Source organism: Mytilus edulis, chromosome 1, assembly GCF_963676685.1.
Source record: "Mytilus edulis chromosome 1, xbMytEdul2.2, whole genome shotgun sequence".
In the NCBI taxonomy this organism is placed as follows: Eukaryota; Metazoa; Mollusca; class Bivalvia; order Mytilida; family Mytilidae; genus Mytilus; species Mytilus edulis.
In genome coordinates this window covers 117,632,211-117,776,389 of record NC_092344.1, presented here as the reverse complement: position 1 = coordinate 117,776,389, position 144,179 = coordinate 117,632,211, and the positions used below count along the sequence as shown (strand labels likewise).

At 32.1% G+C, this 144,179-nt stretch overlaps 5 protein-coding genes across 11 annotated transcripts; 3 read left to right on the top strand and 2 right to left on the bottom strand.

Annotated features, from left to right (window-relative positions):
* Positions 1 to 19,054: 19,054 nt before the first annotated feature.
* Positions 19,055 to 36,761, top strand: LOC139502450 (non-structural maintenance of chromosomes element 1 homolog). The gene is made up of 8 exons (XM_071291930.1): positions 19,055 to 19,196; positions 24,878 to 25,017; positions 25,824 to 25,963; positions 26,190 to 26,267; positions 26,774 to 26,926; positions 27,764 to 27,880; positions 34,758 to 34,896; positions 35,858 to 36,761. Exons 2-8 carry the CDS (start codon positions 24,906 to 24,908, stop codon positions 35,911 to 35,913), a joined length of 795 nt encoding a protein of 264 aa, XP_071148031.1. The 5' UTR covers positions 19,055 to 19,196; positions 24,878 to 24,905; the 3' UTR covers positions 35,914 to 36,761.
* A 10,397-nt stretch (positions 36,762 to 47,158) lies between these two features.
* Positions 47,159 to 63,250, top strand: LOC139502442 (A disintegrin and metalloproteinase with thrombospondin motifs like). The gene is made up of 14 exons (XM_071291920.1): positions 47,159 to 47,429; positions 50,911 to 50,956; positions 51,716 to 51,930; positions 52,525 to 52,641; positions 54,766 to 54,907; positions 55,207 to 55,400; positions 55,951 to 56,186; positions 56,451 to 56,590; positions 56,837 to 56,966; positions 59,863 to 60,006; positions 60,515 to 60,644; positions 61,050 to 61,157; positions 61,571 to 61,623; positions 62,267 to 63,250. The coding sequence occupies exons 1-13, from the start codon at positions 47,355 to 47,357 to the stop codon at positions 61,619 to 61,621; spliced, it is 1,728 nt and encodes a 575-aa protein (XP_071148021.1). The 5' UTR covers positions 47,159 to 47,354; the 3' UTR covers positions 61,622 to 61,623; positions 62,267 to 63,250.
* Positions 63,251 to 64,666: 1,416 nt separating this feature from the next.
* Positions 64,667 to 97,401, bottom strand: LOC139502425 (choline transporter-like protein 1). 4 transcript variants are annotated; one of them, XM_071291903.1, is made up of 20 exons: positions 97,242 to 97,401; positions 93,520 to 93,627; positions 92,385 to 92,527; positions 91,471 to 91,707; positions 87,968 to 88,082; positions 87,567 to 87,630; positions 85,744 to 85,852; positions 84,392 to 84,512; positions 83,003 to 83,050; positions 80,872 to 80,943; positions 75,764 to 75,830; positions 75,104 to 75,165; positions 74,709 to 74,815; positions 73,810 to 73,863; positions 72,096 to 72,182; positions 70,109 to 70,224; positions 68,593 to 68,759; positions 66,610 to 66,702; positions 65,194 to 65,286; positions 64,667 to 64,863 (listed from the first exon to the last, which is right to left on the bottom strand). In XM_071291903.1, exons 1-20 carry the CDS (start codon positions 97,257 to 97,259, stop codon positions 64,774 to 64,776), a joined length of 1,971 nt encoding a protein of 656 aa, XP_071148004.1. In that variant the 5' UTR covers positions 97,260 to 97,401; the 3' UTR covers positions 64,667 to 64,773. The 4 variants fall into 4 exon arrangements, with proteins under 4 accessions (XP_071148004.1, XP_071147984.1, XP_071147995.1 ...); XM_071291883.1 differs by having other exon boundaries at positions 97,206 to 97,336; XM_071291894.1 differs by having other exon boundaries at positions 93,520 to 93,624; positions 97,206 to 97,327.
* LOC139502411 (post-GPI attachment to proteins factor 6-like) lies at positions 97,353 to 118,571 on the top strand. 2 transcript variants are annotated; one of them, XM_071291871.1, is made up of 12 exons: positions 97,353 to 97,494; positions 98,880 to 99,045; positions 99,707 to 99,905; positions 101,241 to 101,374; positions 102,928 to 103,202; positions 103,547 to 103,878; positions 105,405 to 105,610; positions 106,630 to 106,775; positions 107,245 to 107,423; positions 108,080 to 108,346; positions 110,399 to 110,609; positions 114,441 to 118,571. In XM_071291871.1, exons 1-12 carry the CDS (start codon positions 97,404 to 97,406, stop codon positions 114,581 to 114,583), a joined length of 2,349 nt encoding a protein of 782 aa, XP_071147972.1. In that variant the 5' UTR covers positions 97,353 to 97,403; the 3' UTR covers positions 114,584 to 118,571. The 2 variants fall into 2 exon arrangements, with proteins under 2 accessions (XP_071147972.1, XP_071147964.1); XM_071291863.1 differs by having other exon boundaries at positions 110,399 to 110,645.
* Positions 118,572 to 123,306: 4,735 nt separating this feature from the next.
* Positions 123,307 to 143,436, bottom strand: LOC139502391 (uncharacterized). Of its 3 annotated transcripts, XM_071291846.1 has the most exons (12): positions 143,293 to 143,436; positions 140,775 to 140,811; positions 139,862 to 140,019; positions 139,330 to 139,411; positions 137,299 to 137,482; positions 136,666 to 136,733; positions 134,008 to 134,084; positions 133,251 to 133,357; positions 132,623 to 132,774; positions 127,662 to 127,784; positions 127,064 to 127,078; positions 125,720 to 125,960 (listed from the first exon to the last, which is right to left on the bottom strand). In XM_071291846.1, exons 1-11 carry the CDS (start codon positions 143,356 to 143,358, stop codon positions 127,074 to 127,076), a joined length of 1,059 nt encoding a protein of 352 aa, XP_071147947.1. In that variant the 5' UTR covers positions 143,359 to 143,436; the 3' UTR covers positions 125,720 to 125,960; positions 127,064 to 127,073. The 3 variants fall into 3 exon arrangements, with proteins under 3 accessions (XP_071147939.1, XP_071147947.1, XP_071147954.1); XM_071291838.1 differs by lacking the exon at positions 127,064 to 127,078 and having other exon boundaries at positions 123,307 to 125,960; XM_071291853.1 differs by lacking the exons at positions 125,720 to 125,960; positions 127,064 to 127,078; positions 127,662 to 127,784 and adding an exon at positions 130,660 to 130,894.
* Positions 143,437 to 144,179: the final 743 nt, after the last annotated feature.

The window sequence follows — 144,179 nt, the reverse complement described above, 5'->3', positions numbered from 1 at the left end:
AATCTTTTATTATATTGTATTCATGCTGACACTTACCCTTTGACAAGACAAGCTTTTACTGTACTTCAAGTCACCCAACAACATCAATTCAAACCAAAATATCAGGACTGCATTTACAAAAACAATTCTGTAGAAGGGGTGAATATATATTGATCTGAACACCATATTGACCCAGTAACATCATCTGTACAAACTTACTACTGGATAAAAAGCTGTAAAAAACATATTCATTTGACTCAACAAAATTTTAAAACCATCAGAAAATGGAGTACACAAAGACTCAGCTTACTCTTACTGAGTGGCATTGAGACGAACCCAGGCCCAAGACAGCCAAGATTTCCGTGAACAATTTGCCAAAAAGCATGCAAATTTGGTCGGTTGAAAACAAAACTTTACGACAAAAGAGATGATTTCAGCTTTCCAACTGTGAACTTTCCATTTCTAAGTAGCAACATTCCAGCAACACCTGCATACGGGGTAAATATCTCCCAATTGATACAATATTCCCGTGCTTGTATTTCCTATCCTGATTTCTTGATAGAGGGTTGCTGCTCACAAGGATGCTATTAAACCAAGAGTTCCAAATGGTGAAGTTGGAATCATTCCTTCGTAAATTTAACGGACGCCATCACGAGTTGGTTGACCGTTATGGCATAACCGTTTCACAAATGATATCGGATATGTTCCTTGCGTCGTAACTACAATCCCCTTCCCTTTCATGAATGTGACCTACCGATTTAAACTATTTACCGGATTTGTTATCATATAAGGTAGCAATACACAGTTAGGAGTTTAGTTTCGCATTTTGGCCCCGGTGGATTTTTCAAATAGGAAAGTTATTGTGTAATAAAATTCATTTTTAGACAGATGAGTGCTAATTTAGCCTTCAAAGATGGTTTATAAGTGCATCAAGATTATTTTTTACATGTTTTATGGGCTGTTTTCTGTTTGACAATCCGTATTTTCATAGCTAGACCGGCCATCGGTCCAGAAATTAATGTACTGTTTACAAACACTCTTTTTCTACACGAAGTTTTTGACGCAATTTTACAAAAAAATGAGACGAAAGACATATGATTTTCATTGGATTTGCTGAATGATATATGTACACAGTTTCAGAAAAGGTATTACTTCAAGCGATTGAAATTCTACTTTTAGCCAAATTTTTGGGAAATATGTGACATCTTTCCCCCCCTTTTTGCAATATTTTATAACAAATAAATGCAGATTGTTGCCATGGATACACCAAAAAGAAATTATATTTTACCATTTTATATAATGGATATAAAATCTATGGAAGATTCTGATTACATACATATGCCCATATATGACACAAACAGTAAGCTTGATATTGCAAGAAAGCAATGAAAAGGGGATGGTAAAATTCATAAGGGCAAACTTTAGTATTTTTTCCTAACTGTTTATTGCTACCTAATGGCATACTTACCAAGCTCAGAATTGTATAATTTAAGACTTTTCATGCCACAAATCTATTAATATTTAGATTCTAAATCACCTTCTGAGTAAATTAAGTGTTAAAGAATGACAATATATGTCAATTTTATTGTTTACAGTCCTTAGCAACCAAAATTAGACATTTTGACACAAGGCTTATATTTGTACTCTATCGGCTTAACTCTTGCTTCTGATGGATTGGGCTGCATGTAGTAGCCTAAGTATTGAACGCGTTGGTTTTTTTCTTGCGAATATATCAAATTATTGTTTTTATCAAGATTTCATGTTACATTTTGGCATATATTAAATGTATAGTTAAATCAGATGTAAGAAATTGATTCCCTATCACCAAGTTTTTTAATCAAGTCTTTGGTATGCAATAAGCATAAAGATTAACATTTTTATGCTTGAAATTGCTAAATTTTATACAATGTTGCATCATCAGAGATCTTATTAAGATATTCAACATTAAAAACTGACAAAAGAGGTACAGTTTTTAAGATTTGGCTAAATATTGAGGTAGAAACAAGATTTTACACTTTGACTTGGCACCTTTCTTTAAAATCAGTTTTTGTCGCGTTTCAGTGTCAACTGCTAACCTTCATAAAATATTCATTACTCAACCAATTTTCAAAAATGAAAGGCCATTTTACTCGTATTACCTAGCAGAACTCAGAAAATAAGTTAAAAGGGAAAATTTGAAAAAAATATATACTATTAAGGTAGCAATACACAGTTAGGAGTTTAGTTTCGCATTTTGGCCCCGGTGGATTTTTCAAATAGGAAAGTTATTGTGTAATAAAATTCATTTTTAGACAGATGAGTGCTAATTTAGCCTTCAAAGATGGTTTATAAGTGCATCAAGATTATTTTTTACATGTTTTATGGGCTGTTTTCTGTTTGACAATCCGTATTTTCATAGCTAGACCGGCCATCGGTCCAGAAATTAATGTACTGTTTACAAACACTCTTTTTCTACACGAAGTTTTTGACGCAATTTTACAAAAAAATGAGACGAAAGACATATGATTTTCATTGGATTTGCTGAATGATATATGTACACAGTTTCAGAAAAGGTATTACTTCAAGCGATTGAAATTCTACTTTTAGCCAAATTTTTGGGAAATATGTGACATCTTTCCCCCCCTTTTTGCAATATTTTATAACAAATAAATGCAGATTGTTGCCATGGATACACCAAAAAGAAATTATATTTTACCATTTTATATAATGGATATAAAATCTATGAAAGATTCTGATTACATACATATGCCCATATATGACACAAACAGTAAGCTTGATATTGCAAGAAAGCAATGAAAAGGGGATGGTAAAATTCATAAGGGCAAACTTTAGTATTTTTTCCTAACTGTTTATTGCTACCTAAGCAACACGACGGGTGCCATATGTGGAGCAGGATCTGCTTACCATTCCGGAGCACCTGAGATCATCCCTAGTTTTTGGTGGGGTTCGTGTTGTTTGTTCTTCAGTTTTCTATGTTGTGTCATGTGAACTATTGTTTGTCTATTTGTCTTTTTCATTTTTAGCCATGGTGTTGCCAGTTTATTTTCGATTTATGAGTTTGACTGTCCCTTTGGTATCTTTCGTCCCTCTTTTGGAATCTATAGCCTGCGATGACTGCGACAAATGGACACACAGAAACTGTATTGGAATGTCCACAACAGAATTCAGTAATTTAGGAAAAAGTGAAGACACTTGAACATGCCCATCTTGTTCCAAACCAAACAACTCTTCAACTAAAATATATTTTATACCAAATGGAGATAGCAGCAAACATTCAACGCTAAACATATCAACCAATCCACTAATGGCAGACAGTATATCCGAAACATCCATCCCATCAACATCATGATCCAGCATAAATTACCCATCATTTAACTGCTCAACTTTCAGTACAGATATACCGATCATGACATCATCACCTTAACCAATAAAGACAAAGACAGTACCAAAGAAACAGTTAAGAATCATAAACATCAATTTCCAAAGCCTAAGGGAAAAAGGTAAACTCCTTGAAACATTAATTGAATCAACAGAACCAGATATAATCATAGGCACAGAAACATGGTTAGACTCAAACATCAAGTCAAGCGAGATAATCCCGGACTATCTTAACTATGATATGGAACGCAGAGATCGCCCAAACGACCCCCATGTAATGATAGCTGCTAAAAAAAACATTACAGCTAGGGAACATCACAAAAAGCAAAGACATAGAATTAATTACTGGTACAATACATCTAGAAGGGAAAAAGAAATTGCTTATAGGTGCTTCCTACCGACCACCGGATAAAATTGACGACACATATCTGAATCAAACACAGAATGAAATAAAAACCATCAGAACGAAACATCAGAAAGACATATTCTTAATTGGAGGCGACTTCAACTTACCAGACATTAATTGATCAGAACAATCCATAATAAACAGACAATATCCAATCAGGACAAACCAAACTTTCTTGGAGATTGTAGCTGATAACGGATTGGAGCAAATTGTAGACTTCACCACACGTAAAGATAACGCCTTGGACCTTATACTAACCTCTCATCCAGCTTTTAAACTACGATGCAAACCATTACCATCAATAGGAAATAGTGACCATGATATCGTCCTACTAGATTTGGCATACAAACCATTTAAACCAAAGCCAGTGAGAAGAAAAGTATACTTATGGAAGAAAGAAGAAATACACAAAATAAAAGAAGACTTGGCCAATTTCAACTCATCTTTCATTAACATTGTAGACAGACATGTTGAAACCATGTGGCAAGCAATCCAAAACACAATAGATAAGAGAGTACCTACAAAAATGAGCCAAGGAAAACACACACATCCATGGATAAACACCAACATCAGAAGGACACAGAAGGCCAGGAAAACGATAAAAAAAAAGAGACATGGATAGATATCAGAGACTCAAACAGGAAACACAATGGGAAGTCAGGCAAGCCAACAAAAAATATATGGAAGAAGTAAGCACCAATTATAAAGACAACTCGAAGAAATTCTGGTCATATATAAAGAGCAAAGGTCAAGAATGGACAGGTGTAGCACCATTAAAGAATAAATTGGGATTTCTGCAAAGCGACAATAAAAGCAAAGCTGAGATACTCAATGATCAATTCTAGTCAGTATTCACAAAGGAAAATCTAAATAACTTTCCCAACAGAGGAAAGAGCCCATATTTCACCATGGATGATATCAAAATCAACACTAAGGGAGTACAGAAACTACTCAAAAACCTTAAACCACACAAAGCTACTGGTCCAGACTCAATTCCATAATTCATCCTGAAAACCGGGGCAGACCAACTCGCTCCTTTTCTAACAGATCTATACCAAACATCCCTTAACAACGGAGAAGTCCCATAAGATTTGAGAGACGCTAACGTGGTACCTCTATTCAAGAAACTATAGACCAGTATCATTAACCTCCATCACATGTAAGGTCTTGGAACACATAGGCCACAGCAGTATTATGAACCATTTTGACAAATACAACATACTTACCAACGCACAGCATGGATTTCGCAAAAGCCGATCATGCGAATCGCAACTTATAATATCAATCAACGACATTGCAAAAAAAAATGGAAAAAGGATCCCAAGTCGACATCATCCTTCTTGACTTTGCAAAGGCATTCGACAAAGTACCACACGACCGTCTTTTACATAAACTAGAGTTTCATGGAGTAAACCCTAAAGCTACAAAATGGATTCAATCATTTCTTGAAAACAGAATGCAGAGTGTAATATTAGAAGGAGCTGTCTCTTTTCAAGTCCCGGTACTTTCAGACGTCCCCCAATGCACAGTTCTTGGACCGCTATTGTTTCTGACCTACATAAATGACATGGCAGAAACAACAACATCATCTGAAACAAAACTATTTGCAGACGATAGCCTAATTTTTAGAACAGTAAACAGCCAGGCAGACAGTGACCTTTTGCAAAAAGACTTAACATCATTGGAAGAATGGGAGAATAAATGGCAAATGAGTTTTAACGCCAAAAAAACTGCATAGTTATAAGAATAACTCAGAAGAACAAAGAAGTGAGAGATACATCATATAAACTCCACGGACATACACTAGACAATGTTGATGCAAGCAAATACTTAGGCGTAACAATCAGCAACAACCTATCTTGGGATAGACACATTGACAATATTGTAGGCAAAGGAAATAAAACATTGGGATTTATCCGAAGAAATCTAAAAGACTGCACAAAACCAGTAAAAGCAGCAGCATATACAGCCATATTGGTAAGACCTTCAGTGGAATATGCCTGTACAGTTTGGGATCCATCGAGCCAAAAAAAGATTAAGAAGAAAGAAGAAAGAAGAAAATTGGCGAATGTTTAAATGTATATAACTTTGAGAGGACTTGCTGCCTTGGCTTGCCTTACTTGAAGAAGAAGAAGAAGAAGAAAAAGAAGAAGAAGAAGAAGAAGAAGAAGAAGAAGAAGAAGAAGAAGAAGAAGAAGAAGAAGAAGAAGAAGAAGAAGAAGAAGAAGAAGAAGAAGAAGAAGAAGAAGAAGAAGAAGAAGAAGAAGAAGAAGAAGAAGAAGAAGGTTGCTTCAATTTAAAATTAAGAAGAAGAAGAAGAAGAAGAAGAAGAAGAAGAAGAAGAAGAAGAAGAAGAAGAAGAAGAAGAAGGTTGCTTTAATTTAAAAATTTCAACTTCAGATTAGTTTCAGGGTTAGAAAATTTACGTGGACGATGTTTTATGAACTTTTTTGGTTATGTATAATGGTTACATAAGAGTCAATTGTCAAACCTCTATTGCATAATGCCTCATCACTTAATATTAAGTATCAACAGATTTTATAAAAGTAACACAACTGATGTCACATGTAAAGCAGAATCTGCTTACCCTTTAAAAGCGTCCGAGATTGTCCTCGTTTTTTGTTGATGTTCGTGTTGCAGTTTTTAGTTTTCTTTGTAGTGTTTTGTCACTATGTTTTGTTAATTGTCTTCTGGTGATTTTTCTTTTCTTGTCATTGTTAGTTTAGCAGTTCCGACTCAAAAACTCGGTTTGAATAATCTCTTGCGATCTTAGGTTCACCTCTCGTTTCAACATGATAAACTGGTATGAGCAAATAAATAGCTAATCATATGAAGTACACTTTGTATATAAAATCAAGCATGATTTGCTTTGATAGCTGGTATAAAATTAGCCCATAATAGCTGAAAGAACCTTTCGATATGTGAAATCTTGATTTGTTATAACATTTACATGGTCCTTACGTCGTAACTATAATCCCCTTCCCTTTCATGAATGTGACCTACCGAATTAGACTATTTACCGGATTTGTTATAACATGAGCAACACGACGGGTGCCACATGTGGAGCAGGATCTGCTTACCCTTCTGGAGCACCTGAGATCACCCCTGGTTTTTGGTGGGGTTCGTGTTGTTTATTCTTTATTTTTCTATGTTGTGTCATATGAACTATTGTTTGTCTGTTTGTCTTTTTCATTTTAAGCCATGGCGTTGTCAGTTCATTTTCGATTTATGAGTTTGACTGTCCCTCTGGTATCTTTCGTCCCTCTTTTATAAATAAATTAAGACTCTTTATTAAATTAAGCACTTATTGATGATTTCCTTTCTGTGACTTTAAAATATTTTGAAACTGGCTGTATTTTATTTATTTTAAATCATGTAATGGGTAGATCATTTAATAACTTAATACTCGTGTTCAGGAACCAAAATCTTAGCAAAACTTACTAATACCAATGTCTATATGAGAATGAGTTAGCAGAGAAAATTTTGTTCATCAATGTTTTTTTCAAATCTTTCTTTGTACTTCCTGACTATTTGTTTTACATTATAAACGTTTTTAACGTTGGCATCATTTTTTCTTTGTTTTCTATCAATGTGCAGTTTACTTGCCTAAAGGAGTTTGTCAGACAATCTTGTCACATGATATTTTAGCTGACTATATATTTTTTTTAAATCTTCCGTCAAATCCAAGTTGTGTTACCATCTGAAATGTGTTGGATTTAAATATTCAAACAAACTCAATAAAAAAAACAATCTAAGCCAGTATTGATAAACTCATCATAGATACAAGGATTATAATTTTGTATTTGCGCCAGATGCGCCTTTCGTCTCCAAAATACTCATCAATGACGCTCGAATAAAAAAAGTTAAAAAGGCCAAATAAAGTACGAAGTTGAATAGCACTGAGGACCAAAATCCCTTAAAGTTTTACCGAATATAGCTCAGGTAATCTATTCCTGAGGTAGAAAAACCGGCTTGGTAAAAAATTTGAAGTTTTGTAAAAGGTTATTTTTTTATTATGACCATATCAATGATAAATTCATGTCAACTCAAAAGTGCTGACGACTGGTCTGGTGAACGCCTCGGGGAATAAAAACTTCACCAGCAGTACGTGGCATCGATCCAGTGGTTGTAAATAAACTCTTCAATAGACACCAGGATTGCAATTTTGTATTTGCGCCAGACACGCGTTTCGTCTACAAAAGACTCGTCAGTGACGCTCGAAACAGAAAAAGCCAAAAAGCCAAATAAAGTACTGAAGTTAAAGAGCATTGAGAACCAAATATTCCTTAAAGTTTTACCAAATACAGCTTAGGTATTCCTGAAGTGGTAACACACCTCAGTATTTCAAATATTCAAAGATTTGTAAACAGTTAAATTTATAATTATGACCATATCAATGATGATAAATCATGTCAACTCAGTTGACTACTGGGCTGGCGATACCATCGTGTTATAAGACAATAACAATCAAAAGCAAGGAGTAAATAGTTATCAAAAGTACCAGGATTATAATTTTATACGCCAGACGCGCGTTTCGTCTACATAAGACTCATCAGTGACGCTCAGATCGAAATAGTTAAAAAGCCAAATAAATACAAAGTTGAAGAGCATTGAGGATCCAAAATTCCAAAAAGTTGTGCCAAATACGGCTAAGGTAATCTACTCCTGGGGTAAGAAAATCCTTAGTTTTTCGAAAAATTCAAAGTTTTGTAAACAGAAAATTTATAAAAATGACCATATAATTGATATTCATGTCAACACCGAAGTGCTGACTACTGGGCTGGTGATACCCTCGGGGACGAAACGTCCACCAGCAGTGGCATCGACCCAGTGGTGTAAATAGTTATCAAAAGTACCAGGATTATAATTTTATACGCCAGACGCGCGTTTCGTCTACATAAGACTCATCAGTGACGCTCAGATCGAAATAGTTAAAAAGCCAAATAAATACAAAGTTGAAGAGCATTGAGGATCCAAAATTCCAAAAAGTTGTGCCAAATACGGCTAAGGTAATCTACTCCTGGGGTAAGAAAATCCTTAGTTTTTCGAAAAATTCAAAGTTTTGTAAACAGAAAATTTATAAAAATGACCATATAATTGATATTCATGTCAACACCGAAGTGCTGACTACTGGGCTGGTGATACCCTCGGGGACGAAACGTCCACCAGCAGTGGCATCGACCCAGTGGTGTAAATAGTTATCAAAAGTAACAGGATTATAATTTTATACGCCAGACGCGCGTTTCGTCTACATAAAACTCATCAGTGACGCTCAGATCGAAATAGTTAAAAAGCCAAATAAATACAAAGTTGAAGAGCATTGAGGATCCAAAATTCCAAAAAGTTGTGCCAAATACGGCTAAGGTAATCTACTCCTGGGGTAAGAAAATCCTTAGTTTTTCGAAAAATTCAAAGTTTTGTAAACAGAAAATTTATAAAAATGACCATATAATTGATATTCATGTCAACACCGAAGTGCTGACTACTGGGCTGGTGATACCCTCGGGGACGAAACGTCCACCAGCAGTGGCATCGACCCAGTGGTGTAAATAGTTATCAAAAGTACCAGGATTATAATTTTATACGCCAGACGCGCGTTTCGTCTACATAAGACTTATCAGTGACGCTCAGATCGAAATAGTTAAAAAGCCAAATAAATACAAAGTTGAAGAGCATTGAGGATCCAAAATTCCAAAAAGTTGTGCCAAATACGGCTAAGGTAATCTACTCCTGGGGTAAGAAAATCCTTAGTTTTTCGAAAAATTCAAAGTTTTGTAAACAGAAAATTTATAAAAATGACCATATAATTGATATTCATGTCAACACCGAAGTGCTGACTACTGGGCTGGTGATACCCTCGGGGACGAAACGTCCACCAGCAGTGGCATCGACCCAGTGGTGTAAATAGTTATCAAAAGTACCAGGATTATAATTTTATACGCCAGACGCGCGTTTCGTCTACATAAGACTCATCAGTGACGCTCAGATCGAAATAGTTAAAAAGCCAAATAAATACAAAGTTGAAGAGCATTGAGGATCCAAAATTCCAAAAAGTTGTGCCAAATACGGCTAAGGTAATCTACTCCTGGGGTAAGAAAATCCTTAGTTTTTCGAAAAATTCAAAGTTTTGTAAACAGAAAATTTATAAAAATGACCATATAATTGATATTCATGTCAACACCGAAGTGCTGACTACTGGGCTGGTGATACCCTCGGGGACGAAACGTCCACCAGCAGTGGCATCGACCCAGTGGTGTAAATAGTTATCAAAAGTACCAGGATTATAATTTTATACGCCAGACGCGCGTTTCGTCTACATAAGACTCATCAGTGACGCTCAGATCGAAATAGTTAAAAAGCCAAATAAATACAAAGTTGAAGAGCATTGAGGATCCAAAATTCCAAAAAGTTGTGCCAAATACGGCTAAGGTAATCTACTCCTGGGGTAAGAAAATCCTTAGTTTTTCGAAAAATTCAAAGTTTTGTAAACAGAAAATTTATAAAAATGACCATATAATTGATATTCATGTCAACACCGAAGTGCTGACTACTGGGCTGGTGATACCCTCGGGGACGAAACGTCCACCAGCAGTGGCATCGACCCAGTGGTGTAAATAGTTATCAAAAGTACCAGGATTATAATTTTATACGCCAGACGCGCGTTTCGTCTACATAAGACTCATCAGTGACGCTCAGATCGAAATAGTTAAAAAGCCAAATAAATACAAAGTTGAAGAGCATTGAGGATCCAAAATTCCAAAAAGTTGTGCCAAATACGGCTAAGGTAATCTACTCCTGGGGTAAGAAAATCCTTAGTTTTTCGAAAAATTCAAAGTTTTGTAAACAGAAAATTTATAAAAATGACCATATAATTGATATTCATGTCAACACCGAAGTGCTGACTACTGGGCTGGTGATACCCTCGGGGACGAAACGTCCACCAGCAGTGGCATCGACCCAGTGGTGTAAATAGTTATCAAAAGTACCAGGATTATAATTTTATACGCCAGACGCGCGTTTCGTCTACATAAGACTCATCAGTGACGCTCAGATCGAAATAGTTAAAAAGCCAAATAAATACAAAGTTGAAGAGCATTGAGGATCCAAAATTCCAAAAAGTTGTGCCAAATACGGCTAAGGTAATCTACTCCTGGGGTAAGAAAACAAAGACACACAAAACCAAAGGACATTTACATCAACAGTTATAAGTAATAATTAAGAAACAACACGAACTCCACTAAAAACCGAGAGTGAAATCAGGTGCTCCGGAAGGGTAAGCATTTCCTGCACCGTATACAGCACCCGTCGTGTTATTTCTTTGTTCAGTTCGGTAATGATGGAAGGTTATTATGACTAAAGAAGAATATCAGATATGATTTCTGAGACACTTTTATCATAAAAACTCGACCCCAGTGCATGGTTATAATAACTTATAAACTCATCATAGATACCAGGATTGAATTTTTTTTTTAAATCAGCAGGCGCCCGTTACGTCACTAATGGATCCCAAATGGGTAGAGCACTTGTCTCAAACAAATCTGAAATTATTTGCAGAGGCCGGTTTTCCTCAACGAGAAAAATAATGACCAATACATAATTTTAAAATCTATGGATTATAAAATGCATACAAGAGAACAATTTAATAAACTAATTTGGATGATGTTGATGGATTCTCTCAGCAAAAATTCCACGTCCGTTTCCCTTGACGTATAACTCAGTACTAATTTTGCATTTTTATATATTACTAGTTTATTGTGGTGGTGGATGGTGACGGACGTCTTTTTATGTTGTGCTTCAATTTGAAGAATTACTTGTGCTGTTGGCGTTTATTTGTATCAGGAACATATCATAGCATTGCATAATAACACTGGCGTGATAAATTTTACCTTTTAAAAAGTATTCCTACGAATTTTAGACAGAAAAACATTTTACATGTGACCCGCCAAAATCAAAAAGCGAGAAAACATGGCGGCCCTTGGCTGATAAAGAAGTTTTTGCAGTCCACACACCACTTTTAGATTTTAATAAATAATCTATTCCAAAGTAAATATAATACTTGACATTTTAATAGAAAATTCTTAAATCCAGAAATTTTTATTGTGAAGAAATACTAAAGCTTCGGAAATTGTGATCCTGCATCAGTGTATGACCCTCTCCATCAAGAAACATTTTATCACTTGCATATAGCTGTATTTTAGCTTCATCATCACCAAATATACTTTTATCTGTGTGTGTTTGTGCTTACGCTTGACATTTATTTAAACCAAACCTGCTGTCTGCATTTGTGTTTTCCATATATATACTTTTATACCTGTGTTATCAATTGCTAATGACGGATAAAAAGCATCTTAAATATTTGAAAAAAAGCTTTGAGCCACCCAACGGCGAACAAATACTCACCCCAGTGGTTCTCACAGATAGTAAGGGGAAATATCTACAAGCACAGTGTAGTTTACCCATTGAAAACAGTATCAGATGGTGGGATAAATCTGGCCGTAACTCAAAACAAGGTCTAAAGTGGTTACGTGATAATTTGGAAACAGAAATTGCACTAATAGGCAATATTTCACTCTATATTTGGGTTGGCACTTGCGACCTCACTGCACAATCATCCTTATATAAAGCTGAGACAAGAACCTGAAGAAATTGTTCAATCTGTGATAAATATTTTTCAGAAAATTGCTGAAATTCTCAAGAATTACCCAGCTTGTAAATTAACTTTTTTTGAAATATCACCCTACTCAATATATGAATGGAATTCTCGTCGTTCACATCCGGACATTAAACAATTTATTGATCAGGACATCACTCTTGTTAAACATATCCTTCAGATTAATGATCACATCAGATATATAAACAACACATTGGAAACAAGAACTCCAGGATTTTCAATTGATTTATTTCACCCTGTCAATAGCTCAAAAAAAGAATCAAGCCGGAAGGCAGTTGATCAATATAATTTCAGTCTTTACAAAGACGGGATCCACCCAGATATCAATCTAGCTCCAGTTTGGCTCAGGAAAATAGCGCATAAAGTCAAGAACGACTGTTGGTAGGCTGTTGGCTAGCGGTCAGGGTGGGACCTTCCACAGGTACCGTTGACACAGTATAGCTAGGCTAGGGTGGGACCTTCCACAGTGTCTAGTTATCTGTGTTGCAACAGTCCTGCCATACAGGGTTCTTTGGTAATATAAAACTGGGCATACAACGTAACGAACAACAATAATGGATCTAGTAAGAAAATCTTTGAGAAAAACCAAAAGTGAAAGTAAAATATCGTGTACAAATCAATATGAGAATAACTACACACTAAATATTGAGAAATCATTAAAGAAAAAATTAGAATCAACCAAAAGAACAGAAATTGAATATGAAAATACAAAGGGTGGTATAACGTCTAAATTAGATGCAGTTTCCTTTGAACTCTTTATACATGCCTGTGAAAAATTCTACGGGGAATCCAATCTACATGAATTTACCAAAACAACTGCTACTGATAGACAGAGCAACAATGTTCTGTATACTTTCCATATAAAGACAAAAGATTCAGACCCGTTCAATTATACCATTAATGCATACCTTACAAAATGCTCATTATTGATTAATGGGAGAAATACACAACATTTCATAAACAAGATGTGATACATATTCATAAGATTATGTCAAACACAACAATTCAAGGAGCAAAAGTGAATGTTGAACTTTTGAACAAAAATTTAGCCTCAAAATTAGAGTCAGCATTAGAGTCCATTGATCATTCTAAATCATCTTTAGAACCAACATCACCCATATCCAACCCCCATAAAGCTGTTGAAAAATGTCACAAATGCAATAGAATTTGCAAATCTAGAGCTGTACTATGTCAATTTGGCCATTGGGTGCATTATTCGTGCGACAAACTTTCGGAAAAAGATATGCAAACCATTGAGAAAGATGAACAAAACTACATCTGTAAAAAATGTTCCAATTTATCACTTAAATCACCATCCAGATGTATAACTTTACCAAATAGTTCAGAAATTATCAGAAATAAAAGCATACTATCAACTGGAACCTCCACTTTAGCAAAAACTCTACTACTAGAAGAAATACAATGTAATGGTTGTGATGTCACTTTGGATAAAATAGAAAATAAATGTGTCAACTGTGATATGACATTTCATAATCAATGTTTAGATAAAACAACCGACCAATGTTTCTCATGTATTGGAATTGAGGACCAAGATACCGTCATAAACTCAGTAAATTTTCATCAAACTGTAGTGAAACAAACATCTCACAATCTTCAAAATTTAGACATCAACAATTCTGGTCCTACACCAAATTTGATAACATCTGTAAGCTCTGCCAAAAACACGGCCAATTTAGATAAACAGTCAGATCATAACACTATCAACACTCAAAATGAAATACAAACATCAAGTAAGATGAAAGAATTAAGAACTCTAGAACTAAAATTGAAAAAGAAAGAGGAGCAATTAAAAATAAAGGAAGCAATGCTCAACGAAGATATGAAAGAAAAAACAAAGATTATGGATAGATTACATAAAGCTGAAATAAGAAACATTGAGCTCGAAAATACAATCAAAACTTTACAGACTAGAATTGAGCAAATACCTATAAATTCAGTAGTAAACAACTCTAATCCAACAAATTCTCAATCTAAAATTAAAGAGGAGGAAGATGGACTGATTATTGGCATGAGAAAAAGGGTCACAAAATTTGTACTTAATAAAATCGACAAAGAATTGAACAAATTAGAATCAAACAATGATCATTCAGAAAACAATACTGAAACGAGTTCTAATCCTCAATACAATTATGAAAGACAAAACTACTCTGATAATTATTGGAATTACAACAATGGCTATTCAGGACAGTATAGAGATACTCAACCGTATTATAACTATCATCATAATTGGCAACAAGGACACAATGAAGACTCTTCGTCGTACCAAAATACAGAGATTACTCACAACATCTGTACAGACAATCTTATTGAGATACAACCTACAAATGTTCACACGTCTACAATAAACTCAAAACCTGTGAATACTCAGCACACAACGTATTGTGACAAAAACAAGCTGCCAAAGTTCAATTGCAACTTAGAGAAAGTGAATAGAAATTCTCAGAATAGTGAAAAGCATACAAACCAATCGCAAACTCAAAATTCTGAACATTATTTTTCTACCATTGGACAGCCACTATATTTTCATCCAACTCCTCAACAAACTCATTTTTTACAACTGGCCAGCCTCAACCCCAGCAGATACAAAGAACCGAACTTGTAAATAATGAGAAAGATGTAAATACTTGTACATATGAGACTGTGAATATTTTAGATTTTAATTGTAAAAATATCTTAACCTGTGGCCCGTTTTTTAAAGAAACAGAAAGTGATGTTGACATTTTTCTTTTACAAGAACATTGGTTATTTGATTTCCAGTTACCTCTACTAAATGAAATCAATGATAAATTTACTGGAGTTGGCAAAGCTGTTGATACATTGGACCCAATTCCCCCTATTCAAATGCCTAGGGGCTATGGTGGCACTGCTATTTTATGGAAAAAAGAATTAGACACTCTTATAACACCTTTAACCATAGGAAATGAGAGGATACAAGGAATTGAAATATCTGGTGAACCCAATCTTATCATACTTTCTGTATATTTGCCTTGTAAAGGTACTTCTGACCATATAGATGAATTTCAAGACTGCATAGCTCTTCTAAATGAAATAGTCTGCACCTACAAACTTACTCATCAAATTATTATAGGTGGTGATCTTAATGAAGATATCATAAATGGTCCATCCTCACAAAGAAAGGCCTCCTTTACTGAATTTATGGAAGATCATTCTTTAGAAACAAAATTTACTGGCAGCACATTTATACACTCTGACTAATGGCCATGATACCACAGCTATTGACTATTTTCTATACCAGAATTCATATAAACATTCTGTTCTTGAAATCAAGAAACTAGACCTAGGTGCTAATGTCTCAGACCATTATCCAATTAAAATGGTCCTTCAACATCGCCGTTATTTAATTCAGCAAAAATCACTGAATGATTTTTTAAAACCAAAAATTAACTGGGATAGAATTGATAAGGAAAAGTATGAAAACAACATCAACTCCAAACTCTCAAATAAGAACTCAGAAATTAAATCTGTTGAAGACATAACCAATGCATTTACTCAACTCAATGAAATCATTAAACAGTCTACTCAAGCTCTGATCCCAACTAGAAAAATTGGCAGGAAAAGACCAAAACTGCAAGTTATGAATGAAGAAATTAAAGTCGCTCTCAAAAACAAAAAGATAGCATTTTTTAAATGGAAAATTAATGGTAGACCGAAAGAGACGGATAATTTATATTTGAAAAATAAAAAACAAACAACACATGCTTTAAGAAAAGAATGTAGACTGGAAGTTGCTAAAAGAAGGCTATGTGAACGTCAAAAATTGGTTGATGCTAGAACAGCGGATCGTAAAATGTTCCACAAGATCATTAAAAATCAAAGAGGAAAATTATCAAAGTTTATTGACCAGTTAAATGTCGATGATGAGATATTTTATAATGAAGATATAATAGAGGGCTGGAGTACACATTTCCATCAACTGGCAAAGAAAATACCAAATCCTAATTAGGACAATGAATATCTTGAGTTGATTGAAAATGAAGCTAAAATTATAATAGACATTTGCAAACAGCGTTTCAAACATTGCCCAATAAAAAACAAAGAAATGGAAAAAGCAATATCTGATTTAAATAGAAATAAAGCAGTTGACTACTTTGGCATTAATGCAGAAAACATCATACATGGTGGAAAACAACTTCAACAATATTTACAATTACTTTTTGATAAATCATTTGAATTTGGCTGCATATCTGACATTCTCAAAATTGGAATATTGTTCCCAGTATATAAGAATAAGGGTGATATTAAAAGTGCTAAAAACTACCGTGGTATTACCGTAACTCCAACATACTCCAAGCTTATAGAGAAAATAATCAAGATAAGGGAGAATCCAGTTATCCTGAAAAATCAGAATCCACTCCAAAGAGGATTTACAGAAAACACCACCCCTCTATTATGTGAACTTATGATCGAAGAGTTTGAACGTGAGAGCAAAGATTTAAAACTTCCAACATATATAGCCCTTTTAGATGGTAAATCTGCATTTGATGTAGTTGTTCATTCAAATTTAATACGGAGATTATATCAAGCCGGTATTTCAGACCAATCAATAATATTAATATATAGCTTATATAAAAATGCAACTTCATGCGTAAAATGGAGAAACAACACTTCACAGATCTTTGAGATAGAACAGCGTGTACGACAGGGTGGAGCCATTAGCGCTGATTTATATAAACTATATGTTAATCCGCTATTGAATATTCTAAGTGGAACAGGACTGGGTGGACATATAGGTGACATTGGATGCTGTGCCCCAACTTGTGCTGATGATGTAGCCATAATTTCAAACAACCCTATGGAACTTCAAATGTTGATAGACACTGCTGCCAACTTCAGTAAGAGAGAGGGCTACACGTTGCAACCAACAAAAAGTGTAGTCATACCAATTAGTACCTCTACTAAATCTATTGAAATCGATGAAAACTATTGGAACATCAATAAAAATCCGATGCCAGTTGTAGAACATTCCACACACATTGGAATACAAAAATGTCACAAAAATTCTGCAAAACTTACTGCTGAGGAGAACATGAAAAAAGCAAGACGATCACTTTATAGTCTTATGGGTACATGTCTACATGGCAAGAATGGTTTGGATCCTGGAACAGCTATAACGATCCTATATACTTATGTCATGCCTATTTTAACCTATGGCCTTGAAATCTTACTTCCATCTGGCCGTATTTTGGATTCTATACATCAATTCCATAAGAAAATGATAAAACAAATACTGTCATTAGCCAAAAATACAGCTGATCCTGCGGTATACATTTTAATTGGATCTCTACCTATGGAGGCTGAACTACATCTCAAAGCATTATCTCTATACGGAAATATTACAAGAGCAGATAGATCTACCATTGAATGGAGACTAGCAGAAAGACAACTACATTTAAAGACAAACCTAAGTAATAGTTGGTTCATCCAAATCAAGAAAATATGTTTGAAATATGACATTTTGGACTGTCAGGATTTTTTAAATAACCCTTTAGGAAAATTGCAATGGAAAAGTTTAATCACCAAAAAAATACATACCTATTGGAATGACAAAATTAATAAAGAATCAGAGAAATACTCCAGCTTAAAATACATATCTGGTGAATATATGGCAAAAAGAATACATCCAATTCTTACAACAAATACATCAAATTGTAGAGACATAATCAAATTACCCATTAGGACCAGATTTGCAACTGGCAATTACATCTTACAGACAAATAGAGCAAAATTTAATCAAAATGATGTATCTGCCGTCTGCAGAGTTTGCGGTAAAGAGGATGAAACCATTTCACATTTTCTGATTTCATGTACACCTTTAGAAACTGAAAGAATGTCTCTTTTGAAATCTCTCCGAGAACAATATATCAAAGTGCTAAAACTACTAAACATTAATATGCATGATATAGATGTAGACTTCATCCATGTTATTATCAATCCATATCATCTAGTAAATTATTGTGGTACCTCTCTAACCAGTGAACTTTGTGCTTTTATTAACATCCATATAGAGCCTGCTTGTAGAACATTAATATATAAGCTTCATTTACACAGATACAAACTTTTAAATTTAGATCAGAAAAGATTTAGAAAAAATAATTTAAGATCATAGCCCTATTTAATGAAAAAAAAAGTTGTGTGTGGACTGCAAATCTCATATTTTCTATTAAGGACTCATTTTTAGATTTTATAGATGAGAACGGGTGTGATTTGTGTGTAAAGATATACCGACATTTGTAAATAGTGTACATCGTTATATATATTCTATTGGTGATTGGATATTGTAATTCACTACTGTATGTCATTATATTGGTGAAGGGATATATTGACTTCATACTGAAGGTGTGCCTATAATATTGGCAGAAAATATACAGATACAGTGAAACTACCGTGTGATAAGGGTGCTCCGTTGTGGAGGAATCTACGAAGAAAAGAAAGAAGGTCCGACATAACAGGCTATGTTTTAGGTATTTCAAAATTAAACTCTAAATTTTAAACTAAATGTTACATGACGATTTAAATGTATAAGTCTTAAATAAAAATAAAAATCATAGAGTTGACACAAAATCATGCAGAGTTTATAATTTTTAACAGAGTTGATCTTTCTCTTAGCTCATTATAGATTCGAAATTATATGTATGGTACCAGTCAATTATTTGGATTTGGCGGGAACCAGGAAGAAAAATAAACAAAACAGACACAAGAAACAAACACTTGCTATTTATTGTAAGTCACTGCTGGGAACAGTATATCTAATCATGGAAGTATTATATTGACATACTTCCATGATCTAATATATATGTTCCTGGTCACTGTTACATTTGATTTAATCAAGGATTTGTATAATAAGACCTTCTTACTATAGAGGGGGGATAGGACCTTTATCGGGACTCCGGGATCGCGTGTTTTTAAGCTCGGGATTTCGGGATTGACCCTTTCGGGATCCGGGAATTCTTTTTTTCGGATTTCGGGACGTCGGGATTTACTTTAAATTTAAATTCGGTAACTCGGGATTTTGTTTTTTTAAGTCCGGGATTTCGGGATCAGGACCCCTCCTATCCCCCCTCACTATACAAATGCTTGATTTAATACTAATAGATTCACTTTTGCAAATAGATTCATTCGTGTTCTGTATGTATCCCCTGAGATTACTGTGTTATAGGAGGGTGGTAAAGGGGGCCCTGAACACTGAAACATGTGAAATAAAAATCGCAAAAACGTTGCACGGAAAATAAAAAACGGAAAAACGAAGCACGAGAAATAAGATCGTAAATATTAAAGTCATAAGAAACGAGTGACTGGTGAAAAATAATGTTTATCCAATTCTTGAACCAGTGCATGTATATATTGTGACAAATCTGGACTGATAATTGTTATTATTTAACCTATTATTTATTGTATATTACATATATCTATTTGAATATTGCCAGGTGGTCAACTTCTCGGGAGTGCACAAATACTGATAAATGCATTGACTTTCATACTCATGATTCACAGGCGCTTGGGTCTATGATACAGATATTATTATTTTTTTTTTTTATTAAAATATTCAATTTTCTATATTTATAATACATATCTATCACTTTTGTGCATGTCTCACCTAGTTTCGAGTGATTTAAACGACCCAGTGAAAAAACCCAATTTTACTATCCATACTAAGAAACAAAAAGGCAACTAACTCGACGCCATTTTTCTGCTATCTATAAATAAATAGATTGACCTACCTGGATTCCCCGACGATTTCTCTAGGAAAGCGTGCCTTCCTTGCCGTCAGATCGCACACATCGTTGATATTTATCAAATTGGTATTGTTCGTATCATTTTTAGTCCATCTCCAGCATATAATAAAAAGATTAACTTTTTTGACTAATTTCAAATTTACGTGCCCGGAAGTTGACTGTTTTTCCCGAACTTTTGTTAAAGGGAAGTAATATTTTCCCGGACTTTTTCGGAACATCTCTCCAAGTACGTATGAAAATAATAAAGTGATACGATGATTTCCGAACTTTTACCAAAAAGGCGCAACTTTCCAATTACCGGAAAAGAATCTGTCATCATATTCAGTCTGAAATGATGACAATTCAACCAAAAGAAGATACTCATAAAAACATTGATTCATGATAATTTATAAATATACAAATACTCACACAAAATTGACTTATGAGTGGAATTAAAAAAAATTAAGCCATTGACCATTTGATCTGATATTTTTATTTATTTGGTGAAAAAGGGGGGGTGGGGGGGGGGCAAGGAAATTTACTAATATTTTCTTTCCACGAAAATGTTATTGACTTTGTTTTAATTATTACAAAACATGGGTCATGTTAACTGAAGTAAAAAAAAAAGGGGGGGAGGGGACAATATTTCCAAATTTTGCAGTTCCCCTTTCTAACATAAAATCAAAACTGTGATTTTTGAAAATTAAAAGATTATGACCACTAACAATCAAATTAGGGGCTTGATCTTGTTCGATATTCATCATATCTGTTTGTTAACATATAGTATTAGTTCGGAAGTCATCGTATCACTTTGTTATTTTCATACGTACTTAGAGAGATATTCCGAAAAAGTCCGGGAAAATATTACTTCCCTTTAACAAAAGTTCGGGAAAAACAGTTAACTTCCCGGCACGTAAATTTGAAATTAGTCAAAAAAGTTAAAATCTTTTTATTATATGCTGGAGATGGACTAAAAATGTTACGAACAATACCAATTTGATAAATTTCAACGATGTGTGCGATCTGACGGCAAGGAAGGCACGCTTTCCTAGAGAAATTGTTGGGGAATCCAGGTAGGTCAATCTATTTATTTATAGATAGCAGAAAAATGGCGTCGAGTTAGTTGCCTTTTTGTTTCTTAGTATGGATAGTAAAATTGGGTATTTTCACTGGGTCGTTTAAATCACTCGAAACTAGGTGAGACATGCACAAAAGTGATAGATATGTGTTATAAATATAGAAAATTGAATATTTTAATAAAAAAAATAAAAAAAAAAATATCTGTATCATAGACCCAAGCGCCTGTGTCATGATTTAAACTATTTGTACTTTGCAATCGATAAGGGTCAGTTTTATATGTATATCTTGGTAATGTATACCTATGAAATACTTTGATTATTCCGTCATATAGCCTCACCGGACACAATTACGAACGATTTTTGAACTTAGATTAATATTTTTTATGTAACGTGACGGTACCCAAATTGCACCTATTTTGACAGTTTTTTCATGTACATGTTTTTTATGATAAAGACAAAAATGTCCATTCTGTGTTCATTTTGTAGCCGTATCCTTCTTTATTATAAAGGTACACCAATTTGATTTTTATTCCATATGGAATCATAGAAAAATTGGTCTAAACTGACCTCCAAACCATCAATGATTCTGAAATGAGGAGTACCCAAATTGCATCCATGCTTAAATTCACTGTCACATCGTCAAAAGTCTAATAACAGAGCTTTTGTTTAATTTCTTCAAATATTTTGAACTATTGGATGTTAGTCCATGCTTACTCTTCATTTTTTTTTTAAATGGATAATTGTAACATATTGTATTTGCTCATTTTAAAAAGATGACGTTTTGATGACGTCGCATGGCGACGTTTCAGTACATTTTGCTTTTTCAGTAAACACTTCATCTGTTGATAAATACTGTGAACATTTTGTGCATATCTAAATAGTTTAACCTATGTTGAAAGATGTGCTTAGTATCAAATCATAAAAATACAAATTGTTTAGTCTCTAGGCAATCTTGCCAAGATTTTCGCTGCTAGTTTTGCTAAATAGGTGCAATTTGGGTACTCGGTGCAATTTGGGTACCGTTACGTTAGACTGCTTTTCTTGAATTGTTTATACCATAGAATTTAAGATGTATGAAGGCTTTCCATTTTGCATCATATCCCACATAAATTTTTATTCAGGTTAGGATACTTTTAGTAAGATTTGCGTGACCTCGTTTTACGGGTCAAGAGAGCCACAAATGGACGCAATTTCGAATAGCACTATATTGATATATCTTGCAGAAGAAATCAATGACAACAGTCTAGATTGATAAAGCATACATTAATCTTTATCTCAATAAAATTGAGAAAGGAAATGGTGAACATGTCAAAGCGACAACCACCCGACCACAGAGCAAACAACAGACGAAGGCAACCAATCAAACATGTTTTCATAGGAAAATAAGATGCACAAGTTTGTTTTTTACTTCAATTACTTCAGCAGTGGTTGCAGACGAAATGTCGGTCATGTGTAAAGGAAAGATTTCTGATTTTTGTTGTTGTTGTGTAATTCCTCCTTTAAAGGAGCACTAAATTCAAGTTTATCTAGATCTATCGATGGTGTAATTATCATTCATCTATGATTTTTTTTATATACACATGTAGGTCAACATTTCTTTCAGAGTTCTCTGGACTTTTCAATAAAATTAACATATTTTCTTTTGACCATAAATAGGGTCACAAGAGTCTAAAAAACGTCAATTGTGGGGTAATTTGGGCAAGATAAAAGGCTTCACGCATATGAACAGAATCAGGAGACATTTTTCTTTCTATTTAGGAACAAAAGAAGGCAATATGCACTTACCTTTATGTTTTTTTTTATATAACTTGCAGGCCAGATTGCCATTCTTATAATATTTTCCGAATGATTTTGTCATCGTCATCAACATTCACCAAGTGCACATAAATTGTATTATCATGAAAACAAGGGAATTTTAATAGGGTTTTTATTTATAAAAACATTTATTGATAAATATAAATAAATATGATCTCAGAGGGCAAACATTGGAAATCGTTCGTAATTGTGTCCAGTCGTAATTGCGTCCTGTGGGGCTAGTGGTTTATTTTGACAAACCTTGTCATGAGATTCAACTTGTTTACATCTGCCATGACACCGTTTTGTACTTTCACTTTGCGATCTCATATTATCATGTTTATTAATTTGTTTAAGTTAACACTTTATCAATGCAGATAAATTGCATATATATTATGTTTGTGCCTCCCTTTTCATTAACATTGTCTTTATTTATGATAGAACAGGGTTTTCATTGATCTCATTTAAGCATTATATTTAATGCGTAAGGTTAGGTAGATTACACACAAGTTCATACGCCGTAGTGAGAAAGGAATTTACTGTCCGTTTACTTATAGCATTATATAAAAATGTCCTTTTAGTTTTATTTGCTTTTAAATATAATTCGAACAAGAAGGACAACTTAATAATGATTCTTTATCTAAAAATAACGAAATCTGTTTGTCTTTTTAAACGTTTCTAGCCGAAAGACGTAAGAAACGTTGCTTTTGATTGGATGATTTGATGTTTACTCTAACGTCATAGTAAGTGCCAAAAGACATTAATAGGAGCCAGTAGACAAACATGTCATTCTGAATCAATCTCTTGAACCGTCAACTACCTTTTATATTGACCACCCGATTTATTGCTTTATCTGTTGAATGATGAATGTGTATTTGATGTTTATTCTATTGAAAGAAGAAGTCAAAATACTACTAAAATAAATATCATCGTTATGTTTATTACAAATCTGTTTCTCCACAATGCCGTTGATTCCACTCCTCCTGAATTATGAGTTAAACAGTTTTATGACTACCCTAGGTTTGTTACAATATCATAAACTTTGTCCTCTGTGCACGATTTTATCATTTTTTATGCAAATATATTGTATAATCGTCAATTTTTTTTCTCTCTGTCTGTTATGATTTAACAAATATGGCTACTCATTAAATGTCATGTTTTGAAGCCGAAGTTTACCGATTGTCACCTTATAGTAAATAATCAACAAAAAGCATGGGTATTTAGCACGTGTTTAACATATACAATCAGGTAATTGTTTATTTAAATGACAGATTCATGCGTATTGCTATCACCAGATTTTTACGAGGAGGGTCACGCTTAGGTCACTATGCATACGGAAAATATGTCGGCGAATTGCTTCCTGGCAGCAAGCAATTAAAAATAAGTAAACTTCTTCTAAATGTGAACAAATTAAAGAAGTTTCCTCAGAAAAAAGTATATGTACACAAGTTGTATAATGAAAATTATACATTTGGTTTTAAAAAACATATGCATATTTTTTTTAATTTGAGGTTTCATATGACTTTAATGGACAAAGTAAAATAAGTTATTAATCAGCCTTTCTTAGAGATCATGTATAGTCACCGTCAGCTGAAATTCGTACCAGTTATCGGTAAAGATAATCTAAACTATCAATCGCGTTCACTCAAGATATAGTTTTTCGCATTCCATTCAAAAAAAGAACCAGTTGATTAGAGGATTTCCACTTGAAAAATCATACCACACTTTTGCATCCCTTCAAAATTTTGGATATGCTAGTTCTGTGCAAAAGTGAACTTCTTATTTCTTGAATATATTTCCCATTAATTTTTAACAGAAGAGTTAGTAGTAAAGACCAGAAAACAATGTCAATGAAAGATAGTCATAAGCTGTTCCTACAGTCTTTCATGTCGAGAGGACTACTAGATGCTAAGGAAGTGCGACAATTGTACAGAACTTGTTGTCTTAAATTTAATGGTAAGTACACAAGAATATGATTCAAGTACATGTAGGTACTGTATTAGTAATTATTAGTTCATATACATGTATGTCACTTGATTTTACTTTTTTTTAAGTTGTTAATTTACAAAATGGATGCAATTTTTGTGATTTGAATATAAATTTCACAAACATGATGTCAGGCCTTTTATAACTGACTGTTAGGTATGGGTTTTTCTAATTGTTGAAGATCGTACAGTGACCTACAACTGTTTATATCCACATCATTTGAACTTTAGTGGATAGTTCTCATTTGCAACCATACTAAATATCCTTATTTTTATACTGTGAACAGCGTAAGAGAGGGATGAAAGACACCAGAGGGACAGTCAAACTCATAAATCGAAAATAAACTGACAATGCCATAACTAAAAATGAAAAAGACAAACATGACAAAGGCAACAAATAGTACACAAGACACAACATATAAAACTAATTAAGAATAAGCAACACAAACCCAACCAAAAGCTGGAGGTGATCTCAGGTGCTCTGGAAGGGTAAGCAGATCCTGCTCCATATGTGGCACTCATTGTGTTGCTCATGTTATAACAAAACGTGGAAAATAGTCTAATTCGGTAGGTAAATGATCAGCAAGATAAGAACTGAGTGGATCTGGTTTAGATATGGTAGTGTGTTTATGATATACTGTTGCTAATAATTATAAAATGTAGAGTTGCATATTTTACCAATTGAATAATTTAGTGATGAGCCACTTGTATTTTGTTAAATGTGTTTTTACTAGCATACACAAGTGAATTAAATTTTGATTTTATTTTGTCTTACAGAGAAATATGCAGAAAAGGAGGAAGATCAGAAAGCACATTTGCTGGAATTTGTGAGAACTATTAATAGAAACATTCAACCATTTCACATGGAGATTAAAAAAGGTGTCAGCGAAGAAGAAGGAAAAAGTTTTTACTGTTTGGTAAGTATTGGGATATTGATTCAGAAGATTTATACAAAATTAAAATTCTTTAATTTGTAGATCATAATCGTAGATCATAATTTATTCGAATGATTTCAATATCTACTGACAGTTTCCACAAACTATAGTATAGATTATATCTTTATGAATATGAATGGTGGAAACAAATATCTGGAAGCTGTATACAGTAGAATCCTTCTATCTCTTTCTGTAAATGTTTTTCTAGGTTTGCACTTCAGATACAAGTATAACTAAGTTAGCTTCTGACTACACACAACCGGAAATGGAATTCTTCAAGAGGCTGGTAAGTTGATTGTCATATATGAAATATTATTGTTTATTTAATACTTCAGGATAAATGAAACCTTTTCAAGTCTTTCTGAGATCTTTTATTTATTATCAGGAAAAATGATTGTTACCTAGTTTACAAAATAAATGAGTCCAGTGAACCAACACCTTCTGGCAGAGTTTCTCAGGATGGATACCATAGTATGCTGTGGTTGTCTTAAAACTTCATAAATACAAATAGATATATATGTCCTTGCCATAACCATGACATTGTTGCATTTTTAAAGTCTAGTTTACAAAAGTTCTATTTCATAATCATGATTCACAAACACTGTTAGTGATTGATATGAGATGTTTTAGCATTAAAGGATTCTTTTTTTTTTTGTGTTATATGAATATGAGTAAAATATGTTAAATAGACATCTATAGTGAAAACCACTGAAAAAATAACCTGTTCTTTTATATTCAGATTGAAAGCATTGTAGATTCAGATAATGGTGAGATTGGTTGTTTTATTTTCAGATTGAAAGCATTATAGATTCAGATAATGGTGAGATTGGCTCAACATCAGCTATAAACAGTGTAGATAAACTAGAGAAAGTAAACAAGAAATTGAGTAAACAAGACGCTCAGACCTTATTAGAGAGACTTGAAGCTCAGAAATGGATTAAAATAGTAATTATTGGCCCTTAAAATGGTTATCATTTTTCAGCATGATACTTTTAAACTTTCAAATAAAAAAAGACAATTTTCCAAAAAACAATTTCTTGCAAGGAAGTACAAACATACTTATATATAACAATTACCACAAATGTTGTGAGAAGTTATGATATTAATATATACAAATTGCATTCAGCAGATTTGTCTTAACCTAGTGTAAAGATTGTCTTGAATAATGATTGGCTTGACAAAACCAGTGCAACATGTATATATTATATATAATTAAGGATGGAGTTTCAATTTTGATCTACTTGAGTTACTTTTGATATGAACTGAAGGCAAAGAATGATCTGAATCAGCAATGCTTAGCATAATACAATCCTGGAAACTAAACAAACAATAGCTTTAGAGATTAAGGACACTCAGTGCTAACCATTTTTTCACAGTCAAATATATCACTTTCAAACTTCAGAAGATATTTAGATAATTATGTATTTAAAATAGAGAAGGCAACTATTTGTTTATGGCAGTCAAATGAGGTTTCTGATGGAAAGACAAACATGCGGTCAGGCTTAAAAGTTTTATTTTGTTGAGTAATTTTACATTCACCTTTTATTTGGCTGCATTATTTACATTTAAAGATATTGCAACAAAAAAGACTGAAATCTACAATGTAGACAAAAAAGCAATCATAAACAGATTGCTTATTTTACAGAAAATGTATTAGAAGTCTTAGCTTATAATTCTTTATGTTACCTTAAATAACATTAGACAAAAGTAAAATGGAAACACTGCAGTTAAAAGAAGTTCTTGTTAAATGTATTTCTAATCTATTTGTTTGTACACTTAAAGAGTAGAGGTCGTGTATCCCTAGCCACTAGAGCCTTATTAGAGCTAGAACAGTACATATTAGAAGTATACTCCAATATAACAGACAAATGTAATGTGTGTAAAAGATTATGTGTGAAGGTACGTATTTATTAAACAGACATATACTCCACAATTCTTTTCGGTATTTAGTATTTTGGAGTTATCTCTCTTGAATGGTCTCTTGGTTGATTTTATCTGCTTCATTTTAACATGAATATTTATATCATTTAAATCACAGTTTAATTGAACTTTAAAGTATTTGAAAATATATGAGTAACATGAAAAAATTCAATTTCAATCTCACATATTGTAAACATTTGATTATTAAAACTTAGATTTCATCTATATCCAATATTATCTTACATGACACAATTTTGTCAATTTTAACTGTTGCAGTTTGAATAAATTGGTTGAATTAATTATTGAAAGAAAAAAAGTATGGTAGCGAGATCTCTAGCAAAAAAGGTTTAGAATGTTTAGATTATTCTCTGTCCATATAAACTGCAGTTGTCAGCCAACACCTAATTGGTGATATTGCCCTTAAAATACCATTTTCACCAATCTTTATAAAAAAAAAGATGTGGTTTGATTGCCTATGAGACCACCACTCACAATTGACCAAATAACACAGAAATTGACAACTATAGGTCACCGAACAGCTTTCAATAATGAGCTATTGCTATATTGTATGGTCAGCTATTACAAAATGTATTAAAGGCCCCAAAATGGCAAATGTAAAACAATTCAAATTAGAAACTAACGGTCTAATTTATTTAAGAAATAATGAATGAAAAACAAATATGTAACATATCAACAAACAATAACCACTGACTTACCTGTTTGCTTTAAAAAATTGAATATATTCAATAAACAGCAAAAATGGTCAGCAAGATAATTTCTATGAAAAAAGTTTTTGATATGGTCCTTTAGTGACATCAGTGTATTGTATGCTTTTGGTTTTCATTAATTTGCAGTACAAGGTCTACAAATATATCATAATGGCCAACATTTCCAGTTGACTTCTAAAAAGAGTGAAAGCCTTTGAGAAGACATTTATTCATTTTATGCTATTAACATGGCAGACCTGCCAACTATCCTGATTTTCGCGGTATCATCCCAATTTTCATCCTTAAACCTGAATCCCAATATCGGGATTGTAAAACTAGTCAAAATCCAGATTTTCACAAAATATACCAGAAAAAATTATTGGTAACAGATTTTGAAGTTTTTCTGATCAATTTTTGAAAATCTAAAATTTTACCTGGGGACAGATTATGACAAGTTAACAACCCTATGCTAATCAACAGTCACAACAGGTGTCATAATTATAGTTGTTGCATGTAATCGGATTACCTATTATAATGGGTCATAACAATCCTCGAAATTAATTTGTAAACACAAATTCGGTCAGACAGCCTTTCAATCTTAATCAATTTATCATACGAGCACAATTTGCAACGTTGACCATAGTTCCACAACAAAATCGTTATTAACTGAAAGATGAGAACTGTAATGAACTCTCAAGAAAACATCATTTATCTTGAAATCCATTTAATTTTTGAAACCAGACATGTGTCTGTTGATTTAAAATAGACACCATTTTTGTATTCACTTCTACTGTGTAACTGTATAAGCCTCCACCAATAAGAGCACCTCTGCATACAAAGAAAGATAACTCAAATTTTATCCATTTTCTCGTTAATACTGATAACACTAAATCAAAATCTGTATTCATCTTTTGAGTCATGGTTCATAGATAAGAAGGTCTTTGGAGAGGAAAAAGGGGGTCTCCACTTTGTATCCTTTACTTTTAATGCCACTTTTCTGTATTCTTCAGTTATTTTGTAAATTTTAAAATTAAGACAAGAATCATCAAATAAAAGAAACCAAGGCCTACAAGCTCATCATTAGTTTAGAAAAGAAAAAATAAGAGAAATGAGACTATTTTAAGAGTAAAATACAATGCACACAGAAAAATCGCAAAAATTGTAACCCTTAAAATCTGGTCGCACGCTAAATCCCCCATGGAGATTTTCAAAAGTTGGCATGTCTGACATGCACTATTGCAGACCTGCCAACTTTTGAAAATCCCCATGGGGGATTTAGTGCGCGACCAGATTTTTAAGGGTTACAGTTTTTGCGGCATTTCTGCGTGCACTGTTTTTTACTCTTAAAATAGTCTCATATCTCTTCTTTTTTTCTTTTGGTATACTGATGATAAACTTATACGCCTTGATTTCTTTTATTTGCATGATTCTTGTACTTACATGTATTTTAAAATTGACAAAACAATTTAAGAAGAGAGAAAAATGACAATAAAAAATGAAGACCCCCCTTTCCCCCCTCCAAAGACCTGCTTGTCTTTAGACCACGACTCAAAAGACATGAACCTATATGTCCTAAAGTTAGAAAAATAAATTCAGATTTTTATTAAGTCTGCCAGTATTAATGAGAAAATGGATAAAATTTGAGTTATCTTTCTTTGTGTTCAGAGGTGCTCTTACCGGCGGAGGCTTATATACAGTAGAAGTGTATACAAAATGGCATCGATTTTAAATCAACACATGTCTGATTTCAAAAATTAAATGGATTTCAAGATAAACGATGTATTCTTAAGAGTTCATTACACTGCATGTCCTCATCTTTTAGTTAATATGATTTTGTCATGGAACTACGGTAAACGTTGCAAATTGTGCTTATATGATAAATTGGTTAAAAATCAAAGGCCGTCTGACTGAATTTCTGTTTACAAATATTAACTAATTTTGAGGATTGTTATGACCCATCAGGTAATCCGATTACTTGCAACAACAAATTATGACACCTGTTGTGACCGTTGATTAGCACAGGGTTAATATAAACTTGTCATAATATGTCCCCAGGTAAAATTATAGATTTTTAAAAATTGATCAGAAAAACTTCAAAATCGGTAACCAATAATTTTTTCGGGTATATTTTGTGAAAATCGGGTTTTTGACTTGTTTTGCGATCCCGATATCGGGATTCGGGTTGAGGGATGAAAATCGGGATGATACCGCGAAAATCGGGATAGTTGGCAGGTCTGCTATTGTAGAAAGAGATAACATAAATAATAAGTAAAATCTACAAATGAGTCAACATGGCCTGAATCATCATTCCAACCCTATACAAGTAACTATCATTGAATAAGGATTTTTACCTATTGCTGCAGAAACTAGTATAGCTTTAAAATACCAATTTAATGTCTTGTTCATCTAAATTTTCAAATTTTGTGGAGATTTTTTATTTTATAGTTGAAAATTTTGTTTTCAGGCATGTTTACAAATGTTAGTTTTACTAGAAGTTTTAAAAATAATGCTGAGGCAAAACTTTATACTCTATATGCATACAACATCTACTAACAATTCACTGAACTGAAACTTTTAACCTAAAAGAAGATCTACAATAAGTTTATATGCATAAAATATTCAGTCGACTGTAACACATTCTAATTTTTGCCTATGAATGCAATAATAGATTTACAAAACTCTTTACATCAAAACTGGTCCTCAAGACAAGAATTTGGCCTAAGCAGTTCCCATTCAGCACAAATATTCTTTTGGTGCCTCTAATTCAGGAAAGGAAGAAAATAATTTACTTGGTGAATTGTTTATACATTGCATGTTATTACTTGTGCTCCCTTGTGATTTTTATGAATTTTACATTTTACAATTCCAAGTTATGGGGTTTATTCATTATTTAAGAAATAATTCATGGGGGCTTGAATTTATAATGATTTTACCATGGGTTGGCCCTTTGTGACAAATATTTTACCCTGAGCTATAGTGAAGGGCACAATATCGGCATAAAGGGACAACCCTTGGTAAAATCACGATATATTCAAGCCCCCATGAATTATTTCGATTCGGATAGGACAATTTTTTTGGATTGAAGCGCTCTAGGTGGAGGCAAGTATTTGCCATTCAAATAAATTAACGCTATTTTAAATTGGTGTAAAAGAACGGAGAAAACTGAATTAGTGTCATGCTTAAACTATTTACAATAACGTATATAGATAGCTTTGAATGAATTTAAATGATAATTTACTTATATGTCTTCAATGTATAAGCAAATATGGCTAATAACACATTTTAGCATCGTTTGTTTACATTTCCTTGTTGTGGTGATTTTCCGTTTCACCAGCGTGTATTTTCCCATAAAGTGCTCATATTCTTACGTCATTGTTCTGTGACGTCGGGAAGCTCATTCATAAAGAAGCATATGACGTGGGAGTACGATTAGAACAGCCCAGGCAATATATTCATATTTTACCATGGGTGTGTACTCAAAGTGTTTGAACGATGTCATGTTAGAATAAGCGATATTTTCAAGTTTTTAGACAATAAATCAAAAATGATTTAAGCAATTTTCAAGAAACTTTAGTGAATTGTTTTATATGTATTGATATGACATGCATGAGCTCCTTCTAGATCTTTATGAATTTTAGATTTGGTTATACAGAGTAATGGTGTTTTATTCGTAAAAAAGGGGTGATTATCCAAATTTTCGTACAATAACTCGAAAGTGCTTAAATAGATATAGGAAGATGTGGTGTGAGTGCCAATGAGACAACTCTCCATACAAATAACAATTTAAAAAGTAAACCATTATAGGTTAAAGTACGGCCTTCAACACGGAGCCTTAGCTCACACCGAACAACAAGCTATAAAGGGCCCCAAAAATAGTGTAAAACCATTCAAACGGGAAAACCAACGGTCTAATCTATATAAACAAAACGAGAAACGAGAAACACATAAAGTAGTTTTTCATGAAACTTTGGTTACTGGTTTATTATACCTATTATAATAACCTCACTATAGTTTTTTAAAAATAATGATGTTACATTAAGGAGTTATGGTTCCTTCTTCTTTGAAAAAATGACAAGTATATCATGCACGCCTGGCACAGCTCTTTTAATAATGGATCAAATGATGAGCAAAAATCAGAAGACTTCTAACGTGAAAATCCAATAAAAGGATATTTGATATATATTGACTTGTCTCAAATTTTTTGAATTTCTTTTTAAACATTTTTAAAGCAATATATGTGAGGTACTGTTTTTGTATGATTTATCTAAATTTTCAGACTAATTTGTTAAAAGTTAGAAGTGTATTATTTCCTATAAGACAACTATCCATCAGTGACCAAACTAGGAAAGCACTAATAGCTGTAGGTCATCATATGCCTTTAACAATGAGCAGAGTTCATACTGTAAGACATGAGAGGCACTGGGATGTGAAAATGAAAACGATATTTTTTTAAAAGAAAAACGCGTTGGGTCTGATAGAAGCAAATACATTAAATAAAAAACAGTTATTAAAGACTGCAACCAACAATAACCATTGGTTTGCACTCTGATAGGTGCATTAATTATCTAGCATGGTTAAAACTGTGTGTGCATCACCCCTAACCTTTAACAGCACTACATAAGAACATAAAGGTAACAATCTGTTGAAAAGGTCTTGACTCATCAGATTTGTACTAAGCACAAACACAACGATGATGTCTGTATTTATAATATACTGTTTGTTAAACCCATGATTTATTAACTTGTCGTCATAGTAAATCAACATTTAAATTCAAATAAAATGTAAATAAGCCATTAAATATTCTTTTTTTATCGTTCAACTTTTGTATATATGATTGAACAAATATGTAAAGTGAAGTTAAATGTTTGGTAAAAGTTGGAAATAAACATGATAAATAAAATATATTTGTAATTTTAGTAATAATTTTTGTTGTAAGATCATGTACTTTAAGATCCATGCTGACTGAGCAATAAAATACCTTGTGCACATGTTCATCCTGTCTTATGTTTAATCACCCTGTTTCTCAAACATTAAATGTGAATTAATGAAAAGAGCTGAGTTGGTATTTTCTTCTGTAATCAAAGGTAGACTGCTGTTATTTGGTATAGTGTTGACATCATCTTCATTATTCAATGACTTGTAAAGTTTAACAAACTCACTGAAATTAAATTATGATAGATTATCTGCAATGCACTTTTAAGTAACTTGTGTGTTTTTTTCAAGACAAATGTCAGACCTACTTCTCTATTCATGTTGTAAAGATGAGAATTTCAAATACTAAAAATGTATGGCTGTCCATTAGAATACTGTTTTTGATTATTCAGCAAAAATCAAAAATAAAGATGTTTTCAGATTGCTGATAAAACAACTCTCCATCAGATACTAAATGATGTAGAAGTTAGCAACTATAGCGTATCATGGCCTTCTACAAGGAGCAAAACCCATATCCTATAGAAAGCTATGAAAGATGCAGAAATGACAAATGTAAAACAATTCAAATGAGATAACCAACCACTTGATTTATGTACAAAACAATAAACAAAACAAAACAAAATATGATATACAGCTACTACTGAATTACAAGTTCCCAAATGGGACAGGCCCATATAGAATGTGGCAATGTTAAACTTTTTACAATTACCCTACCTTCCCTAACCTGGGACAATGATGTAAGGCACAAGAAAAAATCATTTGATAAGGGCATAACAAATGATTAAAGACACATCATACAGATCTGAGACTACTTGTACATATATCTGTGATATTTAAGTTTTTCTATGCAACTATTTTAGACCAGCCATGTTTGTGTCAGTACCAGTCATGTGACAGCTGCAAAAAGTTACTCTACTGTTTATTTATTTTAGGGCCAGTAATGTGACATCTGTAAAAATAAGTTACACTTCTAATTTTTTTATATATTTATTTTAGGGCCGGTAATATGACATCTATAACACTTCTGTTTATTTATTTATTTATTTAAGGGCGGTAATATGACATCTATAACACTTCTGTTTATTTATATATTTATTTTAGGGTCAGTCATGTGATAGTTGTAATACCAAGTTACACTTCTGTTTATTTATTTTAGGGTTAGTCATGTGATAGTTACATGTATAATACCAAGTTACACTTCTGTTTCTTTATTTTAGGGTCAGTCATGTGATAGTTGTAATACCAAGTTACACTTCCACTGTGCCACCCGATTCTTCCAAAACAAAGAGAACCCAAGATGTCCCAACAAAGAATGTGGTGTAAACTGGGCACATGAAATACCTAATAAATCTACAGGTAAAACAGGTCTAAATTCTATAAATCACTTCCAAAATACCACAGAGCAAAAGAAAAAAAACAAAATTAATTCCTCCTTTATTTTAAATTAACATTGATTGGTTTGACAGTATAAAGCAATAACATTTGGGTAATGGGATGTCGATCAGTTTATATAAATGTATAATTGTTTTATAACATTTTAATTATCACATATGATAATTTTTCTTTTATTGATTGACAGATTCAAATGATTAGAATTTCAGAATTCAATAACAATACATGAAAGTAACCTTAACATAAAACATATTGAAATTGTACTTAGGTGAGGTTAGGTGAAAATTATTAAATTAAGAAGTTAAAATTGATACTATAAGCTTGTAGAGCATCAATTAAGGATAAAAATAAGCTAAAAATATTGATAGGTCATGGACCTCCTTTTCGAGATATTTGAGATTTAAAATATGGCAGGAAAAGGCTGACTCTGACTTTTACCTTATATTTGCATTGGTATTATTAGGTCTCAAAACAAAAGAAAGAAAATTAAGAATCTTCTAAAATTTTGGGAAATGACCTTTCATGAGCTATTAAGTCTTATATAAAAAAATAAATGAGTGTGATGGGGCAAAATATTTTACATTGTTTTGTATGGAAAAACACAAAGGATTCCGAACATTTGACACAAATTCCAAAACCTCACCTAAGTACATCCTTAAAGGAAAATTTTGGGTTTTTATTAAAATCTATTACTGGATCAAAATATATTCAACTGAACAACTTTTAAGCACTAACATTAACAGTTTCTATATTTTTATATCTGGAAGTTGGTTATATCTAGGTACAGATATTAAAAACTTTACATTTGAACAATTCTGTGCTCTAACATTCTAACCTAGTGGCATTAACTAATGTTAACATATATAAAACTGCTGACAAATGTCAAAGATATCTGAATTAATCAGGTAGAATATCTTTATTTCAGATGTGGAAATGCCTTCAACACAACAAGAGAGTAGGAAGAGAAAAACAAGAACTTGATGTTTTATGTTTTACTGATGTGTTTTACTAGTCAGACTGTTTTTATATTTGACGAAAGGCGATCGTGAAGTTGTTCTGAATGTTATGATTGGATTGTATATTGAGGTCTTTTAGAAAACATGTTGGATGGAATCAAGTATAGAAAATGGATGGAGAAGTTAAGGGTTGAAATATTTACCTATTATGATCACTTTACGAGATTTTTGTTTTGCATATTCCAAACCATTTCAGTCATTTCAAATTACAAGGAAAAGAAAATCAAGCGAGAAAAAACTGTTTTAAGTAAAATGACCAAAACAAGCAATTTTCTGTTTTGTTGAAAATCTTTAATTCTATTAACATATTTATGTAGAATTATTTAAGTTTCTTTGGCATTAAAGTAAACTTTCTTAAAGGGGAAATAAAAACTTTATGAATTGAGTAAAAACAAATCAAAATACAAGTAAAGGAATTGTTTATAAATTTTGTCAGTATAGTTATTCAAAATCTTTGGCAGTGTAATAACCCTTGCACACAATTTATAGTTGTGAACCTATTTAAGGGTTGTAAAGGTAAAGCTATTTTTTTAAATATTTTTTAAATACAGAAACGGTACAATATACAATCAAGCTAATTCAGCAATATGTGAAAATAAAGTGGGGATCACACGCTACTATTTGTATATTCACTTATTTCCAAAAATGCTCCTAATTTTTAAAAGAAAATGTCATTGTTGTGACAGCACATATTCTGAACAAAGCCGCTTAAATGTGATACAAAATGGAAATAGTTGAATTTTAGATATTGTCATAATTTTGACCTGTGGTGTTATGAACAGGAAAATTTGAAATAAAATTTAATTGGAAGTACTATGCCTTATTTATTTGTAGTAACCCTACTGAAAGGAGTAGGTCCAGTAAGACCCCATTTTGGCCCCAAAATATAGCAGTTTTACAAAATTGTTAAAATGTAAACTTTTAGTCATTTATTGGATAGTAGAAAGGTTCTGCTACATAAATATGGGCTCTATTTAACAATACAATGCACATTTATTGAGAACTAGCACCCTTAATTCATGCTAAATTACTGAAATCTTCACACAATTCCAGCATTTTAGTTAAATTTTAGACAGTTTCCTTGTAAAACGAAAGTGGCCGCATTCGTGTTCATCCAAAATATTGAAATGGAAGTTGTATTTGATGATAATACATAACATATATAAAGATTGAGGATGAACACGGATGCGGCCATTTTCGTTTTTGACAAAAACCATCTGAAAAGTGACATTTTTTCGCATATTTGGTAGATTTCTCATATTTGCGCCTGAATCGATTCGTTTTCAATGACTAAATAAGTTAAAATCTTTCACATAAATTAATTGCATCATATGAAATAGACACTTAAGTGTTTAAAAAGTGGTCAAAATCTTTCATCAGATGAAACTGAAATTTGAGGCCAAAATCGGTCCTTACCGGACCTACTCCTTTCTAAAAAGAAAAATATCAACTCTATACAAAACAGATGAGAAGAGTTCTATAGATTTGTTGGTCTATAGTAACTTTATATTATCTGTATCTCACACTATGTACTCTAAACAAAGCTATGTTTTATATAGCATAGTTGGTGTAGTGGTCTATGGTTCTGGACACAGTGCGGGTGGGTGTTGCCAGTTTATTTCAGATGCAGAGGTTGGAATCATGTTCAAAATTGACATTGTTGGGCTAACTTTAAAATATAAAAAAAAATCATAAAGTTGTATTTAGACATCTCCCATGATATATAGATATATACTTGGATGTCTTTCTAATTTTCTTCCATTTAGAATGGAAATTTATAAAATAACGTTATTTATTGACTACATCCATTGGCAAATATTTCTGCATGTTTAGGACAACAAAATTTAATAAACATAATAAAATAGGTAGGTCTGCAATAGGGGTTACAATGGGATGATTAATGGGAAGTCTTTGATTGCCACTGAAATGTGGGTAAATAGGGCAAAATAATTCTGTGCAACATGCCACCTAGAGACGCTTACAATTTTGATGTGGTTTACATGCAGAGAGCATGCAACTCTCTCTACAAGAGGCATCAGATTTATCATCCCCATTCTGACCCAGTGTAGATTCAACTTTATACATCCTGCTCAATCAAACAGATACCCTACTTTTGAAAGGGTTTTACAGCTAGTTTGTTGATGACCAAGGTGCCCATATATTTCAAGATCCCAGTCCCCCTTGGGCAGACATAAGATGAAATTAGCTTGTGAGTTAGTGAACAAAAATTAAGTATCTATCATTGCTAATAGAAAGAGTTGGGGTTCTTGGATAATATATTATACTGGAACAAATAAAACAATTGTAAATGCATAATATAAATTGTAAGCAGGGTTCTAGGGGCAGAAGCTCACGACTTGAAAACTGATAGGTATGTGCTGTGGAAAGTGCCACTGCTTATAAATTGGTATGGCTGTGCTGTTTGAAATGTGCAACAATTGAAAACGGATAGGGTTTCATCATGAGAGATATGCAGATCAACTAAAAAGCTTGTATAAATGTTGAGAAACAATGAGAAACTGGCTGAACTGTTATAACAAAAAACAGTTAAGAAATGGGTGGACTTCTGCTGATCAATAAGCATTTAAAAATATATGTAAAATTTGTGCTTTATAAATAGAACTTTCAGTAAACCTCAAGAGGATGTCATAAAAATTCCACAAAGCTCATAAATTTAATTTAAATGAAATATTAATGTCACAATGAAGTCCTTAAATGTTTAGCAAACATCTTATAGTTTAGGTACATGTTTATTCATTTATTAAAAAAATCACTGACTTTATAGCATAACAGTTACTTACAAGACCAACATCTATAAAGATTTCCCATCATGAACATATAATAATCAAAGCTGCTTATTGAAATGGCTACTTTAAACTGAACACCAGTCATTCTGACGAAGGTTCACTTTTATTCTCATTGAGAGCTCGTTTATATCTGTAGGACTTAAGTCAGTCGAAAACTTAAGGTACATTAAGAAAGTATACATTGAGAAAAAGGTTTTCATATACAGTCCTTGTTTAAAATAATACAGGAATTTTTCTTTTGAGTTGTTGTTATGCACCACCTTTCTGCTTGCTGGATGAATAATATAGTTTACGCCAATTTGTAAAACTTTTGAAAGAGCATTCGGAGAAACCAGCTTTTGCATTGTTGGTAATGTTTAATGTTCTAATTTTATGTAGAATCACAAATAATGTTTGCAAGTCAAATAATATCTAGCATGCCAAAAGTAGTGTGGGTGTCTGTCCTTAATTTTGTATCCGTGGTTATGTCAAATCATCGCTACGATTTCTTATTTTATTAAAATAGAAACAAACAAACAACAAATATGTTATTTGCCAATTACGGCGCCGACTGAAATGTGCAGAATAATTACAATATAATTATCAAACATAACTTAGTATAAAAGTAAATTTAAAATGAGTTTAACAAAGTACATAACATGATTAATTTTGATTTGATTGATCAATATTAAATATCGGAAGAATAAAGATATTTGTTATAACAAGAATGTGTCCACAGTACACGGATGCCCCACTCGCACTATCAATTTCTATGTTCAGTGGACCGTGAAATTGATGTAAAAATCTAATTTGGCATTAAAATTAGAAAGATCATATCATAGGTAACATGTGTACTAAGTTCGAAGTTGATTGGACTTCAACTTCATCAAAAACTTCCTCGACCAAAAACTTTAACCTGAAGCGGGACGGACGGACGAACGAACAGACGGACGTACGAACGGACAAACGGCGCACAGAGCAGAAAACATAATGCCCCCACCTACGATAGGCATAAAAAATATATAATATGACCCATTAGATGATGATCTTTAATAGTGTCTTTGTAATCTATTCAAATCATTAATGCAATTTAATTAGTATTCAGTAATATTTTTTGTGCTTCGCGTAGAGCGGGCGAGTCTAGCCTTTTCCAATTGATTTTTATTGATTGTTCTTATGTTCTACTTTTGCATCACTACCTAGCTATGAGGAGGGTCGCGAGCGCTCACACACATGTTTACATCTTTATGTGAACTTCATGGGTGAAGAAGTTATCGTTTGTTGGCGTGTCTCATGTGTGGTTTTATTTGTTCTAACAAAAATCAGACCACGTATTGTGGTTTCTGGTGGATAAGAGAGTCTCGTTGACATCCTTATTTCAATATCAAGATGATTTATGAGCTTAACATTTTGGTCAAACTAAACATCCCTCTGCAATTCAAGGTTGTATGTTTGCTGCTGATTCAGTTGTTTTGTATTTTAAATCCTGTCTCTTTGACGTGTATATCCAACATTGTAAATTTATATACTTATAGATTATCGTTGATCATCTCAACGAGATTGATTTTCTCGCTTGAGCTGGTACAGCGAAAGTGAGAAAAGCAATCGAGTTGAGATGACCAATGATAATCTGTTTATCGCTATTTTAACTATGACGACGTTGTCAATTTTATGTCAATTTCGTTAGCAACGCCACGTGGCCTCCTTAGTTTCTAGCGATAATTTTTCCATCTCAAGCGAGAAGCATGATATGAAAATTATCACAAAAAAAGTTCAAAAGAAAAATGCACAAAATAGCGATAATAGTACATCCTGTCTTTTTTTATTCACAAATTCACTTTTGTCCTCAGCTTTTTGTCTCGCCAGTGCCTGGCTTGCAGGATATATTTAGCAGATCTCAAGTGAACCGATCTAGTTTAAATCTATCTAAATGTCTAAGTGTGAACGGATCTTATCATAAACATGACAGCCTCGGAGGGAGGAGAATTCTGCATATCGAAATCCCTTTAAAAACAAGGTTAGGATACCAAATCACATGCTTTACAATGTGAACATAATGCATTTTTATTGCAAATTATTACCTAAGTGACAACAACCTTTACAAGACCAATAAATTTTATTTCCTTATCGTGGGTTTACGTGTTATATTTAAGTTCAAAGATATAAATACATTACATGTTACAGTATGAAATATTAGGTGGTTTCTGGTTTGATATTATCTTTCCTTCCTGTATGCACACTCAGCTTGTTTAAGTCAAATTAATGTGCTTGGTTTGCATTACATTTAATTCTAGTTTTCCCAATAAAACCATTCTACATGTATAAGCGATTCCATTAATCATTGTACGAATTATTTATAGTCTTGACCTATAATGGTTTCCTTTTACAAATTGTGACTTGGATGAGAGAGTTGTCTCATTGGCACTCATACCACATCTTCATATACATGTATCTATTTTGATAAAATGGGATAATAAAATGATTTGTGTATCTTCAATTTTGAATTGTCCCGCACAGCAAATCTCTAAAAATTGCCAATGAGTCAACTATCGACAAAACTAGCTAAGACAAAAGAATAACTTGCTGGCAGGCATATATAGTATCTGGCGGGTTGGACATGTTTGTTAGCGCTTAAACCTATCAAAACCTGGTCGGTACTGTAACAACAATATATAAAAACAAACTGTAAAACAAAACAAAATGTAAAATACTGGAAATGAATTGAATTGAATTGGTACGAAGTACAAACAAAGCTATTAACATTAAGAAAAAAGTCAGAAGAAACTGACTTTGGTTCTTTTTTTAATAACGATTGGGATATACTCCACAATATGCAGTTTTTAATTTTACTAAGTTGACAAGTTTTGTTCTGTTTTTTCATTTTAGCAAAAACACCTTTCAAGTTTATAATAGAATGAATACTAGATTGTACGAGACTAATTTAAAAACAAGAGGCTCTCAAGAGCCTGAATCGCTCACCTGAATTTTTTTGGTTTAATCTCTCATCAATGATTATTTTGGCTTTTCAATTTATTTAAATGTTCTTTGAATCGTCCTATTTTCTTCAAAAGCAAAAAAAAATCATTTTCTCCTATGTTCTATTTTAGCCATAGGAGCTATGTTTCTTGACATACAAGGAAATGAAATATAAAATTTATACTAGATTCTCTGAAACTCTGAAACTCATTTAGCCTAAGTTTGGCTGAAATTGATACAGCAGTTTCATAAGAGAAGATTTTTTAAAGTAAGTCAACATGATGAACAAATTGTGAAAAAAGTCTTTAAAGGGCAATAACTCCTAAAGAGGTCAATTGACAATTTTGGTCAAATTGACTTATTTGTAGATCTTACTTTGCTGATCTTTTTTGCTGTTTACAGTTTATCTTTATCTATAATAATATTCAATATAATGACCAAAAACTTCAAAATTTCCTTAAAATTACCAATTAAGTGGCAGCAACCCAACAATTGGATGTTTGATTCATCTGAAAATTTCAGGGCTGATAGATATTGACCTAATGAACATTTTTACTCCATGTCAGATTTGCTCTTAATGCTTTCGTTTTTGAGATATAAGCCAAAAACTGCATTTGACCCCTATGTTCTATTTTAAGTAACGGCGGCCATGTTTTTTGACGGATCAAAAATCAAAGCACACACTTTGTGCAGGATAATCTAAGGAACAACCATGCTAAGTTTTAACCAAATCCATTCAGTAGTTTCAGAGGAGAAGATTTTTTAAAGTTAGCAAATATGATGAACAAATTGTGAAAAATTGTCATTAAAGGACAATAACCCCTTAAGGGGTCAATTGACAATTTTGGTCATATTAACTTATTTGTAAATCTTACTTTGCTGATCTTTTTTGCTGTTTACAGTTTATCTTTATCTATAATAATATTCAAGATAATGACCAAAAACTGCAAAATTTCCTTAAAATTACCAATTAAGTGGCAGCAACCCAACAATGGTTTGTTTGATTCATCTGAAAATGTCAGGGCTGATAGATCTTGACCTAATGAACATTTTTACCCCATGTCAGATTTGCTCTAAATGCTTTCGTTTTTGAGATATAAGCCAAAAACTGCATTTGACCCCTATGTTCTATTTTAAGTAACGGCGGCCATGTTTTTTGACGGATCAAAAATCGAAGCGCACATTTTGTGCAGGATATACTAAGGAACAATCATGTTAAGTTTCATTCAAATCCATTCAGTAGTTTCAGAGGAGAAGATGTTTGAAAAATTGTTAACGACGACAGACGACGACGACGACGACGACGACGACGTCGACGACGACGACGACGACGACGGACGCCAAGTGATGAGAAAAGCTCACCTGGCCTTTTAGGCCAGGTGAGCTAATGAGATTTAGATTTTTCGATTTATGAGTTGGACTGTCGACTCCCTTTGGTATCTTTCGTCCTTCTTTTATAATCACCAGAAACCGTTTTGACCATGTTACTATTGAGAGCCCGGTGTGAAAAATAAGGTAATGAAAAATCTCTATATAAAATAAAGAGAAATGGCCTGATTTTCATCGAGCCAACCTTCAACTGGAGTCGTTTGTGGAATTAAGTGACTGTACCTAGATCACGTACGGCCTTCAACCAAATTTAAAAAAAACCCGTAAAATCGGTATCAAAGTCCTCAACTTGACAAAATGTGAAACAATTCAAACGAAAAATTTAACGGGGTGATTTATGAGAAAACAAACATGTTTGTGATCGTTCAACCCTCCCCTAACTGTTGATGTTTATGTTGTCTGTCCTCATTATGGCAACTTAGGTGATAATAAGAATCTGAGCAGAATATTAAACAAGAAAAGGTCAAAAGTTGTATGCATGATTTTAACAAGGATATAATCTAACATATGTTTAATTACGATGTATTTTTAAATACGTTCTTAGAGATGTCAACCCTCCCCTTTGTTTTCATCTTGATCTGATCAAAAATTACACAAAAGAACATGCAATTAAAATCAGTATAAGAAAAGCAATTCAAAACACCGATATTAACAGTACAAAAACACACAGAATAAATAATAAATCACACGTATTTTTTAAAAAGAATGATGAATCATACAAAAAAAATGTGCGTAATTAACAGTAGAAATGGGATATGCCTTAAAATCAATACTTTTTTTCGTTTTGTAACTCGAATAACCCCATGTAACACTGATTTTGCGCGTGTGGACAAGTAATACAGCAACATTTGACCAGCGTTGTTTTAGTGCTATATATATATATTTCTGTAAAATTCATTATTCTTTTCAAAATACACGGTTTTATTTATTATCAGTTGTTGTATTGTTAAGCCCTAGTCCCACTAGACCACGATCGCAACACGCTCTTCGCGATCTAAAATGAATTCAAATCGTGGTGAGGTCGCGGTATAAGCGGTATTTTCGTTGCCGCCACGATGCTGCTACGTCATCATTACGCTTCTAAACGACCCGCTACGATTACACCACGTTTTCACGGCGCTTATTCTACGACCTCGCTACGCTTATCCAGATCTGTCTACGCTCACCACGTTTTCACGACGACCATTCCAAGAGTAATCCGATTGGAACACGATCTTACCACGCTTCTACTGCGATTATAGCAAGTTCTTTTCACGATTATACTACGTTAATAATAACGCAATCTTAACTACGTTCACAGCAATGGTGTCAACATCATGTTCCTTATCAATACGATTCCATTCTTTCTATTTCTGATTAATACCTAGATTTTTCAGTAACAACATGTCATGCCACCAAAATATACAAGAAATCTTGGGAGTAGTGGTAGGGTGATAGAGGCAGAGGAAGGTTTGACAGTAAAGAATCCTGAACCAGCAGAGATGTCGGACCGACCAATCCAACCTAAATCACAGACCTATTGCTGGTTTATCAAGCTCAAATGACGATATGTAAGTGAACGATAGCAGGGATGACACAGACGTGTCAATATAAACTTTGAAAAAAGATGAGGTATGATTGTCAATTAGACAACTCTCCACAAGAGACCAAAATGGCACAGAAATTAACTACTATAGGTCACCGTACGGACATCAACGATGAACAAAGCCGATGTCGCAAAGTCAACGATAAAAGGCCCCGGAATGACAATGTAAAACAATTCAAACAAGAAAACTAACGGCCTTATTTAAGCATGGTCGAGCCATTAGAGAGGTCCAAATTACATACAGACAAACAAAACCGGAAGAGCTTTTATACATTTTATGTGATAATGAGAAAGAGCATGATGATCGTAGTATGAACGTAGTCAGGTCGTAAGAAGAGCATGATGATGACGGTATGTGCGTGCTAGAATCGTACTATGATCTTCAACAGCGTGGTGTAAACGTGGTATAGTCGTAGTTGGGTCGCAGTGAGAACGTGCTAGTCGTAGTGGGGTCGTAATAACATAGCTGTGTGATCGTAGCGCAGTCTCTCCGAATCGAATAACGCTTTCACTACGCTCTCGCTACGATGGTACAGCGATGGTACCGTGATACGACCTTACTGCGATCTACACGATCGCACTACGATCGTCAACATTTGCATTTTTTTCACAGATCGTAGTCCGATCGTGGCCTAGTGGGACTGCGGTATTAATAACGGTGTTTTAAAGTGCGTTTCTTGTATTGATTTTAATTGTATGTTCGTTTGTGTATTGTTTGATCGGATCGAAATGAAAACAAAAGGGAGGATAGACATCTCTAAAAACTTAAATTGAGACAACTATCGAACAGAGTCCAGCAGACGTGGATTTTTAAAGCATCTGTATGTCACTGTACGGCCTTGAACTATCAGTGTGTTCTTCGCGTATGTCATATTTTAATGATACGGTACTCGTATTTGGAGCATTGGATGTTTTAATAGAAAATATTCAATTGTTTATTCTAAATGTATTCACACTTTTTTATTGACTCTGGACGATTCAGTGCTTGATAGACACTTGTATACAAATTCTTTGTTGTTGGGTTAGGCGCATTGATGTACACTTGTATACGTCTCATCAAATCAAGCAATGCTCAGTTGCATGTGTACGGGTAGATGTTGACCTTTTTATGAAAGCTGTTTCAAAAGATGATAACTTCACTGCATTTTACCCAATTACATGTAGTAGCAAATGGAATATGAATACAAAGTTTCTTTCAAAGGAATTGAGCATATGCCAAATGAAACTTCGTTAACAACTTTTATTGAATGTATAATTAATTGGGTAATGCGCTTGATTGAGCGACTAAATATCTCATAAAAGCATCTTTTTTTGGATTATACCATAATAATTTGTATACCATGCATAATCATTTGTAATAATTTATATACCATAATGATTTGTATACCATAATAATTTGTATACCATACTAATTTGTAGATCATATTAATTTTTATTTTATCCAAAGTCATAACAACTGTAGGCAGACAACATATAAACAACAATAAACTAAAAATGCTTTTATTCAAAATGTAGTTATAAACACTTGTTTTTTTTTATTCAGTACAATATTTCTTTTACACAAGCAGCTTTTGTGAATGATAACACTACTAACTGGTTCAATCGACCAAATAACGGAGAGGACACGTGACAAAATAAGAAAATTAGTAAAAACAATTATCATGCAATAAAGAATTATCTTTACTATCCTGTTAATTTGCTCCACTTTATGATCTAGGCTCTTTCGTTTTAAACTTTTTATATGATAATTTCATTTATTTATTTATTTGTTTATCTTTTTATGTACATGTGTTATCTTATTTCATTTCGACTTTTCAAAACACGAGTCCAATTCTATGATGCAGATGTAAAATTAAAGGCACAAATTACACTCAATACGATTTTATTACAAATCTTATGTCGATAAAACTAGGAAATGTATGCCCTTCAGTAAGCAGAGTGAGTATACTCAAATAACGGAGTTTAGTCTTTCTGGCTTAATATCAAAAGTACCCACTTTCTTTATTTTTCTTTGAATGAAATTAAAATATCTGAAGATTTGTCTAAATAATAGATGGCTTTGCTTTACACAATACTGGAGTGAGTCAAGGTTGTCCATTATCGGGTTTATTTTTTTCAGTTATTCATTGCATTATTTAATTGTTGTTATTCAATCCGGTTTCTAAATCTCGTTTGGTGCCATGATCTGCAATGAACTACACGGTGCGTCATATATATTATTTTGTATTGATATGAATGATAACTATTTCTATTTTACACTATGTACTACTCTAAAATTGTTACAGAATATTGATGTGGTTATGTTTTTTTGAAAAATGAGGATTTTATAAATATTATTTGAGTGAATGTGATATTTATTATTCCTGTCATACTATGACGATAAGTTTTTTTACTGTGTCTATTTCTAATTCCATTATTACTAGCGCCGTAAGGCTAAAATTAACCAAGCATGACATAGGTTGAAAAGTGAACTCTTCGACGATCTTGTACATATATGAAATGAAGTATCAGTAGAGGCCCGAGGCTGGAGATAGCAGTTGGTACTTCTTTCACTGCATAAACATTGCATGTAGGAAGTGATAAAGTAATGGAAACGATGCCGACGTAACAAAGCAATATTATTTAAATCCAGGATTACTATTTCTGCCAACAATAGTTTTGTGGACTAATATGGGAAGTTATTATGTTCTAAAGTGTTTAATATTGTCTCTGGTTCAAATTTCTTTTGCTCAATGGGATTTTACAGTAAGTAATTTAAAACTGATATGTAAAACTATAGTATCAATTCGTTCTTATTTACATCTTTATTTGCATTTGTTTAATACCGTATCTAATGATATGTGTGACCTCTTCAGTAGCATATAGGTATAAACTATTTAAATCACATGCTTTTGTTTCACATCCTTTCCAGAGTATCATGGTATTTTACTATTTTTATTTAAAAAAAAGTTGTATGTTATGTATATGAAAAACTTATCTTCACCCTCTATGTGCCTCTCATTTTTCTATAATTATTATAAAGCTCGAAACAACAAATCTTAACTGTCAACTAGTATATGTATAATGAATACAATGTAAACTAAAATTGGCTATAGAGAAAGCAATGCTTTATCATTAGTTGTACGGCTTTTATGAAATAAAAATAATTCGATGATAAAAAAAGATGTATTGTGTACAAGCAAAATAAAATTTGTCATATAATTCTGTTTTCTGAAAGAAAAAAAAACGGTATTGTATCTTTATAACTAATTATTATGTTATCAAAACTGTTCAATTTAAAAAAAAATAAAACAAATTTATTTAATAAATTTGTTTTTGGTATATCGGAAATGTAGCCTTGGGGTAGATATTGACATTGATAAATGACAAATTCCATGTTTTCCTATATCGTCAGTGTATAACGTAACGAGTTATAACATAGTTTGAATCACAAACACATTCACCATTCCCATATCCTTAAACCATGACTGAATAATCCAAGTAATACGTTTCCTGAACAATTCTGTTCGGTACTTAATCTTCGAAACCGGATCCCTTCGAAAATAGAACATTTGTCCTTTACTGCTGACTGGGCTCCTCGTATATATATAATATTAGGCCATGATTTTCCGATTCTTGATGATTCACACATTATTATTTATATCTAACCCACATATACTAGTTTTTTTACGTTGTGAGATAAAATTGTATGTTCTGTGAATATAAATAACTCATATAATTATTAATTACTTTGTCTCTCATTATTGTAAATAGGTTATTGTGTATAAATACGAACAGAAATTAAAGACCGTGATATATACGTTTTTAATTATTTGTATACACAATATATTTTTGTTTTTCGAAATCATTTCATTATTTCAGTTCATTTTTTATAAGATTTTTAATCAAAATTATCTCTATTTAAAATATAAATAAACTAGAAGTAAACCAATGGCCTAGGTATCAGATGAGTATAGGAGTCAAAAATCGCATGCTCTGCAAACCGATTGAGACATGGTTCTAAAAGTTTCTTTTGAAAAATCACCCGTACTGACAATAAATTTCTGTAAATCCGTGTATATAATATTTAATGTAGACTTCATTTCCGAAACAACAAAGGTACAATGATATTTCCCTGACCCATGCACACAATCAGGTTAGTATATAGTTTTATAGGTAGACATCAAATACTGTTTTTATTGTGGGAAATGTCGAAGTATAATTACTAAATAAGAACGTATTCATGTAATACAAGATATTGGGAGGTTTTAATTAAAGTTACTGATTCCTTACATAACCCTACTACTATTTATATGTTAAAGTAGATGTATAGGTCATTTCAAAACTCTATTACTATTTACGTGCTAAAGTAGATGTATAGGTCATTACAAAACAACACTGTAAATCAAGCTGGCAAAAATTACTTTTCGAAATTAAATGTGTATGCTCTCCCTCGAACAGGTTGTGCATTGTCTAAATAAGAACCTTGACAGGTATCGTGATTATCATGCAGTTATCGTCATTAGGCAGTTACAAATTAGAAGTGACAGTGTTTGTATAGATATTCATCTGAATAATAACGGCAAACAAAAACGGATAAACGAACTTACTTATTCATCAACTGTAATCGTGACATCAAAAGGGAGGGGATTTTTTTATATGGACATAATTATTTTAAATTAATTATGTGCCACCTTCAAGCGATATCTTTTAGAAAAGTATATACTCCTATTTCTTATATTTCATCATCAGCATTTTTTTTTATAATATTTTTATTATTGCATGTCAATTTCCCTTAGAGATGGTGTGTAAACCGTTGTACAGCCTATGCATTTTCTTTGTAATATTATGTATTGTCGTTCAGAGGAAAAAGAATCATATAAATTGTGTCATTTGAGTTTACTGTTACATTTGTATTTCGGTAGTCTTTGTTTCAGAAATTTATCTTGAAAAAAGAACCACAAAAAATGAAACAAAAAAAACTTGCACACTGCTCATGAAGAGAAGAAATTATCAAATTCAAGGGGAAAAACTTATTTCATTCTCTATCGCAATGTCAATTTTTTTTATATTGTCATGATACTTTTATAATTGTGTCCATCAAGACATTCTAGATATAAAATCATAATAGTATCATATAGTAATCAACTATAATGTGCGGCTATGTTTATATTTTTGACACTCGTCCTTATGGACTTAAAATACATCACCGTTGATGTTTTTGTGACATAGAGTATATAGGGATACAAAGATGGTTTTAGATTTCATAAACTGATCTTTCAATAACAGACGTTGTGTTAAGGTTAAACTTGAACTTATCAACAAACAACATAGGGGGCTTAAGCCAAAACAAAACAGTGTGTTACATATCATTATAGCTTACTGTCTGTCACGACAAGGTCAGTGAGTAATTGTGACAGAAGTTTAATTTACATTTTTATTTATCAAGTTGTATTAAGACGTCTGCCTACTATTAAAGTCATTTCAGTCACCATAAAAAATCTAGTTCTCATTTGATTTTTTGAAGACTTTATTCATTTAGCTTTTACCAAAAAATATGAGCTATTCCAAATTTTCCTTCATACACTAAAAAAAATATCCCTTGAGTTCTTAACGACACTTCTATGAGTCTTAAATCATAAGTTATCTATCTTTTTTCTATATTTGAAAGTCATAATACAAAAATAAATTAAGCTTAAATATCGGCCTCTTTTGAGTACTAGTATTATGCACTGCACAGATGTACTCTTAAATTGATTGGTTCTGTGTTATTTATAAAAAAAATACTATTTGTGGTTTTTGGTTGTAGTTGTTTTTGGAAAAAACCTGACATCTTTCAAACATAATCTCCCTTTTATTTTTTATTACTTATTTCTAATATAAAAAAATGTCATGTAGGTTAGATTTCTTAATAAATGGTAACAAAAATCGTATTTAAATAAAAATTGAAACAAAAAAATTCCATTTTGTATCAGGCGTTGTGATGTTTTTTAAAATATGTTCTTTTAAGTTTTCCTCATAAAATACTCCAATAAAATCAAGGAGGTTAATTAACCTCCTTAAATAAAATACAGTGTCTCAAGTTGTTCGCGAAGACAAATGGAGCAATTAAATCACACATACATGTGTTTGATATTTAAGTAAATATGAAATTAAGTAAAGATAGAGGCCTACGAAAAAATCAATCGACTGCATTTTACAATTTTCAGTTGAAAAGGTTTTATTATGCCATTATTACTTTTTGTAGAATAATTTTAAAGAAATAAGCCAGATCTGGGAACCTTTTGTCTCTGGTAAGTTTTCCTTCAAATGACGAATTTCTTAAAGGTGTGAATAGTTAGATCACAAAATTAATGTTGACAGTGAGGATGTAAAACATTGTATTTTTATTGAATAACAACATTTAATGGAATTAGAAAATAAAACAAAAAACGTATTTATCCACAAAAACTTGAGATTTAGCAACAAACACACACCAATCCATGAAAACGGGAAGTGACATAAAATACGTTTGTACCATTGCAGTCATATCAATGAATAGCATTATGACTTATAAGAATTGGTCATTTTATAAAAAATATAAAAAAAAATAATTAAAAAATAAACTTACACAAGTACCAATAGCACAACACAAAAGTTATTACTGGAGCACGAAACATCTACAATTATACATCTTTTATTTTTAGGCAAACTTTTAAATTACACATAAAAAAATGAGAAGATATCAGTCGATGCAAATACACTGAAGACATCGGTCAAAATATGTGAAAAAAACAACAACCATGACTAAAAGGAAAATATAAAATATTACACAGAAAACTAGTCGGAGCAATATGAAAACACCACCGAAATCATTTTAATACAATAGCTTCTCGGTTGAATGTGTGTTTTGGCGAGAATAGATTTCAATTTGAGAATGGAGAAGGAATGGACACTTTGTTTCAAATCAATAAGATTAGTTTCTTTTTCTTTCTTATTGAAGCGTTCTTATTGAAAAACCAAACTTGTATTGTTAAATTGTATTACAGAATTAAGATTTCTATTCGTTTCAGGTATAAGTCCCCATGAGGATCTCCCAGTAGATTTTAATATAACGGGTGATCCGACACAGGACCCTTACATAGATCTACATTTACTAACAGTTGATCGTATATATAAAATGCAGCTGCAAAGACTTGAACATAATATTCTTCATGAAGATGTTCGTTTATTAACAGTGTCCGTTGATTCTTCTGGAAGGACCGTATTTAAAGAGCAACTTAAGCCGGTATGTTTGTCGAATTATCAATAAAAAAAACCACTATTAAACTATCGAATGCGATAATTCATATGACATACTAGTAGTAACGGGAAACATTATCAAGTTTTCTCATTGATGCTTGACTTTAAAAGCTGTTTTAGAGTATGTATTAAACATGATTTATTAAGTTAAAGCTTAGTATCATATCATAGGTTTGTGTAGAAATAAGAAATACATCTAAGGAGAAATATGATACTGACAATGACATGTTTTATGTAGTTTTAATGAAGTGTCGCGCTGGAGTCGTAAAATAACTATAAAAACAACATACTGCAATAAATCTAACATCCCTTTATTAAAACGTTACCGGAAACATTTTAACCAAACACAATTCTAGTTTCGTTAGATTATACATTAATTAATTGATATGTTAAAATAAACAAATTTAGGTCAAATGTATTAATGTAGTTGATAAAAAGGACATAGACCTCAGGTAAGAGGAAACTAATTCCATGGTCCATGGTCTGATATGGAACAAATACATGATCTATGTCAATATCAGACTCCTTATTATCAAAGAGATGTCACTATTTGATAAATTAAAACATATTTTATATTCAGGTCGACATCTTTTCAAAGGCAAAAGAAATGAACTTTTATCATGATATCAACACAGGCACATTAATTAACGTCAAAGCTCGTCGGAAAGGAACTGCTGATAAACCATTTACATTTATTGTAAGTTTAAATGATACAGGCGAAAGCTGACAACCTTGTTGTACACACATATAAGTGCATTTGTATGTAAACTTTAATTATAGTACATTGAGCTATTTGTTTCATTAGTTACACGTAATTTACATTACATGTTATACTATTTAGTTACCTTTTAATTTAACATGTAAATAAAGGCAACAGTAGTATACCGCTGTTCAAAACTCATAAATCCATGGACAAAAAACAAAATCGGGGTAACAAACCAAAACCGAGCGAAACGCATTAAATATAAGAGGAGAACAACGACACAACACCGAAACGCAAAACACACAGAAACAGACCAATCATCAGACAAAACACCACGAGAATAACAAATGTAACATGAAAACCAAATACATGAATTTGGGATAGACAAGTACCGTGCCACGTCTTATCTCAATATCTCAAAAATAAGAGAAAACACAAACGACTCAACGTTAAAATGCAACACAAAGAGAAACGAACAATATTATAACAATGACCATCTTCCTGACATGGTACAGGACACTTTTAAAGGGGAATAAAAGTGGTGGGTTGAACCTGGTTTTAAGGCATGCCAAACCTCGCACTTTAATGGCAAAGTTAAATACAACACCGAAACGACAACACAACACCACAGGACCACAACACAAACAAACAGGAGAACATATTAGACACAGAAAAACATGATTAATAGATAACAAAAAGCAACAGGTCCAAAATTCAATACGCCAAAAACGCGCCTTGCCCACACAAGACTCACCAGTGACGCCCAGATATAAAAGATCGAACGTGAAAAAAGTACAAAGTTGTACAGCACTGAAGATCAAAAGTTGAAAAGGTTTCGCAAAATACGGCATTGTTTTTATGCCCGGGATAAGAACATTCTTATTATATAGAACAATTCATGCTATTGCAAACAGTAAATTTTATCAAATGAATATGAAAGAGATATACACAAAGAAACTAAAGTATTAACTAATTACAGAAAACTAAACCTGAATACATAACGCCTAGATATAAAAGATCGAACGTGAAAAAGGTACAAAGTTGTACAGCACTGAAGATTAAAAGTTGAAAAGGTTTTGACAAATACGGCATTGTTTTTATGCACGGGATAAGAACATCCTTATTATATAGAATACTTAATGCTATTGCAAACAGTAAATGTTAACAAATGAATATGAAAGAGATATATATATAATGAAACTGAAATATTAACTAATTACAGAAAACTAAACCCAAGTTTATCACAAAATAGACACACATCCGAATCAGTCCAAGCGTCAACGTAATTAAAAAAAATTGTGACGTCACATACGATGGCGAAAAGGCAGAAACGTTATGCCACATTTGAATTTATGAAATTTAGAAACAGCATGACGTCACATATGAAAAACTATCATTCAAAAATGAGATAGAATTAAGATTGATTTAGAACTAAATACTGATAATTCATTTAAACAAAATGCATATTGCAATACTTATTAATAGCAATTAACTGTAATATATATATGTCCAGTTTGTTAAATTATAGTTAAATGTATATCCAAAGGTTATCCGGCTAATTAAATAAGAAACGGCCATCCGTTATATATGCATGTGATACCTTGAATTGTGTAATATAAGTGCAGAAAACATCATTATAATACATCAAATATACTACATCACGAATAAACTACAATTTTCAAACATCTTATCATTATCTTAATGATGTATTTAGAGTGCACCACATTATTTGTATTATAATTTTGCACCTGTATAACTTCCAGCAAATATATGCAGATATGTTTACCTTGCCTGCTGAGTTTGAGATCACAGTTTCTTTTTTTATTTACCTGGTTCAATCCACCATTTTCCACATTTGGAAATGCCTGTACCAAGTCAGGAATATGACAGTTGTTGTTCATTCGTTTGATGTGTTTTATCCTTTGATTTTGCAATTTGATTAGGGACTTATCGTTTTGAATTTCCGTCGGAGTTCAGTATTTTTGTGATTTTACTTTTTAATATCCCTTCTTATGTTCAATGTTGCCTTGTTTTTGTAAACATTTAAAGATTTAATTGTTTTAAATCTCATAGGAAGGAGTAATGTTTGACGAGTTATTAATCTTTTGAATATTTTAGGAAGGAGTGATGTTTGACGAGTTAATGGTGGCTTCTCCACTGGCTCAAAAAAGACACAAACGATCTATTCATCGTCAAAAACATATTTTATACAAAAAAAGCGAAATGAATAACGAAATGTTTCATTTTGATACAGTCAAAGGTAAGTATTTACACGTTATAAATGTTTATACTTCAATATAACAGTCCAAGTTATAGGATCCTTCTTAAAAGTTCCTATAACCTTCGTCAAAAAGAGACAAATGAAATATAAACTACTTTTAGCTACTTCTGGTATGTAAATATTAAATGATGCTAATGACAACTTCGAATCTTTATCAATGTTCTCTAAAAAAATATTTATTTGCATTGTTTTGGGGACTTAATAGTTATTAAAGGTACCAAGGGACTTAATATCTTTTAGGGGACTAAAACGTGTCATCAATATATGTTTTATTTCAGTGCCAGAACATATTGATAAATTACAAGAACCTCAAAAATCACCAAACATAACATACAGAACAAGACGGAAACGACAAGCTGGCACTCCAAAGATTGAGCCAGAACTGTTGTTATTTGTTGATTATGCTTTGTTTAAAGATTTTGGCGGGGATTCCAATGAACTCCTCGAATACCTACTGCACTTTTGGCACTCTGTAAGTATTATGTATCTACATTTTAATTGTAACATTCCTAAAACAATTGATGACATCGATACAAATATCTTTAAATTGTATCACCTTTTCGTCTATAAAGCGAATATTCAATATTGTTAAATAACTGTTACCTTTATTTTTCCTTTTGTTAACCTTTCTATCTTCACGTTTAAAAAAAAATCCCAGCAGTCCTTACATTTATATACTACATATGATATCACAGGGTTTGCGTTTCCTAATTATATTTTCATTTACCTTCATTGGTTCGAATGATCATTAAACATTTTTTTGTCCTTTTTTTTGGAGCATCAGTAATCACATATGAACATCAGACTAAGAAAAACTGATCAAAGTTTTATTTGTTAAGTGTAAAAATCTATTCATTTTGATTCATTTATTCGTGAAACTCGATAAAAAAAAAATAATCAAGGGATATATGAAATCTCATTCCTCATTTTAACAATTTATATCTCTTTAAAGCGAGAAAATCACAAATGATAAATAATAATGTACGTTTGTATTAAACTTTTTATTCATTATTATTTTTAAGGTAAATTGGAAGTATTTAACAATCGCCTTATCTGGGAAGTGGCCAATAATTGATATTAAAATCAGAGAAATTGGTGTATTTAAAGAACCCAATGCACAACCATTTATAGAATCCAGTAGGATGACTCCAGGAAGTAAACTATTCTCATTGTATGATGCAATGGATACTCTTCAAAAATGGCTAGTTAAATATGAAAATGCATTACCTTTACATGATATAGCATTTCTACAGACAGGGTAAGTTTTATAACTTTATATTATTTTTATGAAAAACAGTGCCATGTCCACATTCGAAATATAAATAGACAAATAGAATTTCATTGTTATATAGGAGCATTATTTAGGAAGTCAACTAGATATGCATTGTCTTTTTCAAACTAGAAGAAATTGTAGAACTTGAAAACTAACTGATTTTTTCGAAAACTAGTTCTTATTGTAAAATTTCTCATTGTGAAATGCAATCAAATTAGTTTTATGAAAAAATAATTATTATGATTTTAGTGAAAATGCGTGTAGAAAGACACAACACACTGACCCAATAGCACCATGGGCGCCAAGCATACTTAGCGCATTAAGACATCGGTTGCCTCTCAAAACTATTGAATCTATGGATGATGACGAATGTGTCAAAGGAACAGCAGGTACTTTATATGATATATACTATAATTGACCTTAATATGTCAGATTTATATTGCTTTTCAACATGTCAAAATGTCAGTCAGAAATCCCCAAAACTTTTGTCGGAATTATCCAAGGAGAACCCGTCATATAACATAAATACAATTGAATTATAACGACCGAAAATAAAGATCTGTCGAATCAAATTGACAATTAGATCACTTTCCCAACTAAATGCATCGTTAATTATTGTGTATCTTTTGTTATAGGCGTTGCATATGTTAGAGGTGCATGTCTGTCAGCACCATTCTTACGAGGAAATGCTTTCAATTTTGGGATTGGAGAAGCATCAACCAGTTTTAATGGAATAATAATAGCAGCCCATGAAGTAGGCCATCTGTAAGTTATTTCTTAGGAACGTATTGTTTCACAATTGTTTTTGCATCTTTGTATGACTAAAAGCAACTGACATCAGTTTGATTTATCGACAACATCAGAGGTTAAATGCTTTTCAAATATATTTCATTCATATTCAAGGTTATTTTTAATTTTGTGACAAATGAGCAGGCAATTCGACCGCTAAGAAATCCACGGAATTTCGCTAAAAATCTAATGTTTCAACAAATTTCGATGTACCACGTTTTGATTAAAAGACTGTATAACCTTCTCTTTTAATCTCTCTTTTGAAACGATGTACGTGTAGCAGAAACAACATAACATTTTTGAAATTACAAGATATACCATTTGTTAAGCATGTAGTACTATCTTGACGCTGGCACAGAAATCCCTTGTTTTAAACATTTTGATACCAAAAAAAAGCAACAAAACCGAACTAACTCTCAGACATTCTACTGACTTGCACTGTTTATGATTCATAAAATAAAAATAAAAGCTTTTACTCTGCGTTGTCAAAGGCGAGATATGTGGTCTAGTAGTCACCAGACTAGGTCCGTCCATCCGAATCACATGAAGGGGAACCATTTCGTGTTATCTGTAATTTCTACAATTTGTCGCAATATATAATTTCAATCTTTCAAAAGTCAAAGTAAATATAGTGAATATATGATATATTTTTGATATTGGACCTTTAATGTACCATGTGTGGATCTTCGCCAATTTTTAAATGCAATATAGTAAAGGGTACTTATTTTATTATCCACAACTCTAAATAACGGTAGTAATAACTGCTGTTCATTGGTCATATATCAATTTAACTGAAAGAAAAAATGGTGGATTGAAACTGGTTGTATAGCTAGCTACACCTCCCTCTTGAATGGCAACATTAAAGATATCGCTAAAATGACAACATTACGTGATAAGAATACAGTACTAATAATGAATTCAGGACATAGAAATGCATAAATAAATAATATGATAGTACATCTGAACATGTTAACCACAGAATAACAAACGCGACCACCTAAAATGTATTTACGACAGAACACGAATACAGCACAATAGAATAGTGAACTGTGCGTCACACGAATATGTTAACGCAACAAAAAGTGACGTCACAGGTAAATTTCTAAACATACAATATAAAATTGTGATTAAATTTGTAATGGTGTTATTTAATTATTTTCTAACCGCTACAAGAATATAAATATAGAAAGGTGTTAGTAATTGTGTAATTATTAATATTTCATAACCATGTCTGTTTTTTCTACTAAATTAAACTGTGTGAAAACCAAAAAATCCTGTGCATTAAACTTAAATTCATTTAAACTATATGGGTGTTTAATATATTTGCCTTTACATATAGAAAATAAAAATAGAATTAAAATCATAAACGGTAATCATAAAACAACATCCAAGTTGCTTTAAACTTAAAATCATATAAAGGAACTAGGTGATTAATATCTTTACCTTTACATACATATATAAAATGAAAATAGAATTAAAACCACAAACGGTAGGACATAAAACAATATCCATACAGAGTTAAAATGTTCAGTTTTAAATGCTCGTTAACGTCATATTTGATATGTTTTGATTTGAGTCTCACTGATGAATCTTCTGGTGAACCGAGTTTTATCGGGTAAACTCAATAAGAAAAGTAACACACAGACAATAACACCTTACTATTTACAATTTTTTCAATGTAATATAGAATGCAATTGTATTCAATGTTCTACGATTGATACAGATTTCAATGCACACGATACATGCATTTTGATATAACCACGTCATGCATGTGAAAAATTCCAAAATAAATTGCCAAATACAACTAAGGTTACCTAGGGTTACAAACCTTTTTTTTTAGAAATGTAAAGTTTTGTAAACAGTTAATTTATAATCATGACCATATCAATGATAATTCATGTCAACACAGAAGTGCTTACCAATGCATACATATGAATACAATTGCAATAATTTGGTGTTAAAAATTTTGTAAGGTAATTTTTCTAAAATTGTTTCATCCGAAAATGCCGAATCAATAGAAAACTTTAATACGATAATTCTGAAAGTGCATAGGTGTACAGATTTAAAATAAGTAAATAAAAATACCTTGTTATAAGTTGAATGCATCCGAAACGCATTTCTGGATTAACCTCGATCACAAATGCTCAAATCCATAAATGTGAAAGTCAAGAATGTTCAAGACTTAAAGACTTTTATTAAAGGCATAAATAGCTATTTGACTAAAAGTGAGATAAAAAAACAAATTCATCCAAAGTCAGCTGAGAGAGTTGGATCCTTAGATTCGATGTAAAAATGCTTTTTGAATGAGAATTCAGAAAATTTAGTTAAAAATAATGAAAAGTGGTCGGTAACTTTAGATGAAGTACATCTTACTTTTTTTATACAAAAAAAATCTCACTCAAAATAAACAAATGAAAATAAAATGTTTGCTAGTTAAAATGCAAAGATGACGTTTACCTTGCTGTCACAAACTGTATAGTTTATATGGCAATAAAACTTTGAATTGAATTGTATAATTTAGTTTTGTTCCCTTTTAGAGTTTTGTCGATTCCCTCAGTTTTTTGTTTTTCTGTTTTTGCCTTGATTTGTATCTTCTTGGCTGTTTAATGAGATTAAACATCGGTTAACTACCATGATTTTATTTATCATGTAGTTTTCAACTTTATTGGTCCTCCAAAGTTCAATCTTGAATTATGTTTCGCATTTCAGTGTGCTCCAATCTTGTTCTTATTTTGTTCCAATTTTTGTATGAATAAAATATTATAACGTACAATGTCTGAATCATACATACGAAAAAGCTGTAATGTATCATACTTGAATCGGAAATCTATGGTTTACAATGTTCTTAATCAATTTTTTTCGACTTGTATAGACTGGGTGCCTACCATGATGGAGAAGCGGAGGCTAGGTCATGCTCCACACAATCAGGTTATATAATGAGCTATACTAGAGACGACTCGTTTAAGTTTAGTAGATTTTCATCATGCTCAATCAAAAGTTTTCAAAATTTCCTCAGGTGAGTTCGTTATCTGTTTTTCTGTACTTATTTTTTATTAAAATTAGTTCATATATGTTTTCGCGGTAAGGTTTAAAAGTAAAAAAAAAGAAATAACAAATAAAAGTAACAATTCAAAAGAAAAAGAAAACAGTTGATTTCATTTTTATGTAGCAAGCAAATACTGGTACAATATAGGGAAAACATTATTCTGCTAAAGTTACCACATGCTGACTTTATCTGAGCATCTTCATTGTTAAAAAAAAAAATAGAATAATATTGATAGTTCTATAAGCATTTCTTTATAGTCCGAACATTTATGAACCTTGAATTTATTATTTTAGTTATTATACATACTGTGTCAAAGGCCCATTGGTGGTCTTGGTGTGTTTTCTGATCATTGGTTGGGTTTTTGTCTCCTTTACACATTCCCAATTTCCATTCTTAATTTTAGATCTAATGTGAAAATCGTATTCATTATCATATGTTATACATACAGACCTCTTAAAATCTTTCTTTTACCTCACAGGATGGAAAGAGCTAAATGCCTTTTACAGCGTTATAGTAGAGAATCATTGGAATTTCCAACAACTTTTCCTGGCAAGTTTATGAATCTCAATGAACAGTGTAGACGATTTACAGGTGGACCACCTTGTGAAGTATGTTTTATCTTTTTCAGAAACAAGAAAAAATTAAACTCTGAATATACGTTTTCCCTAAAATGCTTGCTTGATTAGGACACACGTTTACCTTTTCATGTATGTATTCACTAATTGGAGCCATTGCCCTTCAATTAAAATTTTCACTTTTTTTTTGTATTTTGGATAATAATATTGAAAGCTACAATACACAGACGGAAACTTTTAAAAGCAAATGTGATCAGCAAAACAAATCTTCGAATAAAAAATAATGAAATTGTATGTCGACTCAATATAGGTGTTATGTTACCTCAATTATGAAACTAAACACAAATGAAATCGTTGTTTTTTTTTTTTTTATCTTAATGTATATTATATTTATATATTTTTTTAACCAATAATAAAGAATTAATTTTTTTTCCGTAGGAAGGACCTACCCAGTGTGAACATTTATGTTGTGACGACAGAAATGGAGAATGGAGATACACCCGATCAGAACCTGCAGTAGATGGGACAACGTGTGGGTCATCCAGAGTACGTTTACTTTTGATTAGTGTTATTTGGAAAAAGAGCTTAATTGTTCGAAATTAATCGATTTATGACTATTGAATAGCGGTATACTACTGTTGCTTTAATGTATACAGAAAATCTTAGCTGCCGTCCACCAGTAAAAGAAATTAGAAAAACTATGTCCAGTGAATTAATGTGTATTTTGGAATTTTGTTTCTCATCAGATATACTCCAGTGGTAATGACTTATTTTTTTAGAAATCCACTAACACAAGGTTTTTTCCCTTGGAAAATCACGCATATTGATTTCAAAATTGTCGAAACTTAATTAAATAAAATAAACACGTTATCATTAATCATGTTTTTAAGTAAACAGTTCGTCTCTCTTGAACATTAAATTAGTGTGATACATTCTTGATTGATCATTTCGTTTTACAGGTGTGTCTAAACGGGCAATGTGTTCCACTTTCCACAATAGGACGAAAATAAAAGTAAGTACTGACTAATTTGATCAATTGCATTGAAATCGCTCATTATTTCACATAATTAAGGGTTTTTCTACATTTTGCAAGGATGTTTTTGCATTAATATATCACGACAAGAAAGACATTTTAATGCAATCAATTATCGCGAGAATTATCAAAGTACTTTTCAACTTCACATGCTTTCTTTAAATAGTTTAATTGTTTCCAGATTAGTAAATGCAAATTCCTTTCGGAACAAGTATTTACATCACAGCATTAAAGAAGGGTAAACTTGTATGCAAATTGAGAACAAAATTGTGACATACAAACTTTGACATACAAACATACACCTGTCCTGTACCAAGTCTGGATTTTGGCAGTTGTTATCTCATAGTTCGTTTCTATGTATGTTGCATTGTCCTTTGTTTTTGCTGCACTTCAGTGTTTCTGTTGTTTCGTTGTTTTCCTACTATAATTGATTTATTTCCCTCGGTTTTAGTTTTTAACACGTTTGTTTTCTCTCAATCGATTTATGACTATTGAACAGCGGTATACTACTGTTGCTTTTATTTATTGAGAAATTTGTTAAACAAAAGTGAAACCAATTATTTCATTAAACTGTATATCTCATTGTATTCTTTATATCAACTTTTTCATATTATTGTTACAGTTTAAGCCAGCTGCGGATATTCGACAATCATCTGTCTCACATTTAGACAACAATCGATCTGGATGAATATGCCTTGTGACCCGATTCTTAGTTTTGTATCATGTGAGACGAGCCGTGAAGATCTCACAACTATTGATTATGAAAGTGAAATCCAATTGTGACTTTTGTGATTAAAACAGACTTTAGTTCTAATGTGACTCCATAATTGGACCATATGTAATGTTTCTTTATGCCATATGATGGCAAAGCCTATACAAACTGTACAAAACTATACTGTATACAAAATCCGTTGAAACAATTAATAAGGAGGTTTTTTGTATGTTATTTCACTAATTATCATACACTTCGAATCTTTACAGCAACTACATGGAATTTTAAGTGACCACATATAGTATTGGAAGTCAATGATTTATTATCGTTGAATCAAGCAGATACATAAATTTTATCCGCCCCTTTCTTCACTATGACCAACCAAAATTTGACCAATGACGTCGAGTAGAAAAAGACAACCTTCCCGGTCTGTAAAGCCAATTTGTACTCTTAAAATTGGAAAACATACTGGGAATTTTATTTTCATGTAATAATTTCGAAGTCTAAATGTTTGAGTTGTTAACTTTTTTGTATGTCCTTTTTTTCTATCAAGGACATAGAGCCTAAACAATCTACAGGTGAAGAAGTGAGGACATGAAAGAATAACACAGAAAAAATATTTCATACATTTTGAGCAACTCTAAAACAATTAAGCATACACATATATTTTTTTTGATGAATATGAACTTCTAACTAAATAACGTTCCAATACAACGAAATTATTTTCTGTTTTGATGAACACCTCTATGATAATTTCTTCTCAATAATAGCAGATATACAACCTTTAATCATATTGATACAGTCATTTTAGGCAAATTGTCTGAATTAACACTTTAATACATATGTTGTCGTATAAATGTACACGTTGTTATTTTTAATAAATGTTTGATTGCAGTCAGTGTACCTTCTATTCATTTATTTTTAAATAATGTCCTACCAGGAATATTATTTGGAATATTTACTTTCATATGAATTAATTTTAAAAGTGCTGAAATGTAAATCACATTTTTAAAACACAATATGGTTATAAAAATAGAATTTTCTATTTTTATTGTCATCAGAATTTTTTCATTATTAGTTCTTTCATCACTTGTCTAATAATTAGACTACAATCCTGCAAATATCAATTCATGAAGGGGGCATTAGAAAAAATATATGAAAACACAAAGATGCTATAAGAATCACACATGAAGAGAACTAAACAGTGGTGTTTCAAAGACTGTTGTTTGTCTTTTGTTGTTTTTTTATGCCATGGTGTTTCCTTTGTGTCTTCCGACTGACGAGTTTGAATATCACTTTGGTATCTCCCAAAAATAAACGTTAGACTACAAAGACACAAAATATTAACAATTATCGCACCGCGGGTAAATTATCACGTTGTGATTGGTTTAACGCCATCACGTGGTTACCCCCTATGAGACTGTAGGGGGGTTAGTAAATTTCATAGGGGGTTCATGACGCGTTAATGGTGACGTCATCTATTAATGTTGTTGTGTTTCATTGTTTATTTTTCAACAAAACACAGAAGAAAAAGTCAAGCGTGCGATAAATTCGTTATCCGGTCTCACCCCCTATGGATTTTACTAACCCTCTATGGATCCGTAGGGGGTCGGTAGCGAACCATATAACATATATTGTTTACCAAATTTTGAACTTTTGAAATACTAAGGCTTTTCTACCTCAGGCATAGATTACCTTAGTTGTATTTGGCAAAACGTTTTGGAATTTTGGTCCTCAATGCTCTTCAACTTCGTACTTTATTTGTCCTTTTCAACTCTTTTGGATTTGAGCGTCACTGATGAGTCTTTTGTAGACGAAACGCGCGTCTGGCGGATATACAAAATTTAGTCCTGGTATCTATGATGAGTTATTTATATTGAGGAATTATGACCTCACCATGAAAATCAGCGTTGAAATAGAAGTTTATTTCTATTGTTCGGCCTATAATACTGATTATATATGTATATCCTCACAATTTTTTTTAATTCAAATTTCAACATAATCACATCAAAGTGTTTTTAAAAACAAATTCCAAAAGAAAATTAGTTAATTGCTAATTCCTAAATATCAACGAGGAGATTTCAAACGGCGAAAGATGAAAAATGGACAAGTTAAATCAAAATCTTTTTTGATAGCTCTTTAACTTGAATGGATGACTTCAACTACAAAAGACCACATAAATAATTAATTTTTCTTTAAACAGTGTTTCTAGCCAGACTGAGTGATGTTTTGAAAAATCGAGAACAATTTACCTAAACAATGGGGAAAAGAAACTCTTTGTAAGGAATACATTGAACATACAATACACTATTTCAATTCAAAGAATTATATATTTTTTTTAAGAATTAGAAAACTTAACGAGATATAACAATATACAGTATGAATAGATAAAGGTTTCTGAAAAGTTACAAGCACAATCAGACATTTTCTAATTCTATCCTTTCCTTTCTGTTTGTCTTTGTCTTTTCATCTTTAGCTATTATCTTGTTACTATCATTAAGATATTTCTGAAAATTAGGAAACTACACACTGAATAATTATATATACACTTATTTAAGGATTTTAAAATATTACGAAAATCTACAGAAATTGTCAAATACTCTTTGTTATGAAGGACAATTTAAAAAATGGAATCATAGATATTAGACATTAGACTAAACTTCAACAGCTTCAGTATTAATTATGTTTTCCAGTAATCCAGATGAAGTTTTTGGATTAATCATTTTCGACAAAATTTAATAAACAAACAAAAAAATTTGTATTGCATAAAAAAAAATGCAAACATTGCATTTCATTCTTCGGAATTTTACGAGATCTAACCAACATACTATACATACCATCAAGTCTTTACTCATATAATATGGCTTTGTAACTCCATCATTTCTTTCACAGTCTTCACAAAAACACAAAAATATTGTGTCTATGGCAACCTAAAAGTAAAACTTACACTATACCAGATGATAATTGTCATCATTTCATTTTATAAATTCTAAAATGTTATCTATATCCACTTTTGGGGTTTTAAATATCGTTTATCTTCGTTCTTGATTCAGGCCTACAACTGTGTAATTCGAAAGTTACATATAAGTCGTATGAATCAAAACACACGTCTGGCATAGACAATAATTAACCTGGTATTTTTTTTTACATGATCCTTAACACAAACAGTTCTATGAAAACAGTTTAACCTTTTACATAATTATAAATAATAGTATATGTATTTAAAATTAAATGATACAAGAAAGATAAGACTGAGCTAATTATTCTGCTAACACTTAGATGAACGTATGCTAAAGTAACAATATACATTACACAAAATGTATATCAAATTCTCATTGCGTATACTTCGAATAAAAAAAAACCATCTGCTTAAATCCTCCGAGGCTTCTAGTGTCAAACTAAATTTGTTAGAGATGTATCATCAACAGTTTAGATGATAGTTTTAAAAAAGCCCTTTCCGGTTTTGTCTTAATTAAAAGTGGTATGGGCTTACGATTTTCGTCATGGAAATATTTCCACTTGATCTTTCGTTTTACTTATACTCACCGTGTAAATTAATTTAAAACTATTTCAGCATAGTTTTCGCAGTCATACGTTTTTTTTCATTATTATGAACTTATTTTCAGTATTAAAAACAAAAGTTTAATGTTACTTGACTAACCAACTAACTAACTAACTAATTTCATTCAGTATAAAGTCCAGTACAAAAGGATCATCGATCGCTGAAATACATGAACATGTAGAAAAACAAAACATAACAGACAACAATTGTGACACTTATAACAAGCAACAGACAAAGCACCCTATGACTATACAGTGAGCAGCGCCTTTACTAGTATTCTAAATCGGTTTATGAGATTCGAACATCGGTATCGATAAACTACTGTTGTCTAAATCAAATTTACGTTCTAGCAATTGGTAAATGTAATAACAAACCATAAATCGATGGCTATTATTACCTCTAAATGTGTGTGCAAAACTTAATCAGTAATCTAAACATGCGTACATTGTCAAAATCTGTAATCACTTGAACATGACAAGCTTCACCTTACCTGATATTCCTTTATAAATCAACCATGCTCATTTTACTGTATATCATATATATGTTCAGTCATATTTTCAAGCTGAAAGAGAGTACTTTGCAGATTCGGAATTTATTGATACAAGGATAACTTAAAATTTTATACATAATGTCCGCTTCTCACCATCAATCTCTACTACAGCTAGCCATTGATATTTACGACGAAACTTACCTCATACACCAGAAGAAAACAATGAGACACTGCAAACCCAAAAGCTGCTGCAACTGTTATTGGCGCCCACATGTAGTTAATGTCGTCCCTGTGCTGAAGTACATATAGTTGCCATAAATATACAGAACATAATGTATTGGGGTTTCGTCTTTAGTAGGTTTTGTACAATATAAGATTGTCAGTTTTAAAGGAAATTCCGAAAGATAGAAACTTGTGGAAATAGCATTTGTACGAGAGAAAGTGGGGACATCGAAAATTGACTTTTCTTGAAAAAAACAAAACAAATAGGGAACTAATTTTGAACACCGATAAGATATCTTTTTATATCAATCAATTGCTTCTTATATCAACTTCATCAATTCTAATGTCATTGTGAAGAACAAAAATAATTTACTATTTATTGTAAAAATGAATTAGAAAGACTAAATCTTATAAATATCTCTTTACATTGAACATTAATACCGACTTTTTGGTCTTTGCATCGGAAATAAACATATTTATTCTAAAAAAAATTGTTGGAATGATACAGGTTATGTTTTCCTCATATATGATGATATGACATTAAACTCCAAACGGGAGGGATTGTGCTTGATTTTATATGATTGTGACATTGTCTTTCAATTAGTTTAAATTGAGGTATGTGGCTGGCATGCCAGAAGCCGCTTATTGTCCTTGGTTAATTTATGTATCTTTGTTGTTTTGCTTAGTTTCATTTGTTATGTATTCTGACATCGAACTCGGATTTCTTTTAAACTGAGTTTTTTTGTGCATATTACTGTGAGTCATAGGGGAGGTTTGAGCTCGCACTATACATGTTTGACCCAAACACAATTTCGCGCCTTTCAGGAACACCTGTCCTTTGTAAAAAAATTTTTTTTTTACTAAAGTTCATTTATATGGTTTGGAGTTTAGTATTACACCTTTTTTCACTGAACGAGTACACATTCTTGTTCAGGGGTCCGCTGAACCCCGCCCTCGGAGCGGGATTTTCCCGCTTTGCTAAAGACCCTTTGGTGGCATCGGCTGTTATTTTTCTACTTTTGAGTCGGTTTGTTGACTCTTTGAGACACTCCTTATTTCTATTCTTAATTGTATTCTTCTATATTTTGTAAACTGTCTCAAGTATAACAGAATAAAAATAGAAGGGGAATATTAGAATTTTTGTCGTTTAGATTTACAAAGGGAGCTTTAAACCTACTCTAACTCGCCATATATTTTCCCTGAAATAACCATGTATACCTAGCACAATATCTTCAATAGTTCATTCCGCCATCATGATATTGTGTCATAATTCAAATTAAAACACATACTTCATTCTGAAAATTATGTAATAATAATTTATGCAGAGATGCACATTCACCTTTAATAATGTTTCTTTATTTTTTTTCTAAATATGAAGGATAATTTTGTATGACTTATAATGATCAATGAAGGTGCAAACCATCAATTTTACATGACTTAAAGTTCTGTTTTTGGCATCCCAGTATTAAAATGTATAATGATTAAAACGAAGTAAAATTTGTTGTCCGAATAAATATTTATAAAATGGTTTAGATCTTTAACATTCGAGTCACTCATAATTGTACTTCTTAGTTATATTAGTGTTGTAGATGGCTGTTCTTTAAAAACCCAAGAAAAATGTTTTTGAGGACACAAATACCCCCGCTGAAGCTTTGCAATTTTCAAAGTTATAAAGGGGCATAATTTTTTTTACGGCAAATGACTTAAAACTTAAGTTAGAGTTCGGAAACGAAATGGGACAGACGGAAGGAATGACGGAAGACGGACGTTCAAGGGTAATATTTTATCTCCCCGTTGCCTATGAAAGGGGCGCATGCACATACTAGCTAGTGAAATAAATAAGACAGCACATAACACTCGTATAAGATTTTTTAATTGGTTGTCTGTTAAAAGAGTCAATCTGTTAAAGTAACATTAAGAAAGATTGGAAATTGAATGTCGACAAGGACCAGATTACATTACCTTTAGAAATTCATGACCAATGACTAATACGATTGCCATTGTACTTAGTTTACCAAGAAATAGTACAAAATCGCCAATGGAGTTTATAGCTGCAACTCTCAAAGCATTGGCAACGATGAGCAGAAACGCCTTTTGTGCTCCTCTACAAAAACTATACCCGTAAATAGCTACAAAAAGAATGAAACATGTGTATAAGAGGGACGAAAGATACCAAAGGGACAGTCAAACTCATAAATCTAAAACAAACTGACAACGCGATGGCTAAAAATGAAAAAGACAAACAGAAAAACTAAAGAATAAACAACACGAACCCCACCAAAAACTAGGGGTGATCCCAGGTGCTCCGGAAGGGTAAGCAGATCCTGCTCCACATGTGGCACCCCTCGTGTTGCTTATGTGATAACAAATCCGGTAAATAGTCTAATTCGGTAGGTCACATTCATGAAAGGGAAGGGAGTTGTAGTTACGACGTAAGGAACATATCCGATATCATTTGTGAAACGGTTATTCCATAACGGTCAACCAACTCGTGATGGCGTCCGTAAAATTTACGAAGGGATGATTTCAACTTCACCATTTGGAACTCTTGGTTTAATAGCTTCCTTGTGAGCAGTAACCCTCTATCAAGAAAATCATGATAGGAAATGCAAGCACGGGAATATCGTATCAATTGGGAGATATATACCCCGTATGCAGGTGTTGCTGGAATGTTGCTACTTAGAAATGGAAAGTTCACAATTGGAAAGCTGAAATCATCTCTTTTGTCGTAAAGTTTTGTTTTCAACCGACCCTCATTGTCAATTTCTAGATGTAAGTCAAATTATGATGCCGACTTAACTGTATCTGTAGTATCCTTTATCTCCAATTCGATGGGATAGATGCGTTCCACATAGTCACCAAATTTTGAATTGTTTAGTGTAAAGAAAGCATTTTCTGAAACCACATTTAATATCCAATTTTTAGTTCATGTCCACTGACTGAATATTATGGTGAATGTTACAATTATAAATATCATCAATATATGGGAATTAGACTATTTACCGGATTTGTTATAACATAAGCAACACGACGGGTGCCACATGTGGAGCAGGATCGGCTTACCCCAACGAAGCACATGAGATCACCCCTAGTTTTTGGTGGGGTTCGTGTTGCTTATTCTTTAGTTTTCTATGTTGTGTCAGGTGTTCTATTGTTTGTCTGTTTGTCTTTTTAATTTTTAGCCAGGCGTTGTCAGTTTATTTTCGATTTATGAGTTTGACTGTCCCTCCGGTATCTTTCGTCCCTCTTTTATAGTGTTTGCAATTTTATATAAAAAAAAAACTTCATATGGTATTATAAAAATGTCAATTGGTTTCATCCGAATAAAATAAAGAGGTTTGTATTGGTTCGTTTTTCTCAAATTATTATTGATTGCCGTTTGAACTTACATTAGTTGTCATGTCTACCTCTAAAATTGTTCATTAAATTTGTCTACAACATGTACACACATGCACGGTTACAAGGTCTACAAACGTACCTATTTCAATATAAGCGTTTCTATTTAGGTACGCTAGAAATTTTTCAAAACACCAAAGGCAACATTGCAACATTTTTAGAAGGTAATCAGTCACCTTCCCTACTTTTCCACGAAGCCTAAAATAATCAAAACATTAAATAAAAGGAATTATTAACTATTGAAATTGAATAAACAATTGACACTTAATTAATAAATTACATATAATTTCAAGTGTGACATGCATAACTAAATCCTTATGATGTAATATATGTAGACAGATAAACACACAGCAGCATTATTTTATATCTATTGACCAAATATATAATATAACATTAACTCTTAACACGGTAATTTGTGTTGATGTGAATATGATATAGAAGTAACACTTTTAAGGTAAACCAAACACCCAAACTAAACATTTATGGGTGCTATGATAAGTTTGTTTTATTAAACAATGATGAGCAAAGAATGATTTTGCACTATAAATATATATATATATTCTATAAAAAAAAAAATATAGAATTTTGAAAAACCTATTTTTCTATTTACATATTGCTGTGTGACTTTAATATTCAAAAGTTGTAAGTTAGATGAAGAGATATTTTACTTTCTTATAGGAATATATTTTTAAATACATGTCAATTAATACATCAGGAAAGTGTTATTGTACATCAATTTTAGTGTATATTCAAATTCGTTGACACAAACTATCAAATCCTGTACGTTTAGCTACCTATGGTATTTGGTCGTGTTCGTGTTATTCAATCTATGTTGTCTTTGTTGTGCTGTCTGATCTGTTTATTGTCTGTTCACAACACTTTTGTCGTTCTGCATATTATGGTAATTGATTGCCTCTTGGTATCATCTCTCCATTTTTTAAATGAGAGCAAACATACTTTTGTACAATTTATTTGGATTATATGTGATCGGAAAAGTGTAAGTCTTTGCTTGATCAGTGTTCATTCTGTCTTTATGGTTTGATACTTCGCAATTGCTTGAGAAAGGAGTAGGTCCGGTAAGGGCCGATTTTGGCCTTAAATTTCAGGTTCATCTGACGAAAGATTTTGAACACTTTTTAAACACTTAAGTGTCTATTTTATCTGAATCCATTAGTTAATGTGAAAGATTTCAACTGATTTAGTCATAAAAAACGCACCGATTCAAGCTGAAGTATGAAAAATCTACCAAATATGCCGAAAAATGTCACTTTTCAGCTTGTTTTTGTCTGAAATGAAAGTGGCCGCATCCGTGTTCATCCTCAACCTTTATATATGTTATGTATTTTCGTAAAATACAACTTACATTTCAATATTAAGGATGAACACGAATGCGGCCACTTTCGTTTTACACGAAAACCGTCTAAAATTTAACTAAAATGCTAGAATTGTGAAGTTTTCAGTACTTTAGCATGACTTAATGGTGCTAGTACCCGATATATGTGCATTGTATTGTCAAATAGTTATCAAAGGTACCAGGATTATAACAAAAACAGCCCATATTTATGTAGCAGAAGCATTTTACTGTGCAATAAATAATTAAAAGTTTACATTTTAACATTTTTGTAAAACTGCTATATTTTGGGGCCAAAAAAGGGGTCTTACTGGACCTACTCCTTTCAGATTTGCAAAAATATATTGCAAAACTCTAGCTTAAGACGTGGCACGGTACTTGTCTATCCCAAATTCATGTATTTGGTTTTGATGTTATATTTGTTATTCTCGTGGTGTTTTGTCTGTTGCTTGGTCCGTTTCTGAGTGTGTTGCGTTTCGGTGTTGTGTCGTTGTTCTCCTCTTATATTTAATGCGTTTCCCTCGGTTTTAGTTTGTTACCCCGATTTTGTTTTTTGTCCATGGATTTATGAGTTTTGAACAGCGGTATACTACTGTTGCCTTTATTTAAGACTTGATTAATTGAGTTGATGTTGTTCACTAAACACAATTTGAAAAAAGTTAAAATTCATATTCATATCAATAATAGTCAAAATCAAAATTGCCTTTACAGTACTCACTTGTTCTGAATATATCCAAGGACCAGTCTGGCCAGACGGACAAGAGCAATAATAAACGATCCAAATGCAACAGATCCAAGATGGTATCTGCCAATAGATAATTATTACTTTTTATTATTATTCTGTAAATATGCTTTTTAAGTTACGATCTTATATATTGGTATCCTCTAGTTTAGCTTGTCAGATGAATTGTGTATTCTTTCATGACTGAGATGTCTAAATTTAAAAACATTTAGAACTAACTATCTAAAAAGTATGAAAAAAACCAACTTATATGCTAACGATTTATTCTATTGGGTTTTGATTAAATATAGTTTATGATTGTATTTTGTTTGTTTGTACATTCACATTGTACAAATAAGTAAAAAATAAAATAAAGAATATGTCGCAAGTGCTATCCAATCCATCAAAAATGATGGAAAACAATATTTCATCAAATGCATCAAAATGTCTGACTTTTTTGTTAGTTATTCATTTGTACTTTTCGTATTTCACTGATCAAGATTAAAAGGCGGCAGGTCGAGATCACAAAACATTAATCAACTTCACCACACGCTCATTTACTTTTTCCAACGCCAGAATTTATATTTTGTGGTGATATCTGCAATTTTTTTTATTCATAAACAGTTTGAAACAGAAAAATATTTGCCAATTTCCTAGACTCATCGCAGATTGTTCATATTGTACTTAGACTTATGTCTCTCGGTGACCACATGTTTACCTCTGTGTCTTTTGAGATTTGATGTACCCTCGTGGCGCTGTGTAATCGGTGTAATTCATATAAATTGCAAATATACGATTTGCAACTAATCAAATAGAAAGTTGTAATGCCATATATAATCTGATTAGTCTTAGATGAACTTATATTAATTTGAATGCAGTATATAACGTATAGCAGGTTATTTTCGAGGGGTGTAAATGTTCGCTTATAGAACAAAATCGCCAGAATAAATTCCACCAATTGAACAGAGCACAAAGGTATTGATAGAAGTTTTGAATCCGCGAGATAATATCCGCCTTAATATTTCGTATACCTTATTCAATGAAAATCGCGAAATTTTAAACCTACGAAAATAACCCGCTGTACGATATTATTCAGACTGATCTATCTGATTGAAAAGGAATTTCGTTAATAGGAATGAAGTTTTCAATATTATTAATAACTGTTTCTATTCAAATAACGCATAACTGTGTTTTAAACTATAACCTGAACACTACATTATTCTTTTTTATTCCAATTTTTCAAATATGCGTTTTTTTCTAACATATATGTATGAACATACATTTCATTTATTATTTCATTGTCTTTGCAATTTGAAAGTTAAATTAAGTACGTCATTTTCAAAATTCTATCCAAGATGTGGTATGTACAGAAACCATGCTTTTCTCCTTATCAATCACTGTGTTACCGTCGAAGGCAATGAATGCCTGTAACAAACACCAAAATGATTGCCAGAAGATGTGGTATGATTGCCGATCAGACAACTCTCCACAAGAGACCAATGACACAGAATTTAACAACTATAGGTCACCGTACCCATACCGCTTAGTAAGCTATGATATCATAATCATGAAAAATTGTTTTATTAGGATCAATTATGATTTGGTTAAAGACAAAGTCAACAGAGTGTGTGTTGCGTTGTGACAGTCAGTCTGTATATTTCATTACAAAAAGTATGTTTTTTTTTCTATTTCAAGAAAATTTCACACTTACCTTATAAGTCTTTTGATAGATGCAAGTACTGGCCATCCAAGTTGGCTCTTATCTCTAAAATGATGGAGAATTGATATATTTCATCTTTCTATTTATTTTAATTATAAAGTTTGACATGATTATTAAAAGATATTCTAAGATTTGCCATTTGACATGTATTGTTTAATTTGTCTTCATCGAATTTTGGTAACTTTAATGGAATTGTCTTAACTGTTCATAAATAAGAAGCATAAACACATACATTGATACACAATTAAGTTTATGACGTTATGATGCTTAAATTGTCACTTATTCGCACATAATCATGATTCTGATATATCCCTATCTTTTAGTCGTTAATAATAAAAAGAAAATAATGAAAAAAGAAATTGATCGTATTGTCGTGTTTTAAAGCATATCCTAAGTTGCAATTTAAAATTCTGAAAAACAAGAATGTGTTTATCGAACACGAATGCCTTACTCGCAATGTCATTTTTTATGTTCAGTGGACCGTGAATTGGGGTCAAAAACTCTAATTTGGTAATTAAATTAGACAGATCATATCATAGGAAACATGTATACTAAGTTGCAAGTTGATTGGACTCCGACTTCCATCAAAAACTACCTTGATCAAAAACTTTAACCTAAAGCGGAACCGGCAGACGAACGAACGAACGGATGCAAAGACGGAAAAACATAATGCCCCTTAGTGGGGTACAAAATGAAGTCTGAAAGATCCGTAGAATGTTTTCTGTTCATGTTATCACTATTTCAGACTAGATATGAATATATTTTGTTTAATAGAAATGGAGAAATGTGTGACAAAGTATTTGATAGACAAATGAATGGTTGGTGGGACAAAAGGGCGGAAAAGTAAAGTGCAATATAAACCAACCCTCTAGAATGATTAATGATATTACCTTTTGAAAAACCACGTTGCGATAGCACCAGCAATAACCATATCTTGACAGGCCACAATGAATGCTGATACCCATAGGATTCCAAATATATGGTACCATCGTAGATACTATATACAATATATAAATGTTAGAAATTGATTTTGTTTACACTTCCGATTAAAAACTTTTGTGGAAATTGTTTTTTTATTTCTGTGAAATATAGTTTTAAAATATAAATCTTTTTTAGTATTTCAGTTCTGAAATATAAAACTTTTTTTTTCGATTTTTGAAATGTGTTTTTAGATAAAACCTTTTTAATTATTTTTACTTTTACCATTTCTTAGACTTCACGCGTTCAAAATCAATCACTTTTTCAAAAAAATGTTGCAGACATTATAAATGTTTTCAAATCTTACCCTCATAGTATCCTCCATACCATATTTGACAATTCCTGTTGAGTTATTCACTACCGGAATTCCTGAAAATATATCAGAAAATACGAAGCCTAAAATGTAGCATATCAACCTTATGTTTGGTTGGCATATGCAATGGGAAATGATTTACGAATGCGATACTCTAATTTGAAGAAAATTGAAAAATTGAACTTCAATTTCTTTTATGTTTATTTGTTTTTGGAACTAGTCTGTTGTCTCAACAATAGAATACCACATCAACACTAGAACACCACACTTAAAGTATTTCGCTGGAATGTATAGCAACTGGCAACAATTTTAATTCCCTTTATATTTCTACTAAGTATTATTTGGAATATTAAAAACAGACTTTCGCTTCTAGAAAACTTTAATCTACAATTAGAAATAAAGGCCAGCAGTTACTATTACGGATTAAAAAAATCACTAACTACCTTTAGAACAGGAGTAACTTGAAACTAAGTATAACGTTAAAGTTAAATTCAGGACCCATTACATGGACAATGTTGTATAGAATTATTCATTTGTTGAGCAGAATTAACCTCATTGTTATGTATGTATTACTAACATTATAAAACAAGTTGTTAAAACCGAATTAGATTTTAAATTCTAAGTAAACTCAGATAACAATTGTATCTTACATACCAGATGTTTCAATGTGTGCTGCTATAACAGCAAGACCAGCTAACACTCCACCAAGTATAAGTAATGTCTAAAAGATTAAAGTTACAATCAATGTAGTGTCAATAGTAAAGATCACAATATGCATTTCAAATTATTAATCAAAACAAAGGCAGATGGGTTCTAAGTTGTGTAAGCTCCTCTTCAATTTAAGGTCGCAAGCATGATTGCAGAATATGAGAAATGACCATCGATACTCATCCCTTTCGTAGTCGCAATTCCATCATCCATTATCCGTGTTTTGTTGATAACCACATTTAAACTTATCATTTTAGATACGACAGGTGCAGGAAGTAGAATGGGAACTACTAACCCTTTCGGACTACCAGTTCACCTTATGTACACATGGGACCCTGCTGTTCCTTATTAAGCTTCTTGAAACTGTTTTGTTGATTTTTATTTGATTTTTTGGGGTATTTTTTTAGTTTTGAAAATGGTGTTGCTTGTTTTAAGAAACGATTTTGGTGGCTTTTTGAATCTTTTATTTTTTTCATGACTTGTCCATACCTTCATTTGTTCTCAATCTAATGAAAGGAACCGACCATAAATAATGAATCAATATTATAAACAATTCAAAAAGATGTACAAGAGTGCATTTCATAAAATACCAAATGGTATCAAAACGTTGGACTTCTCGAAGTGTACTTCTTTACATAAAATTGAGAATGGAAATGGGGAATGTGTCAAAGAGACAACAACCCGACCAAATAAAAAACAACAGCAGAGGGTCACCAACAGGTCTTCAATGTAGCGAGAAATTCCCGCACCCGGAGGCGTCCCTCAGCTGGCCCATAAACAAATATATACTAGTCCAGTGATAATGAACGCCATACTAATTTCCAAATTGTACACAAGAAACTAAAATTAAAATAATACAAGACTAACAAAGGCCAGAGGCTCCTGACTTGGGACAGGCGCATAAATGCGGCGGGGTTAAACATGTTTGTGAGATCTCAACCCTCCCCCTATACCTCTAACCAATGTAGTAAAGTAAACGCATAACAAAACGCACATTAAAATTCAGTTCAAGAGAAATCCGAGTCTGATGTCAGAAGATGTAACCAAAGAAAATAAACAAAATGACAATAATACATAAATAACAACAGACTACTAGCAGTTAACTGACATGCCAGCTCCAGACTTCAATTAAACTGACTGAAAGATTATGATTTCATCATATGAACATCAGGCACAATCCTTCCCGTTAGGGATTTAATATCATACCATCATAACATATATGAAAAGAACATAACCCGTGTCATGCCAACAACTGTTTTTAGAATAAATGTGTTTAGTTCCGATGCAAAGACCTTATCAGTGACTCAATATTAACGCCAAAATATGCAATCTTTAATGACTTGACAACAGTATCGTAATTATATCCCTTCTTAATAAGTCTATTCAAAGGTTTTGTAAGTTTCTGAGGTGAATACTGACACCTTTGTGCTTTATAAAGAATATTACCATAAAAAATTGGATGTGAAATACCTGAACGTATTAGAAGTCTGCATGTTGAGCTATATTTACGAATGATGTCTTTATACCGATGATAAAATTTAGTAAATGTTTTGACTAGTTTGACTAGAATGACTAGTCCGCTCTCTGTCCAGCTTAAAGGGTCATGTACATAATCCCAAAAGGATGTGTTATATTGATAAAAAAAAAAAAAAAAGAAGAGAGAAAGAAGGATAAACTAAAGTATCATTTTTTAACACGCCTTGTACATTATTGCTGTTAACATTGTACTAAGTAAGGTATCAATTTTATATTCTAGTAAAAAAATATCGTACTTTGAACCATCTTGATTTCCGCAATAACAAATTAACCAAAGTAGAAGTCAATAAAATGATTGATAATTTATTGTGAGAATAGGAGATTAATATCTCCAAAAGACAGTGGATACTATATATGTAACTCTGCAATCCGACTTGAACTTGTATTATTCTTGTAATTATATATAAACTTTCGCTTTCCACGTTCTCATTTGCGTCCGTAAAAAAGTGAAGTTCTGTTCTGTTAAAGCATTGTGGTGACGTCAGCCTATTCATTTACCGTGAATTCTTTTTCTAGAATCAACGCTATCTAAATCTGTCGCTCAAATGGACTCACCGTTTTATATTTTTTTGTTTCCTTTGTGTTCATAATAACATTAAGTTTGAATTGACTAATTTGCTGATTTCTGTTCACTAATGGAATTGTTTTAAAAACTAACCTTTAATTTTTGTAATTTCTATATGTCTTCACTGGGAATCGAACCCGTCCATGAATTCTGTAATGTGTTACTGACATCAACATATCGACGAAACATCTGGGCTACCAATCGGTTACGATTAAAATGTCTATTTTATACATATAAATGAATATATGATAACATTATACATCGGTACAACAGACACACAGGGTTTGTACCTTTATATTTACATAATAGGCAAACGTATAGTATGAATTGGTAGCCACGAGGTTTCATGGTTAAGATAAATGATTTAAGGTACGGATTTGTGTTTAGGTTCGAATCCCTGAATTCTCTTTGCTATCCCTTTTCTCTAGTTTTCCAGTTTTTGTTCTTGTTTTGTATGTTATTGTTGATATTTTGTGTACTAAAAGCGAGTTTGGTCGTTTATTATCGAATTATTGTTGGCTATTCCACATGTTTGAATCAAAAATGACTACATGCTATTTGTCTATTTTAGTTTTATATTTTCTATGCTAGAAAATCGTGATGTTCCTTGATTTAGGATTTTTGTTAGAAATTTCGGAAACATACTTATTATATGCACTATATATATGTTCTTTGTCGGGTTGTTTTCCCTTTGACACATTCTCCATTTTACATTTTCAATTTTAATAGAAATAAGTTCGAATATATCTTATTTTGTAAAAACAGATAACATTCAGATGCCTTATAGTATGAAGATATTTAAGGGTAGACGTGTTGTGTTATAATATATTTGTAATTTTTACAATACAATGGATAAGCGTTGATTCTTGAAAAAGAAACCATGAGCCCGGAAGACGAATGGTTTGTTTGTCGTGAATCAATGCGTATCTATTGTATCTATATTAAACTATTGTGTTAATATCTTTGAAAAATTAACGCCTATTCATAATTAGAAGGTATTGTAAGTGAGTTTAAATAACCATGCAATCGTGTCAAACGCTCCATTTCAATAAATTAAATATCACATTTAAATGGTTAAAAAAAATTAAAAAATATTATATAACCCAACACGTCTGTCCTTTAAGATCTTCATATTATCATGCATATTATCTGTTTTTACAAAATATATATTCGAACTTATTGCTATTAAAATTAAATATGGAAATGGATTATGTGTCAAAGGGACAACAACCCGACACAGAACATATATATAGTGCATATAATAAATATGTTTTCTAAATTTCTAACATGAATCGAAGTCTATGCACATCACGATTTTCTAGCATAGAAATTTGTGAAAATAAACGTTTGTAAAAGTATGAAATAAAACAGATGGAATCATATTATATTAATTCATTTATATAAAACAAACATGGACAAATATGTGGAATATCCAACAATAATCCGATAATAAACGACCATACTCGTTTTTATTACACAAAATATTTACAATAACATGCAAAACAAGAACAAAAACAGAAAAACAAGGGAAAAGGGACAACAATGACAATTTAGGGATTCAGAGACAAGATCTTAACTTTAACTCATTTATATTAACCATGAAACCTTGTGGCTACCAACTCATACTATAAATTTGCCTATTATAAAATTGAGAATGGAAATGGGGAATGTGCCAAAGAGACAACAACCCGACCATAGAAAAAAACAACAGCAGAAGGTCACCAACAGGTCTTCAATGTAGCGAGAAATTCCCGCACCCGGAGACGTCCTTCAGCTGGCCCCTAAACAAAGATATACTAGTTCAGTGATAATGAACGCCATACTAATTTCCAAATTGTACACAAGAAACTAAAATTAAAAAGAATACAAGACTAACAAAGGCCAGAGGCTCCTGACTTGGGACAGGCGCAAAAATGCGGCGGGGTTAAACATGTTTGTGAGATCTCAACCCTCCCCCTATACCTCTAGCCAATGTAGAAAAGTAAACGTATAACAATACGTACATTAAAATTCAGTTCAAGAGAAGTCCGAGTCTGATGTCAGAAGATGTAACCAAAGAAAATAAACAAAATGACAATAATACATAAATAACAACAGACTACTAGCAGTTAACTGACTATATATTATGACTATATATTATGTATATATAAAGGTACAAGTCCGGTGTTTCCGTTGTACCGATGTATAGCATATATTCATTTATATATATAAAATAGACAATATATCGGAACCGATTGGTAGCTCAGAGGTTTCGTCTGTATGGTGATATCAGAAACACGTATCAGAATTCATGGACGGGTTCGATTCCCAGGGAAGGCATATGGAAAGTACAAAAAATAAAGGTTAGTTTTTAAAATAATTCCATTGGTGTACAGAAATCAGTAAACTAGTCAATTCAAACGTAATATTAGGCACACAAAGAAAACAATAGAATATAATATGGTGAGTCCATTTCAGCGACGGATTTAGGAAGCGTTGATTCTAGAAAAAGAATCCACGGTAAATGAAAAGGCTGACGTCACCACAATGGTTTAAATTGTGCATAACCAATTTTGATGCCACTTTTGTTGTATCTTTTTAATAAAGAGTGAAGAAATATCAAGGGAGTCGAATTAAGCGAAGACTCAAAAATCGAATGACGTGTAGAAATAACACGTCGAAAAAACAAAAATATCATGGCTACAATAAAAACTTAAAAGACACCTGTTCACAATACACATCGCAAAAACTGAAAACGAAATCCACCAACAAGTCGATGTGACAAGTCCTCCAAAAGGGTTTTAACTTATCAATGTTACCAGGCTTATTATTATGTAAGCAGATACTGATCCACTTGAATAACCACTAAAATTCCTGATAAAATTACATGAAATCATCCTTGTCTGTGTCTATTGTGAACCAATACTAATCAGTTTCTATAAATTTGACACATATTTGTGAATTTTTAACTTACCCATAGAGGTTGGAGCAACAGGAATGGAATACATCTGATTGCTTTTGCAGCCTCTTTGAATAACTGGACAACCTAAATATCAAACTAATCGTTAATCAATGATGAAAATAAAATAATTGTATTTATATAACAGCACAGGGTCAACAGATAACCAAAAAGTATCGTTATTTTTTGTAGTATGTCATTGCCATGTAGTAAATTTAATTCGATTCAAGACCGAACTGGACATATGCTTTTTATATAAATATAAAATTATTGATATAAATACAATCACATCTACCTATGTTTAAGATATGATATATATTGTTTTTATTGGGTTAAATTTTTGCCACATGGTGTTGTCGTTCACCCTTTTGATGTAGGTTCTTCCATCGATTCGTGATGGTAAACGAAAGATAAATCTTTCTAATTGATTGATTTATTATTGAATTTTAATGATAATATTCCAATTACTATGTCGTTCAAATTTTTGGTTTGAGTGCATTCCTTATGAACGTAAACCAACACAATTGGTGTTATTCTCATTTTAAAATATAATCCTTTAAAAAAAAGATGCTATGAATAATGAGAACTAAACTCATATCTTTCTACATTTCTAAATAAATGTGAACAAGCGTTTATAAAGGTCATTTTTTTGCTAAAATTATGACAAAATCTGCATTCTTTATTAATATAAAAAAGAAGATGTGGTATGAATGCAAATGAGACAACTGTCCACAAGAGACCAAAATGACACAGATATACTCATGATTATATCAAAGATTTAAAGAAGTGAGTCGATTGATGACTACACATGGCATAATTAGTACATATAAAACAGGCATTGTTGAATGCAGCATAGTGACCTACAGTTGTTAATTTATGTGGCATTTGGTCTCTTGTGGAGAGTTGTCTCATTGGCAATCATATTACATCTTCTTTTTATATGTTTATCATATCAGAACTCTTTTTTTTCTAATTATCATATGAAAGCAGCAAAATTCAGCAAGATATATAACATATTTATCTATAGAGCATATTCTTTTTGTTATTAAGTGGTTTAAATGTTAAAATGTACTATTATATCATTTATTTATGTATTTGTCTGTCCTGCTTGCATTTATTTGTACTGTATAATGTATTCCTGTCGCGTAATGTTATAATTCTAGCGATATTTTTAACATTTCAATATAATATGCCGAGATTTAGCTAGCCATTAAACCAGGTTCAAACCGTCATGATTTCTTTAAATGTTCCGTACCAAGTCAGGAATATGGCAGTGTTTACTACATAGTCCGTTTCTATGTATGTTTGCGATTGTTTTTATAACCGTTCTGTGTTTCTGTTGTTCCGTTTTGTTTCCTCTTAGATTGATGCGTTTCCCTAAGTTTTGTTTTTTTACCCGGATCTGTTTCAGTTAAATCCATTCATGACTATTGAACAGCGTTATACAACTATTGCCTTTAATTATTTATACCTTTGAAATTTGTAGAGAAAAAAAATTAAGAAAATCTTTTTAAAATTTTGCATATGTACGACTTCACAAATCTTGGCCATTAATTTAAAACTCAATGGATAAAAACATTTTGAATATTTTACTTTGTTTGAGATAAATCCTCCATGCGAATTTATAGCAAAATATTTGTACATATGATGTATGTTGAGATTAGATGAATACTATAGTGAATATTTTTTTAATTTGATTATGTAATGTTAAGTTTAGAGAAAAACAAAATTTCAATATTTCGGGACAGAATTTTTTTCAATTAATTTGGATAATGTTACCATAATTTGTCTTTCAAAATCGATATCAATTTGAACATCGGTAAACTGTTGTCTCCTTTATCTATGACGAAGAACAACTTAATTAAATCTACACTACAACAGTTTTATAGAAACCACTACAAATATGCTGACCGACACGATGTGTCGTAGTCTAAACTAACTAAGTTTTTGCGGTCTTAGATCTAAGATACAAGTAAAGTTTGTTCTGTGATTTTACCGATAAATGTTTTATAGATGTTTCTTAAAATTCTTTCTGATCAATATCAAAATGATATTGAATACTTTTATTTCTTTAATTGATTTATCAAACGTGCGGGTGGAAAGATATTTATTACATATTTGATAATTTTTTTCGTCATATACTTACTAGTGCAATTCTTTTAAACATCATCAACAACAGCAGCAGTATAATGATCTATAAAAACAAAAACATATCAAAAAAATCGTTTAACTCGCCATGATTATTTTTAGACCGTTTACCCATAGATCAAAATATGGCTTTGTACGTCTTTGGCCAGCTGAAGGTTGCCTCCGGGTGCGGGAATTTCTCGCTGCATAGAAGACCTATTGGTGACCTTCTGCTGTTGTCTTTTCTATGGTCGGGTTGTTGTTTCTTTGACACATTCCCAATTTCCATTCTTAATTTTATTTACACATGATCATTCAGTAATGATGTTCGCTGTAACTTCTTCTTCTGTACGGTTGTAGTACAAGCATTTCATTATAGGTTAAAGTTGAAAAATGGTGTTTTTGGCAGAGTAATATACACAATACGAGAAAGAAGTAAAGTTATTTAGATGACAACTTATAACTTGTAAATTGTTGAAAATATGGCTATCTTAAATTGTTGGAGATGTATCAAAACTTATTCGCAACGGAAGAATAAGGAGGAATATAAGATTCAGCGACAATGTTGCCTGACAAGAGATGACACCTGCTTTCAATTTTCAGTAAGTTCATTTCAAAATTGTAATACTTTAAAAATGATATGTTAAATGTTATCTAGCCTCTTTACCAATGATGAAATAATTGAAAAATAAGGTGTGATTTGATTGCCAATTGAGACAGCTATCTGTCAAAAGACGAAAGGACGAAGATGTCAACAATAACAAGGCACATCACGGTATTCAACAAGAAACAAATATGTATTGTAAGTTATAAAAGGAATCTAGATTTTTAAACTTGTAACATTGCAATGGGTGTTGCATACTTACCAGGAATAGTTAAACTTTTCGACCCACGAGTCTCGCTCCTTTTGCAGACGACGAAATTCAATCAGGTTTTTCAGGATTTTTGTGTCCTTTTAATGGATTTATAAGATTTGAACAGTGATAAACTACTATTGCCTCTAATTTGGACAGACACATAAAAAATGTGGCGGGCTTGAGTATGTTTTAGGGAGTTAACCCTCCCCTACCCTGTGACATTAGTGTATCAATACAACCTAAAACAAACTGTTCAAATCAGATGGAAAGGGCTCAACTCATCAGACCGGCACTAAGCGCAATATAACATACGATGTATGACGGGATGAATATGCGTTCAATACTAGTGATTTTAATAGAATGTGCGTTTATAAGATTTCGGTTTGCATTGGTTCAAGTCATTATCATATGAGTTCATGTTGATAGTTAATTATATTTTTCCGTTGTATCAATTTGGTATTATATGTGCACACAGTAATACATTATGTTAATCAGTGTTTACATACAAGTATGTCAATTATTAACAAATCATGAATTGTCAATATACTAACGGTAATTCCACTGGCTATACAAGCATAAATTAACCAGGTTTCCACAGCTTCACTCCTGTCAGCTGTATGTTGTGATGCAGCGAGACTATCATATGCCATTTTCAGGTTATACCACGAAGACCTCAAAAAAGAAATAGAAAATCGTTATACAGTCCGCAGAAATCCTTATAATAGATTGGTTAAAGTGATTTATGCAAATTCCATATTTGTTTAAGTACTACTGACCCCCCACTACTAGGTACAATTCTGGTGTCTTTTGACGGATAATGCATGTGTCTTTCTATGTTGTGATTTTATATTATTGTTTCAGAAAAAGGAGACGGTTTGGTACCATTTAAACGTGTAATCCCGCTACAAATGTTTGCACATGTCCTAATAGTTATCAAAGGTACAAGGATTATAATTTAGTACGCCAGACGCGCGTTTTGTCTACATAAGACTCATCAGTGACGTTCATATCAAAATATTTATTAAGCCAAATAAATAGAAAGTTGAAGAGCATTGAGGATCCAAAATTCCAAAAAGTTGTGCCAAATACGGCTGAGGTAATCTATGCCTGGGATAAGAAAATTCTTAGTTTTTCGAAAAATTCAAAGTTTTGTAAACAGGAAATTATAAAAATGACCACATTATTGATATTCATGTCAACACCGAAGTGTTGACTACTGGGCTAAGTCAGGAATCTGATGTACAGTGGTTGTCCTCTGTTTATGTTATTCATACGCGTTACGCGTTTCTCGTTTCTTGTTTTATATAGATTAGACCGTTGGTTTCCCCGTTTGAATGGTTTTACACTAGTAATTTTTTTTATAGCTTGCTGTTCGGTATGAGCCAAAGCTCCATGTTGAAGGCCGTATCTTGACCTACAATAGTTTACTTTTTATGAATTGTTATTTGGATGGAAAGTTGTTTCATTGGCACTCATACCACATCTTCCTATATCTTTTATCAGGAGATGTTAATTATGTGCACTCATGTGGTCCATTTCTAATACTGCGTTTCTTACTGCTTGTCTTGAATTGTGTGTATAATATATATTAGTTGAAAACATAGATTAACAATCTTTGCAATGAGCTTTGCAAACTATTTCTATACTTGATTCGTTTATTTGCTGAAAATATTGAAAAACGTGTCACCAGTCATTGTAAGACTGTTCTTTTACCACTAAAATGTGTTCATGTTAAACCTCTCATTGGCAGTCAAACATGTACTTCTAATTTGTATATTCGTTACAATTTGATAAATCTTCAAATTGATTAAGGAGATTAAATAGTACCAGCCCTTAAACTATTCATATCAAAATCCATGTTATTTTTTTCTGATTATGAAAAACATTCGACACATATGCTTACCAGCAGTACGCTGTTGCTCCAAGACAAAACGCAATTACAGCTATCACTATGAACCATATTATAATGGCCGCCAAAAATCCAAAGCATGCCACAATAGTTATGGAAACACCTAATGAATATCAGGAATTTTAATATTAACATTATTATAGAATAATCTGTGACAGAGTTAGATAACGATATTCTCGTAAAATATTCTCCAAAATTACATCTGTTCCAGATATAATCATGGAGTTACATTATTTCTTTAACTAACAAAACAAAAATAGATAGTACATTTCTATCTATGCAAGTTACATTTCCTTGTACCAAGGCATAACATAAAGTGCATCAGTATGATTAAATTCCATTAACTTCATTTTTCAACAGGGAAACATATAGTTAATGCATCAGGATGCGTTAAGGGATATGCTTAACCCATGACAAAGAATAAACAGGATGTTCACATATCATCACGTTCTTACTTTTTTGCAAATTATAAAAATATACTTATCCATTACTGAACGTACAATACAACACAGATCATAATTTAAACATGTTATCATACTATTATATACAATAAAGGCAATAGTAGTATAATGCTTAAATAGTCATAGATCGATTTAACTGAAACAAATCCTGGTCACAAACTGAGGTATAAACACATCAACTATGAAGAAATAAAAAGGAAAAACAAAGACACTGAACTGCTATAAAAACAAACGCCAACATACATAGAAACGGATAATGTGATAACAACTACCATGTCTCTGACTTGGTACATGACATTTCAAGAAAAACGGTGGGTTGAATCTGTTTTTATGTCTAGCCAAACCTCCCACTTAAATTGGAAATGTTAAAAATACCGCTAAAATGACAACATTACGTGACAAGAATACAGTACAAATAAATGCATTCAGGACAGAGATATATAAATAAAACGCCTGCTCAATTTATTTTTTTAACATATAATCTATGTTAATCAAATTTTTATTTTTAAATCTTTTTAAACAGATTTTAATCATTGTATTTATTTCTACTATAAATTCAAAGCCAATATTTTTAATATATATTTTTTTAATAAAACGGTTTATAATACTTGTTGATGCATTGCAATTGACTTTAGTATGCACACATAATTAAAAAAAATAACAACAATAAACAACTAGGTATTTCATACAAATAAAGCAAACTAACATATAAATCACGAACACATGTGAATTCAGAATATAGAAAGTAGAAATCTAATGAACAAGAATATCCCGCTCGCACGATTATATTTCCTAGTTTATTGAACCACAAAATTTGGATAAACCCAATGAGGTAGGGTGAATTTCCCTTGTTTTTTTCTCTCACAGTGGAAAATCTAAAATTTATCAAATCCTACTACAAATTGAATATTTAGGAGTCTATTCCTTTACGTAAGATATTGTTCCACAATATTACATATTTTCATAAAAGGCTTTTAGATATTTTGTTGCTTTTTGATACAAATTTCAATTGAAATTTGGCATTTACTTTTAAAATGTCATATCATAATACATATAAGTACTAATGTATACGTTTCAAGTCGTTCAACTTTATGGTAAAATTCCGTAAACTAGATCTTACCTAATCAGTGAAGCACAACTATATTCATTGAAGGTTAGAATCAGTCTGAAAATGTGAACCAAGTCTCATGCTGATTTGACTACAATTTCACGGTAAATTATCTTAAAGAAAAATACGGATAAGAGATGGACGAACGAACGAACTAAAAGATGTGCGCACAAAACCATTACATACTCCTCCTACTTTCGTAGGTGATGCATACAAATTCCATAAAATCAGGAAACAACTATGATTACCAACAGATATTGCACATAGATATAGTATTTCCTTCCATGTATTTTTCATGTCAGATACAATTTTCTGAAAGACATAAAAGTATTATACAGATGACAGAATATATTGACATTAGCATGTTGTCATAAGTTTTACTTTAGAATCTAAACATATGATAAGATTATATATCCCAAGAGGGAAAAGGAAAGGAAATGTTTGTTTCTTAGAATTTAATCAGAATAACTGTATTTTTAATATGAATACAATGAATTCGTGAACATTTAGGAACATAGCAGATTTTTTTTTGAAACTTTGGCAACACCAGGATAAATATAATTGCACAAAGAAAGGACTGATATGATATAGTCCAAAGAGGAAAAAAATAACTTAATTTTGTTTACACCTTACATTTTATCCTTTATACCTTGCTTATGTCTCCTCCTACGGTAACGCTACTTAACACTGATGTAAACGATCTTGCCATCGTTCCTGCCAGGTTGACTAAGACTTCTGGTATACATCTATTGAACACGCTTACACTAAAAAAATATATCTTAAAATGTATTACATTGTAGAAATAAATCGACTTGGAATGCATCTACAAGAGAAACTATTTCCTCCTTTTTTTAACTATCTAATCATTTTACATGCATTTGTCTGGATGTTTAATGTCACTCACGAAAAACACTGATACATGTTTTTGCTTTCAACTGAATTTAGTTACTTATAAAACTACTATAGGGTAATCAAAAGTTAAGCCAACATGATATATAACATCACGGCCAGAAGAAAAGACAAACATTAGTCAATATATTACAACAAATAAGACTGGCTGCGTTAGCTTGGTATCCTCGTGATATGTACAATCCAACAAGTATTGATATCGATCTAAAGGATGAAAATTTGTATTCTTTTGTGACGGTTGTAAACGAAAGACCGTACCTAAATTAACATCTGTAAAATCCCAAACTCAGGCACGACAGTAACTTTTAATACAAAACTAATTCTATCATCGTTTATATTAAAACGAAATAATTCTGATCATTTTTAAATAGAGAAAAGAACTGACTCGGTATCTGTCTTGAGAAAGGCACGAGCTGAGATTCAGCTAGTTTTTGTTGTGTCGTAGTTCTCCTCTTATATTTCATGCGTTTCCGTCAGTTTTAGTTTGTAACCCGGATTTGTTTTTTCTCAATCGATTTATGAATTTCGAACAGCAGTATACTACTGTTGCCTTTATTTTTTTGTTAACCCTCAGTTATCAAACTTTAAATATCTATCAGCGTAACAGCAACAGATAGATAGAAGAAAATACAATAAAATTCGGTAGAGATGTCCGATACTTATTCCAGTGTCTTTGAAACATGTTTCTGAAATTACTTCATCATATATATGATCAACAAAATGTCAGGAAAACATAAATTGGGAAATATTTTATTTCAAAACATGGTCATGGATTACGTTTTTGTGGTCCGAGTATAAAGTTGTGACGTTATAAAGACAAAATGGAAAACTTCATTAATATCTTTTAGGCTTTTACCTAGAATTTGACATAAGCGGTCATCTAAGACTTCTAAGTTTCAGAATATATAACAAACGAGACGGTTTTAATTTTGAAATTGTCTATTCCCCCACTATAGTAACAATATACCAACTTTACCTACATACGTAATATACATGTCCCAACTGTTTCAGTATTCAAAAGCTTGCAGCTGCTACACCGAGTTTATAAAATGTCAACAAAAGTAATTGAACAAGGTTATGTCTCGTCCTTTTCGTTAAAAAAAGTTGATCGGAAGATACCCAGACCTTGTTGATAAAAGTTCCGTATAACCTTCACAAATAATACATGATGGTCCTGAAGTTTAGATCTTAGGTACTCATGACGTTGTTTATCATCTTATTTGCGTGTTATGGTGGTCTTTTTTTTGTCTTTTTAAATCATAACTTTAACTGTTAAGTCTAATTTTGGGAATATCCGTTTGACGTCCCTCGGTACTTATACATCCTGTCATTGTGTTATTATGCTATGGGAATTGTTGTTTTCTTGTATTTCGTTCTTGCTTATGTGCTTTGTGGCACAGGACATTTTAGTGATAATTTTTTTACTAACAGGGAACATTTTGGCGAAAATATTATACCCCATTTCAGCGCAGGATTATTTCATACACCATTGTTTTCGATAAAATTGAGAATGGAAATTGGGAATGTGTCAAAGAGACAACAACCCGACCATAGAGCAGACAACAGCAGAAGGTCACCAACAGGTCTTCAATGCAGCGAGAAATTCCCGCACCCGGAGGCGTCCTTCAGCTGGCCCCTAAACAAACATATATACTAGTTCAGTGATAATGAACGCCATACTAAACTCCAAATTGTACACAAGAAACTAAAATTAAAAATAGGCCAGAGGCTCCTCACTTGGGACAGGCGCAAAAATGCGGCGGGGTTGAACATGTTTATGATATCTCAACCCTCCCCTTATACCTCTAGCCAATGCAGAAAAGTAAACCCATAACAATATGGACATTAAAATTCAGTCCAAGAGACGTCCGAGTCTGATGTCAGAAGATGTAACCAAAGAAAATAATCAAAATGACAATAATACATAAATAACAACAGACACTACTAGCAGTTAACTGACATGCACGCTCCAAACTTCAATTAAAATGATTGGAAGATTATGTCTTCATCATATGAATATCAGGCACAATCCTTCCCGTTAGGGGTTTAGTATCATACGCTTACCATCATAACATATATAAGAAGAACATAACCCGTGTCATGCCAACAACTGGTTTTTAAATAAATGTGTTTAGTTCCGATGCGAAGACCCTATAAGTGAATCAATATTAACGCCAAAATATGCAATCTTTAATGACTTGGCGATAGTCCATTTTAGAGCAAACTCACCTGGTTGAACAAAACTCATCATACTAAAACCACGAACAGTAATTTATGCTGTTTGCATTTACAGTTTGGTTAATCATGGAAATAACGTTAAATCGTATTTTTTTTTTAACTATTATTAAATTGAAAACAGCATAATTTATCAAAACAAAAAGTGGAGATGAATGTACACCTAAATCTAGACATATCAAGAAAATGAAGTTACTGCTCCAATTTTATGAACGGTATTGCTCAGGGGGTATATCAAGCGACCTTAAAAAATGATAAAAATTTCAGGCCAGAACGGACTTGTAACAACTGTGTTATAACCTTTTAGACTTTGAAAGTGTTGTATTGTGATCAGCATAACCTTTTTTTAAATTGTGCTTTTTTGATTGTTTTGAAATTTATTATTCATAATTTCGGTCTGTAAAATGGGCATTGACAATTTCCCTTTTCACTAAAAGTTGGTATAAAATTTTGCGCTAAAATGGGCATTGATCATTCATCTCTACGCTAAAATTGGTTATAACTAGAAGTTGGCGATAAAACGTCCGATCTTTTTAACTAAAAAGTCCGCCGATGCTTTGTCTATATGCCTTATTGTTTGGTTTTGTTGATATATTTGTTTGTTTTTATAGTGAAGATTAAAACACAATGAAGACTGTCGTACACCTATTTTTAACATGTCTGTTTGTTTTGATCACACATCGTTAAGATAAGAAATTTTATGCGACTGTCTAACAAGTGAGAGGATGATGATGGGAGCTTTTTACGACCTTGACTGCTATACATAGTTAGAGGATTGGCTAGCTATAAAACAAGGTTTAATCCATTGTTGTCTACAATAGAAAATGCATGTACCAAATCAGGAATATGACAGTTGTTATCCATTCGTTTGAAGTGTTTGATGTGTTTGAGCTTTTGATTTAGCCATTTGATTATAGGGACAGACTTTCCGTTTTGAGCTTTCATCGTAGTTCTGTATTTTTATTATTTAAATTTTTGATATTTTGATGTCCAAAGAAATAAGCTTACTGCTTAGTTATAGGTGGAGTCGGACAGATTTGGTTATCTGACACATAAGACAAGGTATCATATCTACAAAGGTTGATTCCAGAAGTGTTCCGATATTCATCAATTGCTGAACCATCTACCAAGGTATCATTTGGGCATCCCGACACACACGTGGAAATGTAGATACTTTCATCAAGTACCGGTAGTCCTGTATTAATCTGGGAGGTAAAATACGTCTGGTCGAAGTAAAATTTCTTTCTGAAACATAAAAAGAAATAGCTACATATATAAATTATAAGAGAAATCAAACAATTAATGACCAATGGACAACAAATGAATAACATTAAATAATCGCATAAACACTACAAATAGCTAATTTTGGCATCTGCATCAGAGCAATCCGAAAAAACTGTTCAATGATGAATTCTATTAAATTGCATATTTTAAACATTTAATGGACGTTGAAACTTAATGATGATCTTTTTTGGCATTTAATTGTATTCTCGCATATTAAAATCATCTATACCTTATAAAGCCAAACATGACAAAGTATTTATTTTAGAGATAATGGTTTTTAATTTGTCCCTGTTTTGAGGTCCTCATATGCCTCTGTATTGTCTCTTTTCATTGCTTCTTTTGTCCATTTTAAGTTGTATTCCTACTTACAATTATCTTGTAATTAGAATGGAATCATTGTTACTTGTGTCTTCCACGAAAAAGAGGTCGGTATGTTAAGATAGGTTAAAATTATAATGCCATTTAAAGAAATTTCATATTCCTAAGCACAAACTCTGGCATTACGAATCATAATTGAGCAGCGATGACCATACTACCATTTCATAAACTTTCACCTCAGCAATGATCGATAAAAATGTCGACTTCAAAATCAAGATGTCTATCAACTGTATATTTATAAAGTGAACTATTTGACTTACACCTTCCCAATCATGTTCCGTCCAGACATTGGCGCGCCTGGAATCAGCTTGTTCTCACGGTTACAAATATTTCCCCAGCTATCTACACCGTAAATCATTTTATAAGGGTCACCTTTATTAATCCCTATGTATGCCACATAAACCTGAAAAAATATTGTAAGTATAAAATCAATTATATCAAAATTACACTATTAAAATTCAGGAAAATGAGATAAATATTGTCTTTATGTATATTATTTGCAAAAAAACCGACTCTTATCAATAGCACCAAATAGCGAAGTACTAAAAGTTGCTTGTTTTTTCTCTTTAAAAGGATTCGCAAATTTAGAAACAAACTCAAATTCAAAGGTAGAACATATTTCGTCTCGTACCCGTGTACAAAAAAAGGTAGCGTCTTCTACTATAATCTTAAAAAATAATAATTAATAAATAAAAAAGATTTACCATCAAGTTTGGAATTTATGTTTTAAACCTGCGGCAATAATCTCCGAAAAAATCCGTTTGACATGTACGTTACTAATAAACGAATAGTTTTCTATAAAAAAAAACCATGGTCAAATAAATGCTTTGTGTGTAACAACTCCCTTAGTATCAAGGAAATCATGATTTGAACGTTAACCGAACCCTTGCAGCAATTCTTTGAGTATGTGGTATCTTGCAAGGCTTAATTTCTATATTTCTATATTTCAGGAATGTGACAGTTGTTTTACATTCGTTTTATGTGTTTGAGCTTTTCATTTTGCCATTTGATATAGAGGAACCTTTCGTTTTGAATTTTCCTTGGAGTTCGTTTTTGTTTTGTTTTGTTAATTATTTTACTTTAATTTTTCTGTCCCCATCAAATGTACCTCATTGTACAGATGCATTCCAAATGTCAGACCCTCAATGCCTGTCGGTCTCTATTATTGAATTATTGTTGAATTGATCTTATCCTGAACAAGCATGAAATAGTTGTCTTTTGACTTTAGGGTAACAACAATCAATCAACTTAATGATTTTGGTATTCGCGATTCGATGCGTCCGACCATTACCCGGTTAACTGGTTAACGAGGATAAAATAAGTGAACATATCAAACACTGAAACTAGATAAATATTCTAATGATTCCATAAAACATTACATTATACTTGTATTACCATTCCAGCTAAATACAGCACCAATATAATAAGGAAAAGTACATCAGTACAACTACGATCTGTCAGTGGGCCATCATCTAGCGATGTATCCTCTTTTTCATCTTTCTTCTTGCATATAAGTAAACAATTGTATCATATATAATTATGAATTTCAAAAATAGTTTTAACATTAATGAGAATGCTCTTATCAGTTGTACGTGTTATAAGTAAGACTGACGGAAGAATAGGAATCGGCAAGTGTGCATATTGTTATGCGTTTACTTTTCTACATTGGCTAGAGGTATAGGGGGAGGGTTGAGATCTCATAAACATGTTTACCCCCGCCACATTTTAGCGCCTGTCCCAAGTCAGGAGCCTCTGGCCTTTGTTAGTCTTGTATTATTTTTAATTTTAGTTTCTTGTGTACAATTTGGAGCTTAGTATGGCGTTCATTATCACTGAACTAGTATATATATATATTTGTTTGGGGGCCAGCTGAAGGACGCTTCCGGTGCGGGAATTTCTCGCTGCATTGAAGACCTGTTGGTGACCTTCTGCTGTTGTTTGTTCTATGGTCGGGTTCTTGTCTCTTTGACACATTCCCCATTTCATTCTCAATTTTATATGTTATATACAAATTGTAAAGTTGTACAAATTACAATTTGTACAGAATTTTTGTACAAATTATCTGTGTTTCATGAACATCTTAACACATTTATATGATACAAGCAAGATTCTGCTGTATTTACATGACTACAAGATACATTCTTATACTGAGCACTGATACAAAAGACATTATAAGAACACAAAAGACTGTTTATGGATATGATTTTGGTGTAAGGAGAAAAATAAAAATAGAACTTAAACTATTCAAGTGTCCTTATTTCCAGTTAAAGGACAAGGAGAATAGCATTAAAAGTTAGGTTGAAGTATATGAATTTAAGAAATTTAACTGGTACATTTCAGGCGATAAACTTGTATCATCTGGTGCAAAAAGGTATGTGACAAAAAACTTATAACTTGTACAAACTTACAACTTGTACACAACATATACATTTTTTTGCTATATAGCAGATATTACACATTTAAAAAAAAAGAAGACTTTGTGTGATTGCCGATGAAACAAATATCCTCCAGAGGCTTATTGACGTGGTTTTGAGCATGTTTTCAAGTTTGAGAGGTCCAGAAGAAAGTTGCCTCCAACAATTTCATTAATGTTTTGAATATTCAAAAACAAATAAAGTCTTTAACATTGTCGGATAGTCGGTAAATTTCAAAATAAATACTGGGATCGACCGATATAATCTCCTTTTCTCATTTGATTAAATTTTGAAATGTTTTAATACAAAAATATACGCATACTAGGTGATAAAAACAAAAATATATTTTACTAAGGTGTCACATACTTGTCTATAGATTTTTATACAGATTATATACATTGCACAATAATAAAATAAGACAAATACCCAGCCTAGATAGGCTTATGAGACACTATATATACAATTCTATATCTATTTAACAAATACAAATTGAAAAAAACATAGTAAAATGTTAAAAATGTTTAAAATTATCCGGATGTTTCGACGTTACGCGCGATGTTCGTACATGTAAGCGTAACACAACGTCGCGAATATTTCGTAACGTTCAAACCAAAACTTCGACTGAAACGTTGTTTTAAGCAAATGCGACATTCTTGTAAGACTCCGCAAAATCGACGGTGCTTTTTAACTACCCATTGAAAATTAATGTATTTTAGATTTTTGAAAACTTAACAAAAATTACATTTAAAAAAATTATAAAATTCTACCATTATAAGAGCACTGAAAAGGAAACAATTGACGTAAATTTGAGTTGAGTTCGTTTTTACGTCAAAAAATGGCAGTGCGACAACCTTGTAAGCCTTTGAAAAATCGCTCATAAATTACCAGATATCATTTTTCAGGATATTTATCTTTAAATTCATTTATATCGGTAGCATGAATAGACTACAGACTTTAATTACTGTCGAAAATACGCACGAGTTCGAATTTTTCATTAGACTCTCGTTTTTGAGAGGATAACATATCGCAAGTTAAAAGTTTAAAGTTATGATATGAGTTATCTTAAGTTAACATAGTGGTCAGTGGATTCAGAAATCATTCTTGAAAAATAATCCACTATTAAAACAATAGACTGACGTCAGAGAAATGGGTTAATTTGATAGACGTAATTTTACACAAGGTGAAATGTTCTGTTCTGTTCTGAAATGACGCCGGTATGATAAAACGAATTTCCGTGGTCACCTGTGACACAGATATAAAAAATTGAGAATTGAAATGTGTCAAAGAGACAACACCCCGACCAAAGAGCAGAAAATACCATAAGGTCACCAACACAGCGATATGTTCCGGCATATAGTACCATTGTGAGCAGAAACCTCTAGCAAGGAAACTATGAAAGAAATGGTATCTTTATAGTTAATAATTTTACATCAAAAGGTCTAAGATTTCACTTTTGGTAGACAAAATCTCCTCGAATACTGTTTTTGTCTGTCACAGTCTTCGTTAGTCGACCGAAATTTCGAGTTTGTTTGTGTTCTCAACTTAATTAATATGTTGACCGTTCACACAGTTTGGACTCGAGCATATCTGCATCTGACGATCTCGTTTAGTGTTTGTGATACACTGGTTTCAGAGGCAGTCCTTCACCCCTTATAATACATATATAATATTATACTTTTCAAGTTACAAGCAGTCCCATTCCTAGCGTTGTCGTGTTAATGTACCCCTTTTTCAAAATCTGCTTTTATAGTTGGTTTAAACGGGTCGTGCACAGCAAACAATAGGATACTTAATTTTTACATTAAGGAGCTAGGTACCATTTGATTTTTAGGGGGGAGGAATTTGAAAACAAGAATGTGTCCATAGTACACGGGTCTCATTCGCACTATCATTTTCCATGTTCAGTGGACCGTGAAATTGGGGTCAAAACTTTAATTTGACATTTAAATCAGAAAGATCATATCATAGGAAACATGTGTACTAAGTTTCAAGTTGATTGGACTTCCAAATTCGTCAAAACTACAGGCTAACCAAAAAAAAAAAAAAAAACTTTAACCTGAACATCACCCTATAATATTTCTATGTTCAGTTGACCATGAAATCAGTTGGGGTCACAACTTTAATTTGGCATTAAAATTCACTGAGAAAGATCATATCATGGTATGGGGAACATACGAGTTCTACCTTGACCAAAAACTGTAACCTGAAGCGGGAAAGAACGGGCGAACGGACGGACGGAAGGAAGGACGAACGGACCGGCACAGACCACAAAACATAATGCCCCTCTACTATCGTAAATGGGGCATAAAAAATGCCTGAGAAAATTGTAAATTCCCCCCAAATGTCAGCTTCCTTATATGGCTTATAACATGTATTACTTCGCCGTTTTTCAGCAAAAGCCTTATTAAAATGAGACAAGAAAGGTAACCTCTATCTTCTAAAAGATATCAAGATCATTATTTTGTTATCTAGGACTATTTTGATTGTAATTTGTAAACTGCACGACTGAATGTACAAATTGAAATGGTTTTTTTTTATAGAAAACAAGTGCCTGTGCCGTTGTTGGTTTTTTTTTTAGGTTGTGAAAAGAAAATGTCGTTTTACATAATTTATAAGGAAATAATTCCTTATTTCTAATTTATATGAAGATACACGTATTCAATATACCTGACCGTCTAATGGTTTCACTTTTGTAACCCATACCTTTCCACAGCAGGGCATTTTTATTATGAAAAACGTCAATATAGTTTGCGTGCTGACGTCACGGCTTAAAAAAGTGAAGAGTTACTTCCCATTTTTCAATCTTCAGTCATTATCATGTGGCTGATGTAAACAAAGCATGATTGTCGGATTTTGTCAATCGAAATGTACAAACATGGATGTTATTTTGATATAAATCATTTAATATGGTTTATAATTGTTATAGCCCTCTTACTTCAACCATGTAAACCTCAAGGTAAAGCATGCATGATGTCCTTTTAGACACAGACCACCATCATGACCATGAAAACGATAACGTTATCTACTTTACCTTACCTCTGTATCTTTACCCCCTTTGACTTTGTAAAGGAACCATTCGCTAGTATGTAGAACTTGTGATCTGCATTTTCTATATACAGTGATGCCTCCAACAATTAAGAATATGGTGAAGTGCTAGATATATATATCTGAGTCGATTTGAAAAGCTCACTAGAGCTTGTGTTATGTAGTTTATTGAATATCGACTCTGAATAAAACTTTGAATCTTGAATATATATGCAGTGCCTTTAAAATGTTGCAACTCTCAACTAAAGTATGTTAACTCGCTCTTAATACTAAATGACAAACTACTGATCACAGTAAGGCCTTCGACAATGAGCAAAACCAATACTAGATTACATGTATAAGCTTAAAAAGGTCCCAAAATAATAAATGTACAATATTGCAAACTAGAGAAAAGTAAATTTCCATAAATCTTTTCACAGGACCTACCAGTGATAGGTTAAGTGCTGTGGTCATTGTAGGTTAGGAAAGGTTACCAGCGATACATTTTTAGGTTAAGTGTTGTGATCATTGTAAGATAGAAAAGAGGTTACCAGTGATAGGTTAAGTGCTGTGGTCATTGTAGGTTAGGAAAGGTTACCAGCAATAGGTTAAGTGCTGTGATCATTGTAAGATAGAAAAGAGGTTACCAGTGATAGGTTAAGTGCTGTGGTCATTGTACAAATGTTGTAGGTTAGGAAAGGTTACCAGCGATAGATTAAGTGTTGTAATCATTGTAAATTAGAAAAGAGGTTACCAGTGATAGGTTAAGTGCTGTGGTCATTGTAGGTTAGGAAAGGTTACCAGCGATAGATTAAGTGTTGTAATCATTGTAAGTTAGAAAAGAGGTTACCAGTGATAGGTTAAGTGCTGTGATCATTGTAAGTTAGGAAAGATTACCAGCGATAGGCTAAGTTCTGTGGTCATTGTTGTATCCCTCCAGATCTTTGTATATATGCACTGATTGCATGAAAAACAACATAGGATACATGCATTATCACTGTTGATCCAAGGTTTTCTTTACATAGTGTACAATGATGAAATTGACTGAAAAGATTTAGATTTATCCGGTTTCTTCTGCCATAATTAGTTTATTGAACTGACTGTCCTCTACCATGTCTACAGTCATTTTGACAGTCATCTAGTGATGATTTGTAATTTCTGCTATGGGTGTAAATCCAACTGATTTTTTTATTGCTTTGTGTATAAATCAAACTGATTTTTATAGAATTCTTGGGATAATATAGGTTTGCTCTTTGGTCTAGTTGTTGTCTCTTTGATATATTCCCCATTTCCATTCTCAATTTTATCAACTTTTAGCATACTCAGCAGAAGTGGAATGGACTACAGCAGTGCGACTCTCAGATTATAAAGGTTACAAGTCAGTCAGTCTAACAAAGTACACCATTCCAGATGGTACTATAGAAGTACTATGGGACATAAGTGCTGACACACTGCCAAAATGTCCACAGAAGGATGTCTACATGTAAGTAGTACATGTAGTAACGTAACATTAGAGTTAGAAAAGTTTCAAAGTTACAAATATACAGAAATTGAATTTAACAATTTTCAAAGTGATTCCAATTGTTTTAATTATCAAGCATCTTGTAAGAGCTATCTCTGTATTTTATATTTTATCATACCTTTGCTCCGTAGAGAAAAAAAACCTGCCTGTCCATCACCAGGAAATTTCCATAAATCTTTTCACAGGACCTACAAATCAGATTTCCTGAAATTAGATAGCAGGCTTTATGTGAGCATGCCATATTGTGTAATGTGCTTTCAGATTCATTCTTCAACTTTCTATTCACTGAATGCTTAAAGTGAGGGTATCATTAAGAGAGCAATATACAGCCTGTAGCTTGAAAACAACCTCAATTACTAATAATTTGTTTACAGCTGTAGATACATTGTAGTGCTCTTGCCAAAAAAAGTTAACATATAACAATATAGTAAACTGTAAGAAGACATAATTTGAAACTGCTAAAACTTAAATCCAGTCAACATGAGAACTTAACATGCTAAAAAGGATCCTTTGAGCCTCTGGTATATGCAGCATACTAAATATTAAAGTGTATGGACTTTGATTTTCCCCATTCTTGCAATTAAATGAACTCAATCTTTAACTACTGTATATATCTTTACAGCTATATAAGGCATGGTAGTTATCCACTTGTGACACCGTACAATGAAACATATCCAGAAAATTTCCATATTGAAGACAGCCATCACCTGAAACTAACAACAAATAATGTGACACTACCTTATTCCATAAAGATGCCTAAGTCAGGATCATGGTTCTTAGGAGGATTTCTACCAAGAGCACAAAAACAATATTTACAAGCGGTAATAGAAACTATCAGATTTTGTTAAAACTATTGACAATGGCTATTAGTATACCTTACATTATATAGTAATATATTTGATTGTCTCATATGGAATCATGTGTCATAGGTAGTTTAATTTCAATGTTTTTTCCCCCAAACAAATTGGCAGGAGCAATGAATAACCCCAACAAATTGAAGCCTCCATCGAAAAACCCTATCATTCCCCAGTAAATAACCCTTGTCGTACCTCAATGATCATGAGTTAACTCCCTTTAAAGTATGACGTCACTTAACATCAGATAAACAAAAACAAATATGGCAGCGGCTAGGTTAGAAGTCCATCAAATGATGCAGAAACAAGACCAAACAAGACTTGGAAATTCATCTAGTGTCGACGATATCTCTTGTAAACAGAGCCATCAATATATTACAGAAAGAGACTACCTTTGTTTTACATATATATACATGTATATGTGAAATTTCACACAATAGGCACAAAATAGTTTTCTAACTTAAGTGTTTTGACAATCTGTTACAATTATATTTTATTGTTATTTGTTCGTTCAGTATGATAATTATAAAAAAAAAGAAGATGTGGTATGATTGTCCAATGAGATAACTCTCCACAAGATACCAAAATGACACAGAAATTAACAATGATAGGTCAACGTACGGCCTTCAACAATTAGCAAAGCCCATACCACATAGTCAGCTATAAAAGGCCCCAAAGTGACAATGTAAAAAAATTCAAACGAGAAAACTAACGGCCTAATTTATGTATAAAAAACAATTATGGCCCATTGAGTCGTTGAATATCGGGTTAATAACCTTACTCAGGTTGACAATTTTGGATAGTCACCTCTTCAGCAGGCCATAATTGTATATAGTTTATCTTAAAACAAATGAATAAAAAATGTTGGTATATATATTTCATTAAGATAGCAACCAAAGGTCATGAAAAACCAATAGACTAGACAATATTCAACTTTTATCTAAAATCTCAACACAATGTCAATCTTATGACAAAACAAGAAAGTTAAAATCTAAAAGTTTCAAGTAAATATCAGATTGGTCTAACTTCTTGAATTGAATATTTCATAGATTCATTTATTTTGAACTTATGTGCTAATGAAACTAAACAGATGTGACATTGTAGATTATTGTACTTACATGTAACTTTTTTTACCATAAAATTGAGCATGTACTTCATGTACATAAACTTAGTGAAAACACTTCAACATAGAAAATTGAAGATTTTAAAAAAACATCACAAAAGATTCAATATGAAAATGAACACAAAAAAAATCAATGACAGGTGAATTTTGTATGACATATCCTTATTTTATTTTATTAGGGTCTGAATAAGAAAAACTGTGTGTATGGTATGGGTATCCGAGTCATATCTAGATATATGGTTGATATTGACGAAGTCTCAACAGGGAAGTTGTATAATTTTGTATTGCCTGCCAACAAATCTAAAACCATGAAGTAAGTAAACATAGAATTCTCAATTCTCAATTTTTTGTTGTTATTTATGATAGATACATTTTATTTTAATTGAAAATGAAAACATCATGATGTAAGCAGATAACTGTTAGAAATGTATTAATTGGTATAAAATTATGAAGAATAAGTATGATGGGTTTAGAGACAATTTTCAACCAGGGCTTCCAAAAAATATTTGAGCCACCCGAACATTTTATATCTGATCCCGATTTTACTCCCTTAAGACTAAGTCACAAAAGGCAATTATGGTAATCAGATGACCATCCCAATGATTGACATTAGTTTAAAAAAAATGATATTAAACTTAACTTTGATAGTATTTGATGTTCTGGCGTTAACTGTTAAAGTGGCAGTGCATTATTCGAAGTGTGCACATCAGCGAGCTCATTTCTGCATAAGACTCTTTATTTGTGCAAAATGATGTCTCAAAAACTTTACTTTTGTTTTTAAAATCACATTTTTCTAAAACCGGATGTTGACTTGACAATGGTAAAACATGGACAAGATACTGATACGTAAAAGTCTGTGTACGATAACAAAGCATGACTTGAGTAAAGAAGCTCTTTCCACGTTATTTCTTCAACAAAATACTTAAAATGAAAGTTAGGTACACATGATACAAGTATCAATGATAATTTAAAAATTTTTGAAGAAATGTAGGATGCATATTTAGATTTCCCACCTGCGCACATGCCCATAAACGTATTTCTTTTAATAATTTTAATCTTTTAGACAAAATCAATTAGATACAAATGGCTGAAATGTACGAAAATAACTTTGAATAGACCGATCAATTTATACCATGTCCGGTACCGAAAATAGTTTACCTGTCACCTGAACAGGTAGATTTCAGCTGTCTAACAACAAATTAGCCTTGATTAAAATTAGAAAGTATTGAAGTAGGGGTTGTTTAGATAGTAATTAATCATCATGTCACTTTTATGACCAGAAATGTGTTGGTGATAAAGGCAAAAGGTTGGGTCAAAAAGATCGTACTTTATGTTAAAATGACGGTCTCTTAAGAAAGCCTTGAACACTAAAAAGTAGATGACCGTTTCATGCTTTGCCCAGCCGGACTTTTACCGGACATTATACAATTGTCCGGAATATATGACCGTTTTGGAAGCCATGCTTTCAACAAAGACAAAACCATCTACAGTTTTACAGGTCACTGTAGACCTTCAACAATGAGGAAAGACCCATACTGTTAGGTAATTTTGTAAAGACCACAGTTAAACCAAATATGATAAACTCAAAAGAAAATATCAAGGGAGAAGGAAGCCTTTTTTCATTTTGATAAATGTAAATTGAAAGGGCCATAAGCATATGATAAATAATGATTAGATAAAATTATGTTTCGGAGGTAAAATTCTTTGAAAAGATTCAGTATACATGTAGGTCTGGTTACAGATGTGAAGTGTCAAATAACAATAATATGTAATAAATATCTTTGACTTGAAGCTTCACTCATTCATTTTCTGCTATTGTCTGCTACTTATTGTAATTGATAGTACACATGATATTTTTATCCCCAGATTAACAGTCCCAGAAGGAACTACATCATTCTCTGTGTTAGTGGATGGTTGTTCTGTAAACACTACTAATACTACTTCCTGTCCTGTCCTCATAGCAGCAGCTTCTGGTCATATTCCTAATGTGTCATTGGATACCAATGTAAACTGCACTTCTGACACATGTCAGTTGGATTACCAATCACCTTTCATCAAAGAATGGAGTTACATCAGAATTGTACCTTATCTACAGGCCAATGATACAGAACTGAATGTCAGTCTTCAAGTTAATACTCAAAGTAAGCATAGAAATTGTGTTTGAAGTAGAACTAACCAATTATTATTGCACAGGCTATCATTCATTCTGTTGTTAAGTTAACACATTGAATAATATGGATCTTCTTGTTAGCATGAAATTAGTCATCATTGAAAATACTAGAAAAGGTTATAAGATAATGATATGATTCAGTTCAAACATATGGATAAAACAATTTCCAATGACATTTGAACTTTGTGCCATCTTAGACATAACAGTTGATAAATGTATGTTTTGCAGATTGTTTAATGAATCAGTATATAGTTGGTTAATGTTTGTTTTGCAGATTGTTTAATGAATCAGTATATAGTTGTGTATGTTTTGCAGATTGTTTAATGAATCAGTATATAGTTGGGGAACCAGTTGACCCAGTTGAAGAAGATGATAACCAAACTCAGATTATACACTACAAGCCTAAACCAGCCCCACCAGTAACCAACTCATCATGTGTTCAACTTCAACAGATGGGAAGATTTGACATCATGAATGAGGATTTTCTTTCAATATTCATCTTCCCTGACCAATTCCTTTACCCATGGCCGAACATGAGGTTGTTCTGTCCAGATACACAAGTCCTTCTGACATACTTTGATTTGTCCACAGAGAGAGATGCTGGAGGGACATTAAAAGTGGTTTTCACTACATCACATCTTTATGTGGTAGGTATAATATTATAGCAACATTTATGGCACGCCTGATACATGGAACTGATGAGCATTTGGTATTTCTTTGAATTTATCTATTATCATCTTTTAACTTGTTTCTTTGAACAGAATAAAAATGGCTTTATTTGTCTCTATATTAGTGTGAAATAATAAAATCTAACTAGGCCTAATTGGCACCACAAACAACTGTTAATTAAAGGCCCCTGCATGACAAAATGTGAAGCGATTCAATTTATAAAAATAATAGCCTGTCTGATATATGGTATTCACTTCTAATACGTTCAGGTATTTCACATCCAATTTTTTATGGAAATATTCTTTATAAAGCACAAAGGTGTCAGTATTCAACTCAGAAACTTACAAAACCTTTGAATAGACTTATTAAGAAGGGATATAATTACGATACTGTTGTCAAGTCATTAAAGATTGCATATTTTGGCGTTAATATTGAGTCACTGATAAGGTCTTTGCATCGGAACTAAACACATTTATTCTAAAAACAGTTGTTGGCATGACACGGGTTATGTTCTTCTCATATATGTTATGATGGTATGATACTAAACCCCTAACGGGAAGGATTGTGCCTGATGTTCATATGATGAAATCATAATCTTTCAGTCAGTTTAATTGAAGTCTGGAGCTGGCATGTCAGTTAACTGCTAGTAGTCTGTTGTTATTTATGTATTATTGTCATTTTGTTTATTTTCTTTGGTAACATCTTCTGACATCAGACTCGGACTTCTCTTGAACTGAATTTTAATGTGCGTATTGTTATGCGTTTACTTTTCTACATTGGTTAGAGGTATAGGGAGAGGGTTGAGATCTCACAAACATGTTTAACCCTGCCGCATTTTTGCGCCTGTCCCAAGTCAGGAGCCTCTGGCCTTTGTTAGTCTTGTATTATTTTAATTTTAGTTTCTTGTGTATAATTTGGAAATTAGTATGGCGTTCATTATCGCTGGACTAGTATATATTTGTTTAGGGGCCAGTTGAAGGACGCCTCCGGGTGCGGGAATTTCTCGCTACATTGAAGACCTGTTGGTGACCCTCTGCTGTTGTTTTTTATTTGGTCGGGTTGTTGTCTCTTTGACACATTTCCCATTTCCATTCTCAATTTTATGCTGAAAGCAATAACTGATGATAAAAATAAACTGACAGTGAAAAACAACATCCACTGGAATACAGGCTTGATACAGGCACATAAAAGGGGGGAGGAATTAAACATGTTTATGAGCACTCAAATTGACCCAAATCCTCTCCCTTACCTAGACAGTGTGTTATAGCACAACATAAGAAAAAACTACTAAGCACAAGAATTAGCCTCAGAAAGACAATGACTTGAAGTACTGATACATGATAACTCGCGGATGCTAAAAGCTAGGAAAAGGACACCAAGTATATTAAAAAACTTGATAATTTTAATCTCCTTATAAAGGGCACTGATATTCCTACAGTGAATGCTCGCTATTTACAGGTTTAACTGTATATAAAATGACAGAGTTTATGTTCAATCTTTACAGCATCCTCAACAAGACGCCAAGGTATACCTGTGTGTTATGAAATCTTCCATTCCTTCACTAACAACTGTTACAGATTGTCCAGGAGGGGTGAGTTTGATTGTAAACTCAACATCTGAGACAGCATCAACATCCAAAGTTTACATCCCATATCCTTCTGGCGGACGATGGTACTTAGGAATGAAAAGTGCTTGTTACAACAAAAACAAGTAAGTTATTCACTAGAATGAAAAGTGCTTGTTACACCAAAAACAAGTAAGTATTCACTCCAGTTTTTGACAAATTTAAATGTAGCATCTTAATCAATACAACATGGTCATAACAGTAGTCAGCTGATAACCTAACAACCATTAGATGTAATATATATGTAATCAACATTTATTAATTGGAAGATATTGTTTTAACTACAATATGAAATAACGTTAACCCTACTCAGAAAAACAAGGATATACAGTTTAAATCCAAATGATTTGAAATGTTCATGCAATATTATAGGCTAGACTTATTTTTATAAAGATTACTGTAAGTTGTATATAAAAAAAAAAAACATTTGAAGGTTTTGTCAGTAGGAGGGATTGTAAACATCAACACAGATGTTTTGTCAGTAGGAGGGATTGTAAACATCAACACAGATGTTTTGTCAGTAGGGGGGATTGTAAACATCAACACAGATGTTTTGTCAGTAGGGGGGATTGTAAACATCAACACAGATGTTTTGTCAGTAGGAGGGATTGTAAACATCAACACAGATGTTTTGTCAGTAGGAGGGATTGTAAACATCAACACAGATGTTTTGTCAGTAGGAGGGATTGTAAACATCAACACAGATGTTTTGTCAGTAGGAGGGATTGTAAACATCAACACAGATGTTTTGTCAGTAGGAGGGATTGTAAACATCAACACAGATGTTTTGTCAGTAGGAGGGATTGTAAACATCAACACTGATGTTTTGTCAGTAGGAGGGATTGTATACATCAACACAGATGTTTTGTCAGTAGGAGGGATTGTAAACATCAACACAGATGTGGGTTTTTTTTATTGATGAATATAAAATACTAAGACAAGTTATGTTAAAAATATTTCAGTTTCAAAACTTGTTTTAAGGCTCTTAAAACTTTACCCTCTTGTTTAACAAAAAAGATAAGAAAATTATATGTAGACCTAGTTTATGTTATGACTTGAAGGAAATAAGAAATTTCCACTTTCTTATTTTCAATGTGTTTTTCAGGACTGAAGAAAAATGTTTAAAACTACCTGTAGTATTGACTCAAGTTTTTGTGACACGATGTGTAGACAACAAGTGTGGTGGAAAGGGAAATTGTCAGGAGTTTTTCAGTGGGATGTTGTTGTTCAGCTCCTGTGAATGTTTATCAGGTATTATTATATTCTAGCAAATGTAAATTGCTATGGAGAATGTATAGGTATAACATATTCAACTATCTTTGTGCATGTCTATTCCCTATTCTATGTCTGCTTTAACTTTATATTGACAGCTTGAACCTAGGTCAAGCATGTACACAGGGCATAACTTGAGGCTCACATCATTTGTGTTGAAACAATGTCCAGATGTTATTATTAAATTGCCATCTTATTCAAAGTTTATAAGTTCGTCATAAGATTAGTATTTAATTTCAATTGCAGCTTTTGATTACCTGTTTTTAGTAAACATATCTCACAGATTTTGTTTTATATTTTGCAATTGATCAACATTTCACTTAATAAAAACTCAGATGACTTAGAATTGAGATGTGTTGGCAACAAACCTTTTATTACCCTCCAACCATACATTTATAATTTCTGCATATTTCATGAGTTAATCCCAATGTGTTTGTTCTATTTATAGATTGGAGAGGTTATGGGTGTACTGATGGATCCATGGCAGAATCTGATGGAACAATTCTAAGTACTATGTTGTTATTAACTCTCAGTAATGCATTCTTTATACCAGGAATATTCCTGTCGATAAGACGTAGAATGTTTGTAGAGGGACTGGTTTATGTCTTTACTATGTTCTTTTCTACAGTGAGTACTATTTGCTATTGTTTGTATATGATTAGATCTTTTTCTTTCCCCATAGAATGTAAAAAAAATATATATTAAGCTAAACTTGTTATTTAATCTAATTTCAAGACATATCTTATCAGTCTTAATTAGTAACAAAAAATTTGAATATGTTTACAGTGGCAATGACATTTTTCTGCATTTAAGGTTACATGAAGAAATTGTTGAAAGTAGAAAAAAAATCCAAAGCCTTCATGAGAGCAGTGTACCTGCATGTATTGTGTAAAAGTGTTTTGTAAGAAATCTTATAATATGAAATTTGAAAACCACAAATAAAGATGTATGTAGAAATAAATCTAAAGTTCCTGATATTAATAAATAGTACACAAACACTTTGTATTATTTTCAACAATGAAATAACTTATATTAATTATAAAAAAGAAGATGTGGTATGATTGCCAATGAGACAACTGTCCACAAGTGACCAAAATAACACAAAAATTAACAACTATAGGTCACCTTACGGCCTTCAACAATGAGCAAAGCCCATACCGCATAGTCAGCTATAAAAGGCCCTGATATGACAATGTAAAACAATTCAAACGAGAAAACTAACAGCCTTATTTATATAAAAAAAACCTCATTGAAAGAATAATTTGTGGTTGTGTATTTTGTAGTTTTACCATGCCTGTGATGTCAACAATGTGAAGTACACATGGTGTATGATGGATTATGGAGTGCTCAGTTTCTGTGATTTCTACGGATCTATCATGTCCTTCTGGGTGACCTTGCTGGCAATGTCACAACTAAATGATACGGTTCGATCTATTTTCCACATGCTTGGTGCTCTATGTCTAGCCATGGGTGTGGAATATAATAAACACGGACTGTGGGTGTTTGTAGCTCCAGCTCTTACTGGTGTCGTTATTATGTCAATTTCTTGGGTAAGTTCATAGTCAGCTGACAACTGGAAAAAAAAATATTCTATTGTCTTGTTTAGTTGTCAATTCCATCAAAATTAATCTCAGATTTGAAAAGATATTTGGTTAATTTACAAAAAAAAGTTATTTGTTAATCTAAGTATGAAACAGCAAGTTGACATGTCAGACCCACATCTAAATATTTATTCTTTATATCCAAGGGAAAAAAATTGTGGTTGATTTACAAGTATCCTTGAAAAAACAATGAAATTGCTTTATTACAATTCACTAAAAGTTACTCTAAAAAATTCCTTAAATGGTTAGTAACTTCATTTTTAAGTACTTTTATGTATGCCCAATTTTGAAAGAAATGGGGAAAGCTGTTAATTAAAAGGTTTTTGATTTTTACATATGAAATCAGTGGATTTATTATCATATATTTGGAAGCTAAATTGATGGTCTAGATTATAAACATATAAACTATAAAATGCAACATATGTCAGAATTAAGGTTGAAATGGCAAGATGGCTAAACAAAGGGTGCAGTAATCTTCTAAATTAGACTTACAAGCAGGGCTTCCAAAACGGTCATATATTCCAGACATTTGAATAATGTCCGATAAAAGTCCGGCTAGGCAAAGCATGAAACGGTCATATACTGTACATTTTAGTTTTCAAGGCTTTTTTCGGTCATTTTAACATAATTCACGATCTTTTTGACCAGACCTTTGCCTTTAACATCCACACATTTCCGGTCATAAAAGTGACATGATGATTAATTACTATCAAAACAACCCCTACTTCAATACTTTCTAATTTTAATCAAGGCTAATTAGTTGTTGGACAGGTGATATCTACCTGTTCAGGTGACAGGTAAACTATGTTCAGTACCGGACATCGTATAAATTGATCGGTCTATTCACAGTTATTTTCTTACATTTCCGCGGTTTGTAGCTCATTGATTTAGTCCAAAAGATTAAAATTATAAGAAATTAGTTTATCTACATGATTTGATGAACAATTTTAAAAGGTTTAAATGAAAAATCGTTAGATCTACGTTGAATGAACTAGAACACGTGTGCGCATGTGCAAAGGTGGGAAATTTAATTATGCATCCTTTATTTCTTCAAAATGCTAAAATTATCATTGATACCTGTATCTAAACGTTCATTTCAAGTATTTTGTTGAAGAAATAACATGGAAAGAGCTTCTTCACTCAGTCATGCGTTGTAAACGTACAGGGATTTTCCGTATCCGTTTATGGTCCATGTTTTACCATTGTCAAGTCAACATCCGGTTTAAGAAAAACGTGATTTAAAAACGAAAATAAAGTTTTTGACATGTCATTTTGCACAAGTAAAGAGTCTGTGGCAGATACGAGCACGCTGATGTGCACACTTTGAATGATGCACTGCCAATTTAACAGTTTACATCCAAACATCAAATTCATATCAAAGTAAAGTTTAAAACCGTTTTTTAATCTAATGTCATTATCATTGGAATTGCCATCTGATTACCATAATTGCCTTTTGTGACTAAGTCTTAAGGGATTAAAATCGGGATCAGATATAAAATGTCCGGCTGGCTCAAATGTTTTTTGGAAGCCCTGCTTACAAGTCCCTATTACACACTTATTCTACTGCCATTTCTCTCAAGTATTTAAGTTGATGTTTTATGAAACAAAAATGTTTGGTGTATCATCTTGTATGTCAACTAGACAGCAATCTAATGAACCCTAAAAATTAAAAAAAATCTAGTGGTAAACATATGGCTTTGGAGTTTTGATGTCCAGTTCTTAATTTCTGCAAGTCCAGAGATATTGTGATTAAGATTCTCTTAAAAAAAAACAGTCATAATATTTGTACTTCTATGCACTAGAATGTACTCGGGTTACATCCACATTTACTATGTACTTTTCAGTCATCTGATTCATTTACATGCAGTTGTAAACCTATTTATAAAAGGTAATGGAAGCAGTTGTAAACCTATTTATAAAAGGTAATGGAACATATTTTACAAATTGAATATTTTTTTGTTGAGATTTATATATTTTCAGTAATCTTTATTTACATTACAGGTAGTGCAATGTCGTAAACGTAAAAACTGTTATCCATCAAAATGGAGATATTTAAAATTCATTCTACCTGGCATCTTATTAGCAGGAACAGGACTTATCATATTTGCCTTCTTGGAGACAGATGAGAATTACAAATACACACACAGTGCCTGGCATGTTGTCATAGCGCTGAGTATTGTCTTCCTGTTGCCATCACGTAAAACATCCAAAGGTAGTTTTAGCCTATCAGATGATGCTGTTTTATCAGGTAGTGGCCATGTTCAGGTGGTGGACACAGGCAGTGGCAATAACCATTTAATTAGTGGCCCTACTGACTGTTCTAGTTAATGACTAACATTTCATAGCTTACTTTATTTCTTTATTTATCAGAGCTAATTCAAACATGCTGAATATTTGACAATTATATTTTATCTTGATTCTGCTTTACATTCATTGAACTGTTTTAATGAATTGTAATAAGTCACAACATTGAACTGTCAGGGAAAAAAAGTTTTATTTAGTTTATTTAAGATGTTTCACTTCTTGAAGTAATTGTATTGAATAGATCTAATAACTTGGATTTTGATGTGAAAGAACTATTGTTGAAAACAATATGATATTGCCTTAATTTCATGCATAATATGTCATTTTATATTATTTTTATTGTTTTTGGATAAATAATTGTTCTCTAAATTAAATATGCCACCTTTTTGTCTTTATGTCAACTGATATTGTAGACCATACTTTAAATATTTTTGAAGCTTGAAGCATCCATGTTCTGTTGTGGTATATTTTTTGGCGTTTTAACAGTGTGATTGTTTGAGTTAGCTCTTCTAAACTTTTGTACTAATTTTCTTTATTTGCTCTTATTAACATCACAATACTCAAGTATTCATTTAATTTATTTTGTATGCATCTTACTAACATCCCATTTTATGTTCTGTTGCCTATTTTTTAATGACAGTGAGTTTTGTGATTCTCTGAGTTGTCTTTTATACATTATTTATTCTATGAATAAACATACCATTCACAAGGACCTAAATTTACAATATACAAACCTCTGACCCTGACCTGATTGTTTCAAGCAGAACCTGATGGTTATTGTCTTTACCTAAAAATTATCTCTCTTTGCATGTTATTTTTAGGAATAACATTTTGTAAAAGTTTATTCAGAACATTTTTTTCAGGATTAAATGGGGTTTTATTTTACATTTTTCTATTTGCTTACTGGAATTTAATTGGTTTTCAGATGATACGGTTAATTTTTGTATAAAGTTAATTAATGAGGAATAACTCAGTCCATATGCATGTAAAAATACATTCATTTCTTACATATTCTGAATGTTGTATATTTATATCAGTGGCGGATGCAGGAATTTTCGAAAGGGGGGGTGCTAGCCCAGGGCAAAGGGGGGGTGCAAAACTGCAAAACATATGTCCCGATTCAAATGCATTGATCGGCCAAAATAAAGGGGGGGTGCGCACCCCCGGAACCCCCCCCCTGGATCCGCCACTGTATATTGCATGATTTGCAATTTGTTTTGCATGCTTTTCAGGAAGGAAATGTAAGCAGTTATAGGACTAAAAAAATTCTGTTCTTTGCAATGTGTTTTATGAAATGAAATGGTTTGATGTTAGTTTATGTATCAAAAGCATAATAGGTACTGTAAACAAATGTAAGTACAAAATTAATGACAGAAATATAAATCATCATACTTTTTAAGGAGACAATCTGATAATGAGTTTGTAAATGAGTTGTAGCATTTATTTGGAAGCAAATTAAGTTGTATGTATTCTGTCTTTTAAAAAAATGGAATATTTATTTACATAAATTGTATTATAATTTTTTATGAAAACTAGGACAGATAGTTTATTTCACATATGATCTTGAAGTTGGCATGTTGTTATCATGAGTTAACAGTAAAGTAGGAATACATATGTATTTCAGTGTAATGAATGCATGTTAAATTGAACATTATAAGTTAACAATCTAAAGAGGAATTTTTACTGCTTAATGTAAAGGAAGCAGTTTTCCTATGTAACTAGTCATTAATCTTTGTAGATTCTCTTCAAAGGAAAAAAACTTAAAAGAGTTATAAGCATCACAACATAATTAAAATCCAATTTGTTAGAAAGAAATAGGAAATTTGTATCTTTGTATTTTACAAAAAAAAATAACCTTTCATTTTCTTTTATTGAAAAATCCTACAAATATAACATTTTATTCATAACCTCATTCTTTCCTAAACAGGAAAAATATGTTTAAAAAAAATGTCTATCAGAGAAACCAGAATTTTTTTCTCATCCAAAATAGAGAATAATTAGGTCCCAATAGGTGTAATACCACCAAATCATGGTACGTCACATCCGGTTGTTAACGAAAGTAGGTCGAAAAAAAATATTCCTTTGAATTTGACAGTTGTAGGTTATTATTTCTACTTTTTATTGCAGTAAAAACATCTCTATGTCTTGGGTATTTCAAAACACCATTATTTTTTATTTGAGATTTATATAGAAAATTTTGTTCCAACAAGTCACTCAATGCAATGTGTATGTTTTACCATCTGTAAAGTCTATGGATACACCCTTAAATACATGGTGACTTTGAAATCTTTAGTTGTCCTTCAACTTTAATGAAGAGATATATAAATTGCCATTTCCAAGTTTCTTGGTGTAGATTTAGTTTGTAATTTTGACAGTGAATATGTAGTGTATACTGTTATGGTGACCCATCTTGAATTATTAAATATTTAATCGGATTCTATGTTCATTTTATAATTATCAACTTAGTGGAAAATCAATTTAACAGCCATACTGTGACTTCTGTTCAAGACAAAGATGTTGATTTAGCAGTTTACTTCTAATAGATATAGGAAGATGTGGTATGAGTTCTAATGAGACAACTCTCCATCCAAGTCACAAACATGCAGAGGTAGCATAGACTATGGTGTGCAGTATTAACATATATATGACAATGATATACTAGTCATTGTTATTCCTCCATATATATTCAGGTTTTCTTACAATAAATTGTCCTCATAATTGATTTTTGACTGATCATGATGACACCACTGATGATTTATTTGTAAATGAAAGCATATTGGACTGAATTATATACCCGGTATCTTTGATGACTTTTTATTCTCTACACTTTAATATACCTTTCTTTGAGAAAAAAAAACCAAAGTGATCTTAAATTCTATTTTTTGCCTTCTTTAAAAAAAAAATGCAATTGTTTACATTATACCCCCTGACTTTCCATAAAGAAATAGGTGGAGGTTTGAATAGTTCAGCATATGTATTTATCTAGTATCTGTCTGTGGGATTCACATCATTTCTTAACTGATCTTACCAATTTTTCTCTGTAGCTATTTGTGCTTCACATTCTGTATATATGCTTCCCTAACTAGTATGATAACCATCAGATAAAGCAAATTAGAAACTAGCAAATATATCAGCTTCTGCTTAAGTGGTTTAACATTATGTGCTGAGGGTTCATTACAAATGTTTTAACATGAGGAAAATATCAGTTATATTGAATTCATTATTTTTCATGACACACCAATTTTTCTTGTATTTTATATGTATTGGTCAACCATGTATTTAATTGATAAACAAATTACACATTTTCTATAGTGTTGTATATAGACTTTTTGCAAAGCAAAGAAATCAAATGTCAACAAAAATAAATGTTTTCCTCAAACCACAAAAAAATTAGTACCAACCAAAAAATGAATACACTACATTGTATTTGTATGGCAAAGATCACAATTTGCAATATGCTTGCATTTTTTCAAGATTTGACTAGATTATTATTTTTTTCAAAATTATATGAATATTTATTAGCAAAAGCATACATGACATTATGTAGTGCACATTTATCCACTGAACACGCTGTGTCAATCAAATTAAGTAAATCATTTAATAAAAAAAAACTTTTACATATAGATATTTTAACAGCTGGAACTCACAGTAGAACTTTTGGAAATGAAAGTGTTTTGTTTGTTTTTTCTTTGTATGCAATGTTGATAGGCCTTTTTAAAACAAACTTTTTATTGACTAGATGGACAAGACTACAGCCTAGTACAAAACCATCAAGTGGAAGCTGTGGGAATGATGTCAGCTGATGGGATAGGAGATGATTCTGACGACGAGTGTATATTACAACCTACCAGATCTAGACAAGATTGGAATGTTATCTTATGACTAGAGAACATAGAGCAACCCACCTAATTGAATATAGAGTCGAGATCTGTGATTGTGCTTTCAAGTGATTTAGCACCAAAGTAGCCTAAACTTCTGTCTTGAAGAGAAAAGAATCATAATTATCGCTGAAATATATATACACTTATTCAAGAGTAGTAGCTAGAGATAACCGGAAAAAAAGTAGTAACACTAAATAATTTATATATGATACAAATTAGTTTATTGTATGAGAATAGCTTTTCTATCTTTCTTGACCTTGCCATTGTATCTTGCTACCTCATTTTAAAAAATAGCCCAAAATTTATCTTAGTTTAGATTTTGAACAATTAATTAGTTTTAGAAAAATACACAGTAAAAAGGACAATGCATGTAAGATATTGATGTCATTGCAAAATGTGAATACAGCACAATAAATTTATTATTTAAAAGCTACGCAAAGTGACTATAACTGTGTATTATTAAATTTGACTCATGGATACTATACCCATGTAAAAAGATATAGTACTGGTATTAAACTGGTGACAATACACCAATCTTTATATTAGTTCTTTTTTCTGTATGAGTTTATGTAAATGAAGTCATTGAACAAACTGTTTCTATTGCTATGTAATTACATTGTGATATATGAAATGTACGGGAAAGTGCACAAATTATAAAGTATTCTTTATATTTCAATCATTCTGTATTACTTTGAAATTTAGTTTTGCAGAAAGAGACAAAAAACATATTATGCTGGGCATTGAATTAAATGATCAACTTGTTTTGCCTGTGAAACATTTTCTACTGTGAATAATATGGTGTAATATATTAAATAGGTTGGGGAAAAGGGGGGTGATATTGGGTCCTTCAATGTCTTGTCACTTCGACTGGTGTTCTTTCTTCTGATATGAATTATTTACACAAACAATTTTGTTTCTGCATTTATTGAAGGTTTATGTATAGATATTAATATAGATTTTTACAAGCTAGTCTGAACGCAAAATATGTTTAATCAAAAAGATAATGTTTTATTTTTAAATGTCTATGATCACTGCCAATAATCTAGTGAGAATTGAGAAATAACTAATATTCATTACATGCTCCAAATCTTTCTGAAGATCAATTGTCATCTGTTGTTTTATCAAACTTTGAATCTCAATTTATTATCAGATTTCCTCCAACCCTAATATTTATAAAGTTTACAAATATTTTTGTTGATTGGAGCTGGGACATAATATATTATAATGATGAACTGTACTGTTTAAAGTAATAAAAAATTGAACAATTCCAGGTTGGTTGATTGGAGGGACTGTCCTCAGTGTCAGCTCACTGTCATCTCAATATATTGTGTGATCTTTTGTGCATCTCAGTGTGAACCATATCAAGCCTTTGGGAAAAACCAAATTATTAGAATGGTAGCATATAATTAGCCTACCCTAACTAGTTATGAATAAGCTGCTATTTCAGGGATATTTTTTCTCTTAAAAAATATGAATAAAGCATTACTTTATAATACCCTGTTATTTTTTATTATTTTTTTATATTACATTTGTAACATTATAGTGATTTGTAAAATGTGTATATATTTATACGCTTGTTATATGATTTTGATCTCATTGTTATGATTATGAAGAGTTGGATCTGACTGACTGGACTATTTACTACTCTGATTATACATCTGGATCTGACTGACTGGACTATTTACTTCTCTGATTAGACATCTGGCTGACTGGACTATTTACTACTCTGATTATACATCTGGATCTGACTGACTGGACTATTTACTTCTCTGATTAGACATCTGACTGACTGGACTATTTACTACTCTGATTATACATCTGACTGACTGGACTATTTACTACTCTGATTATACATCTGGATCTGACTGACTGGACTATTTACTACTCTGATTATACATCTGACTGACTGGACTATTTACTACTCTGATTATACATCTGGATCTGACTGACTGGACTATTTACTACTCTGACTATACATCTGACTGACTGGACTATTTACTACTCTGATTATACATCTGACTGACTGGACTATTTACTACTCTGATTATACATCTGGATCTGACTGACTGGACTATTTACTACTCTGATTATACATCTGGATCTGACTGACTGGACTATTTACTACTCTGATTATACATCTGGATCTGACTGACTGGACTATTTACTACTCTGATTATACATCTGGATCTGACTGATAATTTACTACTCTGATTATACATCTGGATCTGACTGACTGGACTATTTACTACTCTGATTATACATCTGGATCTGACTGACTGGACTATTTACTACACTGATTATACATCTGACTGACTGGACTATTTACTACTCTGATTATACATCTGGATCTGACTGATAATTTACTACTCTGATTATACATCTGGATCTGAATGACTGGACTATTTACTACTCTGATTATACATCTGGATCTGACTGACTGGACTATTTACTACTATGATTATACATCTGACTGACTGGACTATTTACTACTATGATTATTCATCTGACTGACTGGACTATTTACTACACTGATTATACATCTGGATCTGACTGACTGGACTATTTACTACTCTGATTATACATCTGGATCTGACTGACTGGACTATTTACTACTCTGATTATACATCTGGTTATTCAAGGATATCGTTGATATTTCACTTATATCATGTAAACTATCTTAATATTTGCATAAATATATACCCATTGGTGACTTTCAGCTGTTTTCTGCTCTTTGGTCGGGTTGTTGTCTCTTTGACACATTCCACATTTCCATTCTCAATTTTATTTTACAATTATAACAGTCTCAATCTTAATTATGATGGGGAAAAAACTGTGGAAAAGTTGTTTCAGTATTTAACTTTCATAAAGAATTGAGATGGACTTCTGCTTCCAAAGCATGATAGGAATTATATAAGCACATCAGTGACATTTTATTTTGTCTTTCTTATTTGATAATTGAGTTCAGCATTATGGCTAAAATGTTTTGGCAAAGGTTGAAATAGAATGCTGACTTTAATTTACAGCCCAAAAGTATTAAGTTTCATAATTTAGAAAAAAAGAAATCACCAAATGCAGAATTGTGAAAAGCAAATGGCAGATATGTGTTAAATTTTTAAATAATGAGAATAATAAAAGAGATGTGGGAAAATATGGATGAGACAGCAACCCCAAAAGATACAAAAAATGGATTTTTAGTAATATTTCTGAAATCTGGATTAAAACAAAATTGTTGGAGAAGATAAGCCATTCTTCACACCTTAAAAAAACTAACCCCAAAAGATGTGAACAAATATATGTTTATGAAGACCAGATAGTTCCTTTAGTTGTTATATAGTATAACACAATGTAAACCTTACTTTTATATTTAGTGTAATTTCCTTTGCAAACATTGAAACACTGTAAACTTGCATTTGTTTTGGGTTGACACTACTGTTAAATATATTAAAATATGAAACCTCTTTCTCTGAAATTACCATCTAATCCATTATTCATAAAGCTAGATTTAAACTAATAACAACCTTACCAATATAAGTATTAAATGACTCTTATAATTTCAATTTTAAACTCACTCTTCAAAACGTGTGAGTTATTGTACCACTTGACATCTATTGTGTGTTAATAATATTTCAATCAAATTCAACAAATAATATAAAGAGGGAAATAACCACCGAACCAGGCTGAATATGCTTTACTGAATTAGAGAGTGGCCATTCTTGATATTTGGCAGGAAATACAAATTGACAGATTCTGCCAGTTTGAGTCTTAGTTTTCATATTTTTACAAACATTATAATTTATTTATTTTTACTTTTAAAATAAATTATATTAATTAGTGTTGAGATCGTTGAAAAATTTCTTATTAAAACATTATAAATCAAACCTATTTGATGTAAAGTTTGTCAATGATTATATTATTATCATAATTTAACTAGGGTACTATATATATTTTTTTTATTCTACATTGTTAAATAGAATGAAATAAAACTAGTCAATCTCGTGTTGTTGGTCTTTCTCCCTAGTAAAACTAGTCAATCTCATGTTGTTGGTCTTTCTCCCTAGTAAAACTAGTCAATCTGATGTTGTTGGTCTTTCTCCCTAGTAAAACTAGTCCATCTCATGTTGTTGGTCTTTCTCCATAGTAAAACTAGTCCATCTCATGTTGTTGGTCTTTCTCCATAGTAAAACTAGTCCATCTGATGTTGTTGGTCTTTCTCCCTAGTATAAACTAGTCCATCTGATGTTGTTGGTCTTTCTCCCTAGTAAAACTAGTCCATCTCATGTTGTTGATCTTTCTCCATAGTAAAACTAGTCAATCTCATGTTGTTGGTCTTTCTCCATAGTAAAACTAGTCAATCTCATGTTGTTGGTCATTCTCCATAGTAAAACTAGTCAATCTCATGTTGTTGGTGTTTCTCCATAGTAAAACTAGTCAATCTCATGTTGTTGGTGTTTCTCCATAGTAAAACTAGTCAATCTCATGTTGTTGGTGTTTCTCCATAGTAAAACTAGTCAATCTCATGTTGTTGATCTTTCTCCATAGTAAAACTAGTCAATCTCATGTTGTTGGTGTTTCTCCATAGTAAAACTAGTCAATCTCATGTTGTTGATCTTTCTCCATAGTAAAACTAGTCAATCTCATGTTGTTGGTCATTCTCCATAGTAAAACAGATTTTGGCAACCTTGTGTTTTATTGTGTTCTGATTGTTAATCAACTGTGCCAACACAGAGAAAAGGAGAGTTTACTGGCAATTGTTAGATTTATTTGTCATTACTGGGGAAAATTAAAGCAATCTACATGAATATATTCTGTTTTAACTCAGTGGATGTTAAGCAACCATCAATCAATCAATCAATCTGTTTTTAACTGAAGCAGATTAGTTTTTCTTTTGAAAGGAATAGTATCTCATCGATTCGTTATCCCTTGTTTGAAGGTTTGTTCCTACCTGATTATGTACTGCTGCAAATGTTTCTTAAATGTTTTATGATAATGGCACTGTTAAGAGTCAGACCTGTACTGTGTCTGTCTGTCTGTTTGCTTTTTATATGTTATGTAATAACTCAATATTGCTGAAATGGATTTTCAAAAAAGTAGGGAAAGGGCACAATTCTTATATCTTCTCGTCAACCATTCAATCATTTTTGTTTAGTCTTCCATTAATTTTAACAAGTTTTCTCTAATATAAAATAAGGAGATTCGGTATGATTGCCAATGAGACAATTATCCAACAGAGACCACTGTGTTCATTATTATTTGTTGGATACCAATTTTCGTTGGCTTCGTGGATACAGGTGAACCATGAATTGAAATGTTCAAGGAATAGCATATTTACTTTAGGCTTTGTACACGAGATTGGAAAACCACAAAATAACAATCTACAAAAATGCTGTAAATGTTTTATGATAATGGCCCTGTTAAAAATCAGACCTTTAGTGTTTGTCAGTCTGTTTGCTCTATTTATGTCACGTAATGACTCAATATTGCTGAATTGGATTTTACAAAAAGAAGGGAAAAGGGCACTATTCTCTCCTCGTCAATCATTGATGTTCAGTCTTCTATTAATTTTTACAACTTTTCTCTAATATAACTAAAGGCTCTCAAGAGCCTGTATCGCTCACCTGATTCTACTTGGGTTTTGAAATCATACAAAAAAAGATAAAATTTGGCTACAAAGTAACAACACTTGGCTAGCATCTCATTAAGAAAGGAACATTTATACTATGTTTGGTTTCATTCAATTCAGTGGTTCTCTAAAAGAAGACATTTCCATGTATTTCCCATAGGGTCCAATGTTAAACCAAGTCCCCTGCTGGCAGCCATCTTGGATAATGGATTGACTACAAAGTAACAACACTTGGTCAGCATGTCATAAGGAACATTCATGCTATGTTTGACTTCATTTCATTCAGTGGTTCTCTTAAAGAAGACATTTGTATGTATTTCCCTTTGGGTCCCATGTCAAACTAAGTCCCTCGCTGGCAGCCATCTTGGATGATTGATCAGCTACAAAGTAACAACACTTGGTCATCACCTCATAAGGAACATTCATGCTATGTTTGGTTTCATTCCATTCAGTGGTTCTCTATAAGAAGTTATTTGTATGCATTTCCGATAGGGTCCTATGTTAAACTAAGTACCCTGCTGACAGCCATCTTGGATGATGAATCAGCTACAAAGTAACAACACTTGGTCAGCACCTAATAAGGAACATTCATACTATGTTTCGTTTCATTCCATTCAGTGATTCTTTAAAAAAAATCATTTGTATGCATTTCCCATAGGGTCCTATGTTAAACTAAGTCCCCTACTGGCAGCCATCTTGGATGATTGATCAGCTACAAAGTAACAACACTTGGTCAACACCTCACAAGGAACATTCATGCCATGTTTGGTTTCATTCCATTCAGTGGTTCTCTTAAAGAAGACATTTGTATGTATTTCCCTTTGGGTCCCATGTTAAACTTAGTCCCCCGCTGGCAGCCATCTTGGATGATGGATCCGCTACAAAGTAACAACACTTGGTCAGCACCTCATAAGGAACATTCACGCTATGTTTGGTTTCATTCCATTCAGTGGTTCTCTATAAGAAGTTATTTGTATGCATTTCCCATAGGGTCCTATGTTAAACTAAGTACCCCTCTGGCAGCCATCTTAAATGATGGATCAGCTGCAAAGTAACAACACTTGGTCAGCACCTAATAAGGAACATTCATACTATGTTTCGTTTCATTCCATTCAGTGATTCTCTAAAAGAAGTCATTTGTATGCATTTCCCATAGCGTCCTATGTTAAACTAAGTCCCCCGCTGGCGGCCATCTTGGATAATGGATCGGCTACAAAGTAACAACACTTGGTCAACACCTCATAAAGAACATTCATGCCATGTTTGGTTTCATTCCATTCAGTGGTTCTCTAAAAGAAGTCATTTGTATGCATTTGCCATACGGTCCTATGTTAAACTAAGTCCTCCACTGGCGGCCATCTTGGATGATGGATCCGCTACAAAGTAACACCACTTGGTCAGCACCTCATAAGGAACAATCATGCCATGTTTGGTTTCATTCCATTCAGTGGTTCTCTAGAAAAAGTTCAAAATGTAAAAAGTTGACGCCGACAACGGACGCCAAGTGATGAGAAAAGCTCACCAGGAAAGGAGATGTAATGTGACTGCCAATGAGACAATTATCTAACAGAGACCAAATGACTAAGATAATAGCAATTATAGGATTACCCTTCTGCCTTCAACAATGAGCAAAACTCAGTGAGGGGCTTCAGTGATGAGGTCTATGTGGGTCATATTTACTGTATCACTAGCCTGTCAACACTAACTTTGTGAGGTTGCAGTACTCTCAGGCTAGACCTGGCAATAAAAATTGACTTCCAAGACATATCATTTAGCTGAAAATGGCACTCACTTTCAATCAATCATACTGTATAGCAAGCTACACACATGACAAGATGTAAAATAATTCAATAGAGGAAACCTACATTATGATAAAAGTACAAAACAACAAGCAAATAACAAATATGGTATACAAACAATTATCACTGAATAACAAGCTTCAGACTTTTGACAGGCACATTCAAAATGTGGCAAGTGAAACATAATTGCAGGCAACCAACCCTTCCCTGAACTGGGACAGTGGTGTAACAGCACAACATAAGAATATACTAGATTTATATACAAATCAGATTGATTCAAAGCACAAAAAAATAAATAACAAAAGTATAGATCTCTAGAGTACTCACAGTAACTAAAAGCTAGTTCAAGGCCAGTAACAACTAATAACCCTATACATTCAAGACAGTATGTCAATCAGTCCACATCCAATGGATTTAGCCTAAAAACATCATAACCATCAGAAAAAAAACATGACCTTGTTGGTATTTTTGTTGTTGCAGAAACTATAGTACTAAGTAGTTGGAGAGAAACTATAAATTACAAAAATGATCAGTACAACATCTACAAATAAGTCATCATGGTTGAAATGTGTTTGTCTTCCAAGACTTGCATCAAACTTGGATCCAGGTTTGTTCACAGAAAGAACTGTAGGAACAGCACTTAATAGCTCCATTCTTTAATTTAGTCTGCATTAAGCATCTCACAATCATAGACTAGCCCTATAGGAGGAGCTTAAATTCTACACAATGCATAGAATCACAAAAACATTAAGGCAGTATACTGTATGTGCATACGCCAATGGAGGCATAATAAAGATCACCAATCTTTTACATAAGTTGGACAAATTGTTCATAACAGGATAGAATAAACCTTATTTCATGTCAAGCTCTGAGTCTTTACTTATTTATGACAATAATGCATATTCAGGTCAGAATTATAAAGATTCAGAAAAAGCTTATAAGCCTTAAAGATGAAACAATTACCACTATCTTAAACAAACTTCACACAAAGAACTCTATCTATAAATATTAAGGGTCAAAGCATATCACTGCATTATGGAAATACTGTTTCTAGTGCATAATAAAGCTTATGAGTTTCCAAACTTCATGGAAGATAAGTACACAGTACAATTAACTCCAATGAGCTAAAAATTTAAATTTAACCTCATTCAATATTACCATACACTATTGTAATTATACTGCTGTAAGGATACTAAACAGAAATTCTCCTTTTTTTCTAATCATATTCTGATAGTTTGAAGGGTTCCACTCATATTTACTAAACAAAAAAAAAGATGCAAAATTTTGGCCGTGACAAAACAAATATTTACAAATATATAACATTTTAATAACAAAATTACACAACAGATATAAAATAATCATCACAGACGAATGCATACAAATATAAAAGGAGTATGTCCGGTAAGGGCCTATTTTGGCCTCAAATTTTAGGTTGAAAGATTTTTTACTTTTTAAACACTTAAGTGTCCACTATAGTCGATTCAATTAGTTTATGTGAAAGATTTGAACTGATTAAGTCATTACAGACGCTCAAATTCAAGCTTAAATATGAAAAATCTATCAAATATACCATTATATGTCACTTCTAATATAGTTTTTGTCAAAAATGAAAGTGGCCGCGTCCGTGTTCACTCTCAACCTGTTATGAATTGTCATCAAATACTACTTACATTTAAATATTAAGAATGAACACGAATGCGGCCACTTCCATTTAAGGCGGAAACCGTCTTAAATTTAACTAAAATGCTAAAAATGTGAAGGTTTCCGTAATTTAGCATGACTTAGTGATGGTAGCACCCGATATATGTGCAATGTATTGTCAAAAACAGCCCATATTTATGTAGCAGAGGTATTCTACTTTCCAATAAATAGCTAAAAATTTACATTTGAATAATTTTGCAAACCTGCTATATTTTGGAGCCACAAAAAGGTCTTACTGGACCTACTCCTTTGCATAATATGTGTATGCTAACTTGTAAGCACCTTTACAAATATTGGATGGAAGTTTTTGAGAACTTTTGATTTTTTCTGCAGAGATTCTACATACAGAGAAGTATTTATTATTGTATTCAATACACTTCAAATACAAATTATCACAGGAAAGCACAAATTTATTAGTAAAGTAAAATGTTGTAACATTAATTATACAGCAATGGAAAACATCCATTATTTTATTAATTGTGTTAGTGTAAAAACTATACAATTATCAATTTTGAGGGTATGAGTAGCAATGTGTTTTTTAAATATACAAATTTAAGCTGCATATTAAATACATTTGTAAAACTTTTGAATGCACAATTTCAAGAAAAATCTGAAAAGTGGAACAAAAATCTTTCATTTTTCATTTGCTTTTGCAAGAGATCCTACACACATAAAACTGTGAGTTCCTTGATATGAAATGTAATTTGATATATATGGATTTTCTTTTTTCTTCCTTAACCCATCAATCCAATTACTTTTACAGCAATACAAAATATCTTTAATATCTAAATGCAGATGATAATGCTTCATTTTACAGATGACACAAGTTAATGTTGATAAACTGCATAAAGGAAAAAGAACAGCATATATCAATGATTGTAGATGTTATTTAAAAAAGCATTCTAATATTTCCTAATCACATTCTGTTGTTTGTAAGTTAACAATTACCCTTCACTTCAAATACAACACACATACACACATCAGTTTCAAATTAACAAACATCATTCTAACATACATGTATAAGTTTCTGATTATTATGACGAGTATAAGTTGTCATGGATAAATATATATATTGTGTATATGGAACATTGTATATAAACAGGCAATATCTAGCATAGAGATTCTACAGATTTTTAACATTTAACTCAACAAGATCTGATTTTGTTTTACAAAACTAATTTTAAATACAATGGTCATACACTTAAATAATCTAGCACTGATTTTCGTGTTTTACTAAATTTCTTTAAAAAATATCAGAACCCAAAAATTGTGAAGATCAAAGAAGATTAATATACAGCTGCTACAAATTAAATTTCTATTACAATATTCAAAAAGACTAGACCCAAAAAAGGGTTTTATACATCAAAGCTCTTTGTCAAGCATTTTTAACACACAACAGCTACAATATGGATTGAAATTTTACCTGAATTCAGGTTTAAATGAACACTCTTGAATAAGAACTTTTTTAATTTTCAGCAATGTTATCAGGCATGTGTAGTGATAACCTTTAATATCAGAAACGTGTCATCAAATACAATTTTTGTTTGTCTTAATGTTTCCTCAAAGATTTGATAGCAAGTTAAATGTAAAATGTGAAGGTTAGTAAAGAAAAGAAGCCACAAATAACTGGCAGTGTTATCAAAAACTTTTGATTAACTAAGCTAAAAACAAAAGCACTTTGGGCTGTATCAATCAATATAGTGTATAAATACCCCATACATATATTTTGTTAAATACTGTTTTGAGAAAAATGGTTATTAAGTTAAAATGTTAAATGTTTCTTTTACCTTTTAAACAATTTTTTTTACAAATTTTGTATGTGTAAAGCATCTAAATACTCAACACATAAGATAAAAAAAAACAATGAGAAAATTATAAAAAAAAATCGTATTTCTAGAAATTGATTCTCAATGGTTGGCAAGTATATATATTTCGTATAATTTTACACATTTAAACTTTTATAACCACCATTTATGAGGTCATGTAAGATTAAGTATGTTCACAGGAAATATAAATCAAGTGAAATTATCTATTATGATAAAATAGTCTTCAAATATACACTTTAAAAAATTTCTAACAATAATACATGTGAATATTATATATTGCTTAATTTCTGTGATAACAGTATTTTCTCTTCAGCTTCAGTTCACTCAGCCCTGAATCATATTTTCTTGTTAGCTACAAGTCATTCAGCTCTGAATCTAAGGAGCCCATCTCGTCATCAAGATCAAGGTCGTCCAAATCTAAATCATCATCATCTGTAATTACAAAATACAAAGAATTATTCAGCCTCATGTAACAGGAAAAAAACCATAAGTTCCATATACATATCATTAAAGAGAATGTCACTTGTAACTTCACCGTTTTTTATAACGAGTAAAAGAACATGGTGTTGAATTACCACAATGTAATTTGTATGAATCAATCATAAATGCTCCAGTACATCAACTCAAGTTTGAGTTTTTCCACTTCATTTTGATTGTGTTGCTATTTTTGATACAGCAGTCAATGTGTTATAATTTCTGTACCATTTCTGAACATGATAACACTTAGTTTGAAGGTAAATCTAAGTAGACAGATATTTGTTTATTCATAAGAGATTAGAACAATAACACATTACATCAATATGGCCACACAAATTTTGAAGAATATAAGATATCACTGTCAACCTTCATCTTGGTGTATGCAAATCATATATACATGTACATCTTAACAGAAGGAACATTTTGTTTGTATTAATATAACATAAATTAAATTGTGAATTGTAATAACTAATAAAAAAAGGTGAATTAATTTACTTAAAAACCTTGAAACAATTCAGCACAGTACTCTAGATTGTTTAACAAATAAATCTTACACAAATTATCTTTAACTATGTTTAAATAATTACCATGCACAAATTGTTTCAAGTTCCATTTAAGGTTTATCTGTTAAGTATTTCATATTAAATGAAACCTGCCCCATATAACTAAACTGATATATTATTTTTTTATAACAAAATTATAATACAAAGCAATAGATATCAAATAATTAAACAGCCTGATGTTTTTTAACAAATACTGCTACAGACTTTTTTTTAATGAATTTATGAAAAGAGATATACCATGATGGCCCTCATTGAAGTATTTGATCTTTTACAGAACAATTACCAGTTCAAATCAAATTTTAAGACTTTGAACAATCTAGATTTATAACGTTTAGCTATTGAAATATTGGCAGGATATATAGAAGAAAAAGGAAGGCTTAAAGAGCGTTTCTAAAACAACTAAATTAGTTTAACAAAGGTAATGTGTACTGTTTGTAATATCTATTGCTTTTATAACTTTTGACCTCTCTCCATTAGAATAATGAACATGTTTACCTGATACGAATCAACCTTGAAGGAAATTCATGAAAAAGTATCAAGATTCTTATCAAAGGGAGATAATTCATAATAAACATATATACGCATACAAATGAACTTTACATCAAAACTTTACATCAAAACTTTAATTAATCTTTTATTAATCTTTACTAATCATGATGATACAAGTTTTTAATTTTCCAGTTTGTTCCAATCTGTTTCTTTCCCTTCAGCTACAAAGTGTAAAGTAAGGTAAAGTCCTTTGTAGAGCTAGCACACCAAGTTATCCATAATAGAATACTTTGTGCTCACATGAAGTTTATGTCAATCATTTCTTTACATATCCTTATATTCCTTGTGCAATTCAAAAAAAAACTTGTGTGTTGAACCTCCTGAAAGCTATTGATATCACATTCCCTTTCACTAATTCATTTTTAAAAGATTTTGTTTGTATTTTTCTAAATGGTATAAATAGAGAAATATTTTCAAACTCAAATTGGCTGATTGCATCTATGATGAGCCTAGTGCCAATTAATACAAATTTCAATGTATAGATTCTGTGATATTCTAATGAATGTCTACATATCTTGAACATCTTACAACTTAAAATCCTTACCACTGTCTAAACCTTTAATATCTTGTTTCTTTGGGTTAAATATTTCTAAATCAGAATCATCATCAGACACCAAGAAGTCGTCTGAATCTACATCATTATCTAACTTGATACTGGCCTTGTATACTGGAATAAATAATCAATTTAAAATACAAATTGGATTTTATTACTGTAAATTCCAAAACTATTGCGATGTTTCTAAAATGACAAAATCGCAATAATAGATGCATGCAATAATTTCTGAATTTACAGTATTTATGACTGAATACTTTCTTCAAAGTCTGTGAGGTCAAGGTCAAATCTACAGAAGACATTTCAATCATGAAATACAAAGTATATATATCATCCAACTAAAAACAGTTATTTTAAAAGAAAACCTATCACTTATTACATGAGGACTTTTCCAGTAAAATTTACCTAGAATGGGCAGAACGCTGACGATATTTTTTTACATAGGTGGGGAGTTATCAACATAATTATATTTCTGTTGGTGGGGGGTTTCTGAATGATAGGTTAAACATATTGTACCCCCTGTTATGAAGGAAGATTTTCCTGAAAAGGTCATTCGAATGCAAAAAAAGTTGGCAGGTCATTAATTTTAAGCATCTGTTTGTGTTCTTATCAAACGTGACAAGCTGGAAGCAGGGAGAGTTAGCTCTCGGAAGTCGAAGTTATCTACCCGATTTGGTGCACACATGTGCTCAACTTTAGTCCATAGATGTAGAAAGTGATGTTTTCTCTGATAAATAACAGGTCGAAAGACCTGATAGATGCATTTGAAGGAAAATTATTGACTTTATTAGAAAGCTAGTGTAATTTTGAAATAGGTCATGGAAGTAATCAAGGAGATAAATATGTCTGTAAACTAGCAGATGGTCAAGATTACAAAATTGTCTCTGTTTATATGAATGCAGACACAATTTGTGCATATACATGTACCACACAATGTTGGAATATATAATATTTATCTTTACTGATGTTTGGCTATTTGTTTCTCTTTCTCTGCAAAGAGTATGTCCTTTGAAAGGAGAACTGGCCAATTCTTTGCAATGTTTGTTATAAATTTTTATTGCATACAATTTATAACTTCTTGAAGTACGCTTTCTCCCTTGCCTTCCCTTTTCCTAAAAAAATATGTGTGGCTGACATCTTAACTACTAGGTCCCTAAAAATATTTATGCTACGGACCATTTGATTTGTTCTTGTTTGTAGGCGGCCGTGGATATTTCTAAAACAAAAATAAGCCTAATTTTGCTGAATAATCTGACCTTGGTATTCAGGAAAGTATATCATCTTGCCCAATCGTTGCCTGTTGAAAAATAAATTGTTTACAAAATAGAAAGTTACGACCGAGCCTACCAACATGACCAAATAATATTTTATTAAAATCCCAGACCCAATCTCCACCTAACACTTGAAATATGAAATGGTTGTTGCCAACTGGTTGCCCTACCTGAAAAATTTGCTGTACTTGAATCTCTTTTCCTTACAAAGAATATGTCCTTAATAAAGTGAACTGGCCAATTCTCTGCATTTTTTGTCCAAAATAATATTTTATTGCATACAATTTATAACAACTTCAAGTACCCTCTCCCTTGTATACCATCTCCCCACTAAAATATGTATGGGTGACATCTATACTATGCCGTCTATAAACAAATATTTATGTTTGGCACAGACAATTAGATTTTTATTGTGTATGTTACAGGGTGATATTGACGGGAAAAAATGGCCTAATGAAATTTATTAAGATAGCTGAAAAATTAGAATGGAGGGGATGAGAATAAAGTTTTTTTTTACCCACATCACCAAAGGTGAAAGCAGGTCTAGTTATTGCTCAACTCTGTCGGTCATTCCATCTGCCTGAGAGACCTTGAATATCAAACTTTCGTCAATGTTTTCTAGGCTTCTATGAAAGGCAATGATTATATATTTGTTCTAAAGCTTGATCATGTTGAGGTGTCATGTGTAAGCAATTTTTAGATCTGCAGGGCAGCAACTTCCTGTTTATTGATAGTTTGAAATTTAACTACTCAATATACAAGGAAAATTTTTCGTAAAAGTCTTCTTGGTTTCTAAGAAAGGGAATGATTTTATATATCACATATGACAACAGACCTTCTACAGTTGTCTTTTCCTCCTTTCCCAAAAGTTACCTTCATAAGAAACATGCTTACCCTTTCAGAGCACCTGAGGTTGCTTTATTTTTTTCGGGGTCGGTGTTTCTCATTTGTTTTTTAGTTTTCAATGTTGTTGTTCGTCTTTGTGTGTTGTTTGTTTTTGGGTTTTTCTTTTGTTCATTGATTACCTTCTTTTTGGTCGAGATTTCTTTTTAGTATTAAACTGGATGTAAACTAGATGTCTATAATGTGTCTATCTATTATGTGTCTATAAGCCACAGATGTCCCTCCCATAATTAACATATAACAGTTAGAAAATTAACCAGTCAATCAAGCATAATATATAGGTCAGAGTGACTTAAGGTTTATTAGGCCATGGTGCTATCTTCACTATAACATGTCTATGTTCCGAGATATGAACATAAACATAGAACTTATTAAGTCATTGAAGCGTAAAATGAAGGTCAAAGTGGACCATGGAACACTGCCCAAGACGCTTCCATGGTTTAAGTATCATAACTATACCATGTGGACATAACCCATGAACTTAACTAGAGTCAGTGAAGCATAAAATGAAGGTCAAAGTGACCTGAACTTTATTGAACCTTGATACACTACCCCCAAGATGCCCCCACGGGTGAAGTATCATAACTATAATGTGTACATTTTGAGATATGGATCATCAATAGCATTCAATGGAATAGAGATAATGTCCAGGAGACAACATTCCAAACAAAACAGCAAATACAAAACATCTAGAAAAAGACTAGCAGTTGCCAACAATAGACCAAACCTATGATGCTTGGCAGTTCTAACAGACAAACCCCAATTAGAGAAATGCAACATCAGACTGAGAAATTCTAATCTGACACAGGACTTCATTCATAAAAAAAATTATTGTGAAAATTTTAATATAACCATTTAAAACAAAAAATACAAAGTTTAAATAAAATGTTTCTGGATAGGAGTGGTCCATTTTTATATATCTTTTTCCATGCATGGTTCATTTGAAATACAGGGGTGCAGGAATTCTTTAGTCCTACTATTAACTATAATTCATGTACTGTTGCTTCAAAATGTCTTTTAATGCAAATGAAAAGACTCCAATATTCTGCACTGAAATAGATAAACCAACAAAATTTACATTTATTTGACAGGATGCAATCTTTTTGTATACTTTAAACATGAATGTGTCCAAAGTACATGGATGCCCCATCCACATTATCATTTTCTATGTTCAATGGACCGTAAAAATGGGGTAAAATCTCTAATTTGGCATTATAATCAGAAAGATCATATCATAGGGAACATGTGTACAAAGTTTCAAGTTGATAAGACTACAACTTCATGAAAAACTACCTTGACCAAAAACTTTAACCTGAAGAGGGACAGACGAAGGCATGGACGGACAAACGGTACGACACACAGACCAAAAAACATAATGCCCATAAATGGGACATAATTTTTTTTTCTCTAGGTAGAGGGTCTTGAAAGGAAATAAATGTAATAAGTGGGGGGTATATTTCTAAAATCTTTTCCATAGGTGGGGAGGGGGGTAAAAAAATAAGTGGTGTCCCCCCCACTCGACCCTGGATAATTTTTACTGGAATAGCCAATCCCTAAACCATGTAGTTGAGGTCAAGATCATTTGTGATCCATGTCAATACTGACATGCACACCTAAACCATAGTTCTAACCACCAAATATAGCTTTTACTAATAGTCAATTGTGAAACTGACCCTATTATAAGAATTTAATCAACAGCACTAAAAATCGCTTTTCCCATAGATGGTTCAACTGTTACTTTGTTTATGCTTTTCCATGGTTTTACATCAAGCTATTTTAAGACCTGAATAATGAGGCTATTATCAGAACATCAGTTCAATTTGTGCAAGTTCTTTCTTTTTTTGTATTATATATGTAGGGAGCAGGGCTTCCAAAAAATATTTGAGCCAACCGGACATTTTATATCTAATCCCAATTTTAATCCCTCAAGACTAAGTTACAAAAGGCAATTATGGTAAACAGATGGCCATCCCAGTGATTGGCATTAATAGATTAAAAAACTCTACTTTGATATGAATTTGATGTTCTAAAGTAAACTGTTAAATTTGCAGTGCATCATTCGAAGTGTTCACATCTGCCTTAGACTCTTTATTTGTGCAAAATGACGTTAAATGACGTTGTCAAAAACTTTACTTTAGTTTTTAAAATCACATTTTCCTAAACCGGATGTTGACTTGACAATGGTTAAACATGGACCAGAAACAGATACGTAAAATCCGTGAAGAATCTCTTTCCCCGTTATTTCTTCAACAAAATACTTGAAATGAAAGTAAGATACAGGTATCAATGATAATTTTAGCATTTTTGAAGAAATGTAGGATGCATAATTAAATTTCCCACCGGTGCACATGCGCACACATTTTCTCGTTCATACAACGTAGTTCTGACGATTTTTCATTTAAAACTTTTTTAAAAATTTTATTAAATCATGTTTATAAACATGTTTCTTATAATTTTAATCTGTTGGACTAAGTCAATTAGATACAAACCGCTGAAATGTAAGAAAATAACTTTGAATAGACCAATCAATTTATACGATGTCCGGTACTGAAAATATTTTACCTGTCACCTGAACAGGTAGATTTTAGCTGTCCAACAACTAATTAGCGTTGATTAAAATTAGAAAGTATTGAAGTAGGGGGTGTTTTGATAGTAATTAATGATCATGTCACTTTTATGCTTTGCCCAGCCAGACTTTTACCGGACATTATACAAATGTCCGGAATATATGACTGTTTTGGACTAGGGAGTCGTCGGTTTGTTTTTTGCTTGACTTACTTGGTTTTTGTTTCTTTGGTGATGTAGACTGATATTTTAATGATGATGAGTAGCCATTTGGCACTGGAGTACTATATCTTGGTGTTGTTGGACGACTATTTACAACAGCTTCCATGTTTCCAAGTCTATCCCGTAATAATGAAACTGTAGACCTTTAAAGAAAAAGAGCTTAGAGTAAAATAAGCAAAAAGTCAATTTATTGGTGTATTTATTTAATTTGTTTAATAACATTTAACTTCATATTGCCCAACATTCTGGTTCATGTAGTTGTAAACTATATTGAACATATTCACTCACTCAATGGTTCATTACAATATAAAACAATTGCTTAATGAACCAGTAATTTTTTTAGATGAAACAGTCAGATAATTTGTAACAGCAGACAACACAAATGCTACTACTGAGCATGAATCTTCAGATAACCACAAAAATGCTAATTTAAACTAAGTCTTCTGGACAAACACAAAACTATGGCTAATGTAAGTCATGAGTCTTAGACTAAACACAAGTTTTAAAGTATATTGTATCTTTCCATCTAAGGCCTTGATGAAACAAAAACAAAAACACAAATTAATGTCTATTGTAAATTTCGAGCATGGCAATCAAGTTTGTGACAAAAAGACCATACCTGAGTTCTGATATATTAAGTCTGTCATTATCTGACGTAGGACTCCAGCTTCCCTGCAATGGTCTGTATTCCTGTTTATGCTGCTGTTTTGCTAGATCATGCACATTCTAAATTGAAGAAAAAAAATAGCAAATAAACAAAGGACACAATTTAAAACACCTCTATCATCATATTTTAATATAGAGGGCAGGGTTCAACAAACCAAACATTGTTAGTTAGATAGGTTATTTCAAATATCTTTGTCTTGATGCATGCTCTATATGTATCTTGTTCTTAAAAAAAAATGCATACTCTATTTGTATCTTGTTTTCTTAAAAAGAATGCAAATTGGCATGTTTTTCATTAAATTCTGCAACAAATTGATATTAATGCTAATTATGGCTTCATAATACAAGTATGATGATGTGCAAATTTTCTAAAAAAAAAGAAAGACACATTTTCTATCTAGTCACTGGTTTAACAATGATATGCAGTGGCAAAAATGATTACATATTGATTTGAGGTATAAGCTTTATCTGGGTCTTATCGAACATAATCAATCTTTAAAATGACAAATACAAGTATGAGCCTCAAATGGAAGACTGAAGATTGAAGATAATGCTTATTTGTTCCGTCTAATCCCAAATCATTGAGAACGAAGTCTGCAATATTGAAAGGTAAGTTAAGTGTAATAGTTTCCTTTATACAAATATACATTTGTACCATACATATCCACAGTCAAACTTTTACTATATACATGGAATATTTTTTATTTTACCCGATCTAGGAGATCTTGCTTTCTCTGTAAATCTTTTCCATTATTAAATGCAGATGCTACATCTAACTCCATTTTAACTGTAATAAATAAATATTGTAATAATTATATATACACATATAACTAATTTGTTTAAAATAAAACAAGTGCACATGCTGAAATGTCTCGCTCTCTTTACTAATCATTGATATTATGTGGACAGTCCAAAATATAAAGCTTTATAACAACTGTCACATAAACCTAACATTAACCAAGAAAACTAAACATTGACCACTGAACCATGAAAATGAGGTCAAGGTCAGATGAACCATGCCAGGCAGACATGTACAAATAACAATTCTTCCATATAACAAATATGGACGACCTATTGCTTATAGTTTAAGAAAAACAGGCCAAAACACAAAAACTTAACACTGAGCAATAAACCGTAAAACCTACATGACAGACATATATAGATAATAAAATATTTCCATACACCAAATATAGTTGCCCTATTGCATATAGTATTAGAAAAAAGACTGAAACTCAAAAACTTAACTTTGACCACTGAACCATGAAAATGAGGTCAAGGTCAGATTTCACCAACCAGCTAGACATGTACACCTTAAAATCATTTCATACACCAAATATAGTTGACCTATTGCATATACAGTATAAGAAAAACAGACCAAAACACAAAAATTTAACTATAACCACTGAATCATGAAAATGAGGTAAAGGTCAGATGACACCTGCCAGTTGGAAATGTACACCTTACAGTCCATCCATACACCGAATATACTAGACCTATTGCCTATAGTATCTGTGATATGGTATTGACCACCAAAACTTAATCATTTTTTACTGATCCATGAAATGAGGTCGAGGTCAAGTGAAAACTGTCTGACAGTCATGAGGTCCTTGCAAGGTAGGCACATATCAAATATAGTTATCCTATTACTTATAACAGAAAATTGAACATTACAAAAAATCTTAACTTTTTTTCAAGTAGTCACTGAACCATGAAAATGAGGTCAAGGACATTGGACATGTGACTGACAGAAACTACATAACATGAGGCATCTATATACCATTTATAAACATCCAGGTCTTCCACCTTCTAAAATACAAGAGTGCACACGCTGAAATGTCTCGCCTTCTATACTAATCATTGATATTATGTTGATAGTCTTAAGTATAAAGCTAAGCTTTATTACAACTGTCACATAAACTTTACATTAACCAAGATAACTAAACAAAGACCAATGAACCTTGAAAAAGAGGTCCAGGTCAGATGAACCATGCCAGGCAGACAGGTACAGCTAACAATGCTTCGATACAACATATATAGTTGACACATTACTTATAGTTTAAGAAAAATAGACCAAAACACAAAAACTTAACACTGTGCAATGAACCGTGAAAATGAGGTCACGGTTAAATAAAACCTGCTCGACTGACATAAAGATCATAAAATATTTCCATACACCAAATATAGTTGACCTAATAGCATTAGATAAAAAGACCAAAACTCAAAAACTTAACTTTGACCACTGAACCATGAAAATGAGGTCAAGGTCACATGACATCTGCCCGCTAGACATGTACACTTAACAATCATTCCATACAACAAATATAGTAGACCTATTGCATATAGTATGAGAAAAACAGACCAAAACACAAAAATTTAACTATAACCACTGAACCATGAAAATGAGGTCAAGGTCAGATGACACCTGCCAGTTGGACATGTACACCTTACAGTCCTTCCATACACCGAATATACTAGCCCTATTGCTTATAGTATCTGAGATATGGACTTGACCACCAAAACTTAACCTTGTTCACCGATCCATGAAATGAGGTCGAGGTCAAGTGAAAACTGTCTGACGGGCATGAGGACCTTGCAAGGTACGCACACATCAAATATAGTTATCCTATTACTTATAATAAGAGAGAATTCAACATTACAAAAAATTTGAACTTTTTTTTCAAGTGGTCACTGAACCATGAAAATGAGGTCAAGGACATTGGACATGTGACTGACGGAAACTTCGTAACATGAAGCATCTATATACAAAGTATGAAGCATCCAGGTCTTCCACCTTCTAAAATATAAAGCTTTTAAGAAGTGAGCTAACGCCGCCGCCGTAGCCGCCGCCGCCGGATCACTATCCCTATGTCGAGCTTTCTGCAACAAAAGTTGCAGGCTCGACAATAAATCTTTTAAGAAGTGAGCTAACACCGCCGCCGTAACTGCCAGATTACTATCCCTATGACGAACTTTCGGACAAAAGTAGCAGGCTTGACAATAAAAAAGTAAAGTGCTTTAAGCACTGATTTTAGTCATGATATTTGTAAAATAAGTTGTGATTTTTAAAAAAAATTTAAATGCAGAAAGGTTTTTTTTAAGAAGTAAAGAGAAATTAAGTAAAAACAACACAGGCTTTATTTTTTAATGTTATCTTAAGGGGACCATTGCTGGACATATACATGTACAATGTACATATGTTTTGATAGAAATTTACTTTGTATTCCGTATTTGCAGGCATGTTTTCTTCTTATAAAGATATTATTCTCTCTCTCTGCCCCAAAAATTAAGTTGTTTCATAATCTTCATTTTTTGTGACGGTTTCTACAATGGTGTTCTACCATAAATGGAGAATAAAGAGAGAAACTTACACAATCTAGATTTGACAGTATCTATATCTCTTTTTATAGTTCCTATGTCATCTTTTAAACTCTGCTTTCTAAAATATAAAAGAATGTGGTTTTTAAAACTCAATTCTTAATGAAATCAACAATTTCTTTCATTCAGTATAATTATTGTAGAAGGTCTCAACATTGATTTCTTTTGTATTGGTGTTTCTGACTTTCTTCAAAATAATTTGAATGAATGTTCTAAATATATCTAAGTGAAAAAATCTAAATATTTTTGAAAACATAACAGTCATTATTTTAAAAACTTACAGAGCTTCTTTTGGTCTTTGAATGGTTAAAAGTCATAGTGTTTTTTAAAGCAATTTACCAAATTTTGTGTTTTTATTATTTTTTGGTACAGCTTTTAAACTGAAACACACAAATCAAGCCTCTGTATTAGTTATATTAATGTACAAATGTATATACCCAATTAAAAAAAGAGAGTTTAAATCCATTGGCTATGGAATTATTACTTCAGTAAATGCTGATGAATCAACTATCAAAATTAAATATGTGTTTTAATTAAAGACCATCTTGTGAGTTGTGATAAAGCTTTCATATCCATTTAAAACACTTTTCTGCAAAAGACTTTTGACCTACACATCAATAACTTACACTTCTTGTACATCTTTACTAAGTGAGTAGAACTGATTGTCTGACATTTTATTACTTCCTGTGTTGCGTAACATTTGAATTTCACTGTTTAATAGTTGAATATCGCCATTCAGATCATGACGAACTTTGTTAAGTTTGCGGTCAATTTTGGGACTTTCACTGCCACTCATTTTATATACTTCATCTACAATTATAAAATCAAGAATAATTTATTTTATGACAAGATTTTTCCATAAACTTGAACATTAGAAAAACAAGTTAAATAGAAATGAGTGTTTTGTTGGTTATTTTCAACTTATTTTCTAAAAGCTTTACATTATAATTTTTCTTCTAATAGAACTAAAATCAATAACTCAAAATGTAAAATTATTATCATAATGATAGAATCTGTTTTATCCAAAATAAAAAATTAAAGACATTCAAAAGGATTATCTTTAACTTGCAGTGAGGTAAGAGTTTTTGTTTTTTGTTCTGTGTTGAAAACTCATTGTGTCTTTGAGATGAAGAACAGCAATAAAAGTGCTCTTCCTTTGATTTTTGTGTGGGTTTTTTGCCGAGCACGAACTAATTTTGTGTCATAGATAGATACCCCATATCATTTGTTTTATATTCTATGGTATGGGTTTAAATAATTGTTGAAGCCATTCAAGGACAAACAGTTGCTTTCATCCACATCATTTGGTCTTTTGTAGGTAGATGTCTAATAACTATTCAAACCACATCAGATCTTATTTGTATACAGTGTTGTCATGGACATCTTCTATATAAGGCAGATTTATTATTTTGGCATGTGTAAAGGTAAATTGAGTTCATTTAAATTAAATGCCTTGAAATTAAAAATTTACAAAGATTAACTTTTGGTAATCAAGTTTCTGTAAAATAAAAGTTGCACTTTTCTGGTTTATTTCCCTAGAACAAATGTTTCTAAAAGACTTCAAAGATAAAGGAAAATAATCTTATTTAACTGGGGACTAATATGAAATTGTATACATTAAAAGAACATAAATTGTGTTATTTTTTAAAAGATATGTAAAAAAATGAACTGGAACCTGAGGTTAGAAAGTTAGGAACTCATTTTTTTCAAATTTTCATATAAAATGTTCAATGACTCTGGAAACAAAAAATGGAAATATTTTTTCCTAATGGAACAAAACACAGTGGCACTGTAAATTTTTTTAAATCTTTCAAAACCCAGGATAGTTTTAGAAAGTTATTAAAAATTTTAAAACTTTAACCATAGAGTGAATGTTATGTTTCCCTGCAGAAAAACTAAGTCCATTTATAAGTAATTTACCGAAAAAATTAATTTTTTGTTTTACAAAATTTACTTCTGGATACTATCTTATTATCATAAACAAGCTTTATATATCCAAGTTTGGTAGAAATCCAGTATAGTTTAAGAAAGTTATTAAAATTTCAAAAACTTTAACCACAGAGTGAATATTTGTGAACGCCGCCGCTGACGACGAGGCAGACGGAAATATAGGATCGCTTAGTCTCGCTTTTTCTACTAAAGTCGAAGGCTAGACAAAAATGAACATGTCTAATGCATAACCAATCTCTTACTTAGGTCACATGAATTCAATGAAGTAGTTTTGTTCACTTGCAAGTGAATAAATAATCAGTGAGGTTTCTCAGATAATAATAATAGAAATAATAATAATTCTTTATTTAGGGTTACACAGTTAGCCATAGATATCTTCCCTGAGGAAGATGTTGTATGAGTACCAATGAGACAACTCTCCATCCAAGTCACAATATCTAAGCTTATTGGACAAAATTTAACCAAACTTACTTTTAAGTTCTCTAATCTGTTCATTATAGTTACTTCTGTCAGACTGTATTCTAACTTACTTTTAAGTTCTCTAATCTGTTCATTATAATTACTTCTGTCAGACTGTATTCTAACTTACTTTTAAGTTCTCTAATCTGTTCATTATAATTACTTCTGTCAGACTGTATTCTAAATTACTTTTAAGTTCTCTAATCTGTTCATTATAGTTACTTCTGTCAGACTGTATTCTAACTTACTTTTAAGTTCTCTAATCTGTTCATTATAGTTACTTCTGTCGGTCTCTAATCTATTTACCATCTGCCTTAACTGGTCGATCAACTGAAACAGAAATACTAAATGTTCACCCTTGATTAACACCTAACATTTTATTTAGTCAGTAGGTTTTGTTTTGGTTTTTTTTTTGGTTTTTCTTGTGATGAAAAAGGGGGGTGGGGTCAAAGGGAAAAAAAGAAATTGAAATTTTCCAACAAATTCAATCTGATCAGATTTTAGTAAACATGTTATGCATAATGAGAGAAAAAAAATTAGCAGATATTTCATTTAGCATCCTGGTAAATAGGAGAAATTGAAATACCATCTTGTTACTAAAAAATATAGCCCACATCCATAACATATTCTATAAGAAAACCACTTCAGATAGCATCACATTTAATATTATAGCATCACATTACCATGATGCTTAAAGGCCCTGGGGAGAACACTGATTTGTGAATGTAATGATTTATTTCTTGCTTTTTGATTTGATGTTAATTTCTGGACTATATTTACCCTATTTTGCTCTTCCAGTCTATCACTTAATGCTTGTACCAGTCCTGAACTGGTTCCTGTTGGCTCTGTTGTACAAGGATTATAAACACTACTGTTAAAATCTGTTCTGGGAAATTCTAACAGTGAAGACGTTCTCCTCATTGGTAATGATACAGAAACTGAAAATAAAAAATATAACAAGTTAAAATTTACAAAATAAATGTAGAGACACATAAAAACTATTTTTTTAGGCTATAAGCATTAGATTTTTTAAAATGCATTCTTACACATGTTCACATATTTGTTTTATTTTATTAGAGCACTATGTAAACAACTATGTTTAAAGTTGAACATGTAAATTTACTTAGAAAAATATGCAAACCCTTATAAGTAAATAAAATACATCTTTATGTACAATGTCATAGCTTACTCAAAAAATGTTACCTATGAACTTTTACATGTATGCTTTCGCTTTAATAATTACATCTGCATGTACTTTGTTGAAATTAATGTATCCTTACTTCTATAAGGTTATTATAATTTAAAAATGTTTGAATTAAAGTTGGAAGTATATAATTAATTGTTCACATGCTTGTTTGGGTTTTTAGTTAAGACATATATTTTCTTCATCTATTTTAGAGATAATTTTTTAAATCAGGTAAATTGAGTAATGGATATCTTGTAGAAATAAACAAGTTTAAATAGATTGAACAATGGCAGATGAATATATAATCGTGAAAAGGTTAGTCTTTCTCTTATTAATATGAACATATAGTACATGCAATTAAAATTGTTCCTTTTGGAGGGTTGGAGTTGACTATGTATAATCATTTTTTATTACAGAGAGATTTTTTTAGATTAAAACCTTCTTTCATGAAGTACATGTAATTAAGAATTAAAAAATAAACACATTGCATACATGTGTATCACTTACAATTTCTGTCATTATATCTTGTGAAGTTTATCTTTCGCTGAAAGAAACAACAATACAATTTTATTTAAGCATCAATAAATTTCTTGAAACAGTCTTTTACTGTCTAGATACAAACATGAACATGAAGAATCAATTAACAAGATGTAATTTTACAGATGTCACATGTTGGCAAGCAAAGACCTTTAGGGTGTTATTGGTCTCCTACAACTGTAACTCCTAAACTATATACATTTCAAAAAGCACTTGTTGAAAACCATTATAAAGTTTGGGAATTTAGTTTGTGTTGTCTCTCAGTATATCCTTTTCTCTAATGCCACGCATTTGAAAAACCAGCCGTTGGACATCAGAGTTATCTCAGACTATGCACCACCATGACCAACCACTTGTAACTTTTACATTGAATTTTTCAATAATCTCTTTTAGCTGATCACAATTTTTATAGCACTTACACTTACCTTGCTGATTAAGGAATGAAAAAAAGTACAGTGTTTACATCTGTATCTCCCAATAGGCAATACGTTAACAGAATAATCATCACTAAAAATTATCTTGGAAATGATATCAATTTCACCCTCTTTCACAGGTAACACCTGGGACAATATCCCTAATGTGTCTCCCGTTGAGGAACACAATAGTTGTGTGTAAACAAAAAATCTCTGTGTAGTGATATTGGACATGTTTCAATTTTTAACAAGTGACTGAGCTTAACCATTTGTGTTGATCTGGAAAGTAGAGAGCCTTAGAATAAATGTGTTAAAACTATTAAGTTATTATATGTATTCAAAGTAAATTTGAAAAAAGATTATTGTGTGAAAAAAGGGACTTTTTAACATGAAGAGCCGCATCACAAAAGGATTTTTGGGGTATGCTAATTTACGGAAAAATAAATCACACTTCGTACCCCCAAAATTTAACCACGTATGTGGAGATGTCTCAGCTTCGGAACAAGCCATCGTCAATATATAAGTTTACAATATGGGCTGAGCTACAGAAGAAAACGTTACCATTCCTGCCTATGGAGAAACAATTGCGCATATTGTAACGTTTGTGGGTCATCGTAAATTCCCCTTTTTCTATTTTTAGATACTATATATAACTATAGTTGTCCGGCCACTTTTTCGCGGGGATCGTTTATCTCGTGCTTGAACTCAATGTCCAGACTTGAATATTTAAACCTCGTCAGGGCAGTATTTCTTTAGATTGGGGAAAACTTTCGTACTGGTAAGTTGTACTTTAAATTTCAATTTATTTTGTATTTCGATGTTTGACTTAAATATTTATTTCTTTACATTTGATATATTCTTTTCGGTCTTGTAGTCAAACAGTTCTAAAATGTTAAATTTACGTTTCCGTTCCAGAATAAATGGAGGGAATTGTACACTAGCTTGATATTTTATGATTTCGGGTTTATAAAGAGATGGGTTTCATTTTGATAGCGATATTTAGACAGAGGGTTAATCCGAGGGATATTTTGGAGTAACGGTCGTCAATCTACGGGATTGTTCGTGCCTAATTACTCTGAAATAGAATTTTGTATTATCGCATGTTTTGGTTTTGGATCTTGAACTGGTCAATTTTACTGAAAAACGTTTTTCAGACATTGCTCTGGTTGGATTGAAAACTAAACGGGAAATGCGATGGGTTTTTTTTACTGGATCGATTTTTGTTCCCTAGTCATAGAATAATGAGATTCATGTTCTAGTCTAACAAAGTCGGTGGGAACCAGTGGGTATAATTATTTTGTCTCGGAAGGTTGACGTCACAACTTGATTGATTGGATTATAATTTAGTTAAAAACGAATAGTGTACAGCTCTCAATATTTTAAGTAAAAGGACACTTCAAATTCTAGTATCATTTTATTTTATTCAATTAGATAGCACTAAGGCCAAACGCTTCCTTGAAATGGTTAACTTGTATGGGTATTTTTCACCGCATTGTTTGTCCAAAAAGGGGAAGTTCGAAAGTGTATTGAAATTCTAAATTGATATTTTTGCCCTGGAGATACCGCGATATGATTTATGTATTTATGTTGTCTTTGTCTATTAAATATGAAACTGTTTTATGACTTTTTGTCATTTGTTCTATGAGCAAATACATTGCTTGGCAAATCGTCATCACTGGTCATTTTTAGGTTTCTTATACCTGTCATTTATTGAATTTACTGTTTCGTTGTATTGTCAGTATGCTGTCAGAAGTCCTGGAGCGAAAGCACAGGCCGAACCCTCTCTACCAGTAACGTAAATGGCTGAGCTAGCAGGGTATAATGTCATGAGACAGATTATGAAAGAAAAATACGTTTACACACGAAAACCCATTTACGTTGCAATATTGCCACATCTGCTTCTTATTAAATATTCATTCATCCAATTAGGGTGTGACACACTGATGATATATATACTAAGCAATGAATAAAACATGAACTGCCACTGGCAATATTGAACAGCATGAATTTAGGTCTTTGTGCTATTCAAATTAATTAACTTTTACAATATTTAGATAATTTTTACTTGCACCTACTCTTGTTTTAGACAAATTTGAGTCTGCCTCACGTAAAATTGACGCAAACTTATTTTCCCAGTCCATCTCTTCTTCTTTTCTTCGTTGTCAGGATGCTCGTTGTTTACAGATGGCGCTTTCGACCGGAAACGAAGTAATTGTAAAAACTAGATAGGTGATGGATCCGAACATTTTACCGGAATCTATAACAACTCGCCCCAAGAACATATCGTCCCTCAACAAATCGCCCCACTTTTTCACTAACTCGCCCAACTATTGCTTACAAAGTCGCCCCACTTATGAAAAAGGTTAAAATCCCGTTCAATAAAAGTCCTCCAACTCGTACCAATTTTGAAAAATAGTAAAATCCCGAAGAATTTAGTCCTGCCAACTTAGGCAACTAACCCATTTATGAAAACAATGATAACCTGACTTCACTGCATTAATGACTACCAAGGAGTTTAATTCCAACGAATAAAAGTCTGCAAACTCGTCCTTGTTATAAGTTAAATGATTACTAATGAAAACCTCAGAAATGAAGCTTTGTTTTTAACTCTTTTCTTTTGGGTTGAAATAAAGCAGAACTTAATAGAAGTCAGTATCAGTATGATTTCTGTGACGTGCGATGTTATTGACTATTGTAAGATCATTGTAACTGTTTATAACATTTGTATCCTGATTGATGTTATCACCGATTTACTGTATAAGTAAAAAAATCATTGGTGTTTATAACAATAATAATGTTCAAGTATCGAGTCAGGCTCCTGTAAATACAAAATTAGATCTACATAATAATAACTTGATAATGTATCTCTACTACAATTTTATTTTGAAGAAATGATTGAAGAATCTTTCAATTTCTACCATAATCATTTATTATAGTTTCAATTTTTATTAGTATCAGCAGT

Coding starts and splice junctions, on each gene's coding strand:
- LOC139502450 (XM_071291930.1), top strand. CDS start 24,906: ATGTCAATGAAAGATAGTCATAAGCTGTTCCTACAGTCTTTCATGTCG. Junction 26,268..26,773: donor TGGAATTCTTCAAGAGGCTG/GTAAGTTGATTG, acceptor TTTTATTTTCAG/ATTGAAAGCATTATAGATTC. Junction 34,897..35,857: donor AATACCTAATAAATCTACAG/GTAAAACAGGTC, acceptor TCTTTATTTCAG/ATGTGGAAATGCCTTCAACA.
- LOC139502442 (XM_071291920.1), top strand. CDS start 47,355: ATGGGAAGTTATTATGTTCTAAAGTGTTTAATATTGTCTCTGGTTCAA. Junction 56,187..56,450: donor ATAGCATTTCTACAGACAGG/GTAAGTTTTATA, acceptor TTATGATTTTAG/TGAAAATGCGTGTAGAAAGA. Junction 56,967..59,862: donor GCCCATGAAGTAGGCCATCT/GTAAGTTATTTC, acceptor CGACTTGTATAG/ACTGGGTGCCTACCATGATG.
- LOC139502425 (XM_071291883.1), bottom strand. CDS start 97,259: ATGCCCTGCTGTGGAAAGGTATGGGTTACAAAAGTGAAACCATTAGAC. Junction 75,831..80,871: donor TGTTGCTCCAACCTCTATGG/GTAAGTTAAAAA, acceptor TTAATCTTTTAG/ACATTACTTATACTTGGTGG. Junction 73,864..74,708: donor GCAACGTGGTTTTTCAAAAG/GTAATATCATTA, acceptor CCATCATTTTAG/AGATAAGAGCCAACTTGGAT.
- LOC139502411 (XM_071291863.1), top strand. CDS start 97,404: ATGTACAAACATGGATGTTATTTTGATATAAATCATTTAATATGGTTT. Junction 103,879..105,404: donor CTACATCACATCTTTATGTG/GTAGGTATAATA, acceptor CAATCTTTACAG/CATCCTCAACAAGACGCCAA. Junction 106,776..107,244: donor CTCCTGTGAATGTTTATCAG/GTATTATTATAT, acceptor TTCTATTTATAG/ATTGGAGAGGTTATGGGTGT.
- LOC139502391 (XM_071291838.1), bottom strand. CDS start 143,358: ATGGACTGGGAAAATAAGTTTGCGTCAATTTTACGTGAGGCAGACTCA. Junction 139,412..139,861: donor GACTGGAAGAGCAAAATAGG/GTAAATATAGTC, acceptor TTTCTGTTTCAG/TTGATCGACCAGTTAAGGCA. Junction 127,785..132,622: donor ACCAAAGAAACAAAAACCAA/GTAAGTCAAGCA, acceptor TATTTATTCCAG/TATACAAGGCCAGTATCAAG.